Source organism: Onychostoma macrolepis, unplaced genomic scaffold (assembly GCF_012432095.1).
Source record: "Onychostoma macrolepis isolate SWU-2019 unplaced genomic scaffold, ASM1243209v1 Scaffold1, whole genome shotgun sequence".
NCBI lineage: Eukaryota > Metazoa > Chordata > Actinopteri > Cypriniformes > Cyprinidae > Onychostoma > Onychostoma macrolepis.
In genome coordinates, this window is record NW_026704597.1 from 1,303 (window position 1) to 145,481 (window position 144,179).

A 144,179-nucleotide genomic window follows, 5' to 3' on the forward strand; every position below is an offset into this window, starting at 1 on the left:
TTAAAGCAGTTGTGAAAGCTTGAAGTTTAAAGGTTTTCAGTTTGAAATAGGCTAGTTAAGTATTCATTTACTGGTTTTTAAAAGGTAAAAACCAGAAAAAGGTTGATAGCATGATTAGCATGTTACTAGCATGACTAGCAAGTGACTAGCATGTTGCTATCATGTTTCTAACATGATTAGCATGTTACTAGCCTGTTGCTAGCATGACTAGCAAGTGACTAGCATGTCGCTAGGATGTTTCTAACATGATTAGCATGTTACTAGCCTGTTGCTAGCATGACTAGCAAGTGACTAGCATGTCGCTAGCATGTTTCTAACATGATTAGCATGTTACTAGCATGATTAGCAAGTGACTAGCATCTTGCTAGCATGACTAGCATGTTTCTAACATGATTAGCATGTTACTAGCATCTTGCTAGCATGATTAGCAAGTGACTAGCATTTCGCTAGCATGACTAGCAAGTGACTAGCATGTCGTTAGCATGTTTCTAACATGATTAGCATGTTACTAGCATGTTGCTAGCATGATTAGCAAGTGACTAGCATCTTGCTAGCATGACTAGCAAGTGACTAGCATGTCGCTAGCATGTTTCTAACATGATTAGCATGTTACTAGCATGATTAGCAAGTGACTAGCATCTTGCTAGCATGACTAGCATGTCGCTAGCATGTTTCTAACATGATTAGCATGTTACTAGCATCTTGCTAGCATGACTAGTAAGTGACTAGCATTTCGCTAGCATGACTAGCAAGTGACTAGCATGTCGTTAGCATGTTTCTAACATGATTAGAATGTTACTAGCATGTTGCTAGCATGATTAGCAAGTGACTAGCATCTTGCTAGCATGACTAGCAAGTGACTAGCATGATTAGCAAGTGACTAGCATCTTGCTAGCATGACTAGCTAGTGACTAGCATCTTGCTAACATGACTAGCTAGTGACTAGCATGTCGCTAGCATGTTTCTAACATGATTAGCATGTTGCTAGGATAGATAGAAAGATTAGAAATATTAGATAGATGAGTTTGAATGGATTAGAAATAGTACATAGAAGGGAAGCTTGATTGAGTCTCAAAGGATTCTGGGAGTTTAAAAGTTGTATTTTGACAGTTGGAGTTTGAATTGTCTTGGCTCATTTGAACATTCCGCATGACTAGCATGTTTCTAACATGATTACATGATTACATGATAACATGACTAGCATGTTTCTAACATGATTAGCATGTTGCTAGCATGTCGCTAGCATGTTTCTATCATGGTTAGTATGTTGCTAGGATAGATAGAAAGATTAGAAATATTAGATAGATGAGTTTGAATGGAATAGAATCACCAAACTCAGCCCAGCTGTTCAGACTGATCTCACTTAGTGTGCTATATCTTTTCTAACTGATTGGATTTATCGTTTTCATAAAACTGAAGATTAAAAATCATAAAATCCCATTGACTTACCATTACGGAATGTTCAAATGAGCCAAGACAATTCAAACTCCAACTGTCAAAATACAACTTTTAAACTCCCAGAATCCTTTGAGACTCAATCAAGCTTCCCTTCTATGTACTATTTCTAATCCATTCAAACTCATCTATCTAATATTTCTAATCTTTCTATCTATCCTAGCAACATAATAACCATGCTAGAAACATGCTAGCGACATGCTAGTAGCATGCTAATCATTTTAGAAACATCCTAGCGACATGCTAGTCACTTGCTAGTCATGCTAGCAACATGCTAATCATGTTAGAAACATGCTAGCGACATGCTAGTCACTTGCTAGTCATGCTAGCAAAATGCTAGCAACATGGTAATCATGTTAGAAACATGCTAGCAACATGCTAGTAGCATGCTAATCATGTTAGAAACATGCTAGTGACATGCTAGTCATGCTAGCAAGATGCTAGTCACTTGGTAATAATGCTAACAACATGCTAGTAACATGCGGCGACATGCTTAGTCATGCTAGCAACATGCTAGTAACATGCTAATCATGCTAGCAACATGCTAGTAACATGCTAATCATGCTAGCAACATGCTAGTAACATGCGAGCGACATGCTAGTCACTTGCTAATCATGCTGCAACATGCTGGTCACTTGCTAATCATGCTAGCAAGATGCTAGTCACTTTGCTAATCATGCTAGCAACATGCTAATCATGCTATCAACCTTTTTCTGGTTTTTACCTTTTAAAAACCAGTAAATGAATACTTAACTAGCCTATTTCAAACTGAAAACCTTTAAACTTCAAGCTTTCACAACTGCTTTAAACATTCAGGCTAGGCTTTCTCAAGCCAACCTAAAGTTTGTCTCGACGAACTTTTTAATCTAGTTGTTCTTATTATAACACATGGCAAAGGTATGAGAAAATTATGTTAAAGGTGTTCTTCCTCCTCTTCGCCGTCCAGAGCCTGCACTGTCAATATCCTTCTCTGGCAGCTGAAAGGGAGGATATCATCATGTTAATGTTGCTAATATATGAACACAATCAGTTTTTTTTTTTTTTATGTTTTTCAAAAGAAATCTCTTCTGCTCACCAAGGCTATATTAATTTGATCAAATTTACAGTACAAAACATTAATATTGTAAAATATATATATTTTTCAATTTAAAATAACAGTTTTCATTCCCTTTTTCTAATACACTTTAAAATGTATTTCATTCCTGTGAGGCAAAGCTGAATTTTTCAGTAGCCTTTACTCCAGTCTTCAGTGTCACATGATCATTCTCATGTACTGATTTGCTGCTTAAGAAACATTTCTGATTATTATCAATCAGTGCATTTACATGCACTTAATCACATTATTGCCTCTCTGACCAAAGTGTGCATGTGCTCATGATGTACATGAATGACGTGACACGCACCTGCAGGGGTGCGTTTCCCAAAAGCATCGATAGCTAACTATGGTCGTTAGTTCCACTGAACTCTATTGGTAACTATGGAACTTGTGACCATAGTTGCTTTTGGGAAACGCACCCCAAATTAGAAACGATGGGGAAGAAAGCTTTGCATTTCTGGAGAGCCGAATCACTAAACTCTGTCAGCACACCAGTCTCTGCTCCTTACCCTCATCCAGCGCAGGCAAACCCAGCTGAAGTGGCATTGCCATCACATTGCTATGGCGGCGAAAAAGCATGGAATACAAACATACAAACGTGTTTTGCATTAGACAAATTAAAACAGCGGCCAGTAACACACCTACTCAGTAACACACCAATTTGTGCTGAGCAGTGAGGTTATGTTATGTGAATAATGGCGGTAAAAAAATAACCACAACTCAAATAATACGAATAATGGAAATTGCATGTAAACGGGAGTGAAGAGCTTTGCTCTTGACATGTAAACATCATAATGTGATTAAGTCCTTACTCTGATTATTGGAAATAATCACATTATTTGTGCACATGTAAACGTAGTCTGTGTTGGAAACAGTTGTGCTCCAACCTTTTGAGCCGTCGTGTAGACCAGTGTTTCCCAACCAGTGTGCCGTGACAGGTCAGGTGTGCCATGGAAGATGATCAAAAACTTCCTTCTCTATTATATTTCGTTAATATTATTTTAAATCGGTGCAATTTGTCATTGTTATCATTAACAACAAGAGAAACTGAGTGCCCATATAGCTACAATAAACTTTATAACCTGCAAACCGATGAAAACGCGATGCTATTAATTTACTGCCTCAGATGCGGCCGTTCTAATGATGGAGAAAACACAGATCTCTGTCAGTCGCTCATCAAAAACCTTGTTAACTCCATTGGAGTATGATTTTCAGAAATTAAGTGCAAGTGTCTGATTATATATAAAGCCAAAATACCAACTCCAGTGACACAATGTTTAATTATTGAGAAAAAAAAAAACTTTCCCCCTTTTTTTTTCTTTCATTTTTATTGGGCAGCACAACTGTTTTCAACATTGAAAATAATCATAAATGTTTCTTGATTTCTGAAGGATCATGTGACACTGACGACTGGAGTAATGATGCTAGAAATCCAGCATTGATCACAGAAATAAATTATATTTTAAAATATATTTCAATCTTTTGACCAGCTGTGTACATTGCTACATTTAAATGAAAACACAACTTGTAATAAACAATACACACATTCTCAAAGAACTTACATTGTGCTGATTACTTCCTTCCCTCGCTGCGGTCTTCTTCAGTCGTTCCCAGACTTCCTTATTTTTCATCTTTCCCTTGAATCTACACAAAAATAAACACATAAAAATAATCAAATAATTTTATAGACAATTTGGATAAGTCACCCAAGACTTTTTTTGATGGTGGCCACAAACTGTGAATCTTTTTGAAATCTTAAGTGGTTCTCCAGCTTCTAAAGGAAAGGCAAATTCTGGGGCCAATTTCACAGAGAATTTGATCTTACTACTAGGTGTCCTAGCTAGGAGATTTAGCTTAAAACCTATTAACAAAACTCTTAAGGGTCTACTTTTAATACTTGTAAGTATTAAAGATATTTGTGTTTCTGGTGTAGAACCAAACTTTATTTATCAAAATTTAATGCTGTATATTGAGCAGTAGTGTTGTCACGGTACCAAAATTTCAGTATTCGGTACCGATACCAGTCAAAATCCACGGTTCTTGGTACCAATTTCGGTACCACATGCTAATTAAAAAAAACACATTATTTTTAATAAAGTCAAACAAAAATAAAAATGTACAAAAATCAATGCCATTCTTTATACTTTATTTAAATTGTGTTTAAACTTTTTCCGCAAGTAATAAAAGTATGAAAAACAGTAAACAAGTTTCACCCAAATTTAATTTGTCTTTTAATTAAATTTAAACACATTGTATTGTTTTGGTAAATAAAGGGTATTTACTATTAAAATTTAAATATGGAAGAAATATTGTGACTTCTTTAAAAAAAAAAAATTATATATATATATATAAAATTATATTTCTGGCACAATGTCTTTAAGATGAACTTTTATTTTGACGGGTTGCCGTGAATACCTTTACATTTCTGTGTATAGCTATATTATATGACGCTGGTTTTACTCAATGAAATGGTAAAATGCTCGCGAGGGGACTCTCAGAGCAGTTCTGTAGATGTTGTTTATGTATTTATGTCCTCATTGAGACGGCAGATGATGAATCACCGCGGCGTCACGCGCTTCAGTGTATGTAGTAAAAAGAAAAAGCAGCGTCTCTGCCATTCATTCACTCACACAGAGACTCGCAGAACATGCGGATTCATATTTGAATCGACTTTTGCGGCTTAATATTTACAGATACTAGTCCACGTCGCGATTTGATTTAAGTGCAATGACCTACTTTTGATTCATTCATCCAAACTTTGACAAATTCCGTGACATTCCGTGCTAAACTGTAAATTCCGTTTTATAACTGGATTCGAGATTCCGTCCGCGTTTTCTGCATCGCGAAATCATCGAACGTCTGGCGTCAAGAACTGGTTGACCAGGTACTCGGTACCACCGGTACTTAAAAACGTGGTACCGTGACATTTTCACTTTTTAGTACCGACTTGGTACCAAGTACCGGGTCTTTTGACAACACTATGGAGCAGCGGACAATGTTAAATCCATATACGAGATACCAGGGCTCGAAATTAACTTTTTTACTTGGTAGCGCTGGTGCTCCCAACTTTAAAACATTAGGAGCACCAGCAAAAATTTAGGAGCACCCACCAAAAATTAATGAGCACCATAACTTCAAATGATATATTAACAGATTTCATCTTTACATTCTTAACTTTAATGCAGATTGGTTAATATATTAGCTGTCAATCACTCAAGTCACTGCTTTCCGCTGTCAGGTGACAGGGAGCTATAACTACCGCGGGAAATGCAAAGGACTGAAGAAGAAAGAAAATGAAAAGAAACACTGACAGATTTCTTTCGTAAGTCACTGTTAATAAGTGAGTCACTGCGATTGAACCGAATCATTTAAACGGTTGATTCATTCAGGAACGCATGTTGCTCAGAGACGCAAAACAGTGCTGTGGCTTTGTTTGGAATTATTTCTGATGTCGAAATGGAGCAAAAACAGGAAATATGGCATCTAAAACGTAAGTCTCTTAATATTAACTTCTTGTTTATTGACCTGTTGTATAAAATCAATATCACATTTGTAATCATGCTGATTTTTGGAGGAAAGAACGGCACTGTTCGTGTGATATTAACTATATGAAATGATATAAAGCCCCCAAATCTTGCATTTTGTTAGGATTTTAATAGGTTGAATCATGCAGTGAAAACGCACTGTCCTACTAGACTTCATCACGTCATTTTTGCTTGCACTCTCTGTAGGTGTTTGGTTTGATTTTTGCAATGTCAAATCACACATCGTTAAAACAACAATTACGATATTATCGCAGACCCTTACGTGAGCATCCTGACAATTAAAGGCCTTAACGATTGAACCTGACGGTCCTGAACATTTTGCCACACACTCGTCCCTGCATTTCTTGTGTTTGGCACTCTCTCTGTATTTAACCAAGCTCTCGAGCTTAAAATGTGTAGATTCGGTGGCGAATGCTGTTAGTGTTACCTGCAAACTCCGTCCCACAGACTTTAAAGTGAATGCAGTGCATAGAGCAGGGTGCATCTTCATAGCGGAGCCACTCGAAGTCTTTCAACCATTCTCTCCGAAAACTGTACACCATTTCGGCTGGTGGGTCAACATTCACCATATGATCGCTATCCCTAGCACCATTATTTGTAACTTTAGGTGGTTTACAAAAGAAATCTGTCTGTGTTTCCTTTCATTTTCTCTCTTCTTCAGCCCTTTGCATTTCCCGCGGTAGTTCGCTCCCTGTCACCTGACAGCGGAAAGCAGTGACTGAGTGATTGACAGCTAATATTAACCAATCTAAAATCTGCATTAAATTTAAGAATGTAAAGATGAAGTTATGTAACCTTTGATAGAACGGCAGACCGGTCACCATATCAGCACACAGAAGGCACATAACTGTGAACGTTTTTAGAGAAATGAAAACAGGTCGCACTACAACAAATATATGCACTCGCACAAATGCTCCCAAATATATTTTGAGGTCGCACAGATTAAATTATGGGAGCATATGGCATCATTGCCTTTTGAAGTGTAATCCAGCCTTACCGCGACTCTTGTTTTTCCGTCCCCAACTGTAAGACCTCTTGAAATTATAATTAAGACATTTCTTATACCATTTATCATATTTAAAACTTTTTATGGCCTTAAGTTTGATACAACTCACTTTAAGAGTTTTTAAGGACCCGCGGGAGATCTGTATTTAAGGTAGCAGGCGGTGATACATTTTGGTAGCCCGACTGGAAAACACAATAGCCCCGGGACGTCGGGCTAGCGATTTTGCGAGCCCTGTACATTGTTGGTAGGCACCACCTAGCGTGCAGGCGTGAATTAGCACAAGGTGAACAATCGTTTCGCGCTCAGCGTGAAAGCACCGTCGTCGGCAATTCGCATTGCGCTCAGTGTGGAACGGCCTTTATTTCACTAAAATGTTTCACTAAATGTGTAGATTTTATCAAATTATTGTGCACCCATGATTTTTCTAGAGTATCTTTTGTTGCTGAATTATCCAATAATCTAGTTTATAATAGTACTTTTGTAATAGATTATGATTACAGTATTGACCCAAATATGTATTTTTCTTGGAAATACATCTGAAAAAACGCGGTCGTTTTATATTCAGGGTCTAGACTTTGACATGTCAATAATAGACCCACAACAATAGGTGGCGCCAAAAACGCATAAAACGAGTGTGCGATGAAATATATAATGTAATGTGCGTTGTAAAGATCGCGAGTGAAAACAAAAGAAAAAGAAAAGCTTACAGCGGCATGAGTCGTGACTGTCATGTTAGCCTGATGGGAGCAAACTTGCTCTGTAAGTGATTTTAACCCTCTAAGCGCCAAAATCGCAAAATTGCGACAAGACATCATACTTCATTAAATTGACTGTAGTTCCTAATATAGTGTAATATCTCATTTGTATTCCCTACCACTAGATGGCAGACATGTAGTACTTCGATTCTAGACCAAAATTGTTTGAGGAAATAGCAGAGAAAGTGAACTATGGTGTCATTGATGCGGAAGCAGTTCAGTTTATAGCGTCTGAGTAAATTGTGAGATTTGTGAGAGAAAATCACCAATTTTCTAATAAAAAGTTGTACCGTGAAGATGTGTTGCAAATGTTATTCGCCTATTCTGACTCTGAAGGGGAATATTTGCCTTTTGGAAATGGCGATCGGCCGTCTAATGATCGCGCATCTCCCGTTACATCTTCGCATGCGCAATGGCGCCGCCGTAAAAGGCGAGAGTGTTCACGAAGCACCATCAAGTGATCATTTGGACCCTTTGCCCAACAGGGATGGGGGTGGCAGGGGTGGACGTGGTAGTGTCAATAGGAGAGGCTCCGCGTTGCTGATGATCAGCCAGATTGTGTCTTTTTTTTTCTGATTGCGCATGCTCAAAGGGCCGCCGGCAGGCAGTACAGGTGCAGTCAGTGTGGGGTAGGTCTGTGCGCTGTGCCATGCAATGAGAGGTACATACTCTCAAGAACTAAAAAAACTGACACCTAGATATCTGATTGGGCAGATAGCTGCTCAACTGATCAAAAAATAGGCACATGTATTTTACTATGGCACAGTAATATAGTAATAATTTACTACTTTCTCCTATTTTACTGTTGATTTCCTCTTTCCCTGATCATTTGGAATGAGGATAAAAAGACAAAACAAAAAACACGCAAATAAGTTCAAACATCCATTCAATATTTATTATTTCCTGAATATTATGAAATTCAAGAGTGCCGCCCCCTGATGACATCATAATATGCAAATTAGATGAGTATATTTACAACCCACATAAACTTTAGGTCATGCCCAACATTTTTCTAATTTACAGTAGATCTCTATCTTTAAGCCCTTTCAAGCCACAAGCTTTTGAAATCTTCATGTCAAAATCCAGCATTTTTCCAAAAAAACCCTGGCGCCTAGAGGGTTAAAACATGACAGTACCCAGATTTGAAGACTACAATGATATTTAACTTCTACTGTAAATACAATTTTGGTAGGCTACTATGAGATGGATAGCCTAAATGTTATATAATTCAGATGGGCTACCTGTTATTTTTATGGTATAAAAAAAAGTGTATATTTTTAAATGTCATTGTTGGTACACTTTACCAGTATTTACCATACTTTCTAAACAAAAATTAAAATAGGAAGAATATGCAATATGAAAATAATTTAAGAAAAAATGTGTTTTACAGAGAGAGGAAAAAAACAAGAATTGGTTTTCAAAAAGCCTTTTTCCAAAAGGTACATCTGGAAAAAGGGGGGTCATCTTATAATCAGGGTCGTCTTATATTCGGGTCAATACGGTATATATTTTTTCATTTGTTATTTTTCATTAAAATGAAGTTGTCTATTTAGCAGATTGTGTTTAACATACAAATGAGCGATGATCAGGTCAACACACAGAAGGATAGAAATTCTACATTGATAAAAAAAAAAAACTGCACTGGTATCGGATCGGTTCTGAAAAATTAGTTTCGTTGAATCCCTAAATCCAACCCTGTGGATTACCTGCCTCTCCTCCAGAGCCTGTAGTCGTGTGGGTCCAGGAAGGGTGCTTATATGTCTGGATACCGCTGCACAAATCTTTCAACCATGAGAAATACAGTTCCAGCATGTCTTCAAATCCAGGACAACAGAATGGTCAGGATGACCTGAAACATATAACCAACTGAAATCAATTTAAATGTATTTTGTCTCGCCTGAGTGATGCTGAAACAACCAGGTTTCAGCATCACTAAAACTTAGTTTTACAGCAATGAATAAAACATTTATAATACTATGTTGTAACAAATGAGCATCTTTTCTTATAAGCAACTCACTGAATCATTGACTCAACTGGTGGTAGTCAGGACCTAAAAAAAAGTGAACCATTAGTTTATTAAAGATTTGTTGAAACTAAAGTATCAGATCTATTTGAGAATTAAACTAGCATAAAAAGCATGTAAAAAACACCATTAACGAGCAGATGACACAATTTACAGGCCTGTCACTTGAGGGGGAAAGGTGGAAATTATTAATCCCAGACACTGAACATGATTTCGGCAGCCTCGGTCTAATTAAACTTCATACAGCGGTTTATATTCAAGTTTACAGTATGGCTAGCATGAGCATCATCGACTAGCGACAGTCAAACAAACTAATTAACTTTACTACGGTTAAAGTTTAAAGAATTTGAAAGTGAATTCTGTATAGTTTATCGTGTTAAATTTCAAATAACTAAAAGAAAGGTATAAAATTTTATCTCAAGGTTTTAACGGTTAACGTTACCTCAGACCGCCTCATGAGACTGCTCGTGAGCTAATTAACCGAACAGGGCATTTATTTATTAAATTAAACTGGAAAACCTACAAAAATTACAAAACACTACTCATCTTTGGTGACATCTAACGTTATAAATCAGCAAAAACGATGAATACAAGTAGATTTATAGCGCTTACCTTTTCCTCCGTGTCTGTCTGCTGGAAGTTGACCGTTAATGACGGGCACGCGCACTCTCGCGCAGTACTCAGACAGTGACGCGCCGCGCGCTGCTTGTTTAAATGTTAATTTGTCCCGTGCCCTCTTTCAATAAATCTCATTCTCAGTCATTCACAAACATGTAATTAACAATGATCACCATTTGCTAAGCAAGCTATTTGGTTTTTGTTTTGTCCTTAATTTGATGACACACACACACACACACATATATACAAATATAATAATTCATGCCATCTTTTAAACTGCTTGATGAATTCAGTATTTCCCAAAATATTAGCTATCCAAATGGTATCTTAACATGATAATACATGTAGTGCAATAATATGGAAAGTTACCATGAGACCAGATGACCACGTCGCTACAACGTTCTTCATGGGACTATCTAGTGACGTCTTTTGAGGACGTGCCCACGACGTTTCTGGAACGTTAGCCAAGATTCTAAAAAATGGAACTTTACCACGACGTCGTCACAACGTTCTGTGTTTGCTGGGTTAGAGATATCATAGGCTAGTTGATAAATAGATTATTTCATATTGATAGATTACATAATAATAGAAGCTCCACGCAAGAGATGCCGTGCATCTGTGGTGTGGGAGCATTTCCATTTGGAAACACAAAATAAAGTGAGATGTATGTATTGTGATAGGCAGCTAGCCTACTGTAATAATACATCATCCATGATACACCATTTGAGGAGCACTCCTCCTGCCCTTTTGAGGGGTGCAGAGCATGGGCGTCGCTAGGCCATTTTTAGGGGGGCTTTAGCACCATCACGTTATTGCTATTTTCATTTGAAAATTTAGCTTTCAATATAGAACATAATATTACAGTGCATGTGGCATTAACTACCATACAGTTATGCATAGAAATGATTAAAGACAGTGACCGACAGCATTCAGTCAATGCACTAATTTTAATTGCATATCAGAGTGATTGACAGAGATTGAAACATTGTGTGTGTGTGTGTGTGTGTGTGTGTTTTGTACTAATTAAAAAAAAAAAAAAAAAATCTTTATTGTTTGAATTGAATTTATGTAGAACGGTTCTACAATTTTTTGTACAAATTTTCAATATTTTTTTTTGTAAATATTTATTTTTTATTATTATACCCTCATTGGGGTATGTGAAATACCGTATAGTTTGTACAATTGTTTGTACGTGTATATCTGGCGACAAACCCATAAATGATCTGTCAAGTAATGTTTTTGAAGATTTTATGGTACATCTCCACATCTGGGGGTTTTCATGTTTCATGTATCAGGTTGCATTCCAAGGCATGATGTGTTATGGACTCTCTCTGCATGGGTGTGTGAGAAAAAGAAGGATGTATTGATGAGCAATAACAAATAAACTATTTTAACAGATCATGAGAACATATCACAATATGCGTGTGCGTACCCGCAATATATTATGATGACTGTATAAAAAGAAATTAAATAAAATATGTAACACTCCTAATAATGAAATTGGAATAAAACAATAAATAAAGAAATGGGTAAAAAATCCTCTTACATTTTTTTCCAAGAGAAAATGATTTCCACCTCGTGCAAGGATGACCATTCTTCAAATGAAAGGTTTAAGTTGGAAAGAAGAAATTTTTCTTTGAGTTCTCTTTCTCCACCCTCACACTCTCTCTCTCTCTCTCTCTCTCTTTCATACACACAAACACACACACACACATGCACATTTGCTTAGCTATCTAAATGGTGATATTACACAGAATCCTGATGTTTTTATCTACAGATAATTATACATTTTACAACCCATCACAGAAAATAAATAAATAATTGATGTGCTTTATAAGTAATTTACTCATGGGGCTCAATAAAATTGTCCATGCAATGTAAAAATGTTCCTCTCTCTGAGAGGACACTTGGCCCCTACACAATAGGTTAAACAAGTACACAAACATACATTCAATAGTTCGAGTCTTATTCTCTTCTTTTAAATGAAATGAATATAAATAAATTATGAGATCACACACAATATAAAACAAAGCAAAACATTTACACTAGCTTTAAGTAACAAAAAAATTTGTAATGAGGAGCCGGTGACGTCAAAATAAGTATAAGTATAATTTTAACAAGCCAAACAGTAAGGGCTATTGTGGTGTCCGAACATCTCAATGTCATGTTTTATGGAGGTTCTCCATAGACATAATTCAATTCAATTTATGTTTATTTGTATAACTTTTTCACAAAACAAACTGTTGCTAAACAGTTTCACAGAAATTAAAGTTTCTTCATTATATTTAGAAATGTTTATATTCATATTTACATTATATTTTTGAATTTTATACAGTATCGTCCCCTTAACCTACCCATCACGGGGCTGCCGCTTGACTTTTAGTTTTGTGTTTATTTTATTATCAGAGTGTTTAAATGTTCGCCGGTTCCCGCCTCCTTAGTTGTTTGCACTTGGCGAGGGGAGAGACGTAATTTCCTCATTATCTTCAGCTGGGATGTTCCCGTGACAACGCAGCAAATCTGCTGACGCACACCGGCATAAAAAAAATATACATTTTATTTTAAATGTTGTATGCGTTATATAGCAAAAAAAAATGTTAAAAACGTTTTAAAATATAAAATGTACGTTCATTTGCAACAGTTATGCTAACAACAATAAAAAGACATTTATTTGAATGGTATATGTATTGTTTTTGTGTGATATTTCCAAAACAATGACATCTAGCTGGCAGAAATAATGCAGGTGAGTGCAGTATGTCAAATAAAGTGTTACGTGTCTGCTTGTCTGAGATCCCCGTTGTCCTTCTTTGGTTTAGTTCCGTTCCTCATTAGTTAATTATCGTTTGATTGTCCCCACCTGTGTTTGATTACGTTGTTTGCTTGTTCTCTTGTTCTCTTGCCTTTAAAAGTCCTCAGTTGTCCCTCTTTGTTTGTCCGTTCTTAATGTTAAAATAAGTGCCACTTTCCACCGTCCCATGGACCTCCCAGACACCACGGGATTGAGTTGGAGAGAGGCCATTATAACTAATTACTTTTTTAAAGTAACGTGGTTGTCAATGGGCTCCGCGTTTGTGGTCTAGTACAAACACCCTACCACCAGTCTTCATGGGTCCAGTACGGGTTGCAGGCGAAGCTAGCAGAGGCAGAGGTGGCATATATGTAGTTCCTATACAGAGGGGGGAAAAAATTAATACATTTCTGCATTCTGAAAATTCTTATTGAGGGTCCACATGGGAACCATGATATGAGGACAGCGAGGGCACAGGCAGTGTACCAGTGGTGTCTGCAACAAGTTGAATATTTAGTTTAATGTGTAAGGGCTCGCTCTAAATATCTCTGTTCTGAGACAGTCAGACAGCCTAGAATGCGCGCAAAGAGCGCTCCCTCATAATCACTATAGCTGTCTCTCACTTCAGTTCATTGCGATCTCACGACCAGGGCCGTAGCTAGTGGGGTGAAAGGTGGTGACAATTCTAGGGGCCCCCACCACCCAGGGGGCCCCACAAAATCCAGGAATTATACTATATAGGCCCATGTTCTGTGAATAATTCTAATATTTTATTAGTTGTATAACTGAGATATTATGAAAACCACAAAAAAAGCATGCAATTTGGTTAAATACATTTTCTAATATCTGCTCCTCTACCCTCCCGAAAAATGGTTTAGTCTGATACGGAGTATTCTCAGAAGTCCCACCCCAGATCGTGAACAAGAAGACCAATCAGAGTTGAGACGTCAGATGAAGTTAGCGATGTACATTAGTGATGGGAAGTTCGGATCATTTTACTGACTCATTCACCTTTGAGTCTCGTTCAGCAAAATGGACGAATCTTTTTTCGAGTCATTTCGTTCGTTTTAGCAAAATATAATTAAAATGTTACGTGCTACTTCCCTAACACATCTACTACTTATGCAAACGTTGATCACACTACAAACAATACAAAACTAATGCTATAAGAAACAGAAAAGATTAATTCATTGTTTACCTGGGTCTGTCTAATATTAGCTCACCTCTTATCTGACAAGTCTTCGGGTTTGAGTCGTTCATTCATCACATGACAGCATCATAAGCTAAACCTATGCAGTCAGAGCCGGAAGGAGAATTGATTAGTTCGTATCCCGAGTCTTTCGAGTCGTTCGTTCTTTTGTCAAGTGACGTGACAGCATTGGACAGATAAATTAGTTAATTTACAAGCTTCCTTACAAACGGGTGCATAGTAGTTATTATTATTATTATTATTATTATTTACTCTTACAGTTACTGCATAGGTTACGCGTATGGGGCTGTCACGTGATGAACGAACGACTCAAATCCGAAGACTCGAAACAGGTGAACTAATTCAGTGCAGAACCTATAGGATGTTGCGCATGCACGACTGAACAAATCACTCTCCGAGACGACTCGTACTTCCCGAGTCACATTAAAGATTCGTTCAAAAAGAACGGATCGTTCAAGAACGACCCTAATGTACATGCTGACTGACAATGTCGGGGAAAAGAAAATATAAATCAGATTACCAGAAACGGAATGAAAAGAAGGAGAGAGAGGCCAGGAGAATTGCTGTATCCCAGTCTATCAAGACCTTCTTTAAGACAGGTTAGTATGTTGTCATGTAAACTATCGACCACCACTGCCGCCATCACATAATTTTATTTAGGCTACTGGCGGCGTGTCGACGCCGACCATATAAGCGTAGTCAAAACCCCAGGTTTTATTTTTAGGGGTTCAAGCACGCAGTGCTGAAATCCTATTGTATTTGTTAGGATTTTTTATTATTATTATTATTCCGCACTAAAACTTATCCTGCAGCCCAAATCGTAAGAGTTAGAGAGCTGAAACTTGGTCAGATGGTAGTAGTCTGGCTCGCTACTCAGGCGCAAAGGCATTAGGTTCAGTAAAAACCTTTATATGCATTTATTTGTTAACTGTTTTGTTATTTTGTAAGAAACGCCTATTAGGATATATGTGGGCCTCCATGCTTGTATATTGTACAGTATATGATATGTGTGTGTGGGGGGGGGCCCACATCAATATTTTTTCAGGGGGCGCCCAATCCTCTAGCTACGGCCCTGCTCACGACGTTCCGTTAATAAGCGCTACACTGCACAATGAATCTCTTATTTACATCGTATCTACACTTTGTTATAATGAGATGATCCCCGAACTTGCAGAACTCAGCACATAACAAAATCTCGGCATTTTGATCGGTAAGTGGATTCTAACTTAAACACTTCTGGTCACTGCGTTCAAGAAATCAGCGCACATGTCTGTGAACGGCTACATTGCTCAACGCTGCAGATATGTTTCGCCAATATCAGATGGGGCCCCCTGATTCCCCGGGGCCCTAACGCTTACCTCGCTTATTGGTTAAATTCGCCCCTGCAGACACCAATAATTATACTCCAACAGAAGATGCTAATTGCATCAATACATAAGTCAGCAAGATTCTGGTTGGTAGATAAACGTAGAAAATCTCCACACATGAACGTAAAACATATCTTCTAGTTATTATTTTGGTGACAAGTGATCAGAGGTCAGACGCAATAGGTCTCTCCAGAGATATATCTGTTACCCTGGACATCAGGGTGACGGCAAATGACGATTTCCTCCTGGAGCTCTCTTTCTCTCTGCATCTAGCTGCAAAGATGCCGGGCTCTGCCCTGAATCTTATCAAATATGGTTAACTACACACACACAATGAGAGCAGCTTCTTAGAGAGTAAAAAGGCAGACTAAAGCCATATTCAACTTATTTTCTAACATGCATGAATGTATCATTGATTAATAATTATTTAAGAAGAAAAAAATATTATGAAGGTCGTGATGTTTCCAGGATTCCACTCCTTCATAATTCATATCAATTTAAGAAATCAATTTACATTTATTGGAAAAGATTAATTTCTATCACTGCTGTGAACTGACCACCACACAGAATATGCAGAATATCAAAAACTTTAGGAGTCAGCTGTCCACAGTAGTCCTTAAGATACCAGCACAATAACACACTCAGCAAAATATCATCTAATTATCATTATCGATAAAATACCAGAAAATATTGAGATATATTTTTTGTCAATATTGCACACACCCCTAATATATTTAATGTTTTGTTTACATTTTGTTTTTTAAATAAATATGAGAAGTGCCCTTTTTTTCACTTGAGCCCCTGCCTCTCAAAATGTCTGTGCACGTCCCTGCTAAGAAATAAGGGGACAATATGAGAGAGAAACAACACCAAAAATTAAAATTGAAGGCAATGTATCCCTTCAAATGTGTTACTGTCTTCAATCCCGTCACACCTTGTCACATTAATATTTTTGGAAAAAATATAGGGAAGACAATTAAGAATGAAAGCATTTCTTGCTGATTACCATCTGACACGTTAAGGACTACAACAATGAAATTGTTTTTAGTTAAACTTCTAAATTAAAAATATTTTTGACAAAAATAAAGAGACCATAGACACAGAATTTGTGTAGTGTAGTGTTTAGCTTCAGTCCTTGATAAATGTTACATTTGTTATCATTAAATTGCTATGAGGGACACATGAGCAGTAGGTAGATGTTTATTTTATAACAAGTTCTGTGTAAAATCCTTTTTAAACTAATCCCATTTTGTCCGTTACGGGGTTGAGAAAAAAAGGTGTCTAAATCTGAAAATAATTAAAGGTCTTTAATGCCTGAGGTGGGAAAATAAGATTTTTTGGAGGTTTGATATGTGCCTAATGATGTGGGGTATTTAGAAAATGAATCGTATGTAGTTGAAATGTTACCGAATCCCAGAAATATATATATATGTATATATATAATATATGTGTGTGTATGTGTGAAAGAACATTTTCATTAATCTTTATTTCTAAGGGTTTGTGTCAGAACAAAATTAGCTCAAATAAAATAATGTTTAACACAAAGAAGGAGAGTAGGTCAGTTAATGCTGTTAATCATTAAAAGTCTTCAAATGGAAAAGCAGTTGATGACGCAGAATCTCTTTTATCACAGAATGGACTTTGATTCTATCCAAGATAGCGATCACAAATTGAAAGTGTTTCAAAGTCTTCTGGATTACGTTCCTGCTGTGCAAGACCTTCTGTACTTAGTAAGTTTTAATAACACAATTACAGTTTTTGGGGGGAAATGAAGGGATTTTATATAGGTAAGATTTAAAGGGATAGTTCACCCAAAAATGAAAATTAGCCCATGATTTACTCACCCTTAAGCCATCCTAGGTGTATATGACTTTCTTCTTTCAGACAAATTCAATCAGAGTTATATTAAAAAATGTCCTGCCTCTTCCAAGCTTTATAATGGCAGTGAATGGTGGGGGTGGGGGTGGGGGGTAATAAAGGCTTTCTGAAGTGAATCAATGCATTTATGTAAGAAAAATGTCCATATTTACAACTTTGTAAACCGTAATCTCTAGCTTTCGCTAACTGTCATACGTGCGTTCACGAGAGGGTGGCATTCCAGCAGATGATGTAGGCATAGCGTAAGATGCTAGTCTCGTGAGAACCAAGTTTTATTTACAGCAAAGGAAAACCAGTCCACTCTTGGCTTATATCGAAATCCTCTGACATTTTTCTCTCCTCGTTTTTTACTTCTAATTTGTGACCAGTGTTTTGTTTGCATTTCTCACTGGAGCTTACGCTATGGCTACATTCTACGTCATCTGCTGGAACGCCACTCTCTCGTGAACGTGCATAGGACAGTTAGCGGAAGTTTTACAGAAAAGATTACGGTTCATAAAGTTTTAAATATTGATATTTTTCTTACACAAATGCAGTTTGGTTACAATATTTGTTTGTAGCCCATTTTATTTTTATATTGCTTGATTGTTAATTCTTCTCTTTATCATTTATCCTTCTGAAATATGTTATTGATCTCAGTAACATGCTGAGCAGCTGATTGTCTTCACAGATACCAGTGCTGATGTTTGCACTGGCAGTTTAGCTGCAGTATGTCAGAAGAGAAAGAAAAGGACTCCCCATCTGAGATGAGTCTCTCAGAGGAACAGAGGTAAGACTGAGTCTGTTTTCAGAGAATAATTTAAACACTACTGAACACTATTAATGCTGTGCAAAACATCCATCCAGAGCTTCATAAATTTTTTTTACAAATTTACAGTTTACAGAGGTTTATTGTCTTACATGGAAACAAGTATCAATCACAAAGCACTCATGAGAATGGTTAAAAAAAAAGTAACTCCAAACTGAGTGTGTTGATAATTGAGTCAGTATAGTAAATATGATTGCAAGCAAAGATAAATACTCAGTAATAAGGTAGGTGGGCACATTTTGAGGCCAATAGAGCAAAGCAGGAAATAGTGTGCCTTTTTTCCCAGTTCTACTTGCACATGACAAAGGGCAGGTTTTATTATGGCAGAACAAAAAGTAACAAGATTAGATTGGTGCAAAGTTCCACCAGTTGCAGAGTTTTATTTATAACCAAAAATAAATAAATAAATTATGTTGTTACTTCCGTTTCAGTCTTTCTTTAGCTAACAGAAGTATCACTCTTGTGATTGATGGACAAACATGATTTTTTCTGAACACACGTCCTTGATTGTATACAATGATGACATGTTAAAGGCATGTAGAGGGGAAATTGTGACTTCAAGTTTTTACTGATTTCAAATCCTTGTGTTTCAGAAGGGTAAAAACAACAATTTATATTTTAAAATGGGGAGTTAGTTTTGAGTTCTGAAACTTGCAATATGATTTTATTGCAGAGAAACCACTTATATGTATAAATATCAAGAACATTTTGATTTTCCATTTCATGACCCCTTTAACAACACAGACAGCAGTATGTATATTAGGCTGCTGTTTACAGTTTCTTAGGGCACAGTCAACTGTTTTTAGATGAATATTTGCCAAGCCAACCATTTCGACATTATTGTGTGTGTGTTTGACCATTTAAGATTAATTGAGAACAAGAACTCAGTGCTGACTCACCGGCAGCTTTCTGTGAGCTCCTTTCGAGTTTATCAGTCACTGCCAGTACTGCATTGAGGGGCTTTTTTGTTGCAGCTTATCAATAATTATAGATATTTATTTTCTCTAATCATATTAACATATGTGCAGGATATCATTTCATCAGTTTTAGTTTAATGTAAAATTGCCTATGTAAACTTTATTTTAGGTAGGCTATAATTCTGGTTATGGTTTGGTTGATGACTAACAAACAAACAAAAAAAAAAATGTATAACTGGAATTCTGGTGTATCATTATGTTCTTCATTATTTTAGCAGCTGACATGTAAATGTTATGGATCAAATCTGTGCCAAGTAAATGGGTTCTACAAAACGGATATCCTCATTCAACTAAATACAAATTCAAATACTACTTATTAACAGTAATAAGCGTAAGCTCGGTAATTACCTCTTTCTTCTCAATATCGTATTATAAATTGTCATCTGACTGCAAGTTCAGGATTTCAGTTGTAAATGTGAAGGTAGGAGAAGCACAGCAGGCAGCGAGTCGGGCAAAGGCATACTGAAGAGATTGAGCAGAATATTTTCACTTGAGCCTTTTTGTTTTAAATAATTCAAATGATGTACATAATAACTTTCAGGGAATAGGAAAACCTATTTTTGGCTGTAGGTAGTAATCTACCTAATCAGAATCTATCAGGAAAATTTTACTGAGGCACAGCAAAACTTTACTGGGGCTTGTGTGCTTAATTATAGTTTTAGTAAAACTATATTTAATTGCCATTTCAAAGATAAAACCTCTTTTATTTGGGTGAGGTTCAGCAGTGTTTTTCCTCTCTGTTCTTTCTGTCATTAGTGAAAGATCAGGCTCACCTGTGTCCAGCTCTGTGTCTGTGAAAAGTGACCAGTCAAAAGGTGAAGTAGCGAACTTCAATGAGGAAACACCATCAGCTACCAAAAGGTATTTTATGTGTTGCTTATATATAAAATGTAAAAATACAAACTCGTGATTTGATTTTCAGTTTGGATGAAAGATATTTAGCCAAAGCTATGATGCATTACAATGTTGCATTAACTAATTTACTCTAGTTATACACCCCTGATCCAGGTAATCAAAGTCTTTAGGAGTGCTAAAATCTTCCAGGCAGGGGTGTTGGAGTTAATTGGAATTAAACTCTGCAGGACAAACCCTCCAGGTTTGACACGTGGTCTAGACCAGGTATCTGCAACCCTGCTCCTGGAGAGCTATCATCCTGCAAACTTCAGTTCCAACAGTACTGGAACACACCTGCCTGTAATTAGGCAGGTTCAGGTGTGTTTGATTGGGATTGGAGCTGAACTCTGCAGGACAGTGGCCCTCCAGAAGCAGGGTTGGAGACTCATGGTCTAGACCAGGGATGTGCAACTTCGGTCCTGGAGGGCCACTGTCCTGTAGAGTTTAGCTTCAACCCCAATCATATAAACCTGAAAAGCTAATCAATGTCTTCAAGATCACTTGAAAGCTACAGGCAGATGTGTTTGATTAGGGTTGAGCTAAACTCTGCAGGACAGTGGCCCTCCAGGACCGAAGTTGCACATCCCTGTTCTAGACTGAGTTTCTCTCCAATAAAACAGTATCACAGGCAGCCACTAAGCGGCATAAATTCACCACTGCAAGACACTAGGCAACCAAATATAGATGCACCCATCCATAGTTGTGTGGAACAAATGCCCTGCTATACTGAACTTCATTAAAATTAGACTAGTTAACCTTCCTTATTAACATGGTTTTTCTCTGTTCTTTGTTTCATTAGTGAAAGATCAGGCTCACTTGTGTCCAGCTCTGTGTCTGTGAAGAGTGACCAGTCAAAAGGTGAAGTAGCGAACTTCAGTGCGGAAACACTATCAGCTACCAAAAGGTATTTGGTGTGTTGCTTATATATAAAATGTAAAAATACAAAATCGTGATTTGATTTCAGTTTGGTAAAAAGATACAGTATTTAGCCAAAGCTATGATGCAAAACACAAGGTCATAGATTTTTTATGTTATGATAAGTGTAAAAATATTTTTGGTTCTTAATGAACCGTGACACCACTGTTTCCGAAGTAAAACATCTTAAAATATTCCACTCAAAATAAAGTGTAAAATTACTTTCAAAGTAATATTTCATTGTATAAAACAAGTAACCAAAGGTATTGTAATCTACCTCATCAGAATGATTTATCAGAATTTTTTTTACTGGGGCACAGCAAAACTTTGGCTACTGTGTACCTGATTAATTCCTGTTATCTGGGAATTTCACACATCAATATCTGCTTCTAACTCGAAAGGAGCATCAGCCAACTTCAGGGGCAGGGAACAGCTCCAAATCACTTTTCAGCTCTTGAATTTGGTAATTCTGGAAGGTTTGACAGTAATTATTCAGTTTGGCTCAAGCAGATTGGATTAGGTTGATAACCACCACAGGCCCGTCGCCATGATCACGAATGTATTTATTATTGAGAACGAAAAACATCAACTCCACTGAACAAGTCAATAAATACTTCAGAGCGAACAGCGTAACCACCGAAGCCTGTAACCACCTAAATCAATTATTTAAAAAACAAAAACAAACATTTTAGTCAAATCCAGCTGATTTACCATAGAAATATGATGTTTTTATAATGTTTATAACTGTTATAGCGCCAGCTGTGGTCCGATCTCCCTGAAACTTTGCATGCTTGTTCAGAATCACCTGTTGCATGTGCTCCACAGGTTTCGTGAAGTTTTGAGTTTTCGTTAAGGCTTTATAGGCTTTTGGGTATATATGGACAGGCCCCTTTTTTTAAAGGACCCCGTTATAGCTTCCCAAAGGGTAAATTTCAACATGTTTTTGATAATTATTGACCTAGAGAGTCCAGAGAATTGCACTGCAGTGGTTTTTTCCAGATTGAGCAAAAAAACCTAGGTAGGGGTGGGCGATATGAGCTAAAATTCATATCATGATATTTTCCACTGTCCAGACGATTTCGATATTATATCGCGATATGAGGAAAAACTATTTGGAATCACATTTTAGTAGACCTTAGTTAAATTACAGACAAAATATGTATTTTAACCTTATATAACTAGAAAAAAACATGATTTCAAGATCTAAGGCAAAAATATAATGGTCTGACTTTAGATGTGTGAAATTATGCTACATAAGACATCTGCGCAAAAGAAAAACGGCAAATGGACTGAAAGAACATGCAAATTCAGTCTCTGACAGCAGATGGCACCTCAATTTAGCGTTCCTTTGGTTACCGCTATAAATAAAGCGCTGCGCTTATGAACACGGAGGTAAGAGAAAAAGAAAATGCCCTTCCCTTCAGATACTCATTCATATTAACCCCCTGCCCCCAATTCATTATTTATATTTTTCTTCCTATATTTCGAGCATTGTGAACAGTGATCTTGCACTGCCTGCTACAGTATTTTCTCTCTTTGTGTCCGTGTTCTGCGTCTCTGTCCTGTGTTAACACCCGTTTACAGACTTAGCAATATTACCACACAAATTACATTTTGGGAAATTATTGTAATCTAGTTTGGGTGCAGTTCCGAATAGCCGATCGCGTGTTTGGAGCAAAAACTATCTGGTTCTGATTTATGTCCGATCAAGCGGGGCATCTCTTTCTCTCTGATGACACAGAAACGATCGCGGGGAAAAAAATCTTTGTCTGTCCATCCATCCAATGAAATCCATGAATATGTAACGGTATCCACGGTATAGCAAAGGCCATATCATTGCACAACGTAATACACCGGTAGCGCCCACCCCTAAACTTAGGACTAGTTTGCAAAAGTAGGTTTTTCACATCTTCTCAATCATTTAAAAACAGTTTGATTGACAGCAGGGGTTATAGAGGCAAAGTTGTTTGGAGCGAGGAGGTCTATCATACAATATGAATGTAGGATCTCTGTCTCGAACAGACCCAAGTAACGATAGAATCTCCACATTCCAAGAAGAATCTAAGGAGTCTTCTCTCAGCCATCTGTGGATCATAAAACTGATCCATGACCATCACATGGCACCTAATTGTCTCAAACAGTTCCTGTCCCGTTCTGCTGATCTTCTCAAGAAACACTAAGACAGTGATAACGTGACTCAATTCAATCAAAGAAGAAGAGGACTCCCTCTGTCTGAGGCCATTAAAGGACCAGATGTGCAGTGTAACTTTGACCATTTAACGCATAAATTGATAATCGAATCACCAAAGAGAGACAGTTTTACACCGAAATGTCTGAGCGAGAAGATCACCAGACCTCCACCCGCATGACCTCTTTGACCCCAGGACCTTTCCTCTTTCCTCCCTCCGCATTCCAGAAAAACGCGCGCTCTTCTTTTCGTTGCAACAAAGAAACACAGAAGTTGCATGGACGATGTTCAACAGACAACCATTTAAAACTCATCACAAATAGTGAAAATGTATCTACAAATAATATGTGTTATGTCGTATATATGCTTGATGTGTTTGTTAGAACCTATGATATTTTAATCTATGCATTATAACCCCGTTTAGTAGATAAGGTTATTAAATGTACTCAAAATATGCAAAATACTTGAATGAAAGCTTGTCTTAATTGCAGAACACTGAAATGAAGTTGCTATTATAAACAGTGTTAGTTGTAGGACATTTTATAGAAGTTATTAACAAAACCTGCAAGGATGTTCCCACGTGACAGATAGAACATTGGGTTAATTTATGCACGAAAAGGAACCGGACGGGGCGTGGCTCCAACAAGCCGACTGGAACATCATGACATGGGACGGACTTAAGCGGCTCGCTTAAAACCAAAGTGACCAAAGGAACTCGTTGCTTGAACTGCTTGAACTGCTGGAACCTCCAAACAGCTCAAACCGATGAAATGCCTACTCCAACACGCAAATAGCGTCCTTGCCATCCAGAACTCAAACACTCCGTTGAAGTGACTTCTGAAATCTTCAAAGCCTAAAGCCGTGCAAACAAACTCTCAGAAGAACTTCAGCTTCACCATCCATAGCTGAGGCAACTGACTTCCAAAGCTTCTGCGTAATCAAGCAACAGATCAGCAACCAATCAGAAGCGCCGTGATTCCTCTCTGCTGGAGACAAGCCAACGAGGAAAACCCCCCTCATCTCAAACGCAGATAGAACAAGGTCTCCTTTCTAACTGGAAAACTGGTGCTAAATCCTTTAAGCAGTAAAGATAAGCCAAAGTCTTTGCTTTTGTGATCATCTCAGGTTGCAAATCTAAGAACTAGTAACGAGTACTAGAATTTCGGGAATTCATGCGAACTCAGTAACTCTCATTTCCTGAACCGTATATGCGTGTATGTGTGTGTGTGCGTGTGTATTTGGTAGATTAGTTCATGGATTGTTAGAATACCAGTTAGCAAATAAACTCTTGTTTCATTTTAAAGAGCAGTGTTTTGTGTTTATGTGCTTAATAAGTTACTGTCTTGAACTGTCGATTTTGTTACCTTGCTCATAATTAACAACATACCAGTTTTGTATTATTCGCGTTGGCCAAGGAATAAAACATAATTGGTAAGATACACTAAATTGTGCTAGACGCTGGACGAATAGTTGATGAAGTGTATGCTATAAATTTTGAATCAGTTTAATCAAATCAACCCCGAATCTTTAAGATTCGATTCACTTTAAAAATTTAAACTAATTCTTGCACGAATATTGCGTGTGTGTGCGGAAAACCATGCAAGGCACAATAGTTTACTCCATGTGATACTGCCCCTCAGTGGCTGACTTCCTTCAAATTTCTCACAGACCTTTGGGGCTGTGAGTCAAACAGGCCCACTGAGTTTCGTTCTGATCGGCCTCCGTTAACCTTGTCTAATAGGTGCTCAAACTTCCAATGTTTTTTTGAGATGCGCAAATGTCCCCATAGACACTTGTGGCACTTTGGACCAAGACTGTGCACTGCGCTTTTCATGTTGATAGGACAAATGGTTGCCTTGTTATAGCCATTTTTATGTTTTTTCCATCTTATAGCGCCACCAAGTGGCCAATCTCCATGATTTTTTTCCTGTGACCTCAGCTTGAGCCCTTACATAAGTGTTCAAAAAGTATTTTACTAAAAGTGGCCCCGACCCCTTCGAACGTTTTGGCGTCCCTTTGCGACAGTGAGTCGAAAGTTCAACTTTTTTTTGATAATTATTGATATTAACTCTCCAGAGAATCTTTCTGCACTGGTTTGGTTCCGATCGGGCAAAAATCCTAGGACTAGTTTGCAAAAGTAGGTTTTGCAAAAAATGCGAAATACCCGAAAATTTCGCCAGGCTCACGATCAAATCTGAGGCGTGCGTTTTGTCCAGCATGAGCTAAGGATTCCAATGACATAAGACACTGACGACTGACGGTTTAGGAGTTATGAGCGATTTTGTACTTTGGATCGGTGTAGCGCCCCCGTCAGGCCGATTGGGGCAAGTCTCAGTCACGTTGTAGGTGGTGTGAGTACTATCATCCCTCCAAGTTTCAAGTCTCTACGACTTACGGTTTGGTCTGCACAATCAGTTTTACGTGGAAATCACTCATCCGTGACCATTCTAACAATTACAATAGGGTTTCAGCGCTATGTGCTTGAACATATATTTGCAAATTAGGAGTTTTATACGCACTGCCCGAGGACAAGGACTTGCTGAGCCAGAACTAACTAATCTGGAGAAATGTATGACTAAACCAAGTAAAAGTGGAGGACACATATCTCGTTTATGCTATTATTAGGTTCTCAGGATTCCTCTGCATCCAGATTAGCCATGTGGGAACAAGACCTCGGAGTGAAGATAGATAAGGAAATATGGGAGCAAAAATGTGTAAAGGCCCAAACACAGACAGTTAACAGTCGACTAAAACTGTTACAGTACAATTGGCTTATGCGTACTTGTATAACTCCAGTAAAATTAAATAAAATGTATAGCAACATACCAGATACTTGTTTTAAATGTAAGTGCAAAAGGTACATTAACTCACTGTATGTGGGAATGTGACAAAATAAAAGAGTTTTGGAAAGAAATTAGCAATATGATAGGGCGTATGGTTTCGATGAGGTTACCATTAGATCCGGGGGTTTTCATTATTGGCATTTATCCAGATAACTGGAATATTAAAAAGGATAATCAAGCTGATAGACATGTGCTTTTCACATGTCAAAAGGCTCATTTCCATATATTGGAAAAAGACAGAAAGACCTACCATAACTCGTTGGTTAAGAGAAATATCTTCATGCATTGCAATGGAAAAGATAACCTATATTCTTAAGGATAAAGAAGCTAAATTTAAGAAAATCTGGAGTCCCTTTTTGTTATTTATTGAATTTAGGAATATTAACAATATAATAGAGGAGGATCAAAATTCTTCATTAGGTATTAAAATATATTTTAATGTGCATTATATTAACCTCTTACAGCTGTGGTTGTTATTGTTTGCAATGGATTATTAACTCTAACTTGATTGAGAGACTGTTCAGAAGGTGAAACATAGTCAGAAACAACAAGGTATTTCTTCTTTTCTTAAGCCACTTTGCACTGTTCTCACTCTGGAGCTTCTTTCCAGTCAATACAATTGCACAGGCAACCACTAGGGTGCAATTCACCATGGAAATACATCAAGAAACCAAACCAAACATCGTTGTAGGCCTCATCAGCAACAACGATGAAACGCACTACAGAGAGGAAGTGGCACAGCTGGCTGAATGGTGTGGCACTAACAACCTGTCCCTCAATGTGAGTAAGACAAAGGAGGTTGTGATGGACTTCAGGAGAAACTCCGTGATCACCCCCACTGACCATCGACAGCTCGCCTGTGGAGAGAGTCAGCAGCACTAAATTCCTGGGGTGCACATCACAGAGGATCTCACCTGGTCCACCAACACCATGTCACTCTCCAAGAAGGCACAACAGCGCCTACACTTCCTCCGCCGGCTGAAAAGAGCAAGTCTCCTCCACCCATCCTCACCACTTTCTACAGGGGCACCATTGAGAGTGTGCTGACCAGCTGCATCACTGTCTGGTACGGGAACTGTACTGCAGCAGACCGCAAGACCCTACAACGGACAGTGAACACCGCTGCAAGGATCATCGGTGCCCCTCTCCTCCATCCTGGATATTTTCCTCACACGATGCTCCAGCAAAGCCAATAGTATCGTGAAGGACTCCACACACCCTCCCACAGTCTCTTCCAGCTCCTACCATCAGGAAGACGGTACCGGAGCATCAGAGCCCGCTCTGCCAGACTGCTCAACAGCTTTTTCCCCAGGCTGTGAGAGCCCTGAACTCAAATCACCCGCCCTCTCTGAACCCCCATACAAACCCCTACCTCCTGTAACATGTAACGTGCAATTCGAAGTGTGCTACACACAGGTGAGTGGGCCTGTACAAACCACCTGTAGTAGCACACTCTCCTCCTCTATGCGCACTAGTCACTTTTCACACACATTGCTGTGTGTACACAAATCCCACAAAAGACTCAGTAATATATGTATGTTTACATGCTCATGCACTACAAATCATCCTGCACTGTTCCCCAGCCAGCTGCTTGAACTCAATGTTTCTCCTTGCACATGTACAGTACTTATCTGAAGCATTCGTATAGTTTGTATAGTTTGTATTTTTAGTTTGTATAGGTACTTTTTATAGATAGTATATTTATATTTATAGTCAAAATCTATCAGTAGGATAGTTGTGTATAGGTTTATATTGTCTTACTCCATTGTTGTATGCCTGTATTTATGTAGCACCGTGGTCCTGTGAGGCACGACATTTCGTTCCACTGTATGCCCCGCATGTAGCGGAATGACAATAAAGCTCAACTTGACTTGACTTGACTTGAATACGCCTATTTGTCCATAGTAGTGAGACGAATACGACTAGTGAACTTAATTACTCTTAATATTTTCACGAGACTGAATTACCTCCTGTAGTAAAATGTTTTTTTCTCTCTTCTCTTTGTGTCACTAGTGAAAGATCAGATTCAGGTGTGTTCAGCTCTGTGTCTGTGAAAAGTGATCAGTCAAAAGGTGAAGTAGCAAACTTCAGTGAGAAAACATCACCTACCAAAAGGTATTAAAATTCATTTACTGTCATATATAGCCTGCGCTTAGTATTTCAGTTACAATGTACCATCAAACTGCATTCAAAAACCTGTTTGTCAACTGATGAATGCTGGGTAGAAGTAACATGCTGCTTTTACCATGATGAATGAGACAACTGTGAACGTCTCGGTTACGTATGTAACCCTCGTTCCCTGAAGGAGGGAACGGAGACGTCACGTTGTGTGACCGATGAATTGGGATCTCACTTAGAGAGCCCAATCCACTTCGAGTGTAACTAAACGAGCCAATGCACATTGGCATGCGATTATTGCATCCAGCTGCCGCTGATCACAGCGTGAGTATAAGTAGGCAGCAGGTGCAACAAATATTCAGGTTTTCGCTGAGGAGCCGAGCCGGTGACCCGGCCACTCAGCGGTGGTACAGCAGCCATGGCGACGGGACGTGACGTCTCCGTTCCCTCCTTCAGGGAACGAGGGTTACATACGTAACCGAGGTGTTCCCTTTCAGTCGGTCACTCCGATTCACGTTGGGTGACTGACGAATTGGGATCCCTACCAAAGGGCCATGGATACTGCCCCTTCCAGTGTCCTGTGGAAGCCTCCTGCGTCCCTACTTTTTGGCGTAGGTCAGGGCTCACCACAAGAAGACCAGTTACTGTTGCTATGGCACTACCCACTAAGTAAGACTGGATAACACTGGGAAAACGTACCCGTTCCACTTGGAACAGGAACGCTGCGGAAGCCCATCCTTCCTGAAGGAGGTTCAGAAGCACTTACACATATAACAACCGTTTAGGTGAATATGGAAGATTAGAGATGATTGTAGCCTCTTGGGCAATGGCTCTCAATGGGCTCTGAGGCTATACTGTGGACTTACACATATGGGATCCAATTAGGTCTCTACATATGGAACCCAGCCCTCTACCGGTTCTCACGGATTCATCGAGTGAGGGCCTGGTGCCAGACACTCCGCCACGTACGGACTCTCTGGAGCAGTTTTAGCAAGCCGACCCGAAATCGGAGCCTCTAAGTGCTTCTACCCATTTGAGGTGAGAACACAGGAGGAAACCGGTTCCACACGGAGGCTATAGACTCTAGCGAACGTGTTAAGGGTCGCCCAGCCCGCAGCTCTACTAATATCTGCCAGTGAGGTGCCGCGAGCCAGCGCCCAGGAGGATGCAACACTTCTAGTAGAGTGAGCTCTCAACCTGAACAGGCAGGGCATACACTGTGCCTGATAAGCCAGGGTGATGTCGTCCACTATCCAGTGGGCCATCCTCTGCTTAGAGACGGTATTCCCCTTCTGCTGGCCTCCGTGACAAACAAAGAGCTGGTCTGAGGTCCCCAGCTAGGGCTGGGTCTGCCTCCTCTGAGGGCAGCGCTTGCATGCTCACCACCTGGTCCCTGAAGGGAGTAGTGGGAACCTTGGGCACATAGCCAGGCCGGGGGCTCAGGATTACCTGGGAGTCAGCCGGCCCAAACTCTAGGCACGAATCGTCGACCGAAATGCGTGCAGGTCCCCTACCCTCTTGACGGAGGCCAATGCAAGCAGGAGCAGAGTCTTCATTGAAAGAAACTTCAGCTCGACTGTCTGCAAAGGCTCGAATGGGCCCTGCTGTAGTGCTCTGAGCACTAGAGACAGGTCCCAAGAGGGTATAGAGGGGGGCCGTGGGGGATTTAACCTTCTCGCCCCCCCAAGGAACCTGATGACCAAGTCATGCTTCCCCACCGACTTCCCTTCCACGGGGTCGTGGTTGGCAGCAATCGCAGCCACATAGACTTTAAGGGTGGAGGGAGACAGCCTTCGCTCCAACCCTTGCTGCAAAAAGGACAGCACAACTCTGATCGGGCACTTCCGGGGTTCTTCTTGGTGAGAAGAACACCATTCGACGAACAGGTTCCACTTCAAGGCGTAAGCATGTCTTGTAGACAGCACTCTCGCCGAAGTGATGGTGTCAACTACCTCCTGGGGTAGGTCACCTAGAACCTCCGCGTCCCATCCAGGGACCAGATATGAAGTTTCTAGAGGTCTGGACGCGGGTGCCATAACATGCCCCCTCTCTGAATCAGTAGATCCTTCCTCAGAGGAATCTGCCAAGGAGGGGCTGTCACGAGGAGCATCAGTTCCGGGAACCAAGTCCGAGTGGGCCAGTACGGTGCCACGAGCAGGACCTGCTCCTCGTCCTCCCTGATTTTGCACAGTGTCTGTGCGAGAAGGCTCACTGGGGGAAACGCATACTTGCAAAGGCCCCGCGGCCAGCTGTGTGCCAGTGAGTCCGTGCCGAGTGTTCCCTCGGTCAGGGAGTAAAATAACTGGCAATGAGAGGTCTCTAGAGAAGCAAACAGGTCTACCTGAGCGAGTCCGAAACGTCTCCAAATCAGCTGGACCGTCTGAGGATGGAGTCTCCACTCTCTGGGGAGCGCAGCTCGTGACAGCTAGTCGGCTGCCCGGTTGAGCATGCCCGGAAAGTGAATGGCACGACGCGACCTCAGATGCTTCTGACTCCAGTGGAGAAGGTGGCGGGCGCCAGTGCAGTTGGGGGCCCGTCAAAACCCCCGATACTGCAAGCCTGTCGAACGTGGCCTCCCAGCCGGTGGTGGAGGCATCAGTGTAAACCACAGCATGCCTGGAGTCCTGTTCCAGGGGCACTCCAGCCCAGAGAAATGAGAGGTCTGACCACGGGGTGAAGATTTGGCGGCAGGCCGGTGTGACTCGGACCCGGTGAGTGCCGCGTTGCCACATCCACCTTGGGACTCGGCCATGGAGCCAGTGTTGAAGCGGTCTCATATGAAGCAGCCCCAGTGGCGTGAATGCCGCTGCAGTTGCCATATGCCCCAGGAGCCTCTGAAATTGTTTCAGTGGGACCACCGTCCTGCTTTTGAACGTATTCGAGCAGTTCAACACCGACTGAGCACGTTCCTGCGTGAGGCGCGCTGTCTGATCGACCGAATCCAACTCCATACCGAGAAAAGAGATCCTCTGCATCAGGGAGTGTTTGCTCTTTTCCCAGTTGACCCGAAGGCCCAACTGGCTGAGGTGCCAGAGCACCAAGTCCCTGTGTTCGCACAACTGATCCTGAGACTGAGCCAGTATGAGCCAGTCATCTTGGTAGTTGAGAATGCGAATACCCTGTTCTCTCATGGGAGCAAGGGCTACCTCCGCAACTTTCGTGAAGACACAGGGTGACAGGGACAGCCCGAAGGGCAGGACCTTGTACTGATATGTGGTAAAAGTTGCCATCCACGACCTGGTAAGCTCCCCATGCACCTCCGGGCAGGGCGCTGAGAACCAGCACAAGCTACCCCGAGAAACCAGTCGTCCAACCTCGAGGGCTCAGGACACGGTGGAGGTCTCCACTCGAGCCCTACCCTCTCAACGGCCCGGGAAAGCATAGCCGTCATTTCCGGATCTGACTCAGGCATTGCCACCACCGGAGCGGCAGCGCAACTGAATCTTCTTCCCCAGAAAGCTCCGGCTCACCCTCCGATGCAGCGATCGACATCCAGTCGTCGGAAGGAGTGCCAAGGATACTGCTGGTACGCTCCGTGTAGAGGGCCCAGCATGTTCCATTGGCAGCTCACTGGTTTCGGAGCACAGGAGGAGCGTTGGTCCCTCGAAGGTTGGTTCCCTGGAGGGTTTGCCACCACTGTAATCCTCAGACCACCCGTGCCACCGCCTGAAGTAGTCCTCGCCTGTCTGCAGCCAGAAAGAGAACCAGATCGAGGCAGAGGCAACAGGGCTCTGCCCCTTTGTCGAGGTAACGGAGCCTGGCCCGCAACTCCAAGATGATCACCTTACCAATGAGAAGATGACTCATCCACGAACGCCACCTCAGTGTGCTTACTGGCCAGGCACGTGAGGCAGCGATCATGACCACCTGGCGCCAGGTAACGACTGCATCCAGAAACACATGGGTGACACGTTGTCTGTAGCAAAACCCAACTCGTCTTTACAAAGACGAAACGTCGAGTTTGCCAGATGCAACGTCATCTTTAAAAAGACGCACCCATGAATGCTCTTTTAGGGAAAAAGCTCTTTTAGCGTGCTGAAGCACACAGGGGAGATGGTCGCCTGCAACACAAACAGGGGGTAGTGCAACCTGATGTGTGCAATCCACTCGACACGGGAAGAACCACCGCCGCTGTAGCGCCGTACCACCAGCACGAGAGTCTTCCAAAGAGCGTGCTCAACTCGTTGAATTCACTCGTCAGCAGAAGTCAGGAGCAGAACGATGTAACCGCTCGGCTCCGAAGCGAAAAGCTGAATACGCCCTGCACCTGCTGCCTTATACTCAGACTGTGATCAGCGGCAGCTGGATGCAATAATCGCATGCCAATGTGCATTGGCTCGTTTAGTTACACTAGAAGTGGATTGGTCTCTCTAAGCGAGATCCCATTCCGTCGGTCACCCGACATGACTCGGAGTAACCGACTGAAAGGGAACCTGGTAGTTTCCATAATGATTTGTCTGTCTCGCACCTTACAAAGCCGCATTACAAAAAGATTCAAGAGGAGGGTATGTGTACCTAAAAAGTTTTTATTTATTTTCTCATGTGAGGGTTGAAAATTGGCTTTGGCTGTTGGACTGTCAGATATTGTGTAATATTTTCAGTCAGTTTGTTTTTTCAGAGGTGAAATTATTAAAAAGGCAAACCATAAATAATAAAAATAATAATGATAATAACCTTGTGTCATATTTGAAGATACTTCAAAATAAAGAAAAATAAAACCTGTTTTTAACAGATGTAACTAAAATGTTGCATGGAAAAAACATATTTTAATTTATCCTGAACAGTGGCCAAATTGATCTTGCTAACAGGGATCAATATGAGAAATCAGACTCAGACTCCCAGAATCACCACTTCCGCGAGGGATTCAGAGAAAATCTCTACAAGATCTTCCAGGTAGGGAAAAAATATTGTAAGTTTATATTTATATGATAAAAAATAGATTATTGAACAAATGTAAAACTGTGTTTGATTTATTTATTTATTCATTTGTTTATTTTATTTTTTAAGACAATTAATATTTGCAGTGTTTATAGTAGTATTTTTTCAGCAGCAGTGTTGTACACGTGTCCACAACCCCACAATGTTGGACGTGTTTCAGTGTTTAGTATATAAAATGACCTCTAGTTTTGTATGCTTGAATATAGAGACAGACATAATTGCTTCTAATTTACTAAATTACTACAGAAACTAAGTAACATCTTCATTAACTATGTAATTATCTCCATATGATTTGTTACTTTCCGATGTTGTCAAATTGTCACAACTGGCTTCAGGCTACAGTTACGTTGATATTTGGACATTTTCACTTTTCTCTACCTCAGTTGGTACTTATGTTACATTTCTGCTGCCTTTAAGAAGTTTACCAAGTAAAAGCTTTCATTTAGAAGAGGTAGGTCACTCTATCTTTGGTGTTGTGCTTCTCTTTGCTTGCTGGGTCTGACATCATTATGAATTATCATGAATTGTTAATTAGCCAGCACTAGTCAATAAGGAATTTTAGTGCATGCAAATACATATGTGTCGATCTGCAAGTAAGGAAACATTTTATTTTATTACCAAAACTTGTCATACACAATCAAAACATTAAATATATTAAATATCAATTTAGGATACTGATTCTTAATGTGTGCAAATAAGCGAAAAACAAAAATAATTAAATGCTATATTTAAATTAAAATTATATTTAACTGGATGATGCGACGGCAGCCACAGTACAACTGTGCCAGTGCGCTCACCACACACCAGCTACTGGTGGAGAGGAGAATATCAAATATACACTACCGTTCAAAAGTTTGGTGTTTTGAGTTTCTTATGCTCATCAAGGCTGCATTTATTTGATCAAAAACACAGGAAAAATGTAATATTGTGAAATATTATTACGATGTAAAATAAAGTTTTTCTATTTTAATATACATTAAAATCTAATTTATTCCTGTGATGCAAAGCTGAATTTTCAGCATCATTACTCCAGTCTTCAGTGTCACATGATCATTCAGAAATCATTCTAATATGCTGATTTATTATTAGAATTATCAATGTTGGCAACAGTTTTTGGGGGAAAAAAAAACATTTAACAAAAACCCACCAATTCACTCTCTCAACAAATTAGAATATGGTGACATGCCAATCAGCTAATCAACTCAAAACACCTGCAAAGGTTTCCTGAGCCTTCAGAATGGTCTCTCAGTTTGGTTCACTAGGCTACACAATCATGGGGAAGACTGCTGATCTGACAGTTGTCCAGAAGACAATCATTGACACCCTTCACAAGGAGGGTAAGCCACAAACATTCATTGCCAAAGAAGCTGGCTGTTCACAGAGTGCTGTATCCAAGCATGTTAACAGAAAGTTGAGTGGAAGGAAAAAGTGTGGAAGAAAAAGATGTACAACCAACCGAGAGAACCGCAGCCTTATGAGGATTGTCAAGCAAAATCGATTCAAGAATTTGGGTGAACTTCACAAGGAATGGACTGAATCTATGGGGTATTGTCAAGAGGAAAATGAGAGGAAAATGAGAAACAAGAGACCAAAAAATGCAGATGAGCTGAAGGCCACTGTCAAAGAAACCTGGACTTCCATATCACCTCCATGGCACGCCGAATTGAGGCAGTAATTAAAGCAAAAGGAGCCCCTACCAAGTATTGAGTACATATACAGTAAATGAACATACTTTCCAGAAGGCCAACAATTCACTAAAAATGTTTTTTTTTTTTATTGGTCTTATGAAGTATTTTAATTTGTTGAGATAGTGAATTGGTGGGTTTTTGTTAAATGTGAGCCAAAATCATCACAATTAAAAGAACCAAAGACTTAAACTACTTCAGTCTGTGTGCATTAAATTTATTTAATACACGAGTTTCACAATTTGAGTTGAATTACTGAAATAAATTAACTTTTCCACAACATTCTAATTTATTGAGATGCACCTGTATAGTATTTTTATACTTGTACATAATCCGCCTATATTGTGTTTATACCTTCTCATTTGCACATTGTATTGTATTTACAACCATTTGCATCAAGCTGGTCTCTGGTACCTCACAACTTTCCACTTCTTAAAAATCTTTTAAATATACATATATATTTTTATTTATTTTTATACTTATTTATACATATTGCTATTTGCACTTCTGGTTAGATGCTAAATGCATTTCATTGGCTCTGTACATGTACTCTGCACAATGACAATAAAGTTAAATCTAATCTAATAAATATGTTAATGTACATACCGGCACTAATCTTATGTGCATGTATGAGTTGGATGAAGTTTGTTGTTCTACACCTCTTTGTGTGTGTTTTGTTTTTAGATACTTGAGGAAAAAATAACTCTATTTATGAAGAATGAGCTGGAAAAATTCAAGAAAATATTAAACAAAGAGAACACACAATACTTTAAGGACTTTATAGAGGACATGTGTTATATCAAAGAAGCAGCTCTTGATATCACACTCTATTACCTGAGAGATATGAAGCAAGATGAAGTTGCAGATGCTCTAAAAGGTAAGAAAGTTATGAATATCCGTCATATTGTCACTTATTCAATTCAATTTGTGTTTTTGCATAGCACTTTTCATGATTCAAATCATTCCAAAGCAGCTTTCTGCATTATAGAAGCAAATTTTCTGCATTATATTTAGGAGTAGCTTATCAGTGGTGATTATGTCAGGTGATGTCCATATGGCAGAAATGTACAGTAAAATCATGCAGTTAGTTAATGACATATTCAAAAGGACGGTGAACACTATCAACAGCAATGATTATATATTGCGATCAAACTTATAACAAAATTTGGTAGTTTTCCCAGACAGCAACATAGTTTTGGCCCAGATCCAGCCCACATCTGGCCAGTGTGAAATCCATGTGGGCCAGATGTGGGCCAGATCTGGGCCGACACTGCTTGCTGTCTGGGTTGTATGTTGGTTCAGGGTTGGCTGAAGTTCTCTGAGGAGTTGACATCTCTTCTCAGGTGTTCAGTCACCTTTGTAAGGGCTGGATCCAGACTGAAGCTGCTTTTCTAACCAAGCAAAAAATTATAATGTGCATTTGAACAGATATAATGGAAGTACAAGGTTATGAGATACATTATGTGAATGCTTGGCTAAAGAGATGTGTCCTTAATCTAGATTTAAACAGAGCGAGTGTGTCTGAACCCCGAAAATTATCAGAAAGGCTATTCCAGAGTTTGGGAGCCAAATGCGAAAAAGCTCTACCTCCTTTAGTGGACTGTGCTATCCTAGGAACTACCAAGAGTCCAGAGTTTTGCGACTTTAGGGAGCGTGATGGATTGTAGCGTGATAGAAGACTAGTTAGGTAGGCAGGAGCTAAACGTTTTAGGGCCTTATAAGTACTAATATTTTGTAACTGATACAGAACATAATAGGTAGCCAGTGCAGAGAATGTAAAATTGAGGTAATATGATCATATTTTCTTGACCTGGTAAGGACTGTAGCAGCTGCATTTTGGATTACCTGTAGCTTGTTTATTGAATTGAATTATTATTGAATTACAATAGTCCAGTCTTGAGGTCATGAATGCATGAACTAGCTTCTCTGTATCAGAAACAGGTAACATGTTAAATAGCTTGGCAATGTTTCTTAGATGGAAGAATGCTGTTTTTGTAACATGAAATGATTTTAAAAAGACAAGTTGCTGTCTAATATAACATCCAAATTTTTCACTGTAGAGGAAATAACACATCCGTCTAGATGCAAATTGTAATCTAAGAGATTCTGTGTACTGTTTTTTGGTCCAATAAGTCATATCTCTGTCTTATCCAAATTAAATAGGAGAAAATTCTTGGTCATCCAATCTTTTACATTTTTAACACACTCTGTTAGCTTAGATAATTTAGAAGTTTCATCTTGTCTTGTTGAAATATATAGTTGAGTATCATCAGCATAGCAATGGAAACTAATCCCGTATTTTGTAATAATATTACCAAGGGGAAACATGTATATTGAAAATAGCAGAGGGCCTAAGACAGATCCTGGCGGCACTCCATACTTTACTGGCGTGAATTGAGAAGATTAAATAAACAAAATAATAACTATTGGACAGGTAGGATCTAAACCATCTTACAGCCTGTCTTTGAATACCCATATAGTTTTGTAATCAAACTAAGAGTATGTCATGATCTATAGGAGTGGTTTTCAAACCCTGGGCCGCGGCCCAGAGACTTAAAAATAGGTCACCAGGATGATTTAAGGAAGATGTATACATGTAACAAATCCAAGACTCTGGGAAGAAGGAAGCGTCAAACGTAACTTTAATAGCAAAATAAACATTAACAACAAAATGAAAGTAAGCGGCACCGGCCTCACAGCAGACTCCAGTGCATATCTGTGTTTGTGTGTATCAGTCAGAATCCACTCACCGCTCAAAACGCCAGACTTTTTGTTCAGTCCTGCAAGCTAATCCTCTCATTATAACAAAGTATAGATGCTGTCACGCTCTGCTTCTGTGCTGGAGATGAAGGAGACTCACACACTCACAAAACTAGCAATGAGATGCAGCCTTTGTCTGATGCAAGCAGCAAGTCATTTGTAATTTTAACAAGTGCAGTTTATGTGCTATGGTGGGGTCTGAAACCTGACTGGAATTCTTCATATATATAATTTTGTTGCAGGAAGGAGCACAATTGAGCAGACAACTTTTCTAAAATTTTATACATAAACTGAAGATTTGAAATGTCTGTAATTTGCCAGTTCACTAGGATCTAGTTGTTGTTTCTTAAGAGGCTTAATAACCACCAGCTTGAATGGTTTTGTGACATGACCTAGAGATAACGATGAGTTAATAATATTGAGAAGCGGTTCTTCTGCAACGGGTAACAACTCTTTCAGTAATTTAGTGGGTACAGCATCTAATAAACATGTCGTTGGTTTTGATACAATGGTAAGTTTATTTAGCTCTTTAGATGTAAAGCACTGCAGTTTTTTGGGTGTGATGAATGAAGCTGAATTACAAGATGCTGTCGATTCTACATTTGTTATTGTATTTCTGATGTTATCTATTTTATCAGTGAAGAAATTCATAAAGTCATTATTACTAAACTGTGAGGGAATATTTAGTTCTGGTGACGTCTGATTATTTGTTAATCTAGCCACTGTGCTAAATAAAAACCTTGGATTGTTTTGGTTATTTTCTATGAGTTTGCGGATATACTCAGCCCTGGCAGCTTTTAGAGCATGTCTATAGCTGGAAACTGTTTTTCCACACAATTCTAAAAACTTCCAAGTTAGTTTTTCTCCATTTGTGCTCAAGAGTTGCTTTCTTGAGAGAATGCGCATTACTGTTGTACAATGCGCAGTACATTTTTCTTTAACCTTTTTTAATTTGACGGGGGCAACAACTTCTAATGTATTAGAGAAGATAGTGCCCATATTGCTAATCATTTTGTCTAGTTCATGTGCATTGATGGGTACACAGAGCAGTTGAGACAAATCAGGCAGGTTCTTTGTGAATCTATCTTTAGTGGTTGGAACAATAGTTCTACCCAGACAATAACGCAGAGCCATGTAGTTAATATCAGTAATACGCAGCATGCACGATACAAGGTAGTGGTCAGTAACATCATCATTTTGAAGTACAATATCTATATTAGTAAGTTTAGTTCTGTGCGATATAATTAAATCTAGCGTATGATTAAAATGATGTGTGGGCCCGGTGATGTTTTGCTTGACACCAAAAGAGTTTATGAAGTCTGTAAACGCAAGTCCTAAAGCAGGGCGATTCAATTGGCGGCCCGCCAATCATCTTCATCCGGCCCGAGGAAGAGAGTACGCAGGTTGCACATTCGCCTTGAATTGTTCTTGCACTAATTAGTTTGCAACACTGGCCCTGGCCAGCCAAAAAGAAAAGGGAGAGACGCAATAACAACAATCTAACGGAGACCGCAACATCAATAGATGGCAGCGTTGACAAGCGCTTATGTGAGGGAGTTATGAGATATCCACAATTCTAACGTTAGTTTAAACAAGTTTAAAGGCAGTGTTATCGGTCATAACTTCTGGCGAGGGGGCGTAGATGGATTGGGCTGGGTGATGGGTTTGGTCCCCCTATGCTATAGGGGTGGGCGATATGGCAAAAATATCATATCACGTTTTTTTTTTTTTAGAAATATCACGATTCTTTATCATGTTGTTTTTTCTATTTTGCAAGTTGTTTGAGCATTACAGCCAAACTAATTTCCCTATTATAAAGACAGCCTTTTAAGGTAACTAAATATAAAAAAGGATGGTCGATATTTAGGCCAAAGTGGCCAAATCTTTGTCATTATTTTATCTTTGTTATTAAAAAATTAGAACAAAGATACACATTACAAATACACACAATATACAAATAAAATAAACAGTGTTTTATTTTCATGTAGGCTACAATAGGTGTATTTAGCAGGAGCAGTCAAGAAATTGAATGAACAAATTTAAAAATAAAACACTATATAGACTGATTCCTATTAAAGCAACTGTATTAAAGTTTTTCAGTCAAGAGTAGTGAGTGATTTTTCTCTTTGTGTTTGGTGTTTTACTAACATTAAAGGAATAATTCACCCAAAAAAAAAATATATTATTTTTATATAATTCGCCCCAAAATTATTTTTATATCATCATTTACTCACTCAAAAGTTGTTTTAAACCTCAATGAGTTTCATTCTCCTGCTGAACATAAATGCTCTTTTGAAGAATGTGGAAAACCAAACAGTTGCTGGTCCACAGTGACTTCCATAGTATTTTTTTCCTACTGTCAAAGTCAATGTGGACCAGCAACTGCTTGGTTACCCAGATTCTCCAAAATATCTTCTTTTGTGTTCAGCACAAGAAAGAAATTAATACAGGTTTGGGACAACATGTGAGTGAGTAAATAATGACAGAAATAAAACTTTAGGGTGAACTATCCCTTTAATTACAGTCGGTAGCATGTTTAGTACTGTCCCTTTAAGACCTGCACACATCTAATATACAGGCATGCATCCGTTTCTCTCAGCTGTTTACTTTCATTTTAGACATAACCAACTGAGTCTATACATAAACCTTGTGTGTTTTGACACTATTATCACAAAACATAACTTAGTTCAGTAATTAGGCGCTGTTTGACGGGCTTTTTCGTACGCGCGCTTCGGGTGTATATGTGCGCAGAAAAAAGCGCATGTCTGACCAGCGCATGAAAGAAACGTTCAACCGGCATGGCTTTAAAGGAGATGCAAATAATGTACTTTTGTGATTGTGAATAAGTGCAGTGTCCCATGAGAGTAACTCTACTGCTGAGTTAACACTGATGTGAATGTATGTGGCGTTGTAGCCTACTTTATATTGAAATGGAGGTGCTAGAACTGCAGCTGATATTTCTTCAAAAAAAGCAGATCTTGGAGACATTTTTATCGTCCACGATCAAAAATCGTCATATCGAACACCCCTACCCTCGGCAGAAATCGCAGACCAGGGGCACCGGACTGCAAGGGCACTTTACCGTCGGACCTCAAAGGGGCAGGGGCTCGTACTTACATTTAAATTAATCATTTGGTACAATGCACTTATTGTGTACATGTTTTTACATTGTACATATATTTTTTAAAATACCTATATGTAGTTACATATGTAATTAATTTCTGTAATTACATTTAAAATTACACTGCTGGCCCATCCATTACACCTTAATCCACCCTTAAACCTATCCATACCACCAAACCTGTCCCTAACCTTACCTGTATCCCACCTCAATAGCAGCAAAAGTGTTTTGCAATACAATATGACAAATACCTTGTACTTATTTTTTGATGTAAGTACATAGTAGTTAAGGCCACCTAATATAAAGTGTGACCAAAAGTTGTTATATTTTTAAAGCCTATTAAATGTTAAAAATAATATCATAATATTTCAATTATACTGTAACATTAAATGGCTATAATTAATGGCTAAAATTAAAGGAAAAAATGGATTTAATAGAGACAACAGTAAAATTATTTGTATCAATGATACTTCGTTAATAATAGGCTAGTAAAAAGATACCATTAAACACATTTAAATATACCATCTTTATGTTGTTTCTATATTAATTTGAAGCTCAGTGTGAAAATATGACAACACGCGTTTAGTCACATTTTTGAATTAATTACAGAAAACTTTAATTGAATGGCAGACAGCACTAATGTTAACCTTTTATAGATGTAACTGTTGGTAATATTAGTTAATTTTACTGCTGAATATGCATTTAAATTTAATTTCCAATTTTATTAAATAAGTAAATACAAGTAGTTAGAACAATTCTGAGGACATAGGAACGAAAAAGAAATAAAATACAAAATAAAAAGGGTGGAGAAATAGCTTGCACCAACATACATACACACTTCCAACAATATGTTTTTTTTTTTTTTTTTCTCTTCGCTCTCCATTTATTAGTAAATCAGGGGCAGGGGAAGGAAACTGTAAAGGCCAGGTATAGAGAAAGGTTTTTTTTTATTTTCTTACCTCTTCCTTTAATATATATTTATTTGTTTGTTTAATGTGACAAGAAGGGTTGCCAGGTAGTGTGCAATGTTTCTGTATTACCAAGTACAGTATATCTGATCTTTTCTATTTGAATAAACTGCATCAGGTCATGCATCCAATGAAAGAAGCTGGGTGGGGAAGGATTTTTCCAGTTAATTAATATAAGTCATTTAGCAATTATCAAGCAAAAAGCGAGTGCGTTTGACTGTAAGGCTGACAAGGAAACATTTATGGGGTTGAGTCCAAATAATGCTACTAGGGGGCATGGTTCAATATCTAAACTAAAACATTCGGAAACTGATTTAAAAATTGATGACCAGAAAGAAGTCAAGTATGATAAAGAGTAGCTGGAGCTTGTCGACACCGATCACAAGTTGGATCAAAACCAGGGTTAATTTTAGACAATTTGGCCTTTGTCCAATACACTCTATGCAACAACTTAAACTGTATAAGACAATGACGAGCACATATAGAAGAAGTATTTACACGACAAAGGGCTTTGGACAATTACTCGTCTGAAAAAACATGATTAAGATCTGATTCCCAATTCTGTTTTATTTTAGAGAGGGGTGAAGAGCCGGACTGCATAATTAATTAAAAAATTGTTTTATAAATATTGGAGACAGTACCTTTACAGAGTTTAGTTTCTATAACTTGATCAATCTCTTGTTTAGGAGGTGCTTGAGGGAAATGAGAAAATGTATTTCTTATGAATTCACGAGTCTGAAGATATTGAAAAAAATGGGTTTTGGGAAGATACATTTTTTCTAACAAATAAGAAAAAGAGACGAATGTATTCTCCTGAAAAAGATCATTAATGTCTACAATGCCCCTTCTAAACCATAATGCAAAAGATCCATCTAAAATAGAGGGTAAAAAGGAAGGATTTTTATATATAGGAGACAGGCCTGACATTGCCTGAAAACCAAAATGTTCCCTAAATTGTTTCCAAATTTTAAAGCTGTGTAGTACTAAAGGGTTGGAAGAATAATTGGATGCCTTTAATGCTAACGAAGAGCATAATAAAGCATGCAGGGACACTTGAGTACAGGAACCACATTCCATTTCAGCCCATGCCGGGACCCACTAGCAAAGTCCATAGTGTGACTGGCTCCAATATAAAATACTATGAATATTTGTTGCCCAGTAATAGACTAAGAAATAAGGAAGTGCAAAACCACCTAGTTTTTTGGGTTGTTGAAGAAATTATTTCTGGATTCTTATTGGACCTCCGTTCCAAATAAAATCAGAAATCACTTGATCTAAAGTCTTAAAGAATGTTTTTGGTATGACAACTGGAAATACTTTGAAATAGGAAAAGAAATTTAGGAAGAATATTAATTTTTATAGTATTGATTCTTCCTGTAAGAGAAAGTGGGAGAGTTGTCCACTTAGCAAGATCCTGTTTTGTTTTCTCCAAAATTGCAATAAAATTATGCTTAAAGATGTCAACATATCGTCCCCTTGGATTTATAAGGTTCTATCTGACATTTTTTGTCAAAGTTTAGTTATTCACATATTCTTATTCTGTGACAATTTATTTACATGATGGGTTTTTTTTTTTTTTTTTTAAGTTTTGTACATTTTAGGACTTTTTATTTAGAAAACAAAAAGGTTCGATCTACAAAGTTGAACTCTAACTTGGTTCTATAAGGTTCTATCTGTGAATCCGCCAATCAGCACTTCAAATGCATGCAAGAGGACCAATCAGGATCAAAGTTCTTTGTCATGTTGCCGGACTGCTCCGTAACAACAGGAAAAATTAAACATTAAACAACAATAATTACGTGTCTGCATAATCAATAAGTGCAATTCACCTTTATTCCACAAAGTGGCACTGTTTAAAACATAACGATGATGTGATTTTTCACTCATAATTAGCGCATGCATAAAACAAATAATCATCTGCAAAAATTGAACTGGCTTGAATGGCTTTACTGCAGAGCAATTACTGCACATAATGAAATATAAGTGTCACCGTCGTTTGATGGTGGATGTGGTGAATAGTGAACAAAATATTGTTTTTGAAGATGCTGAAAACGATAGTTTTGAGAATATATTGAGATTGTGAATATGAGCCAGATACTGAATGTATACTGGGGAAATGCGCTCTGACGATGGCAGTGATGGTAAAATCATCTGCTCAAATCGAACCCTTCTAAGTTTCAAAAGGTAAGAAAGTATGCTTATTTTATTCTTTTTTTTTATTTTATGTTCTTAAAATATCAGGAGACTTTGCTTTTGCAGCAATTAGAGACCCATCTGTGCTGGATATAAGTCTGGGTCGCTAAACACCCGAATTTGTAATGATTGGCGAAATATTCATACAGTGTAAAGTCTTAAAATGTCTTACATTTTACAACATTAAAGGGTTAGTTCGCCCATTTAAGACATGAAGTTGTATGCAATCCTTACCAGCACTATAGTGCATACACACTGACCCTTTAGTCACCTCCCTGGTCAGAGTTCTGGCCGCTGGAAGTTTTTCAAGATAGTACTCCCGGTTAGTTTCCGGGGCCTCAAAACTGTCATCACAAAAACATCACAACATCACAAAAAACACGCCTGACAAAATTCATACCTCAGTTTTAATCGGCACTATTTTCTTTCCATTTCTATCAATCCGCGCTGCTGTCAACGTCAACAGTGCGCACGTTCAGATCAGCTGTTCCATAGTGTTTACACAATCGAATGACAACGACATAAAAAGTAGAAAATGAACAATGGTGCGAACTTGTAAATTATCAGGCTGTGACCACAAGAATGTGCCGGGATCACCGTTCAGATTCCATCGTTTTCCAGTTTCGGATATAGCTACGAGACAGCTTTGGCTGGTTGCCATCGGCTACTCTGCTGGAGCTAAAATATGGAGAATCAAGGATTTCCGTGTGTGCAGTGCTCACTTCAGCGAAGACGATTACATCCCCAACCAAGGAGGAAAAAGAAACAAAATGATTTTAAAGAGTTTTGCTGTACCAGTACCACGGGTAAGCTCTATTTACTAACTTTATGATCCAATGTCTAAACTGTACGGTAAACAAGCTGAAAATTACTTTCATCATCATCTGTTCCGTCTGACATTGTGCTAAAATTGGTTTCGTCATCAGAAGTTTCGTAGTCAGACATGTTGTCAGCCAGTCGCGCTATCAACAGATGATCTGAACGTGCGCACTGTTGACGTTGACAGCAGCGCGGATTGATAGAAATGGAAAGAAAATAGTGCCGATTAAAACTGAGGTATGAATTTTGTAAGGCGTGTTTTTTGTGATGTAAATTATTCAAGCTTTGAAACCCAAATACTTTTTTCACGTAAAAACGCACAGTTTTGAGGCCCCGGAAACTAACCGGGAGTACTATCTTGAAAAACTTCCAGCGGCCAGAACTCTGACCAGGGAGGTGACTAAAGGGTGAGTCAGTGTGTATGCACTATAGTGCTGGTAAGGATTGCATACAACTTCATGTCTTAAATGGGCGAACTAACCCTTTAAGCCTTAAATATCAAATAGCCAACAATTTAAATGATAGGGCCTTAATTACCACAATAAACGTCAGCATATCGGCCATACTGATTTAAAGAGGAAGCCATTTTCCCTGTCCCGCTTTTTGTGGAATAAAGTCCTGGTCAGATGGATTAGAGTAACGTTAGCTGCCTTAACTGTTCCCTCAATAATGTATTTAATTATCCACTATAACTCTAGCTAAAATTAACATAAGCACTGAACAAAATATTTAGTATTGCCCTTTGTGCCTAACTTAACCAAGAAAAAATTATTTGTCCTAAAATATGGAATAAATGTGATAAAGAAAGCATTAAATTTACCTTTCTCATACATGTTGACATATTGTTACAACACTAATTTTATGTTTTAAAACAAATTATAAAAAAATCTATTTGTATTTCTTGAAAATTGTTGCTTCAATTAATGTTTTGCAAGATAGAACCTTATAATTCCAAGCGGAAAATGACTTTTTAGAATTAGAAGGTTCTATCTGCATTTGACCTGTTCCAAATATCCCCATTTAAAAATTTGTACATTGTACATTTAGAATACATTTAGGGTCTCTGTCATTTTCATGTAGGAAAGAGACTTGTTCCCCATATAATTTTTGCTATATGGAATGCAAAAACTTTGAAGCTCGATATCTCAAAACCACTCAGAATGCAGATAGAACCTTATCATTCCAAGGCGACAATATTTCTGTGTTACAGTTACTCCCAGGTATCGGAAATTGTCTGAGGCTAATTTAAATGGTAATATTGACGTTGGAAGAGATCTTGCAGCAGAGTTGATTGGGAAAACTCACTCTTATGTAAATTTAATTTATAACCTGAGACACCACTGAACTGTCTTAGAACATTTAAGACATGGGAAAGACAGGTTTCTGGATCTGAAACATATAATACCACGTCATCTGCATAGAGAGAAATTTTCTGTTCTTTTCCTGCTCCTGCACCAGTGATATTGTGATTATTACGAAAGGAGATTGCAAGAGGTTCTATAGCTATAGCAAACAAAAGGGGGGACAGCGGGCAACCCTGTCTAGTGCCACGGTGAAGACGGAAATAATCAGAACTAATACCATTTGTTTTACAGACACCAAGGGAGAAGAATATATGAGTTTTACCCAGGAAACAAATTTATCACCAAACCCAAATTTTTTTAATGTATAGAATAAATAGTCCCACTCAACACGATCGCATGCTTTCTCCGCATCAAGAGAGACTAAGGCCTCAGGCACAAATGTGTCAGACGATGTGTAAATTGTTCATCAACCTTCTGAGATTAAAAAAGCCCTGCCTATTTTTAATAAAACCAGTTTGGTCCTGATGAATGATGTCTTGAATAACAGTTTCTAAACTAAGAGAGGGAACCTTTGCCAGAATTCTTATATCTATGTTTAGAAGTGAAATTGGACGGTATGGCCCACACTCCAATGGATTTTTATCAGGTTTTAAAAGAAGAGAGATTGATGCCTGGCACAAAGAAGGAGGGAGACCATCATTATTTAGAGATTCTTCAAAGACCGAGAGAAGCAGCGGGGAAAGCTGAGGGGAAACTGTTTTTAAAAACTCTGCGGGAAAGCCATCTGGACCCTGAGATTTTCCGCTTTGCATTTGTGCAATGGATTGTAAAATTTCAGCTAAACTAATAGGTTCATCCAATTTGACTTTTGATTCAATATTAATTTGAGGAATGTTGAGCTCATCAAAAAAAAAAAAAGGGATTCTGACTGATACAGTGAGGAGTAAAAAGATTTAAATTCATTATTAATTTCTTGGGGGTCTGATACAATATTGCCTTTTGGGTATGGATTTGGGTGATCAAATTTTTGCAGTTTTAAGTCTAAGTTGTAGTGCCAGTGCTTTACCTGATTTATCACCAATCTCATAAAAATGGTGTCGTGATTTAAGGCGAGACACTGCAGGTGAATAGGGTAAAAAAAATAACTAATAGATGATTGATGACATTGATAATTGCAAACATTTTTTGTATTACAAGTTTTCTAAAATGTTAGGTTTAAATATGCAAATGAGGCATTATTTAATGAAATATGCACTAATTTGCATACATTTCTAGTACAAAAATCTAAACACCGGATGAAGTCAGTTTCAAAATTCTTGTTTAATTTTTTTGACATATTACAGTCAAAAGTTTTTACAGAGGGAATTTTGGGTATCTCATTTTGTCACTCCATAATTCAGAAAATACTTAGAACAGACAGAAAACACTATATTTTGACAATTTTGGGGGGGTTAAAATGTTGTATATAATCAAGCAAATTATACAGTGAGGAAAATAAGTATTTGAACACCCTGCTATTTTGCAAATTCTCCCACTTAGAAATCATGGAGGGTCTGAAATTGTCATCGTAGGTGCATGTCCACAGTGAGAGACATAATCTAAAAAAAAATCCAGAAATCACAATGTATGATTTTTAACTATTTATTTGTATGATACAGCTGCAAATAAGTATTTGAACACCTGTCTATCAGCTAGAATTCTGACCCTCAAAGACCTGTTAGTCTGCCTTTAAAATGTCCACCTCCACTCCATTTATTATCCTAAATTAGATGCACCTGTTTGAGGTCGTTAGCTGCATAAAGACACCTGTCCACCCCATACAATCAGTAAGAATCCAACTACTAACATGGCCAAGACCAAAGAGCTGTCCAAAGACACTAGAGACAAAATTGTACACCTCCACAATGCTGGAAAGGGCTACGGGGAAATTGCCAAGCAGCTTGGTGAAAAAGGTCCACTGTTGGAGCAATCATTAGAAAATGGAAGAAGCTAAACATGACTGTCAATCTCCCTCGGACTGGGGCCCCATGCAAGATCTCACCTCGTGGGGTCTCAATAATCCTAAGAAAGGTGAGAAATCAGCCCAGAACTACACGGGAGGAGCTGGTCAATGACCTGAAAAGAGCTGGGACCACCGTTTCCAAGGTTACTGTTGGTAATACACTAAGACGTCATGGTTTGAAATCATGCATGGCACGGAAGGTTCCCCTGCTTAAACCAGCACATGTCCAGGCCCGACTTAAGTTTGCCAATGACCATTTGGATGATCCAGAGGAGTCATGGGAGAAAGTCATGTGGTCAGATGAGACCAAAATATAACTTTTTGGTCATAATTCCACTAAACGTGTTTGGAGGAAGAAGAATGATGAGTACCATCCCAAGAACACCATCCCTACTGTGAAGCATGGGGGTGGTAGCATCATCTTTGGGGTGTTTTTCTGCACATGGGACAGGCGACTGCACTGTATTAAGGAGAGGATGACCGGGGCCATGTATTGCGAGATTTTGGGGAACAACCTCCTTCCCTCAGTTAGAGCATTGAAGATGGGTCGAGGCTGGGTCTTCCAACATGACAATGACCCGAAGCACACAGCCAGGATAACCAAGGAGTGGCTCTGTAAGAAGCATATCAAGGTTCTGGCGTGGCCTAGCCAGTCTCAGACCTAAACCCAATAGAGAATCTTTGGAGGAGCTCAAACTCCGTGTTTCTCAGCGACAGGCCAGAAACCTGACTGATCTAGAGAAGATCTGTGTGGAGGTGGGCCAAAATCCCTCCTGCAGTGTGTGCAAACCTGGTGAAAAACTACAGGAAACGTTTGACCTCTGTAATTGCAAACAAAGGCTACTGTACCAAATATTAACATTGATTTTCTCAGGTGTTCAAATACTTATTTGCAGCTGTATCATACAAATAAATAGTTAAAAATCATACATTGTGATTTCTGGATTTTTTTTTTAGATTATGTCTCTCACAGTGGACATGCACCTACGATGACAATTTCAGACCCCTCCATGATTTCTAAGTGGGAGAACTTGCAAAATAGCAGGGTGTTCAAATACTTATTTTCCTCACTGTATATGAACAAATCCCTCTGTAAAAACCTTCAGGATATAGACAGGAATAAAAATGTAAAGTTTGGTGTGTGTAAGTGCTACTGAAGTGGAGATTTATGGCTCAGTGTAGGAGAAAAAACGAATTTTGAGAAAACAGCCTTTAAAAATATGTATTGTAATTGAAATCTATTGACACAAATAGATAAAGTGCTATAAAAGAAACACTTAACAGTGTCTTTTGGATGTTTTCGTTCTACTAGTCTGAAAAACATGCCCAAAATCTCAAAATTGACAGGTGCATAAAAAAAAACTGTGTTTTTGCCTGCAGTGTCTCCCCTTAAGCAGAAGCTGTTCAGCCTGGGTGGTGGAAAGAAGGTTATATTCAGATTGCAAAAAAATCGCTTGGGTGTTGTGCGTAAATCTGGTCTAGTTTACCAATTTGTTCAGAAAGTTCAAAAAGTCTTTTATGACGCAAATTTTTTATATAAGCAGAACGAGAAATTATTTCCCCACGTAAATAGACTTTGAGCGTTTCCCAAAGTAAGGATGCAGAAATCCCCTCTGTAGAATTCATTTCAAGAAACGTGGAGATCTTTTTTTAGATAAACTGAACAAAATGGCTATCTGATATAAGTAATACATTCATTCATACATTCAAGAAGATATAGGACAGCCAGGAAGGGCCAATTCAAGAATTACTGGAGCATGATCGGAGACAATTATACTATCATAAGAGGCAGACTTTACTAGAGGAGTAAGTTTACTGTCAATAAAATAAAATAAAAAAATCAATACGCGTGTAAGTATGATGAGCTGAAGAAAAAAAGGAAAAGAAGTGGGATTCAAGTGGGATTCAGAATTCGCCATACATCAGCTACTCCATACAACTCCAAAAAGGAATTAATTGTTTTAGAAGATTGGGATAGAAGAGCTGATTTGGGAGATGACCTATCTAGAACAGTGTTTAAAACACAATTAAAGTCACCTCCCATAATCAGCTGGTAAAGATTCAAGTCTGGAAGTTTAGAGAAAAGTTTAATTAAAAAAGTCTGGATTATCCCAGTTAGGTGCGTTAATGCTTGCCAAGGTGATTTTATTATTATAGAGGGTGCCTGAGACGATCACAAACCTACCATTGGGGTCTGACATAACATTAGAAGGGTTGAATGGAGTATTCTTATTGATTAAGATGGCAGTACCTCTGGATTTACAATTAAATCCCGAATGGAAAACCTGTCCCACCCATGATCTCAGCAATCTTTTACGGCACAAAATTTTTAGATAAGTTTCCTGCAAAAAATATATAATGGCCATTAACTTGTTTAGATTAGTAAAAACTTTTACACTTTTCACTTTATTGTTTAAGCCTTTGATGTTCCAACTAATTATTTTAACCCTGCCCCCTCCGACTTGATCTACATTAGACTTTACTTATAAACAAGGGCTTAATTGAGTTAGAAAAGAAGTCAAAAGATTTTAGGAAGAGAGCATGAAATAAAGGAACAGTCAAATAAGAGATGACTGAAGGTGCACAAAACAAACAAACAAAAACTTAAACAACCCCTATCCCCTCCACGTGTCCAGAACGGACATAGAATCTAACATCCATAACCTTAATAAACCTAACTGAAAAGAACGTTACAGTCAGGTACAAAAGAAACCAGCTAACCAGTTCTTTCAACTTTGACTGTCCTTTCGGCAGCGTTCCGTGAACAGAAATAAGATATAGAGTGTTTTATCAGTAGTAAGTTGTACATGACTAACTTAAGGTAACTTAGTCTACGCAACTATTATGAAACAAGAACAAGTTTTATAAACTTAAAGTGATCAATGCTAAAGATGAACTGCAACATCGTGCATTATATTTACTGATGCGCAGTCGCTCTATTTAAGAGGAATGTCAGGCGCTTTCTAAACTCGTTCTTGATTTACATCCTTCATGTCAATCAAGCCTTGTTCACTGCAGTCTTGATAGTAGCAGTGAAAAAAAACATCGCTGCCTGCAGAGTTTGAAAGACATGCCGCTGCCCCTGGAAGTCTGGCAGGATGCAACATTCCGTAGGTGACGCCAGCGCTGCAAAGTGAAGCTTTCACGTCTTTAAACTCGGCACGGCACCTCGCAACCTCAGCAGACATGTCCGGGAAGATACGAATCACCACGCCGTTGAATTCCAGAGACCCCCGCTCATGGCTGAGTTTCAATATGAGTTCTTTGGTTTGGTAATGGTGGAGCCGGACGAGCATATGCCTTGGATATGCATTTGACTGTAGTTTTTGACCGACGCGATGAGCGCGATCGATTTCCAGAGGTCTCTCAAAGGCACTATCCCCAAACAATTTGGTAAAGAATGAAATCATGAAAGCAACCGGACTTTGTCCCTCCAATCCCTCTGGTATTCCAATGATCCTTTGGTTTTGCCTCCGCGAACGGTTCTCCAAATCATCCAACTTGAGTTTTAGGCTGCTGTTCTCTGCTTCCAGCGCGTTGCACAACGTCTCAACCGCTGTCAAATGGCCGTCTGAGTCGTTAAGTGCCATTTCAATGTCCACAATCTTCAGATGCAAATTCAGATTGCAGTGTTGAAACTTCCGAACGAATGGTAGATGATATTAATTCCTTCAAAGAAGCGGGTGTTAACTCATCCTCCACTTAGGCTGGAGCTGTAGCGTTAGCACTAGCTGCCTGCTCGTTCCCCTTTTCAGCCATCATTTCTGCTATGTTTCGTACCGATTTTCCAGGTTTTGGCATTTTTCCTTGTAAATATGTTACAGAGTCACTTACTTTATGAATATGTAACAAAAATAACTAAAACTGCTGAAAAAATAGATAAATGTTCACGGAGCGACTTCCACCTACGTCTAGTCACCACGAGGCATACCGGAAGTCCTCCAATTGTTTTTTTGAAGAATACGATAGGGGATATATTTTCACGTTATAGAAACAGAAATTATGGTGTATAAAGTTGATTTTAAGATTGAAAATATATGATAATTAACTTGACAGAGCTCCAAACTCAAAACACTTGGCAGCAACAAACAGGAAGTGATGTACTGTATCACAGAAAGTGATGTAAACGTATAAAATGTATGAGATAAACGTAAAATAAAATGTTGTTGTTCCTGTGTTTTTGTGTGTTAGATGAGCTGGTCTTCATTCATCAACAACAGCTAATATCCCACCTGAAGAAGAAGTATCAATCTGTGTCTGAAGGAATTGCAAAGCATGGTGACTCCAAGCTTCTAAATAACATCTACACAGATCTCCATATCACTCAAGGTTGTAGTGAACAGGTCAATACTGAACATGAGGTAAGACAGATTGAGGCTGTTTCCAGGCGTCATGAAACACAAGAGATACAGGTTGAATGCAAACATTTGTTTGAAGCACCTGAACAAGACAAGCAGATGAGAACTGTACTGACAAAAGGAGTTGCTGGCATCGGAAAATCAGTCTCTGTGCAAAAGTTTATTGTGGACTGGGCTGAAAGGTTAGAAAAAGCAAAAAAAGAAAAGGACGAAAAAGGAAAAGACCAAAAAGAAAATGAGGATATTAGCTTTATATTTCCTCTTCCTTTCCGTGAGATGAACTTAATACAGAAAGAAAAACAAAGTTTGATTGACATTATAAGTCAGTTTTTCCCTGAGATAAAAGGACTGAACCTTACAAGAAGGAATCAATTCAAAGTCCTGTTCATTCTTGATGGATTGGACGAATGTCGACTTCCCCTGAACTTTGAGGGTAATGAGACGTGGCGTGATGTTTCATCACCAGCCTCTCTGGATGTTCTCCTTACAAACCTCATCAAGGGAAATCTGCTCCCTTCAGCTCTCATCTGGATCACCACCAGACCAGCAGCAGCCATTAAGATTCCTCCTGACTGTATTGACCGGGTAACAGAGGTCAGAGGGTTCAATAATGCACAAAAGGAAGAGTACTTCAAAAAAAGATTCACAGATGAGAATCAGGCCAAAGAAATCATTGATCATGTTAAACAATCAAAGAGTCTCTTTATCATGTGCCACATCCCAGTCTTCTGCTGGATTTCAGCCACTGTTCTCCAGAACATTTTGGAGGAGAAAAAAAATGATGATCTGAAAAATAATCAGGCTGATGACGCCTCCAAAACACTGCAGGAATCAAATACTGAAGACACTCCCAAAACTCTGACACAAATGTACACACACTTTCTCCGCTTTCAGATCCTGCAGAGCAGACGAAAGTATGATGGAGAATTTAAACCAGATGTTTCATGGAATAAAGATGACATCCTTTCACTGGGGAATCTGGCATTTCATCAGCTGACAAAAAACAACCTGATCTTCTATGACGCAGACCTGGAAGCTTGTGGTATTGATGTCTATAAGGCATCAGTGCGTTCAGGCATGTGTACCCAGATCTTTAAGGAGGAAAGAGGTGTCACTGTTGGTACCATGTACTGCTTTGTTCACTTGAGCATTCAAGAGTTTATTGCAGCCCTTTATGCACATCTGTTTCTAGACATCAACAAGAAAAGTGTGTTTGTTCATGAGTCTACAGAACAGGAAAACAAAAATGAAACCATGATTGATTTGCTCAAGACTGCAGTGGACAAGGCACTCGAGAGTGACAATGGACACCTGGACCTTTTCCTTCGCTTTCTTCTCGGTTTGTCACTCCAGTCCAATCGACGACTCTTACAAGGTCTGGTGACACAGCCAAACAGGTCAGACAGTGACCACATCAAAAAGAAAATAGTTCAGTACATCAAGCAGAAATTCGAAGCTAATCTATCTCCAGAGAGATCCATCAATCTGTTCTACTGTCTGAATGAACTGAATGATCAAACTCTGGTGAAAGAGATTCAAACCCAACTTAGAGAAGGAAGTCTCTCATCTGGTGACCTTTCACCTGCCCAGTGGTCTGCTGTGGCCTTTGTGTTGTTGACATCAGAGGAAGAGATGGAGGATTTTGAGCTTCAGAAATTCAAGAAATCGGATGAGTGTTTATTTAGACTATCAGAAGTAGTCAAAAACTCCAAAAGAGCTCTGTAAGTCATGTAATGTGATTTTTAAATCAAAATTAATGTATTTGTTCTTATTTTAACAATAATTTATCAAAAGTTAATTCTTAATAACATACCAGAAATAATTATGTTAAGCAACATGCTAAAACAATGTCCTTTATTTATAAATAAATACACATATAATTTAGTCTGAGTATAATTTTACCATAGGTGGTTTAACTTTTATGTGGTTAACAGGATTCCTGTGGGTCCTTAAGTCTTAAATTCAGTTTTAGCAAATTTAAGATCACAAAATAAATACCTAAATATCTTAAATACTGTAAGAAAAGCCTTAATTATCATTGTAATTTGGGAAAGGAAAAACACAAGTCTCATAATACAGTTTAATGTGATTAAACTTCAAAAGGCTATGATTTAACCCTCTGGGGTCGACAAAAGCGTATACGCGTTTTGAGGCAGATTTTCCTGATAAGGCCGAAATGAGCTTGAATTACTCTGCCATTTTTGATCGTACAGATAAGAGCAATACACCATTCGAATCTACTTTTATTTGTATACACTCATAATAACAACTGAACTTTGTGCTTTTGAAGAATAAAGAAAACAAACAGAGTGCGCTCTCTGTCTTCTCCGTCTCCGCGAACTGCTTTTTGAAACACGTCACTAAAATGAACTGTAACTCAGCAAATACTCAACACAGAGACATGATAAATATATCTATAGAAAGCTTGACATGTCTACTGTTAAATGAAGTAAGTCTTACCGAAAACAAATATTCTGTGATAAAGTAATCCGTATGAAACCAAGGACATGTCCAGTTTTTCCGTCTGGTCTCATTATCTCTAATTAGGTCACGCCCACGCGCTGCTCGCGCTTTTGTTATTACAAATCTCCACGAGAGCCACGCGGCATGTAAACGCCCACACCACCATAAACAAAGCAGCAACGCGTTCATCTCGGATACTTTTCAGTTTTGGAAGAACACGCTGTGAGGAATAAGCCTTGTATTTACCGCCAGAAGATGCACTGAGAGGAAAAAGCTTTGTTTACCTCACACACCGAACGTGAGCGCAGCTGGAGCCGGCGGAGGACGAGATACTTTATACCGAGTAAGTAATGTTTTATTACTGTGTGCATCTATGTTATAAAATCACGTGGGCAATATTGGTGATTGCTAATGTAATAATATAGTTGCTCCTGATAAGCCTATCAACATGCTGACTAATTTATTTATTAATTTTAGTGTGTGGTGTAGTGTGGTGTGTGGGGTGGGGGTGTGCTTTATTTATTTTGAATAGTAACAATATGTAGGCCTATGTATTATAATAAATATAATGTACTGTTTTTGCTGTACTTTGGATCAAATAAATGCAGGCTTGGTGAGCTTAAGACACTTCTCAAAAAAAACATTACAAATCTTACTGTTTAAATAATTTGACTGGTAGTGTATGTATTGTCACCATGTTTGCTTTGTCTTTGTCCGTTCACTGTGTTGCTCACGTCTGTTTTGTGTTTTCTCATGCAGTTTCTGCTGTCTCCCGTTTTCCTGGGTTCCAGTTTCCTGCCACTGTTTTGGATATTTTGGATATTGCACCCACAATGTCTTGACTCTTCTGTTGATTATTTGTTTGTTTGTTCCTAATAAACTGTTTAACTGCACTCGCAAGTGAATCTCAAGTTATTTTATGTGATAGTTATATGTATACACATTTCTTTTTTCCTCACATTCTTTCTTGAAACTCTTCTCTCTCAGTCACATACCTAACTCAATGGCTCATTATGGAGCTCATTATGCGGGCCTTTGTCTTCTCAGGTGTGAGTCACAGCATTATCCAGGATAGTTCACGCCCTCTCGCATAGAGCCTTTCCACTCAAAAAGTGACTTTGAAAATTTAAATCAATATATTGTTTTCTTTGAATGAGTGAGTTAGATTATTTTCAGATCATTTTGAAGCAAATATTCTAGGCTACAAGATCCAGTTCTCAAAAGTCTTGTGAACAAATGTTTTGTATGTTTTATGGCCTTATTTCAGTTACTTTAACATTTTAGTTTTTTTCTAACCACGCATAAATGTTGTTTTCTCAAAAACACAATCACGTACGTACAAGCTGCTCACATATTATTGTAGCCCAGTTTGTGCTGAATACAGTGTTTTTAGACTTTAGCCATTAAAATGTTTATAAGCAACTGAAAAAAGCACAAATGTCAGGGCATGTCAAAACTTCTCCGGGGCCCCAAAACACCCTCAGACCCCAGGTCATGACATGGATTTTATTTTTATTATTATTATTATTATTATCATAATCATAATTTTAATATGTTCCTTGAGGTTCCCTTATAATGTTACCCCCCCCCCAAAAAAAAACCCCCCAGCAACTTCAGCATCTGTTGATGGTACAAAGACCACTTATATGTCAAAAGACCACGGAAAATTTGATTTCTCATATCATGACCCCTTTAATGTGAGCATGTTTCAAAAACTTGGCGCTATTGCATGTTCTACAGGCTCACAGTTTCAGTGGAGTTTGGGATCAAAGAATTATGATCTACTGTTTATGAATTACGACAGTGATTACCTTATGGTTAGACATTCCAAAATAATCCCAGTGCATTTTGGGATTATTTATAATTAACCCTTTCACACGTGAGTTTAAAATATTCTATCTGAGCCCCCGGCGTGAGTTTTTTTAGGCGACCGTTATTTTAGAACTTATAGCCTTATTGTTTCCATGGCGACGCGTCATGCTTGTCATGTGACACACCGCAGCCGTAATAGCGCTGTATGACACATGGATTGCTTTTATTTCGTTTTTCCTTTTTTTATTATTAATATTCACAAACATACTCGCTATATTATTAAATATCTGATATTCCGATTCTGAAATATATGCAAGTAAATGTGTTTGGTTGTTTAAACACTTTTATAATGACCGTGTTAGTTGATCTATACCGGGTGATGGGCGCCGCCATGTTTATAATGGCACTTTGAATACACCTGGCATCTGAGTTTTCCTCATCTACTTTGTACTTTGTGATCAACAAAAAACAAAAATGGCTGCACGATAAATCGCATATGACTGTCATGTGCATCTCGTTGTCAGTAAAGCCGGTTTTGTGATAGCAAATCTCCATCATATGTACCATCACATGCTTTCAGATGGAGCGGCATTTAATACACAGAGCCGTAAATCATTGACAAGCTACACAATATCGCGTTCATAATCGCAGATGAATCGCATTCGATTATGAAAGCGATATTGCATAGCTTGTCAGTATAAGTGTTTTTATTAACACTAGAAGCGCCAGAATTCCAAAACTACTAGAATAGCCGTGAGCGGTCATTTTGACCGCTATATTATAAACTCTATAATCTCTAAATAAATTGCCCAAATGAGAGATTAATGTATTAACTGTGTTAGGATATCTTTAAAAAACAAATAACACCAACATGTAGACTTTTTATTTAGTTAAAATGATAATTATAAATTTAGAAATATTCGCATCATTTCATAGTAAAATGTAATTATTGCATATTCAGTATTTCTCTGTATTTATTTTACATAACTCAGAACAACAAAATAACATTTAAAATGATCTATTTGATTATGATTTTTTTTTTTTACAACATTTATGATACATTATAACACAGAACATAAGCTGGAAACAAGCAGCTCTAAAGTTAAAAAGAGTCACGAACGAAGTTTGGAACCATAAAACAATTACGCTACAAATTTTATATTAAATAAATATATCTATATCATGCTTGGCTATTTAAGATTCACAGTCAACACAAGTTACTTCTGTTCTTCTCGCACAATTTCCACACACGGGTTTGTGGCATTTGCAATAGGTGTCGCGCGTTTTATTTTGTTTGCAGATTCTCCGCACCTGGCATTGTCTCCGTTTTGGTGTCAGTTGCGAGGGTTGATTGTGCTTTTGGTACATTTTCTAAACGCTCCCTATAAACTCTTTATAAATCTATTTTTTAAAAGGCAATAATAATTTGTAGTCCAAGAATTTGTATTTATAATCAAATGAGCATATGCTAATAGTACTGGAGACGCTGACAGAGACAATAAACCGTGGGAAAGAACAATAGAATCGCGCGAGATTTAAAGCGGTCAATATGACCGTTATGGCTTTAATAGGTAGAAATGCTCATATTTTTTTTGCCTTTTATGTAATTTATATAAAATCTATTGTAAGTAAAAATAGAAACACTTTTAGGAAAAGTCACAAACCAGCAAGATTGTATTTTTTTATTCAACAAAGTTATTGTACATATACATTTCAAAACGGTCATTTTGACCGTCATGGCAGTTCTAGTGTTAATGCCATTAATGTTTTTGTTAATACAGTGTATAGCACTAGTCAACTAAATGAATGTAACATGGCAAAGATGAATGCATGTTTGGAAGTTGAATGTAAGGGAAATGTCATTTTGGAATTTCTGTGGTCTAATGTGATATTGTTGTTCATGTTCTTGTTCATGATGAAATTTTCTTTTATTGTTGTAGGCCTAATTCATTTATAGAATTAACAAGATGACCCATTGAATTCATTTTGGGAGCGATGACTGTGCGATGAATGTAGGCTATTTTTAGTCCAATGCCTGTGGCCTATAAGATTAGTATTGACCAAGTTCAGGCTGTCATATGTGGATCAACTTGCTTTGTTGTGTATTTTCAACAGTTTCAGTATGAAACATAACTTTTATATTGATTCATTGGATTGCATTTTGAAAAAAAAAACGTGTCATGTATTTTTTGCATTTGGGGGGGGGGGGGGGGAATCTATTTTTATAATAAATCTTTGAAAATCAAAATTTGGATTTAAATTTTTAATGTTATTATAACCTAAAGATGGTATGTGAAGGTTTGAAACAGAAAATAGTGGTTTTCATCTTGGCACTTTCTTGGTAAAGAAAACACATTTTTACTCAAATTAATCAAAATGGATTTATAGCGTTTTGGAACCAAACTCTTCATATGCACTAACCCCCAGATTTCAGACACTTATTAAGAAAGTTAGTAATTATCTCTAACTAAAATCCAGCTTTAATTGAACAGACAAGCAAAAACACACACTTTGAAACTCATTCTCATTAAAGGCATAAGCCTTAGATAAAAAGGTTTTCTTCGTCTAATTTTGTATTCTGATTTTCCCCCCACAGATTAAATGATTGTAATTTAACAGACAAAAGTTGTTCAATTCTGGCTAAAGCTCTTGAATCAGATAACAGTCTACAAGAGCTGAACATGAACAATAATAATCTGCAGGATTCAGGAATGAAGCAGCTCAGCACTGGACTGAAGAACATAAAGTGTAAATTGGAGATACTGAGGTAAGTTGTGACACAATAGACAAAAGATGCAATTGGTTTTAGATATTCTTTACAAATGTTTGTATAAATAATATTGTAATACTGATAAATGATTCATTTTAATGACTAATGCTGCATTTTCCACTTTTCTTTGGAAACATGGGCAATATGCTAAATGTACTATTCCTAACTAGCAGTTTACTTTCAGGCTCAGTCAATGTATGCTAACAGAGGGAAGCTGTTCAGTGCTTTCTACAGTTTTAAGTTCAGTCTCCAGCAGTCTGAAGGATCTTGACCTGAGCAATAATAATCTGCAGGATTCAGGAGTGAAACTGCTCTCCAGTGGTCTGAAAAGGAACTGTAAACTGCAGAAACTCATGTGAGTTGATGTCTAACATTTTTGTTTCTTGGCCTTTTCTTTGCCTCATATTCAGTCATCAGTTTTGTTTGACAATTTTAATTATTTTGTATAAATATGGGGGAGGGGGTCAATTTTCCTTCCTTAGGGATCAGTATTGTTCAAGACATTTCTAAAATTGTTGATTAATCAGCTGAATATTACATTTTCATTACTGCTCTAGACTTGCAAACTGCAGTATCACAGAAGAAGGTTATAAAGCTCTGTCTTCAGCTCTGAGATCAAACCCTTCACACCTGATAGAGCTGGATCTCACAGGAAATGATCCTGGACAATCAGGAGTGAAGCAGCTCAATGATTTACTACAGGATCCAAACTGTCAGCTGAAGACACTGAGGTGAGGCAAGATGAAATAATACAAAATAAATAATCAGCTTTATATATATATATAAAATTGCTTTTTTAATTTTGTATTATTTCTTATTTCATAAATATATATTATTTTATTATTATTAACTAAAACATGAGACATGATGAAATAATGCAAAATAAGTTATATGCAGGCAAATTGTAAAAATTGCCATTTAAACAATAAGCTGCACAGGCTGCAGTTGTCAGTTAACCCTTTCGCACGTGAGTTTAAAATATTCTAGCTGAGCCCCAGGCATGAGTTTTTTTAGGCGACCGTTATTTTAGAACTTATAGCCTTATTGTTTCCATGGCGACGCGTCATGCTTGTCATGTGACACACCGCAGCTGTAATAGCGCTGTATGACACATGGATTGCTTTTATTTCGTTTTTCCTTTTTTATTATTAATATTCACAAACATACTCGCTATATTATTAAATATCTGATATTCCGATTCTGAAATATGTGCAAGTAAATGTGTTTGGTTGTTTAAACACGTTTATAATGATCGTGTTAGTTGATTTATACCGGGTGATGGGCGCCGCCATGTTTGCTCGCGCTGAATCCAGCTGTGGGATTTACAACACGTAAATTCATCCTCTCCTCGAAACACGTTAAAATAAGTCTCCAGTAAACTGGGAGAAGAGCAGAGTAAACTTTATTGTTACCTACACTATGTGTATATGATATCAATAAAACATGTCGTCAGATTATATTTGTAAGGATCATTATTGCTGCTTCCATAGACATCAGCGCATATTTTACAAACTATAAATGTATGGCTTTGCTAGTACTTATGTGTATTTAAATGTCTGAAATCTTAAATAAGCATTATATGGTTGAAAACACTGAATAAGTGATAATATTACAAGCGCTCGCGCGTCTGATCTGGCTCCGCGCCAGAAAGCAGATTTGAATTTCAGCAGTTGATGACGTGACTCACTGAAAGTTCTAATCACACCGGTGTGATCGTACGCTCCAGGGACCAGCCAAGACTGATCACACCGGTGTGATCGTACGCGTTAAAGGGTTAATAGAGATATATTAAAATTTTAATTAAACATTTACTACTGTGGTTGTAACGAGGAGTCGGTGGCGTTAAGATCCATGTGCAGCTTTATTAATACAGACTTCAAGACAAACAGGCAAAGTTCAATCACAGGCTTCAAACACAACGTAGACCGGGCAGAATCAAAGTCAGAGTTCAGGCTAAGGATCAGGGCAGGCGGAAAACACTCAGGATAATCAGGTGACAGAGCAGGTTGAATCAGAGTCGGCAGGCAGCAAAGAATCAGAGTCCAGTAACTTGTCCAGGTCATACACGGGGAATCAAACACAGGGTAAACGCTCAGAAATGTTCGCATGGCAATACAAGACTTCGCAATGAGGTGATAGGGAGAACAGCTTATAAAGGTGAGGGTAATGAGAACCACCTGTGCCTGTAATCAGCCGGTACGGGGTATATGGGAAATGGAGTTCGTGAAGTTTAATACTCAGGTGATGGTTCCCTCTGGTGGCGATCGGAGGGAGCCACAGAGGCTGAGTTCGTGACAGTGGTAGTCAACACACTGATGTGAGAATTTTACATGCTTTAATATTTTATATGTAAAACATCTTTCAAATATAAAGTTTGATTTTATATATTCATTAACTGGTTTAGATTAGGACTGTCATTGTTCTTTTAAAAAAGGGTCGGAAGTAAATCAAAGATTATTTCTTTTCTTTGTTTTCTTTCTCTGCAGGTTAAATAATAATAATATTAGAGAAGAAGGTTGTGCTGTTCTGGCATCAGCTTTTATTTCAAACCCTTCAAACCTGAAAGAGCTGAATCTGAGTGAAAATAAACTAGGAAACTCTGGAGTGACTGAAATCTCCACTCTGCTGGCAAAGTCACAATGCACACTGCAGATACTCAGGTTTGAATTTCATTAATCTAAACATTAATCAGTATGAAGCCCAGAACTGGCCAGTAAATGGGGTCTAATATTAACATTATATGCCAAATGTGGGTAAATTACACTCCAGCAGATAGTCTTTTAATTAATTAGGAGAATGTGTGTCTTTGAGAACCTCTCTCAGTCAGTAACTTCACTTACTTCTATATCAGTGAAAAAAAGACACTTGTGTTCATTCTCTTATTGACAAAGCTTTTGTTGGGGTGTTGGACATTGTAATCTAATGACGTAATCCTCGTATTGAAATCTCTTTATTAAATGAGTCATTATTACAGTTTAAAGACCATTTGTTTCTTTTGTATTCCTATAGACTTTCAGACTGCAGTATCACAGAAGAAGGTTATAAAGCTCTGGCTTCAGCTCTGAGATCAAACCCTTCACACCTGATAGAGCTGGATCTCACAGGAAATGATCCTGGACAATCAGGAGTGAAGCAGCTTGATCATTTACTACAGGATCCAAACTGTCAACTGAAGACACTGAGGTGGGATGTGATGAAATAATATAAAATAAATAAGCAACTTTATTTATTTTTAATTAATTTTTATTTCATATATATATATATATATATATAATTACACTAATTCAAAATAAACCATTTCACATGCAGAATCACATGCTGTTGTTCATTAGATTAAGTTTAGTTGAGAACTGAATTGAATCCTGCGTCATCTTCTCTTCTGCAGGTTTTTGGGTTCTGCTGCAGATGAAGCCTGTCAGTATGTGACTGGAATTGTGGGTAAAACCCATTACTCCTGAGAGAGCTGAATCTGAGTGAACGTGAACTAGGAGACACACGAGTGAATCAGATCACTGCTCTACTGCAGGATAAACACTGTAAACTCAACACACTGAAGTGAGTATTGTACATGGTTTTATACTTACAAAATATAAAACTACTTCAAAAAGTCTAATGAATGTCATTGCTGTTCTTTAAAGTATTTGAGGACTGAGATCAGTTAAAATATAATGTAGATTTATTTTTCGGTTAATGTAGTTAAAGAAACTGAAGAATGTTTCCGGTCTTTGTTTTCTTTCTCTGCAGGCTGAATAATAACAATATTACAGAAGAAGGTTGTGTTGCTTTGACTTCAGCGCTTAATTCAAATCCTTCAAACCTGATCGAACTGGATCTGAGTGGAAATAATTTAAGGAACTCAGGAATGATGAGGATCTGTCCTCTGCTGAAAAACGCAAAATGCAGATTGAAGAAACTGAAGTGTGTATTTTCATTTATTGACTTTTCTGCATGTTTATATACATTTATTAATGTTAATTTAAGTAGCTTAACTGAAAGAAAATGACTGAAAAATATGGAAATTTCAGTTTTCCAATTTTGCTGAGACTCAAACATCTCTGTTTGTGTTTGAGTGGGGAAAAAATGAAAATGAGGGTGAATAAATAATGATTGATTTTCATTTTTGGGTGAACTGTTCATTTAATGAGTTTGGTTTATTTAAGGTTTAAGGTTATTTAATTTAATAAAGCATTGGTTAATGCATACATTGTATTTATGTCTATGGGAGATTTATGCAATATTAAAATAAAATCATTGTGTTTTATGATTTATGTAACTGTATTATTTATCATTGTAATAATGACTAGAGTTTCACTTTTTTGTTTGTTTTAGTGACAAACATGCAGTAATTTGTCAGAAGCCATTCATAATACCATTACTATGATATCCCTTTACTAATATGATAATATCATCTGTGTCTCCAAAAAGAATAACAAAAACTTTATTTATTTTATTTTATTTTTTTTTTAGATTTTCGAACTGCAGTATTTCTGAAGAAGGTTATAAAGCTCTGGCTTCAGCTCTGAGATCAAACCCTTCACACCTGATAGAGCTGGATCTCACAGGAAATGATCCTGGACAATCAGGAGTGAAGCAGCTCAGTGATTTACTACAGGATCCAAACTGTCAGCTGAAGACACTGAGGTGGGATGTGATGAAATAATATAAAATAAATAAGCAACTTTATTTATTTTTAATTAATTTTTATTTCATATATATATATATATATATAATTACACTAATTCCAAATAAACCATTTCACATGCAGAATCACATGCTGTTGTTCATTAGATTAAGTTTAGTTGAGAACTGAATTGAATCCTGCGTCATCTACTCTTCTGCAGGTTTTTGGGTTCTGCTGCAGATGAAGCCTGTCAGTATGTGACTGGAATTGTGGGTAAAAACCCGTTACTCCTGAGAGAGCTGAATCTGAGTGAACGTGAACTAGGAGACACACGAGTGAATCAGATCGCTGCTCTACTGCAGGATAAACACTGTAAACTCAACACACTGAAGTGAGTATTGTACATGGTTTTATACTTCACAAAATATAAAACTACTTCAAAAAAAGTCTAATGAATGTCATTGCTGTTCTTTAAAGTATTTGAGGACTGAGATCAGTTAAAATATAATGTAGATTTATTTTTCGGTTAATGTAGTTAAAGAAACTGAAGAATGTTTCCGGTCTTTGTTTTCTTTCTCTGCAGGCTGAATAATAACAATATTACAGAAGAAGGTTGTGTTGCTTTGACTTCAGCGTTTAATTCAAATCCTTCAAACCTGATCGAGCTGGATCTGAGTGGAAATAATTTAAGGAACTCAGGAATGATGAGGATCTGTCCTCTGCTGAAAAACGCAAAATGCAGATTGAAGAAACTGAAGTGTGTATTTTCATTTATTGACTTTTCTGCATGTTTATATACATTTATTAATGTTAATTTAAGTAGCTTAACTGAAAGAAAAATGACTGAAAAAATATGGAAATTTCAGTTTTCCAATTTTGCTGAGACTCAAACATCTCTGTTTGTGTTTGAGTGGGGAAAAAATGAAAATGAGGGTGAATAAATAATGATTGATTTTCATTTTTGGGTGAACTATTCATTTAATGAGTTTGGTTTATTTAAGGTTTAAGGTTATTTAATTTAATAAAGCATTGGTTAATGCTTACATTGTATTTATGTCTATGGGATATTTATGCAATATTAAAATAAAATCATTGTGTTTTATGATTTATGTAACTGTATTATTTATCATTGTAATAATGGCAAGAGTTTCACTTTTTTGTTTGTTTTAGTGACAAACATGCAGTAATTTGTCAGAAGCCATTCATAATACCATTACTATGATATCCCTTTACTAATATGATAATATCATCTGTGTCTCCAAAAAGAATAACAAAAACTTTATTTTTTTATTTTTTATTTTTTTTTAGATTTTCAAACTGCGGTATTTCTGAAGAAGGTTATAAAGCTCTGGCTTCAGCTCTGAGATCAAACCCTTCACACCTGATAGAGCTGGATCTCACAGGAAATGATCCTGGACAATCAGGAGTGAAGCAGCTCAGTGATTTACTACAGGATGAATGCTGTAAACTAAAGTCCATCAGGTGATTAAAACCTTCAAATGCTTATTAAAATTGTACATTTAAATAAAATAACCAACCAGGCTGCAACATAACATCAATAGTCAGTTGAGAAGCCATGTCTTGTTTTGATTTATTGTTTATTAATTACATCATATACAATATGGAAGATTAAAATTGTCAGAATTATATATTTGTTTACATAAGCCATAAGCTCGTTGTATTAACAGAACACCAAACATCTCTTTAATCAGTTACTACACTTTTACTGCACTGATGGAAACTATACTGATTTTATATTTCCTTAAACAGTTAAACTGTGTTGTAAATTTTATAAAATAAAATAAGCAATATATTTACACAAATGGGTAACGCTTTAGATTACAGCCCGCAATTTACAGCTTAAGTAAACAGAATTTACAACGTAACTTATTTGTAATTATAGTGTACCTATCAGTACCTCAATGTAGGTATAAGGAAATAATGTGCGAGGTTTGGGGAATAAAGGGGCAACAACCTGGAAAATTGCAAATCATTTATACTGTAAGTATTTTAAAACTAAGGGGTACCTATTCTAATATTACATGGTATGTATGACCTACTATGGTGAACAACAATCTTATGTTTGGGAGTGATTTAGCAAGAAGATGCACTTTTTTATATAACACTGGTATTTTATTATAAGCCTAGGTATTTTTTTAACCACGGGGTACATATTCTGAGCGGAGTCACACCAGCAACCCCCCAGCACCACTATCACCACATACAGTATCTTTGCATGACATATACCATCAAGGTGCAATGCAGCTTAAAACAAGCTTACCCCTTTCCAGCTGTTTGCAGAAAAAAAACAAAAAAAAACATGATACAACAATTGCATTTCAGTGGATGTATACTGTGATGTTTTTATAGCAAAAAAAAAAAGTAGAGGATTTATTTTGGTCATCAAACACTTAAAATTAGTGCAACATTTTTCTCTGTAATTACTGTGCAAATATACACTTGTTCTGTGTTTAAGTCCCAACTTGTTCCCCCCTTGTTTCATGTAGTTCATGTAGTTCCCCCCTTGTTTCACTTGTGGCTACAACAAATTGCTCCAAAACGATTGTTGTTTACAGTAGGTCATACATACATATACCAGGTAATATAACAATAAACACGGTGGGCTGTTTTATTTAATTCAAATATTGTTTTAAATTTACTATACTGTTGGGTTAAATGAACCCAAAATGGGTTTTTAAATTAAAATCACATGCAATATGACAACAGTAACAACACAGGCAACAGATAATAAAAGGTGAAAATTTATTACACCAGAAACTGACAAAAATATAAGCAAACGAAAAACCGTGGGCCTACATGGAAAGTTCAGAAAAAAGCAAAGCAACTCCATACAGCTTATACAGTTAAACCAAATTCTTTTGAAAAGTTTGATATTGTTTAAGAACAAATTTAAAATTTTGTTCAATTTGTTCATGCTTTTCACCCACTGACGAACTACCACTACGGCCAAACCATCACTCCAAGAAACACACAGACTGAAAGCCTGTAATAAACACTGAAAGTCAAGATTAAACTGTGTATTATAGCGAATTGACAAGATTTTACCGTCTTTGGTTTTATTCACAGTCCTCAATCACCATTTCGACTTGTTTAGTTCCCGGCTTTACCACTTATTAGTCACCCCTCAATGTTGTAAGAAAATACTCAGACAAAACCCTCCAGGTTTAAAAGAACACATTCCAGTCACTTTCAAAAATCTCTCTCCTCTTCGCTTCGATTAGTTTTCTTCGATTTTCGACACATATTCCTATCATGAGTGCCGCAACACGATAGACTCGTCTTTAAGTGCCATTCCAGCTGTTTCCAGTTCGTGCTCACCGCATTCACTGGTCCAGTTTTAAACAAGCACACTCCAGACAGTTTCAAAGTTGTCCCTCATCTGCAGGGGACCCCCTTTCGCTCAATCTCGATTAAACCACTGACCCCCGGAACGTGATTTCTACCGAGGGGGGCCGAGTAAATATGCTGCTCAGGGGGCCCACAAACCATAGCAGTGGCCCTGCTCATCTGCACTTCGATTAGTTTTCTCCTATTTTACACACATGTTCCCATCTTAAGCACCGCAGACAAGGATTTCCTCACACACAGAACCGTTCGCATTTGAACTATCATTGACTTGCTGCATGCTCTCTTTCACATCCTCCACATTCATAACCCAGCACCGTCGGGTTACTTATTACTATTATTAAAGGGATGGTTTATTGGTTTTTTTCTTGGCTTGATTGTGTTTAAGGGGTGCAGTACATGTGTTCATGCTTCGTTTTTTTAAAAAACGCATTATTTTTCATATAATTTACCTTTATTCCACACCACTCTGTCCCTTCTCTGACAAACGCCTCGATTATTTCCTGTTTTTATGAAGCCCCTCCCTCAGAAATACGTGATGGGCTCTGATTGGTTAGCTGGCTCAATGTGTTGTGATTCACTAAACCGCTGAGCGTGCGTCTAAATGTCCCGCCCCTCAGCTCAGCGGCATGTGCTCCGGTTGTATTGTAAACAATGTCGTCGTCTATATTTCTTATCAATTTGAGCCCGATTGAGACGCAGAGGATATTAGTGAAGAGGATCGCACAGAACCTGTGCAAGCACAGCTCTTAATGGTATGTTTCTTTGTTTGTTGTCTCATACTTTTAGATACGCTGTTATTATGCTACTGCTTATGTTAGCTTTTAATATACGGTTTTATTCTGATTAAAGCTTTAATACAATAAGGCAACCGCACACGCGTCCATGTATAACACTTCTCATTGCTATGTGAAAATGTATAATTGGAACAGTTTGTTGGAGCTGATCTGACGATCTGAATGAGAGAGAGAGAGAGAGAGAGAGATGCAGAGCAGGGCGACGCGAGGAACAGTATTAAGAACCGCTGTTTTAGAACATTAATTTTGAAACTTGTGAATCCATTAGAATCGTTAGAAGACAGAATCGCGATTCATATATTAATCGATTTTTACGTGCACCCCTAGTTTTCTCTTCCTCTTCTGTAAAGCAGCACAGCATGGCCTCACCCCCTTCCTTTCATGTTACCGGGGGCGGGGTTTATCTGGGTTCGTGACGTGACAGACCCGGGAAGTAGTTCGTTGTAGTCCCTACGAGCCGTTTTTGTAGGCATTAAACTTTAAAATTTTAAAAGACGATATCTCTGTTTGCATTGAACTTTCAGCGCTGCAACTTTGCAGATATTGTTTATGCTCAAACAGCAACATTACACACTAACTAACATTAAAAAAGTGAAATTGCAATCAAGCACCCCTTTAACCCAAATTGGGTCAAATCAAGTCAGCTTCCTTATCCAACAGTCTCAACCGAGCGTTTGATTGAAACAATTACCCAGCGTCATTATGTGTAGGCTACTAATGAAAGGTACACAATGTTTTTGCTAAATCGCTTGCAAATATAAGATTGTTGTTCAGCATAGTAGGTATATATACCACGTAACATTAGAATAGGTACCCCTTACCCCTTAGTTTCAAAATACTTAGTAATAACTTGTAATTTTCCAGGTTGTTACCCCTTTATTCCCAAATCTTCACATATTATCCCCTTATACCTACATGGAGGTACTGAATAGGCACACTATAATTACAAACAAGTTATGCTTTAAATTCAGTTTACTTACGCTGTACGTTGCTGGCTGTAATCTAAAGTGTTACCCACAAATGCAATAAACATTCAATGACTGTAGGATATCATCACATAATATCTTACCACTGAGCATTACATTTTAGTAGGGATTTCCACATTTAGTATTTCTAGTTTATTTTTCACTCTTACTAATTTCAAGTTGTAATCAATCAATATTAAGTAAAAATGAGAAGTAATAGTAAAATGTAGTGGTAAAATTATATAATGATTATCTGATCTAAAATTATTTTATATTTCCTGTAGGTTTTTGAAAAGTCCTGCTGCACAGAAAATGTGTGAGTATCTTACTAAAGTTCTGGGTACAAGTCCATTATTAGTGAAAGAACTGGATCTGAGTGAAGATAAATTAGGAGACCTGGATGGGGAGAAACTCTCTGCTCTTTTGATGGACTCTCATAGCAAAGTGGAGAAAATGAAGTGAGTTAGCATGATTTTATGCATTAAAACTTCTCTGTGTGTTCTTTTTAAAATACTGAGTCACATGTGTGATCAGATATGAAGATCTGTTGATCCGATGTGTGTTGAATATGTGCTGAATAATAAATAATGCTGTTTTTGTGTTTAGGCTGAATAATTGTGAGCTGACAGAGAAAAGGTGTTCAGTTCTAGCTATTGTTCTCTCCTCCAAAACCATCCTGAAAGAGCTGAACCTGAACAACAGCCGTCTGCTGGACTCAGGAGTCAAAGAGATCTGTGAGGGACTGAAGAATCCTGTGTGTGAGCTGAAGATACTCAAGTGAGTACATTTCACAAGCAGATACACTCAACACCACAGCAATCACAGGAATATTAGATATCTAATGAGTCTGATCACCTCCAGAAGTGTAGAAATAATGCTGTGAACATTAGACTGTGCATAGACACATATTTGTGCATTTTCATATAGCAGTCAAGAGTTACGGCCTGGGGTGTATTCCAGAAAGCAAGGTTAACTTACCATCTGCTAAACCCTGAACTCTCGGTTGATTAATCCAAACCTTGCTTACTCAAGGTATGTTGATTCCAAAAACATGTCCGGGAGTAAGTTCATTCGACCCAGAGTATGTTCCTGGTTAACACACAAGACATTTTCAACAGAGCGATGAATCAACGAGTCACTATGGAAACGGACGCTAAGAAAAAGCGCACCATACTACTTCTTTCTTCTTCTTCTGTTCAAAGGCCATTTGCATACTTGGTTCATATCGCCACCTAACTGGTGGTTGTGCAATTATTACCAGACCCCCCTCCCCCCGCCCCACCCCACCGTTTTATCTATAATCTTTGAGAATAAGAATTATATTGTTTGTTTCATGTTAATTATGTAATAAGTCATCAGATTTATTTTTATTATAGAAATATATTATAAAATCCCGATCCATGATGAGTGAAATGACAATATAAAATAAAATAAATATATGTTAAACATAACCTTGTCATAAGTGTTTTATAATTTATACAGATAACTATTATATATGCCAATAAAATAAATATAGTAAGTATATTAGAATATATTATTCTAATATATTACTTTATGTATTACTTATATTAGTGCTTTATAATTAACATATCATACTATATATATATATATATTGATATCAGTCAAATTATTTTTTACTTTGTTTATTGAGTTTTTCTTTTTCACCCAACAAACATAAAGATACTGATAAACACAGGGTACAAGACTCTGGCTTTCTCTGTCTTCTTTGGAGCTCCTATGAAATAACAAGAGAGAAAATACTGTCAAGCTCAACAGTATGATGAATAAATATTAATGGTAACACTTTACAATAAGATGTCATTTGTTAACATTAGTTAATGTATTAACTAACATAAACGAACAATGAACAATACATTTATTACACAATTTATTAATCTATGCAAATAAAAATACAGTTGTTCATGTTAGTTCACAGTGCATTAATGTTTACAAACACAATACATAATGCATTAGTAAATGCTGAAATTAACGAACAGGCCCTATTGATTGCAAATACAAAAATAAGACGAGTAAAGAAAACACGGTACTTATTAAAATAATCATCCTTTCCTTAAATATATGAACACAGAAAGCCTTTGTTAACAGGTTAATGTAACATTTCCCATTCTATGACTAATAAAATAATCGCAACTTACTCTGTATAACTGAACATGGCTTTCCTCAGAGTAGCTGCGTGTGCTGCGTCTTCTTCTTGTTTGACAGGTGTCAGGGTTAATACTGCCACCTGGAGGTCAACCAGGTACTGGCGCTGGAGTATTTACATGTGTTATCATAAGAGTCGTGTTCATTTTAAATATTGCGGTTATCGCCAATACCGGTATATCGTCACGCACTAAATTATCGATAATTGTTTCTTTGAATATCACGGTTATCGTCAATACCGGTATATCGCGACACCCCTAATATATATAAGCTATATACTATAGTATGAGCTGAGTTTATCCGCTTACTTACCCTTAAACATACCCAGGTATGTCACATAACCTGCTTTCTGGAATACCCCTGTTCACACTAAGAAAAACTATTTGTCTCGAAAAAACAGTGAGATTAACCATTTTAATTTGAATTCAATTAAAGTGTCTCTTCAGACACACAATCTTTTGCATGTTGTTAGTTTTTATTTTATTTTATTTTATTTATTTATTTTACGGAGAAGTATTCTAAGAAACCTGGCCAACCAATAAGATTCACACTTTTAGTGACATGCCCTCAGCTGTTGCTATTACATAAAACTAAGAGTCAGTTGCTCACAAACACTATTTTGCTAACTTGCATGAAATAGCAGAGTAAGAATCTAGAATGGGAATTGGAGACTGATATCGAGCAGCTCTTTGGTTGTGTCAAACAGGAATGGCACAGGTGAGACAATATCATGATATTGCAGCCCTACCCTGTAATAAGTTTCTGATTTTTGTCAATTTATGTACTTTTATGTCAGCTATTTACATTATTCAATTATTGTAATTAAACAGTTTGTGTAAATAAACATAACTGCCATGTCAGATGTGGCTTCTGTTCCATGTTTGCAGTTTAAGGGTGGTTTTATTTTGATAAAATTTTATTGGTAACAGTCTGTAGTTGTAACGTGGGCCAGAGAGTTAGTCTACTCGGAGAAAATAGAAGGTTGGGGGAAAAGAATGAAAACTCGAGGCAGTCGGCTAGTTGTTCTGCGAGCCTTTATAGTAGTTTCGTCATCGGCATACTCGTCTCCCACACATGTAAAACACTCTGGTTCCGTCACAACAAAGGGATGAACACGTTAATGCAATACACAGCGGTAGAGCAACCATCTCTCTTCACTGCTTACTCTCTCTGTACGTGCGCGCATACAACACCATACGTGCATACGTACCGCAGCAACACACAACAAAAAAAGTTCTCTTAAAGGCACATTGACATTGGTATTTTAGGAACAGTATATTAGTGGCTGTTACACAGTCTTTCTACAGTCTAGATTTATTTGAAGTAATTTGTTAAATTTAAGTATTTTCCATACATAAATAAATGTAATTTCATGGGGAATAAAGGATCTTTTGTCATTTTTATCCTTTGCTTGATCATTGTCTTCAGGGGCTTTGGTTATTTTGCTGTAGGCTGTAAGTGATTTGATGACGTGATAGGAAACTGTAATGACTACAATGTTACTCTTTAATATTCTCTAGACTTTCAAACTGCAGTATCACTGAAGAAAGTTATAAAGCTCTGGCTTCAGCACTGAGATCAAACCCTTCACACCTGATAGAGCTGGATCTCACAGGAAATGATCCTGGACAATCAGGAGTCAAGCAGCTCAATGATTTACTACAGGATCCAAACTGTCAACTGAAGACACTGAGGTGAGTGTTCTTAAAGGGGTCCTATCATGCTTTTTCACTTTTTGAATTTTAGTCAGTGTATGTTTGGGCATAAAATGATCTACAAAGTTACAAATCTCAAAGTACACTCCAAAGGGAGATATTTTGTTTAAAAAAAATCCCTTTTCAAGAACTACAGCGAACGGCTCGTTTAGACTACAAAGTTGTTTTCCTGTATTTGTGACATCACAAATTGTAAATCCCGCCTACGGAAATTTGAATGGTTGGCGGGTGAGATGCTTGGTTGAGCACTGCACGTTTCAAAGTCGAAACCCAGTGCGGGTGTTTTTATATCACTGTATTTCTGATGGAAACCAACTATTTTCAGAAAATTTTGGATGTCATTTTCATTTCATCTTGCATGTAATGTCTGATAAAGCAGCGTTTGTCAGCGGAGCTCTGCATACAGCGTTACCAGGGAAACCTGGCTCTCTTCCGCTCCAACAGCGCCTCGCCAATCACAACGCACTGGGACAGCTAACCAATCACAACACATTTCATTTTTCGGAAGGTGGGCCTTCATCAAACCCGGAACTAATCGAGCCGTTTCCCAGCCGGCATTTCAACGTTGATTCACCGGTTAATCAACATCGGGTACCATGGTTGAATCAATCTTGGATTATGTTTCGATATTTCAAATTGGATCAACGTTGATATTGTGATGTTGTTTCACCGTTGAAATCGCTACGTTGCTTCACCGTCTTACCTACAGCGTTGGTGAATTAAGGTCGTTCTGTAGACGTTGGATTAACGTTGAATTATGTGTTGATTTTGCAAATTGAATCAACGTTGATAACACGACGTTGTTTCACCGTCGTACTTTCAACATGAGTGAATACACAACTGTACGTTCAATTATGGCGCTTTTCCACTGCGTGGTACGACTCGGCTCGGCACGGTTCAGAACGGCACGGCTCAGTTCGGCTCGGTTTGCGTTTCCACTGCAGTTTAGTACTGCTTTAGAGTGGGCGGGATTATTCACGTGTCGTTATAGTCGCGCCGCCTCTACTGCCGCGACTCCTGAAAAACTTTTTCATTCTGCGTCGCTCCATCACGCTCTCGCTGGATCCGCTCCTCGGCTATCAACGAGAGGACAGTCTGTACTTCCTCGACTGACAATGAAACAGACGTTTTTTGGTTGTTAAAAGAAAGGTGCGCTCATTCAAAACAGTCGCGTTTGATCCTTAGGTGGCTGTGCTGATTTAAATCTAGCGATTCTGTTGTGTCTCGTGCCACAAGTTCAATGACGCAGGCAGTGACGATTTTCTCCGGCCAATCAGTGATCAGCAGAGTTTACACGTCACGTTTTGGTAACGGTACGGTTCGCTTGGAACCTCGGCCGAGGTGGTACTAAAAAAAGTACCCGGTACCAGGTACTGTACCCAGTGGAAAACCCCCCAAAAGCGAGCCGTACTGAACTGTACCATGCCGTACCATGCAGTGGAAAAGCGCCATTAGAACCTGGTTTGCACTTAGATCAACACTTTACACATACATAAAGTTTAAAAATCAAATGGCTGGCAGCAATGGCTTTACAATCAACTTCAATAAACTACCACATGCTCAATATTGTAAAACAACCGTTTTATTTCGGAAACATACTGTATAAAACACATGAAAATAATCTTAAACTTTAGTTTGCAGTGTTTGTGCTTGGATGTATTGTTAAAAACCTGTAGAACTGGCAGCAATGGCTTTACAATCAACTTCAATAAACTACCACACGCTAAAAATTGTAAAACAGCAGTTTTATTTTGGAAACATACTGTATAAAACTGATGAAAATAATCCCAAACTTTAGCTTGCAGTGTTTGTGCTTGGATGTATTGTTAAAAACCTGTAAAATCCAAATACAACATTTAAAGTGTTTGTACCATAACATGCATATTTTGTGCTGCACTTGCAAGAGAAACCCTTGCACTTCGTTTGACTGAAACCAGTTGATCTTTTATTTTGGTGGAAATATATATATATATATATATATATAGTTTATTTGAAAACCTCTCGGGTTACGTATGTAACGTCTCGGTTACGTACGTAACCCTCGTTCCCTGATGGAGGAACGGAGGCGTTATGTCGTGACGACATAGGGGATTTACTTGGGAGCCCCAATCATCTCTGACTTAAGAGAAAACGCCAATGAATATTGGCTAGTGGATTTGCATACCTGCGCCACTCCCGTGCACACGGGTATAAATAAGCGGCAGGTGCATCCACTCATTAGGTTTTACGCTGAGGAGCCGAGAACGAGTCCCTGGCAACCAGCGATGGTTCAAGATTGTGGCATGGGGACATAACGTCTCCGTTCCTCCATCAGGGAACGAGGGTTACGTCACGTAACCGAGGCGTTCCCTATCTGTCGGTCACTATGAGTTATGTCGTGACGACATAGGGATCTTATGGAAAGCGCCACAACCTGAACCCCGTCACAACCTTGTGGCATGCAGATGCTGACAAGCGGCGTGACAGACAAATGCCATGCGAAAGGTCGCAACCTTCCCATCGCCCCAGCGCAAATTCGCTAACCTTGGTGCCCGCAGGGACCACTGAGTACATCGCTGCTGGAGATAGCCAAGCCGCTGTTCCTTTTCCCACAGAAGTCGGAAGGGACCTTCAATGAAAGATAGCTTCAAGTCTTTCCTATTTGTTGTTACAGCTTGGCAGTAACGATGGGGAAGCGAGCCTTCCAGAGAAGGGCGCTTTGGAGGCCACATCCTGCCCGAAGGGAGGTAAGATGTGGAGACACTGATATGGACTGACCCAGGCCTGGGGCAGTACTACATACGACTGGACCCTGGGGCAGATCCTACCTAGGGGTAGGGAAGAGAGCTGCCAACGGGGCCTGACAGAGGCTCTGTCAAAGGGAAGACACGGGTTTACCGTGAGGGAAACCTTACCGTGGTATAATACACATATGGGATTACCCGAAGGGAATCAAGCCATACGGACACCTAGCCCAGTACAGGGGCTGACCGGAGACCCGGGCGCGCTAACAAAATTACTGGGCCTGGCGTCAGACTGCACCGCCCAGTCTGACTGCCGGGGGAGCTGGAGGAACTCCACCAGGGTTCGCCGTCCGGGAAACTGAACTGGAGGAGAAAAATGGCACTCGTATCCCCGGGTGAGGGGGAATGGCACAGCAAGCGTGACACTGGCCAGCTCTTCCCGCCACTTACCTGTTACCCAACACGCGGGAAGAAACTGGCTCGACGCGAAGATTGTAAAATCTTGCGAAGGTATTCGTGTCGACCCAGCCCGCAGCTCTACAGATGTCCGCCAGAGAGGCGCCGTGCGCCAACACATAGCAGGACGCAACACTCCGTGTGGAGTGAGCCCTCACCCCCAGGGGGCACGGCTCGCCTTGGGATTGGTACGCCAAGGCGATGGCATCCACTATCCAGTGGTCCAACCTCTGCTTGGAGACAGCCTTCCCTTTCTGCTGACCTCCGTGGCAGACAAAGAGCTGCTCAGAGCTTCTAAAGCTCTGGGTGTGGTCCACGTATATGCGCAACGCTCCTACGGGACACAGCAACGCCAAGACTGGATCTGCCTCCTCCGAGGGCAGTGCTTGCAGGTTCACCACCTCATCGCGGAAGGGCGTGGTGGGAACCTTAGGCACGTATCCAGGCCGGGGTCTCAGGACAACGTGAGAGTAGACCGGCCCGAACACAAGGCACTCTTCGCTCACCGAAAATGCTTGGAGGTCCCCGACCCTCTTGATGGAAGTGAGTACGGTCAGGAGCGCTGTCTTAGCAGACAGGAACTTAAGCTCAACTGAGTCCAGCGGCTCAAAGGGACCCCTCTGAAGCCCAGCCAGGACAATAGAGAGATCCCAGGGGGCATCAGGGGTGGCCTAGGAGGTTCAACCTCCTGGCACCCCTCAGGAACCTCACGATGAGATCGTGCTTTCCCAGGGACCGGCCGTCCACTGCATCGTGATGGGCCGCAATAGCAGCCACATACACCTTCAAGGTGGAGGGTGACAGCCTACGCTCCAACCTTTCTTGCAGGAAAAAAAGTACTACTCCAATCGTGCATCTTCGGGGGTCTTCTCGGCGAGAAGAACACCAGTTCGCGAACAGACTCCACTTCAGTGCATAGGCTTGCCTTGTTGAAGGAGCTCTAGCCTGAGTGATGGTCTCTACCGCTCAAGTCTGCCGCCTTCCTCAGAGGAATGCGCCAGGGAAGAGCTGTCGCAAGGAGTATGAGTTCAGGAAACCAGGTCCGGGTGGGCCACTACGGCGCGACCAGCAGGACCTGCTCCTCGTCTTCCCTGACCTTGCACAGTGTCTGTGCAAGCAGGCTCACTGGGGGAAACGCATACTTGCGTAGAGCCCGAGACCAGCTGTGTGCCTGCCGAGGGGGGCCTCGGTCAGGGAGTAATACAGCTGGCAGTGGGAGGACTCGCGAGAAGCAAACAGGTCTACCTGAGCTTCCCCGAATCGACTCCAGATCAGCCGGATCATCTCGGAATGGAGTCGCCATTCTCCAGGGGAACGTGAGCTGTCGTGAGAACGCGTCGGCCGCACGATTGAGCTCCCCCGGAATATGAGCAGCACGCAGCGACTTGAGCCGCGTCTGACTCCAGAGGAGGAGATGGCGGGCGAGCTGTGACATGCGACGTGATCGTACACCTCCCAACCGGTTGATGTACGGACCAACACGTGCTTGCCGAACAGCAGTGGCCGGAACTGCCGCAAGGCCAGATGCACTGCCAACAACTCTAGGCAGTTGATGTGCCAAAGCAGTCGAGGCCCTGTCCAGGGCCCCGAGGCTGCCTGCCCGTTGCATGTAGCGCCCCAACCCGTACTGGAGGCATCCGTCGTGACAACGACATGCCGGGACACTTGTTCTAGGGGCACCCGGCCCGTAGAAAGGCAAGGTCCGTCCAGGGGCTGAAGGAACGGTGACACTCCTGTGTGATGTTCACACGAAGTGTACCGCGACGCCATGCCCACCTCGTGACTCGGGAGTGCAACCAGTGCTGAAGTGGTCTCATATGAAGCAACCCGAGCGGCGTGACTGCGGCTGCGGATGCCATATGCCCCAGGAGCCTCTGAAACTGTTTCAGAGGAACCACAGTCCTGCCTCTGAAGGAACTCAGGCAGTTCAGCACGGACTGGGCACGCTCGTTGGTGAGACGCGCCACCACACTCACCGAGTCTAACTCCATACTGAGAAAAGAGTTTCTCTGCACGAGGGAGAGCTTGCTCTTTTCCCAGTTGACCTGAAGCCCCAACTGGCTGAGTGCTGAAGCACTGGGACCCTGTGATCACACAACTGTTCTCGCACGCGGGCCATGCTCGAGATAGTTGAGGATCCTGATGCCCACTTCCGTGGCGGGGCAAGGCGCCCTCCGTGCCTTCACGAAGACACGGGGGACAGGGACAGCCGAAGGGAGGACCCTGTACTGCCATGCCCGACCCTCGAACACAAACTGTAGGAACGATCTGTGTCGCGGAAGGATCGAAACATGAAAGTAAGCGTCCTTCAGGTCGATCGCTGCAAACCAATCCTGGGGCTGGATGCATTTGATATGCGCCTGTTCATCAGCATCTTGAACGGGAGCCTGTGCATGGCCCGGTTTAAGACTTGCTGGTCCAGGATTGGTCGAAGACCACCGCCTTTCCTGGGTACGATGAAGTAAGGGCTGTAAAACCCTTGCCTCATCTCGGCTGGAGGGACCGGCTCGATTGCATCCTTTGCCAGGAGGACAGCAATCCTCGCGCAAGACAGGGCGTTCGAGCTACCACTGAAGTCTCGAGAACGGCGCTGGACTTGGGAGGTCGCCTGGCGAACTGAATTGCGTAGCCGAGTCGAATCATGCCCGTGAGCCAACGAGACGGGCTGGGCAGCATGAGCCACGCCTCCAGACGCCGTGCAAGTGGCTCCAACGGCACGATCGACGTACCTGCGGTGGTGCAGCGAAGGGAGTAGAGCTGGATGGTACAGAAGGCTGTGCGTTCTGAGGCATCCTCGAAACTCCCTGGGTCCCAGAGGGACTGGCTAGAGGTGCGTGGGGAGGCACTGCGTCCCTGAACCGCACTCTCTTGGCCGCTGGCAAGATGGGTCGTGGGCGAGTGAGGAGGCAACGATCGCACACTGTCGGCCCGTGGACCTGAAAACCCGGAGGAAAGGGAAATTGCTCTTTCTTTTGACAAAGTGGGGGCCGCTGGCCCTTGAGCCAGCGGCGGAATAGAACAAGAGAATTTCCACCCGGCCCTCCTCCAGGGGAAGGAGCGGTGCTGTCCCTGCCATCTCCTGAGAAAGAGCAGCTTCCCACATCACTGGGTTGCCCGTGTCAGGGCCGCTTTGTCGCCTATCTGGGTGATTAGGGGCCAACTGGGACACGGGGCGCCGCACTCCTGCGAGGCTCGACGCACCGCATATGGGACGATTCAGCACGGGCGGAGCAGCTCTGGAGGACGCGGAGGCGCCCACGGTGACAAGCAGACTGGGGCTTGCCCTGCGGCGGAGCGGTGCATCACGCCGGGGCAAGCTACTTACCTGTTACCCAATTGGCCTCGGTCTGCTTCTGTACTGCCGAGAACTGCTGGGCACAGTCCTCGACAGTGTCGCCGAACAGTCCAGCCTGGGAGACGAGAGCGGCGAACAGCGCACTGTCGACATCGCTCTTCTCAAGGCTGAGCCATAGATGGCCCTCTTGGACCCCAAGTGTGGACATCGCCTTCCCGAGGGACTGCGCTGTGACTTCCATCGCCCGAAGGGCACAGTCAGTCACAGAGCACAGTTCCTGCATCAACCTCGGGTTGGTACTACCCTCGTGCATTTTAATGCCTTGGCTGGTGTACTCGCAGGATAGCCATGGCATGCAGGGCAGAGGCAGCTTGGCCCGCAGCACTGTAAGCTTTGGCCGCGGGCGGCCGTCAGCCTACAGGCTTTGGACGGGAGACGAGACGATTCCTCCAAGTGGTGGCGCTTTGCGGGCACAAGTGCACCGCAAACACACTCTCCACCTGGGAAATGTCAACGTACCCCCTAGCTGCCCCGCCGTCGAGGGTAGCGAGGATGGGGGAGGCAGACGAGCCGCTTCTGGCCGTAAAAAGGGGCCATCCACGACTTCGTCAGCTCCCCATGCACTTCTGGGAAGAAAGGAACCGGGGCAGGGCGTGGTCGCGAGCCACGGCCCGTGCCGAGGAACCAATCATCTCACCGCGAGGGCTCAGAACTAGGAGGTGTGCACGTCCGGGAAAGCACGGCCGTCAACTCTGGGTCCGATTCGGCTGCGGCCGCGACTCCCGAGGGAGGCAGCCCCGCCGAATCTTCATCCTCAGAGAACGATTGCCCATCCCCCGATGCTGCGATCGACGTCTGATCCTCTATCGGCGCACCAAATGAAACGCTGGGCACGCCGTGAGACGGCACAGCAGAATCACCGGGGAGCCGCACAGAACAGCTGCTGCGGGAGGAGTGAGAAGTCCGTGGGGACTGGCCCGGCGGAAAGGCTCTCACTGTAACCCTCAGATCGCCCAGAGCACTAGCCGATGGTTCTCTGCTCGTGGCAGAGAAGCCAGTGCGGGTAGTGACAGAGGGAGCCCCTCCCATCCCCGTGAGGAGAGAGAGGCGCGATCGCAGCGCTGCCATGGTTACACGCTCGAGCGAGCGCATAAACCATCCACGAACGCAGCTTCAGCGCTGGATGCCCAGACACTGAAGACAACGATCGTGGCCGTGGATGGAGGATAGGAAGCGACCGCAACCAAGAGGACACGGCGGGAACGGCGTCTTTAAAAGACACGAACCGACCGTGATTTGCTCTTTTAGAAATCTGCTCTTTTAGTTGAAGTGCCCAGGGGAATCGCTGCAGACAGGGACACCGCTGTTCGCACCATAACGCCAACCAGAACAGCTTCCAGACAGATGATGAATGGCTCTTTGTGGAGATCAACACGTTCATCCACTCGGCTCCGAAGCAAAAATCTAATGAGTGGATGCACCTGCCGCCTATTTATACTCGTGTGCACGGGGAGTGGCGCAGGTATGCAAAATCCACTAGCCAATATTCATTGGCGTTTTCTCTTAAGTCAGAGATGATTGGGGCTCCCAAGTAAATCCCCTATGTCGTCACGACATAACGCGTAGTGACCAACAGATAGGGAACCCTCGTTCCCTGAAGGAGGGAACGGAGACGTCACATCGGGTGACCGACGAATTGGGATCTCGCTTAGAGAGACCAATCCACTTCGAGTGTAACTAAACGAGCCAATGCACATTGGCATGCGATTATTGCATCCAGCTGCCGCTGATCACAGCGTGAGTATAAGTAGGCAGCAGGTGCAGCGCATATTCAGGTTTTCGCTGAGGAGCCAAGCCGGTGACCCGGCCGCTCAGCGGTGGTACAGCAGCCGTGGCGACGGGACGTGACGTCTCCATTCCCTCCTTCAGGGAACGAGGGTTACATACGTAACCGAGACGTTCCCTTTCAGTCAGTCACTCCGAGTCACGTCGGGTGACCGACGAATTGGGATCCCTACCAAAGGGCCACGGATACTGCCCCTTCCAGTGTCTTGTGGAAGCCTCCTGCACCCCTACTTTTTGGCATAGGTCAGGGTTCACCACAAGAAGACCAGCTACTGTTGCTATGGCACTACCCATTCAGTAAGACTGGATAACACTGGGAAAACGTACCCGTTCCACTTGGAACAGGAACGCTGCGGAAGCCCAGCCTTCCCAAAGGAGGTTCAGAAGCACTTACACATATAACAACCATTTAGGTGAATATGGAAGATTAGAGGTGACTGTAGCCTCTTGGGTAATGGCAGGAAGTCTGCCGGGGAAACACGGGCTCTGAAGCTATACCGTGGACTTACACATATGGGATCCAATTAGGTCTCTACATATGGAACCCAGCCCTCTACCGGTTCTCACGGATTCATCGAGTGAGGGCCTGGCGCCAGACATTCCGCCACGTCTGGCTACCGAGGGGACGGAGGAGCTCGACAGGGTCTACCAGCGGACTCTCTGGAGCAGTTTTAGCAAGCCGACCCGAAACCGGAGCCTCTCAGTGCTTCTACCCGTTTGAGGTGAGAACAGAGGAGGAAACCGGTTCCACACGGAGGCTATAGAATCTAGCGAACGTGTTAGGGGTCGCCCAGCCCGCAGCTCTACAAATGTCTGCCAGCGAGGCGCCACGAGCCAGTGCCCAGGAGGATGCAACACCTCTAGTAGAGTGAGCTCTCAACCTGAACGGGCAGGGCACAACCTGTGCCTGATAAGCCAGGGTGATGGCGTCCACTATCCAGTGGGCCATCCTCTGCTTAGAGATGGCATTCCCCTTCTGCCGGCCTCCGTGACAAACAAAGAGCTGGTCTGAGGTCCTGAAGCTTTGCGTCCTGTCAACGTAGCATCTCAATGCCCAGACGGGACAAAGCAAAGCTAGGGCTGGGTCTGCCTCCTCCAAGGGCAGCGCTTGCAGGCTCACCACCTGGTCCCTGAAGGGAGTAGTGGGAACCTTGGGCACATAGCCAGGCCGGGGCCTCAGGGTTACCTGGGAGTCCGCTGGCCCAAACTCTAGGCACGAATCGTCAACCGAAATTGCATGCAGGTCCCCTACCCTCTTGATGGAGGCCAATGCAAACAGGAGCAGAGTCTTCATTGAAAGAAACTTCAGCTCGACTGTCTGCAAAGGCTCGAATGGGCCCTTCTGTAGTGCTCTGAGCACTAGAGACAGGTCCCAAGAGGGTATAGAGGGGGGCCGTTGGGGATTTAACCTTCTCGCCCCCCTAAGGAACCTGACGACCAAGTCATGCTTCCCCACCGACTTCCCTTCTACGGGGTCGTGGTTAGCAGCAATCGCAGCCACATAGACTTTAAGGGTGGAGGGAGACAGCCTTCGCTCTAACCGTTGCTGCAAGAAGGACAGCACGACTCTGATCGGGCACTTCCGGGGGTCTTCTTGGTGAGAAGAACACCATTCGACGAACAGGTTCCACTTCAAGGCGTAAGCATGTCTTGTAGACGGTGCTCTCGCCGAAGTGATGGAGTCAACTACCTCCTGGGGTAGGTCACCTAGAACCTCCGCGTCCTGTCCAGGGACCAGACATGAAGTTTCCAGAGATCTGGACGCGGGTGCCATAAGGTGCCCCGTCTCTGAGTCAGTAGATCCTTCCTCAGAGGAATCTGCCAAGGAGGGGCTGTCACGAGGAGCATCAGTTCCGGGAACCAAGTCCGAGTGGGCCAGTACAGCACCACGAGCAGGACCTGCTCCTCGTCCTCCCTGATCTTGCACAGTGTCTGTGTGAGAAGGCTCACTGGGGGAAACGCATACTTGCGAAGGCCGTGCAGACGAGCACGTGCTTGCCTCGTAAGCGCTTCTTGAGACGATTCAAGGCCAGGCGTACTGCCAGCAACTCTAGGCAAACTCTAGCAAACCCCCGACACTGCATGCCCATCGAACGTGGCCCCCCAGCCGGTGGTGGAGGCATCCGTGTAAACCACAGCATGCCTGGAGACCTGTTCCAGGGTCACTCCTGCCCGGAGAAACGAGAGGTCTGACCACGGGGTGAAGGTTTGGCGGCAGGCCGGTGTGACTCAGACCCGGTGAGTGCCGCGTTGCCACGCCCACCTCGGGACTCGGCCATGGAGCCAGTGTTGAAGCGGTCTCATATGAAGCAGCCCCAGCGGTGTGACTGCCGCTGCAGCTGCCATATGCCCCAGAAGCCTCTGAAATTGTTTCAGTAGGACCGCCGTCCTGCTCTTGAACGTATTCAAGCAGTTAACACCGACTGAGCACGTTCCTGTGTGCGGCGTGCTGTCTGGTTGACCGAATCCAACTCCATACCGAGAAAAGAGATCCTCTGCGTTGGGAAGAGTTTGCTCTTTTCCCAGTTGACCCGAAGGCCCAACTGGCTGAGGTGCCAGAGCACCAAGTCCCTGTGTTCGCACAACTGAGACTGAGCCAGTATGAGCCAGTCGTTGAGATAGTTGAGAATGCGAATGCCCTGTTCTCTTTAACTTTCGTGAAGACACGGGGCGACAGGGACAGCCCGAAGGGCAGGACCTTGTACTGATATGCCTGTCCCTCGAACGCAAACCGCAGGAATGGCCTGTTGCGCGGAAGGATCGACACATGGAAGTACGCGTCATTCAGGTCGATCGCTGCAAACCAATCTGGGACGGACGCACCCGAAGATGCGTTTCTGCGTGAGTATCTTGAACAGAAGTTTGTGAAGGGCCCTGTTCAAGACACGCAGATCCAAGATTGGTCTCAACTCACCACCAGTGTTGCCAAACCCCTCCCTCAGAAAATCTCTAGAACCACCCACAAAAGTCTCCATTTTTCACAAAAAGTCGTCAAATATGAAAAGAAAGTAAATACAGGTAAAATTGGTAAAGGAAAGTAAATATATACTTTACAATGACAGTACAATTTTATGACAGTATAAAAAATATAACAAAAGTATAAAAAATTCTGAAGTGAAATTTAGGAAATGCTTTCTTGTAACTCTGCACGACACATTTGAATCAGTAAATTCTTCCTGTGATCTGCAAGCACATGATGGAAATGATGTAAAGACACACAATGTTGGGCATTTGTTTCATGTGTCACCAAAGTGCATCCCTGTCCTGCTCAAATACAACAGATAAGAGATATTATGATTCTCCAAAAACAAAACCTTTATTCATACAAATTTATTTCAGTCAACACACTCTATTATACGGTGGCCGAGAGATCTCAACGTGCTGCAAATAGGAAAAAAAACCACCTGCATTTTAAGAAAACAACTTCATCAATTTGACAACACATGCGCTGCAAATGCTCACAACACAAGAAACGCAAATACAATTCTTTATTTGGTTATGTTGTGAGCATTTGCAGTGCGTTTCTTTATTTGTTTGTGTTGTGAGCATTTGCAGCACCTGCTGTCAAACTGATGAAGATATGTTCTTGATTTGCTGGTGCTTTTTCTATTTGCATGTGTTTTATACTGCAAAGTGCAAAATACTGCATCCCAGCACACATGACATGATGATGCACTGTCTCTCAGTATCTGGTTGACATGATTGTGCATTAATTGTGGTATAACATTTGTGTCTGTGGTTAAAACAAGGTGTTCATGCACTGAGTAGTTGGTGCCCCAATGTAATCATAATTTTTCATATTTGTTCTCCGCCATCTTGAAGCTTATAATGAAATGGTGGTGCGTGTCATCATATCTGAATGGCAAGTGTACTGATGCATGTTCACTGCACACTGTGCACAGACTCATTGGCATGATTGAGAGTAAATGTGGGAGGTCACGGGCCTACGGCAAGGTGTGGCCAAGTAAAAAAAAAAAAAATCTCCAAAAAATCGCTATTTGTATTTAAATATAGCTAAAATAGCTCCTTGTCGCAAAAAATCAATAAAAGTCGCAGCAACAATGAGAAAGTAGCTAAATTTGGTGACAAAATCCCCAAATTGGCAACACTGCTCACCACCTTTCTTGGGTACAATGAGGTAAGGGCTGTAAAACCCCGTCCTCATATCGGCTGGAGGGCCGGCTCTATCGCATCCTTCGCCAGTAGGACTGTGATCTCTGCACGCAAGACAGGACCATCTGCCGCCTTCACTGAAGTGAAGTGGACGCCCCTGAACTTGGGAAGACGCCGGGCGAACTGATTCGCATAGCCGAGTCTGATGGTCTGAAGGAGCCAGCGAGACGGACATCCTTTATCATGTACATAAGTATCTTGAGTCAATTTTGTTGTTTTTCCGAGAAAATAATGGGTCGTCTCAACCGTAACTTCGAAAAGCGTTACTGCGTTCTCCCATTGTTTAGCCGCGCGTCAAAATGAAGTTATGGTGCCGGCTTGGAGTTATACGGTGTTCTGCCTTTTTTTTTACTGTCCATTAAAGTCTGACGCATTTCAATTACGGTGTAGACAAACGAATTAGATTGCGATCTACCAAACAAAGCATACTCCATATAACAAAGCACTGTAAAGACTAGACACCTTGGCAGCAATACATAATCGTGAATAACCTTTAAATAATTTTTTTGTTGCTGTTGTTTTTTTGTTTTTGTAATGCAGATTATTCACCAGGCTGTCACATCTAGTTGGATGCATGTCTACTTGAATGCCGTATCATGTAGCATGATCAATTATAAAATCAGTAGCCTAATAGTTCGCAATTAAATCTATATCCTTTTCTTGTAACCCGATAAAATCAATCCATGGCGCTGAACGTCGTCGGAGATGTTTAATCCACAAGCATTTCTGAGCATGCCTGCTTAATTGCTGACGTTCACATAAATCCACAAGTCCTTCTTTTAGGTTAGGCTATTTCATTCAAGTCAATATAAGCAATTATGCTTTTTGTCTTCTTGTTACGGTCAAAAAAAAAAAAATTATAATAATACAGATTACTATATGCAGTAGTCTATATGAGATAGCCCATGATCACTAGATTTTATACAGGTGTTACTATAACGATTTTGTAAATGGTGATCAGCAACCAAATATTGATAATGTGGAAGTTACTGTCTTTTGCCTTGGTGTGACTTCTCACTTTTTGCAGACAATGCAAAGGCAGAGTACATTAACTTCAAAATAGGGATAAAAATCAAGTTTGAGCTTACAATTTTTTAATGTAGATAATTTCCATTACTAAAACATCTAATTGCCAAATTTACAGTGTCCTACCTACAGTATAATTAATTTGGCTGGACAAGTAAACAACTTTAAAGTCATTTTTCTCAGTTTCACACTCTAGCGAGTTAAGGTCTTTTGCCTTTGTAGGGCAGTATAGGTCACCGGATGGTGGCAGGGGATCCTGAAGACCGGATGCTGGACGAGCACTCTTATATGAGTAAAGCTTTTTAGTGATTGCATTAGTCTGTACTGCCACCTGCTGGTAAAACTTAATACAACACATGCAGCTTTAACTCGCATGACGATGATCAGTGACGATTTTATAGACCTTTTCCCTCCAAAGACGCCTAGAAATGTTTGGTCGTGATGTAAAATTATGCCAGGGAAGGACATGGTTTTTGAAAAACTAAAAAATAATAAAGAAAAATGATACACATTTAATTGGGGACACTTAATTTCTAGCGATTATCATCGATTTGATTGCACAGATACTATTTAAACTAAACTGAGCTAGACAATTACATCTCTGAATTCAATAATGAAATGCCTTTAACTGAAAATTGATAAAATTGAGTGTTTAATCTTATCATTATACATTACTGACACTCTATCCTCCAATTTGATACTGTTAAGTGCTTTGACACAATCTATGTTGTTAAAAGCGCTATATAAATAAAGGTGACATAATTTCCACACAGTAAATAGCAAAATGATTTATAATTATTTCATTGTTTAGATAATCATCGTTCTAAATGTACAACCAGATTTCCGGTAATGTAGGGACATTTTTTAAAATTTGAATAAAATGAAAACTAAAAGAATTTCAAATCACATGAGCCAATATTTTATTCACAACAGAACATAGATAACATAACAAAAGTTTAAACTGAGAAATTTTACAATTTTATGCACAAAATGAGCCCATTTCAAATTTGATGCCTGCTGCAGGTCTCAAAATAGTTGGGACGGGGGCATGGTGTAGCATCTCCTCTTCTTTTCAAAACAGTTTGAAGACATCTGGGCATCGAGGTTATGAGTTTCTGGAGTTGGCTAGCGGGAGCGGGGAAGTCAGCTGAGCAGAGGGGTCTTGATCCGCTGCGAGGCGTTTCTACGGTGAGCAGACTTGATTCTCGTAGATCAGCGAAGGTTGTCATCGTTGCTGAAGGAGAAGAAATCTGAGGATCCTATGGCGAAATGCCCCCTTATATAGATGCCCTGCCCATTCTGGCGGACTTCATCACCATAGTCTCGTGCAGCTCCGCTGCCAAGCCATTGGTTCGTTTCTAAAGCACTGCACAAACCAATGGCCGTGCAGTTACACTGCGTTATTAAAAAAGGATTCAGTCATCAGAGAAAAAGGAGTTTTCCCCCATAATGAGTGTAGTATCCAAGTACGAGTGTAGTATTGAGTGTAGTATCAAAAGGGAACTAAAGTGTTACCCAGCGTCATTATTACCCCACTAGTGGGAAATGTCATGTAGCTTTTTAAGTTTCCAAACTATTTTACTGATAACATTGTCAGAGCCGTTTGTGCAGATGTGTGTCTGTATGTACGTGTGTGCGTCTATATAGGAGTGAGAGCGGCAGAAAGGGAGTATGTGCTTTCTGTACATAATAAAACATAATTTAAAAAAAAAACATGGATATAATTTGTCATTTTTATCCTATTGTTTAAAATATTTATTTGTTTGGTCATTGTCGTTATTGGTTTTGGTTATTTTCCTTTAAGGACCTTTGAAATAACTGGAATCATTTAGCGAAGTGATATGAACATGTAGCTTACTAACACCATGTGGAAGCAGAATGTCTGATGACCACATGGATCTTTCATTACAACAGAAAGTTTTGCCCGAATGAGTTACTTCACAGGATTAAACTTAAAATTAAAAGTAAATTTGAATCTTACAATATTTTAGCATTGTTTTTTATATTGTGCATCAGATTCGGTATATTTCATAGATTACAAACAATCAGACAATAAAGACAATGACAATCTTTTGACGCAGAAGGAGGTCTATAACATCCCGCAACAATCAAAACACAATTCTGCGATAATTCAGTATTCAACACTAGCAATTCAAATTGTTTAGGCACAGACTTAGATAATTGTACTGTTGCCTGCAAACTATTTTTTACATAGATCGCCACTCCTCCACCTTTAGCATGACGATCAGTACGAAATATATTATACCTCTTCATAAATATAACTATCAGTTCTGTCAGGACCACTATCGTCAAAAGATAGATACTTAGCATAAGGTTTTGGTTTGGCGGTATGGTTCTGTTCTGTGCAAAACTCCTGCCCATCCATGCAGCCTGTCATGAATGAGCAGGGAGAGCAACAATAATAACCCCCCTAGGGTAAACAGAACAGAACAAGCAGATATCATTAATATTGCATAATGATATTTAAGTGTATTTAAGTATGATTCAGCAAGGAATATCAGAAGACAAGTCCTGACTGCGAAAGGAGGAGTTGGGGATGGAGGAGGGTGATTTGCTCCTGAGCAAGCGGAAAAAGCTGCTGATTGATACGGAAGAGAGCTTATATAGGAATGCCGCGATAGGTGTTGTATTCCTATAGGTAGATACGATCAGCTGATGCAAGCTTGACTCACGTGACCTGCCAGAACTAACGCTAACGCTTCATTTCTGTCAGGACCACTATCGTCAAAAGATAGATACTTAGCATAAGGTTTTGGTTTGGCGGTATGGTTCTGTTCTGTGCAAAAACTCCCTGCCCATCCATGCAGCCTGTCATGAATGAGCAGGGAGAGCAACAATAATAACCCCCCCAACACAAACGATAGGCATGAACCCCCCGACACAACGATAGGCCAGAACCACCCAAACCACAACTGATGGTATCCTGAAAGAAGCATATCCTTCTGAAAATAGCAGAGACTGGGGCGGCAGCCCCTTACGGAGAAGGCAGTGAAGGGGTGCTCTTCTTTATAAGCAGCCAAGAAGAGCAGCAAGCCCCTTACCGGAAGAGAGTAGCAGCGAAGGGATGCTCTTCTTAATAAGCAGCCAAGAAGAGCAGCAAGCCCCTTTTATGCAATACCTGAAAAAGATGCAGAAAAATTGACAGCTAGTTGACTCACTAAAAATGACAGCCTAATTTGCAGCAAACACATGTACTGCAGCCATAGAAGCGAGCAATGAACGGTTCAGAGAGAGATCGCATATTCTACCTGACCTAAAGCTTCAGCATCCATTTAAAAACTATAGAAACAGCATATGATAACTCAAATCAACTCATCAGTTTACAGGTTGTCGTCTCCCATTGACATTGTGCTCGTTATGTTACGTGTCTTCAATCTGACAACCCACATGAGTGAAGACAGAAATCCTTACCAATGCACTCGATTGCTTTGCAACAAGCATGTTGCAGTAGTCAGAGAAACTTAAGGAAATAGCAGTCCCAATAACTAGATGAGCCATAAGCAGCAAGCATATTTCGAGAACAATCAGATGGCCTAACAACAGGTTAAATATTAGCTTATTGCTGTTGTGAATTTACCAAGTACCAGTACTTGCAGTACAACCAATAGCTTAAAGAAACAAGCTGGTCTAGCAACAAACATGATACTGAGCACTAGATAAGCCCTAAAAGCAAGCAAAATCCCAGTACCCTAACAGCTTTAAAGCAAAGACCTTCTGAAATAACGTAGACTGCGGCAGCATGCCCTTTAAGAAGAACAGAAGCAGCGAAGGGGTGCTCTTTAATCAGCAGCTGAGAAGAGCAGCATGCCCCTTTAGTGCAGTACAGCATGTGGTCAATACCCGACGTTTAGGCAGCCCATGTTGCCCTTATCCAGATAATCGTTATCATTATAACCTTTGGTAGCATGATCTACATACTGCCCTTTAAGTATCAAGCACATTACATGTACACTGATTAAAGCAACAGCATATCAAACAGAAATAAAAATAAAAATAGATAAGTTTAATGAAACAGAATTCCCAAAACTAGATGAGTCTTAAGCAGCAACCTGTTTCATATCAGACAGCCTTAAACAACATATTAAAAACAAGCCTGCTGTGGTAGGTTTACTGGGTAATGTTACCAGCGTGACAAAATACAACCAATGAGCCTAAAGCAACAGCATGCCTAGCAAACAAACATGTTACTGATCAACTGCCTTAACAACGAGCAATATTTGACGATAGCATAATTGCCAACATAGCATAAGGCAATGAGAATGAAATAAGAACTTAGCTTAGCTTCGTGAAGACATTCAGAGATGAATAAAGGGTTAAATGTTCATTTTACGTGGATGCTTTAACCCTCCTTGATATCTTTACTTCTAACAGCGGGGAAGCAGATCTCGTGTAAAAGCATTGTTGATGCAGTCACATTAGCACAACTTCAGCGATGATTTGCGGGCATTGCAGGCGAAGGGTCTATGTCAGTGATATAACGTTATGAGAAGCAGTACTTGAGAAGCTTATATCAATCGCGGCGAATTCGCGTTCAAGTTCACAAACTTGTTGAATCTGGTGAGAACCCCGTGGGAACGAACCCCTGAAAATTCCTGACTGAAAGCTTTCCCGTAGAGATGGAATTCGCCGTCTGATTTGCTCCTGAGCAAGCAGAAAAAGCTGCTGATTGATACGGAAGATATAGGAATGCCGCGATAGGTGTTGTATTCCTATAGGTAGATACGATCAGCTGATGCAAGCTTGACTCACGTGACCTGCCAGAACTAACGCTAACGCTTCATTAGTGGATCTACCCAGCCATGTCTCAGATAACACCATAATATCAACATTTGTCGATTTGGCCCAAATTCTGACCATATCAATTTTTGGCAATAGACTTCTCACATTTATACGTACGAAACCTATACCAGACCTATTTAGAAAATCGGCAGGAGTTTTCAGCGATATCATATCGGGCCCAGGACCTGGGTTAGGTTGCACATTTCCTGACATCAGCAACATAAGTGTAATAATACATTTCAACATGCGTGTATTAAGACAGTGCTTTCTGCAACTTTTAGAGTCACCACTCATTGTGCTTTTTTTTGGCCAAGAGTTTTTTCATGGAATAAAACAGTCATTTAAAAGGAACAAGCTTAAAAGATGGTTCAAATTTCCATGTTGTGAAACCAAGCTCATGCCATACATCCAGCCCCCCTGACTGCTGACCAAATCCTGTGTATAGCCAGTAATCTTTGATCGTGGTAACAAATAAAGTGCATTTAATGAAAAGTTAAAGTCACTCACTAGGACTTCCACTTCATGCTCTGAGATTTTAGGCAGACAGAGCAAAGACAGAAAGGCAAGAATCATACTCGCCATGATGGAATTTGCACACCACAGAGCAGGGTAGCCGGCGTATAGCTAGTAGAGACCCAAGGTTATAGCTGATAGCTAGTGGAGACCCAGGCTGTAGCTGGTAGCTGATGGAATAGAGGCCAGGCAGTAGATCAAACCAGGTTATAGCTGGTGGAGACCCAGACAATAGCTGGAGCAGGAGACCAGGTTGTAGTTAATGTAGACCCGTTTGTAGGCTATAGCTGGTGCAGGCTGTAGCTGGTGCAGAGTGATGCAAAGTGATGCAGGTTTACACCAAAAGTAGATAAACACAGAGATCCAGGCAAATGCCACACTCCTGGAATAGTTCTCCGACTCAGATCAAAATAGTTAATAAGTTGTGGGGTAAACCACAATTTTTCAAGTGGCTTACAAAAAGCAAACAATTGTTTAGAGAGGATGTTAAAATCCATTAAAAAAAAAGTTTAAAACAAGTTAAAACAAACAAACACTAAACAGAACAAAGGATAGGCTGCTTCTTGTGTCTAATTAGAATGTTCCAAAGTTCCTTGTTTACATCAGAAATGGTTGCTTGAAGTGCCCCTATTATGGGTTATGAAAGGTTCATATTTTGGTTTTGGGAGTCCCTAACAACAGGTTGACATGCATGCAAGGTCAAAAAAACACTTTCATTGTCTTATAATATGCATTTATTTTTACCTTATTTGCTCAACGACTCCCAAACAATTCATTTAAAGATTAATTTTTCCAAACCCCTCCTTTGCGTGACGCTAATCTGCAGTTATTGGTCCGATTGGTCTCATTTTCATGTCATCTTGCCTGTAATGCCTGATAAAGCAGCCTTTGTGAGCGCATGCTGCTTTGTGTACAGAGTTACCGGGGAAACAGCTATTTTACAGAATTTGCATTTTCATTCAGACCAACGCGAAAAGACCAACAAGTAGGCAGGCAATATGCTAATGTTTCATGTTGACGTCAACATGAAACGGCTTGGGATTAGTTTTAAAAACGACTCCTTTCAATGATTCAGAGTCGACTCTTTCTTTTGAGAGACAATAACTTTATACTTGGTGTACTTTCAGATTTAAAACTTTGCAGGATGTTTTCATTCACTTAGATCTGTGTTACACACTGCATGAAAGGTCATTTTTAAAAATCCATAATAGGGGCACTTTAAGGAAAGCAGCATGTAGTTGTAGTCCTGCTACTGATGTTTCTGATAATAGAGTCACCCACTATCAGAGTCCTGAGCTCGGCTGCTCTCTGAGCTGAATGCCGCTGTCTGCTCGACCTTGAGCCCTTGTTAGTAGCGATGTTAGCTGCTGGCTGATAGGACCCATGTTTGTTCATTAATATTTCATTATTCATTAATGCTTGCAAATAATGCAAATAGATGGTAACTGTCGTGACATTAAATATTGGTTTCGGACTTGTGTGTGTTTTGGTCACATTGTTTTAACTGCTTGAGGTAATACTAATGTTTGCATCCTCCAGCCTTGAAAATGAACTGATGATTTTTCTCTACTAATTAAACATCTATCAACAAATTAATTACGTAGTAATATTATTAAAACCTGTACTATAGTATACTGTATACACACCATTTTGTTGTCGGTTTTAAATCCGCATCTGAATTGTCCTGCTCTGTGCAGCGTGCAGTGTCACGTGTCAAAACAAACAGCATGTGCTGTCAGTGATTTCTGGCTCTAGAAGCCACTCTCATACTGTATAATGCAACCTGGTCTCTTTTTGTGCGACACCGTACATACCTTGCTGCACGTTTCGCCGCAGTTTCAAATAGAAACGTCCACTGAATGGCGCTAAAACACAGGTTCAATATGTGAACCCTGGCACGTTTTTATTACGTAGATATTGGTACGTATTGCTGTTTTTTTATTACGTTGCTTCAGATACGTATTGCGGCGGTTCAGAATTCAAATATCCGGGGACTGTCGCTAAAGGTTAATGCTCTATTGTTGGAAATATGATATTCTTCAAGTAATTGTGCGAAAATTACGCTTTATTAATCGCAACTCTGTAAATTTGTGTGAAAGTGTTCATTTATTTTGGAAACTGCAGTGATATGTACTTATTGGTACGTATTTCATGTCACGCTAAAAAGTGCACCCAGGTACGTAAATGCCATGAGACCAGGTAGGTATAATGACTGCAGACTTTCTCAGCGACTCCAGCAACGGACGCAACCCTGAAAAACTGTCAGCATGGATTTTTGCCGATAGCCGATAGTTCTGGCAATCAACTATCGGTGCCGATTAATTGGCAAAACCGATCAGTCGGTCAACCTCTACTGCAAATATTGATTCTCTTATGATAAAATTCCCAAAAGCATCTGTTCAGTGAGTAAATGTACATGAATAGATCATTCATTAGCGTTTTGTTGCACTGTTTTGCAATGTTGCTTTTGGTGTGAAAGGTGTGATACCAAGTATATCAAGATGATCTTCATTATTGTAGGGGGCAGTTCTGCAATGTACAGTTATGAAATGTTAGTGTACTTCTCCTGTCTCCAGGTTGTTACAAAATCCTGATGCAGATGAAGCCTGTCAGTATGTGATTAAACATCTGGGTAAAAACCCATTACTCCTGAGAGTACTGAATCTGAGTGAATGTGAACTAGGAGACACACAAGTGAATCAGATCAGCGCTCTACTGCAGGATAAACACTGTAAACTCAACATACTTCAGTATGTATTGTTTTTATTATTATTACACATTTAAACTGTATAGTAAGCAAAACAGAATAATTGTCAACAATCACTGAATACTGGAATCTTTACTTTGTGTTTGTAATTCTCCTTCTCCTGTTCATCATTTTAGGCTGTGTAATTGTGGTCTAACAGAGGAAAGCTGTTCAGCTCTTGCTACAGTCCTGAGTTCAAACCCCAGTCTGAAAGAGCTTGACATGAGCAACAATAATCTGCAGGATTCAGGAGTGAAGAAACTCCAGAACGGATTAGAAAATACAAACTGCACACTGCAGAAACTTGGGGGAGTTTAATGTACCATTGTTGGAATGCACTTATTAATAATAATCATACAATACATGTTAATTTTATTATAAAACTTTTTCTCTGTAGACTTGCAAACTGCAGTATCACAGAAGAAGGTTATAAAGCTTTGGCTTCAACTCTGAGATCAAACACTTCACACCTGATAGAGCTGGATCTCACAGGAAATGATCCTGGACAATCAGGAGTGAAGCAGCTCAATGATTTACTGCAGGATCCAAACTGTCAACTAAAACTGAGGTGAAACGTGATAAAATAACAGAAAATGAATAACTTGCAGGCTAAACATTATTTTAGTAATACAGTAAACTTAAATTTTGTTGCATTTGGGGTTGCTATGGTTTTGATAAGACATATCAGCACAATCTAGTTAATCTGTGCAAACTACAGTGCAGGTTAAATATAATTGATGTGCCACTAGAGGTGCAGGTATTCAGTAGTATGGCATTACATTTTTCTGAACACACTGTAGTTTGATTTCCCATCAAGCCAAGATTCCCAGCTCTGTATCGCTCTACAGCAGGTCTGTGAGTCAACGGGTGTCCAGAAAGATATTGACACCCTAACTTCACTGTCCATATTTGTTCTAAAATTCAAGATCTAGTGAGCTTTTGCCCTTCTGTTTTACAGGACATTTGCACTGTTGTTTCTTTGAAATAAATATTTGAATGTCATAAAAACTTTCAGCTTAAGTTTGAAAGTTCAAAATTGAATTGAGTCCTATGTCTGTGCTTGCAGGTTTTTGGGTCCTGCTGCAGATGAAGCCTGTCATTATGTGACTAGTATTGTGGGTAAAAACCCGTTACTCCTGAGAGAGCTGAATCTGAGTGGACATGAACTAGGAGACACACGAGTGAATCAGATCACTGCTCTACTGCAGGATAAACACTTTACACTCAACACGCTGATGTGAGTATTTCACATAATTTAAATGTTATATTATTTTGAATAGTAATATTACTGTAGTTGCTAATAATTCCTAATTTCTTTAGGTCAGAGCAGTTTTTTCTCAAAATCACAAAAAGTCACAATAATGTGAAGTATTAAAATTTAACAGGCAATTAAACAGTTAAAAGTCAGTTTGATCATGCGTCATTATTTTAGTTACTGTAGAAGGAGGACACTGGTTTACTTTCAGAGCTTAGAATATTCCTCAAATAAATGATTGATAATTGAGAACTTTTTTGAAAACTTTTTAAAGTTTTTTTTTTTTTTTTTTTTTATCGTAGGGGTTGTGAAGCAAATTATTTATAAAAATCAATTCAACAAAAATGTGACATTGCATTTAGTGCCTGTTTCAGAACAAAGCAAATTATTGATGTACTAACTGGTCAGGCACCAATATTCATCATAATCCTGCAACCCTGCCTAAATTTAGGGACAACAAGCACAAAAACACACATATGCTGAAGCACTAGATTAATGAATGAACACTTGATCAGAAAAATAACATCACAGAAATTGTGCATCATAAATTCAGATGAGACATGCAGTAATTATGCCAGATAAATATCAAAATATAAATATCAAATGTGTATGTATTGTAAGCTCCCTGTTTTCAAGAATCATTATTGTGTAATACAGCTTTTTAATGTATAGGATAATAAAGACTTGACAGAACAGTTTGTTAGGGTGAGAGGGGGACTCATACTCGAGTCACCTGAAGAACAACTGCACCATGCGTTGGACCGCTGTCCATAAGAATATAGACTCCGACATTCACAAACTTGTTTGAATGTTTTTGCTTATGAAATACTTTTATCCCCTAAGGCAAGACACCAAAGGCGAATAGGATAAAATATGCAGCTGATAGATTATTTGTAATAAGAATGGCAAAATTGTTTTATATCACAGGTTTTATAACAATTATTTTAAATATGCAAATGAGGTATTGTCTAATCAAATCATATCTTGAATTTTATGGGCATATAACTGCATTCTCATTAATCTTTTTAATGCATTATTTTTTTCCACAGTTAATCACACCAAATAAGCATGTTAAATCAATAGACCTAATGGTAATTAAAGGGATACTCCACCCCAAAATGAAAATTTTGTCATTAATCACTTACCATGTCGGTCCAATCCCCCGTAAAAGCTTTGTTTGTCTTCGGAACACAATTTAAGATATTTTGGATGAAAACCAGGAGTTTTGTGACTGTCCCATTGACTGCCAAGTAAATTACACTGTCAAGGTCCAGAAAAGTATGAAACACATCATCAGAATACTCAGTGGTACTCAGAATGCCATCAGTGGTTCAATCGTAACGTTATGAAGCGACAATAATATTTTTTGTACGGAAATAAAACAAAAATAACAACTTTATTCAACAATTAGGCACCATAACGTCTCCTCTGTGTCACCGTAACACCATTTTGGAGAATATCCCCTGGACGCAAAATGTGTACACTCTTCTGTGCCAGCCGCGACAGGGATACATCTTATACATCGATTTACGATTTGATTTGAACGCAAACAGCGCATCCGGCTTAACACAAATTACAATATTTTTGATGAAATCCGAGAGCTTTCTGACCCTCCATAGACAGCAATGTAACTGAAATGTTCCCAGGCCCAGAAATGTAATTTTATGAAGCTACTAGATTTTTTTTTTGTGCACAAAGAAAACAAAAATAATTACTTTATTCAACATTTCTTCAACAATCCGTCCTTTCAGGTACATTGTTGTCTATACAGGGTCAAAAATCTCTCGGATTTAATCAAAAAATATCTTAATTTGTGTTCCGAAGATGAACGAAGGTGTTACGGGTTTGGAACAACATGAGGGTAAGTAATTAATGACAGAATTTTTATTTTTGTGTGAACTATCCCTTTAAGTAAAACAATTTCCAGTGCAAGCCGTAATCTTGGTTGAGAATCACACAAAAAATGTTTAATGCAGTTTGTCTTTGTGTTTGACTTGTGATTTGTTTAGCCTAACATTGATTTACCAGACTAGAGGTTGTGAGTAAACAGTAACACTTTGCAATATGGTCTCATATAACATGAACATTAACATGACCTAACAATGAGCAATATATATTTTTACAGGATTTATTGATATTTGTTTAAGCCTTTACAACTTTCAACACAACTTTCATTTAATTTTTTTGTAGTAAACGTTGAGTTGAACTCTCTGGGTTCTGAGGTTGTTTTTGGGCCCTGGAGAAGTTTTGACATGCCCTGACTTTTGTGCTGCTTTCAGTTTTTTTTTTTTTATAAACATATTAATGGCTAAATTCTGATTACACTGTATTCAGCACTAACTGTGCTACAATAATATGCGAGCAGCATGTATGTACAAGTTTGTATTTCTGAGAAAACAATGTTTATGCATGGTTAGTGAAAATATATTCTAAAATCTAAAATGTGGGACTGTACTCACAAGGGGGGAAAAAAATTATGATCGCACATGTGGGACTGTTACCACTCAAGAGGTTAACTAAGGAACCCTCACTGTAAACAATGTAGACATGTATCTAGAATGGTGGTTCTCAACATTTTGATTTCAAGGCCCACTTTTTTCCAAGACTGTGTTCAAAGGCCTTCCAACTCTATCTCATGAGAAAACATAAATATTTTATGAGATGATGGATTTGTATGATTTGATTTATATGAAAACTTTCATTTTTATTTTTATAAAGGTACGCATGAAGGTCCACCCCTAAGCAGAACATACAAAACATATGAATGAGATCATACAAATTCATATGAAGGCCCCTGGTTGAGAACCACTGATCTAGAATAGAGAGGAATGTTTCATAATAAAAACTGCTGTTTTCAAATGTGACAGAATTTCAAATGTGACTTTCAAATGACAATTTACAGTAAGATAAAGACCAAAATCTTCCAAAACCTTACTTGATCATCCTAGATCTGAGCCATTATTCTTTTTCTTTCTGTCTTCAGTCTTCGTAGATGCTGTATTACAGACAAACGGTGTCTCATCTTGACTTCAGCTCTGAAATCAAACCCATCACACCTGAGAGAGCTGGACCTCAGTTTGAATCAACTAAAAAACACAGGAGTGAATCACTTATGTGACTTACTAAATGATTTACACTGTAAACTGGAGAGATTGAGGTCAGAAACTTTCATATACAAAAATCAAAATGCTTAATCATTTCAATAGTTTAAACCAAAAGACTCTATACTCAATATCTTATTAAAAGAGTGTTTTGTGATCTGGTGAAGTAACAATGATCTCAATCCCTCTGTATTTTTATTTTGTTTGTTACTGAGATGTTGTATCTTCACAGAATAAAGGGCCCTATTTTAATGATCTAAGCGCATGGTTTGAAGCGCATGGTGCAGGTGCACTTATAGGGCATGTCCAATTCACTTTTGCTAGTTTAACAACGGAAAAACAGTTGTCGCGCCCGGTGCATGGTCCAAAAGGGTTGTCCCTATTCTCTTAATGAGTCATGGGTGTGTTTTGGGCATAACGTGCAATAAACCAATCAGAGTCTCATCTCCCAATCCCTTTAAAAGCCATTTGCACTTGCACCATGGAGGATTCGCTATTTACACGGTGGAGCAAAGACTGAACTGACTGTAATCCTTTCATTTTTAATATTTGGCATGTTTGTGTGCTGCTGCGCATCCCTTTGTGTGTAATAAGCAGTGTACGTGTGGTGTGCACCCGCCTATAGGCACATATTACTAATGCGCCCTTTAAATAATTTTTTTTTTAAACTGCGCCATTAACTTTAGACCAGGTTTTAATTGGTCAGTGGCGCAATAATTTTCAGTTTCCTCAAAATAGCAACGCGCCAACAATGCGCCTGAGCACACCTCGTTTTCAAACCAGCACGCCCATGCGAACAGATGGGCGCAAGTGCATTTGCTATTTAAACAGTGTGGCACTGGATGTGAAAATGATAACTACGTTGGGCTGAAACTAGCAAAAAACACTTGTGTCGCGCCTGGCGCCGCATTGCACCAGATGTATGATAGAGCCCAAAGAGTTAACTTCTTCTGTTTTATTTTCTGCTCTCTCTCTTTGTGCCAATGTAGGTTAAGGTACTGTGGTATAACAAATGAAGGTTGTTCTGCTCTGACTTCAGCTCTGAAATCAAACCCATCACACCTGAGAGAACTGAACCTCAGTGGAAATGAACTAGGAGACTCTGGGTTTGATAACCTCAGTCATCTACTGATGAATCCACAATGCAAGCTGGAAATACTAGCGTTAGTAACATTATACTGTACAGCAATTACAGTGTGATTACATTTTACTGTTTGTTTATTTCAAGACAATATACATTTTTGTACTGTAACACTGCATCTGTACTGCAACTGGATTTCTCTTATTAGTCACACTTAAGGCAGGCGTAATAATAATATTACAGATTTGGCAAACAATCCAGTATGTGTTTGTGTTCGTGCTCTGGAGAGTGTGAAAAGTCTGTCTTTACAATGTGTTTTTTTGCAGTGTTGAGTAGTGTGGCCAATCACAGACATATCTGTTGATTTCTTGAATGCAATGGCCTAGCAGTGGCCTAAATTGAGGTCTCCATGGGAAAACAAACTTATAAATCATACAGAATTAGTTTTCTGTGAAGGGGGTAGGTTTAGTGTTGGTGTAGGGCGATAGAATATATGGTTTGTTCATATACATAAAAACCATTACGCCTATGGAGAGTCCCCACAAGGATAGTAAACCAGACGCGCGTGTGTGTGTGTGTCAGTGGCGAGCGGTGACTTTTTTAACAGGGTATGCTGAGTGCTAAGGTTAAGACCCCCGCAGGTGTCGATTTAAAAGTATGCACCTTCCTACCTTAGGCTATTTGTAAATGAAATTAATCTCCAATCCGTCTTCTATCGTTTCAGGTTTATCCATAGTTAACTCGAATGCTAGAAAACAGCTGATTTTCCAAGTAAAAACCGCCAAATAACGTTTACACGTAGATACGTTATGCTACGTAATATTCAGAGCGTGGGGAGATGGGGGATTCCCACCGTCTAAGTCTCTGCATCAACTGAATGAATCCTTTTTTTTTTTTCCTCCATTTTTTATTCCCAGTGAATAGGAGTTAAAACTCCCACCTGGATGACAATAGCTAATAGACCATGCAAAATACCAAAAAATAAAAATAAATAAATAAAATAAAATAAATAATAGAATAATAATAATAATATCTTTAAAATATTGCCAAGTAACGTTGCAAACAACAATAAAATCACAGAAGGAATTTAACTGTAAGCAACACAAGTATATGGAAAACAAAGGTATGTTTCCTATTTTTTTCCTGATGTTTGTTATTATTTCAATTTTTTTTTTTTTACTTTTTTAAACTTTTTTTTTATTTACTACTTAGGTATGTTGACCATCAACATTGTCTATGACCAGATATATTTTTAGTGGACTTTCAAAATTTGCTTTGCTTGAGAAAGCATGAAAATATACAGTTATGATGTTTTTTTGTTTTTTTTCATATGATTTCGTCGGGTTAGTTTTGCATCAAACACAATGTAATTTTCGGCAATCGAGATCTGGCAGCAACAGCGTATTTTTCCACTTGGGCGAGCGCTTCGCGGACAGCTTACCTCGCGCATGAAATCACCAGCAAATCACTGAGAACGCTCTACAATCCTGACGACTCATAGCAAGCGGGGGTGCCAAAGCTGCGGAGAATCCGCTAAAGCCCAATTTATACTTCTGCGTCGGACCTATGCCGTAGCCTCTACGCCGTAAACTGTGCATCGGTTTTCATTTATACTTCTGCGTCGTCGTCCGCGTCGACGTGCAGTACATATGCGGACCGATAGTCCGCAGTGTCCACGGGCATGTTGCTGGTGAACCCGCAGTACCACGGCAAAAGCCGAAGAAGAAGCGGCTCGTCGGAGAAGCATAGCCGTGACGGCGGCAAATAAATATCAAATCATTAAATCATTATTTAAATCTACAAAAAGAAGACAACAATGGAACAGGAGAAGATGGCATTCTTTCAATCTCCACAAGGACGTGTCAGATCAACATTGTTTGTCGCGGACAACTAGTGATGTATAACGCTATGTAGTATAATAAATGATAAGACACTTGTTCTTTGCTTTGTTTTATTTTAAATAAGAAGGTGTAACATTAAACTATATTACAGCGCTCATAAACGCACACAAAACTCAAGTACACAGGAGGAGGGGTTCTAGCAGACCAATCACAGCGCTTGCGGTCCGCGTAGAATTGACGCGCTGTTAAGCCCAATTTATACTTCTGCGTCAGACCTACGCCGTAGCCTACGCAGAGACGCACAGGCCTGCGCCATAACCTACGCCGTACCTGACGTGCACCTCTCCAAAAATCTAACAGCGCGTCAATTCTACGTGGACCGCAAGTGCTGTGATTGGTCTGCTAGAACCCCTCCCTCCATATGTACTTGAGTTTTGTGTGAGTTTATGAGCACTGTAATATAGTTTAATGTTACACCTTCTTATTTAAAATAAAACAAAGCAAAGAACAAGTGTCTTATCATTTATTATACTACAGCATTATACATCAGTAGTTGTCCGCGACAAACAATGTTGATCTGCCGTGGTACGCGTCCTTGTGGAGATTGAAAGAATGCCATCTTCTCCTGTTCTGTTGTTGTCCCCTTTTTGTAGATTTAAATAATGATTTAACGCAATTATTTACTTTACATATACATGTATACTTTACATTTACATTTACATTTACATTTATGCATTTAGCAGACGCTTTTATCCAAAGCGACTTACATTGCATTCAAGTTACAGTTTTTACTTTTTTTTTTTGGAGATTCTTTAGATTTTTGGAGAGGTGCACGTCAGGTACTGCGTAGGTTACGGCGCAGGCCTGTGCGTCTCTGCGTAGGCTACGGCGTAGGTTCGACGCAGAAGTATAAAGCCCAATTTATACTTCTGCGTCGGACCTACGCCGTAAGCTGTGCGTCGGTTTTAATGTATGCTGCGCATTCACAGCTTATATGGACGGAACGCCACTGGTGTGTGTGTGTGTGTGTGTGTGTGTGTACACCCGTTTTTCTATTCAGGTGGGGACTTAAACCTTAATACACATAGACTCATGGGGACTCGTGTCACAGTGGGGACCTAAATTGAGGTCTCGACGGGTAAACAAGCTAATAAATCACACAGAATTAAGTTTTTTGAAAATCTAAAAATGCAGAAAGTTTCCTGTAAAGGGTAGGTGTAGGGCAATAGAATATACGGTCATTATAGTAGAAAAAGCATTACGCCTATATAGAGTCCCCACAAGGATAGCAAACCAGACGTGTGTGTGTGTGTGTGTCAGTGTAAGAGCTTCCAGCATTTAGAACTTGAAAACGGACTATAGCAACTAGCTCTTTAATGAGATGGCCATCATGGATCTGAGCCATTGTCCTCTCTGTTTTTATTTTCAGTCTGTGTGGATGCAGTATTAAAGAGAAACAGTGTCTCATCCTGACTTCAGCTCTGAAATCAAACCCATCACACCTGAGAGAACTGAACTTGCATGGGAATGAACTAGCACAAATGGGAGTGACATACCTCAGTGATCTACTGATGAACCCACAATGCAAGCTGGAAAAACTAGAGTTAGTAACATTATACTGTACAACGGATACATTGAGATTAAAGTTTATTGTGCTATTAGCTAATGGACTGGTGGTTTATGTGTTTCAGTAGAAAGAGCATTAAACTTTAAATCGTTGTTGTTATAAATTTGGTTCGTATGCTGAAATCTGGCAAATCTTTGCTGCAAAAGGGACAGATTTGAAAACATACTAAAAACTAGTGCCTGGATGTAAGAGTTTCGTGGTTTTTACTGAACTAATGGTACTTTTCACTAAATATACTTTTATTAGGAAAACAAAGGTTTCTTGATTTACTCAAATTAACAGTCCATTTAAATTTGTTTATTAAAAATTAGCTATATGTTGATTTTATGTCTTAATATACATTTATAATTCACAAACTGTTTTATGTTTGAGTGTAGATGCTCCAGACTTGTGTTGTAATAGTTATGCTTCTGTCTTGGTATATGGTGCTATAATTAAGTTTCCATATTTTGCTGGTGTATTAGTATAGAAGTATGACACTTACTCATGATGTGCTTAAGTCACACATGAACTTAACATGGATCTGATTCATTGTCTTTTCTCTTTCTGTCTTCAGTCTGTGTAGATGCGGTATTACAGAGAAACTGTGTCTCATCCTGACTCCAGCTCTGAAATCAAACCCAACACACCTGAGAGAACTGAACCTGAGCTGGAATAAACTAGGAGACTCTGCAATTGAAAAACTTGGTCTTCTGCTTAGCAGTTCACAATGCAAGCTGGAAAAACTACAGTTAGTATCATTACACTGTACAACAGTTACAGTGTGATTATAGTTTACTTTTAAGTTGTTTGTTTTAAGACAACTTGGCCCAAGTTACACAATTTATAGTGCTGGAGGTTTCTGGAGGTTAGCTCAGGAAGTTAGTAACCGTTTTTTGAATCAAAAAAAGCTCAAATACTTGTAAAATTTATAATTATTGATCCTGATTTTCACTGTCAAAAACACTCCATTTCAAGGGGCTTTACTTCTTTCAGAAATGCAAGTACCACTGCTGTGATTTGTGAACTTCATCACACCAAATCCACACCATCCTCCAAAAACACTTCACACACAATTTATGAAAGCATTTATAAAGATTAGTTTTTGACAACTCACGGCTGTATCACTCTTGTAATTGATGGACAGACAAACGTGTGTGTGAAATCTACATATGTCATTGAAATCATGATTCACCAAAAACATTCATACTAAAATGTATTCTAAATTGTGAAAAAATGTAGGAACAGCTGTACAAAAAAATGTACTTACTGGTCTTTAAACTCTCTGAATTATCACAATTTCTGAAAAGCCAGTCTGATGTTGATACGAGTTATTACAGGCTCTGTCACTTTTTTTTTTTTCTTTCTAGTACCCCCTTGTTCTAGGATTCTAGTACCTTCAGTTATAGTACTAGTATCTTCAAATCCTAGTTATGGATTTGTTTATGGTTCTATAATTGAGGTTTTGTGTTTTGGTGGTGTACTTGTGAACTGTATGGTGTTTAGTCATGATGAATTTAACTCACACATGAACTTAACGTGTTTGTTTCATTGCCTTTTCTCTTTTTATCCTTAGTCTGTATGATTGCAATATTACAGAGAAACAGTGTCTCATCCTGACTTCAGCTCTAAAATCAAACCCATCACACCTGAGAGAGATGGACCTCAGTAGGAATCAAATAAAAAACACAGGAGTGAATCACTTATGTGATGTACTGAAGGATTCACGCTGTAAACTGGAGAGACTGGGGTGAGGAACATTCACATACAAAAATCAAAATGCTTAATATCACTTCAACATTGGAATGAAACCAAAACTCTTCTACTCAACATCTCATGAAAAGCCTGAGTTTGCATTACATTTGTGGAAAACAATTCCTCCTGGCGATGTGTTTAGTGAACTGATGAAAGCAAGGTCTGATATAAACGCATGACAGGCACTGAACGCAGGTAAATTTTGGACATTGAATTTTGCTGTTATAAGGGAAACAGGTAAATTTAGCTCAAAGGGAATTATTTATTATTTTTATAGGGAATTTGGACAGAATCACTGTTTTACAGCTGATCAACTGAATCGGCCAGCGATTCATTGAACGAGCCGTATCACATCAATTCTGCAATGGATATTAATATCCAAAGTATAGAGAAACCACTATTTATTAGCACAGTATCAAGATCGGCAGTTTAAGACATTAACTTGTAAGCACAAAACACAAGATACTCCCTCTTTTCAATCTAAATAAGACTTTATTTGATAAGTCTAAAGCCCTATTCGGACGGGACTAGTTTTCTAAACTACGTTTGAGTTTCAATTCTTATCACCTGATGTCTGCGATTTTCATGTACCAGTTCGGACGGGACTAACATCTCTGTGTTTATTACAGAGGTGGGAGGGTCTGTTTTGTACATCTGGGCGTTTCAGAGGTCACGCGCTCTGTATGCGTGTCATTCGGATTGATTACCATTAGTATAACAGTTTTACTACAAATACCATGGTGAATATATGGCTAGTATAGCAAAACCATGTTAATGTGTGGTTGCTTTAGTTTTACTTTAGTTATTTATTTGTAGTAAACCCGTGTTTAAGTTTCATAAAGGTGCATATGTAATTAAAACATTATGTAATTGAGTGCAGAAATGAACGTGAGTAATTTTACCTGACGCTGATATTACAATAGCCAGTCTGAATGGTTTACGTGATCTGACTCTTGATTTTATTATTGTTTTTAATTTATTTACTTTACTATTTTTTCCTTACCGGGAGACAAATATATCAAACATGAGCGTGGTAAGCGTCTACGGTAATTCACGTTGGCCAAAACACACAAGGAAACACGTTGTGAAAAAAAATCTCACCGGCAATCACAGACATCGCATTCGGACAGGAATAGTTTTCTCAGAGGATCACTGAGTTTGCTGAAAAACAGTAGGTAATTTGCTCTGGAATTATTACAGAGGTTGTGTGAGAAAAACACAGACATGGCAGATTCGGACGGGATTAAAATCACCAAGTACGTCTGTGAAACACACATTTCTCTAACGACCCCCTGTAAACTAGTTCCGTCCGAATAGGGCTTAAGACATATAAACTAAACTAACACATAAACACATGCATTCACACAAGTTGCAGAAAGAGAGAAAGTGAGGAAAGAATTAGTTTAAAAGAGTGAAAATGTGAAATCCCAAATTTATAGCAATATGTGCAATTGCTTAGACCTGAACAACCATCAGTCATTTAATTAACCGTCGCATTGAGTTTCTCAATGACGCTATAAAGCTTTATATTAAATGCATCAGTTCAGCTAGGATCTGGAAGGTTTACTTGTGTTGCTTATGTTTATAGGGATTCCCTTTATGTGCTGTCCTCTGCTGAAAGGGGTTTCCTGAGGTTGTTGATTGGCTGAAGGTTCAGTAGTCATTCGGAGTGACGTCTTGGGCGTTGGCTGATGAATGGTGCCGAGTCAGTGGGCTGGTTGAAGTTTTGAGGAAGGCACAGATGGGCAAAAACTTAACTCAGAACACAAAACTCTCAACGGAAAAGAAAATAAATTAAAGTAAAAAGTAGGACAATAGAGAAAGTGATGAGACTAGATGGATTTTCTCCTCATGATATAGAGGAGTAACTGGCATGCAAACCAGAGCACGCTGAACAGCGCTTGAAGAACTTGAAGGCAAAACCAAAAAAAGCTAAATTAGTTGGTGTCCTGAGTTTTTAAACTCGGCTGTTGGACACATCCCAAATGGTGTCTTGACCAATTAGACATTGTCTTAGCTTGGGGTGTTGCTATGCTTCTCCTCCCAATACATAATTCAACAAGTTATCTTGTTAGTCACATGGTCTGAATTTTCCCATTCTTGCAGAGTATAATTTAGACAATGGTTTATATAACAAGAATCTGGTAAATATTACAAAATTGATTGATAGAGACGTTTCAAGAACGTATTTTCAAACTCATACATACAAACATGAGTATAGACCTATAAACTATTCAATAGTTATTCAGAAGGACATACACAATGAGTGATTAGGACATGATAGTCAAATGTGTGGGTTACATACATATGGGCCCGGTTTCACAGACAGGGCTTAGAATAAGCCAGGATTAGGCCATAGTTCAATTAGGACATTTAAGTGATTTTTTATAAACGTGCTTAGAAAAAAAACATTACTGGTGTGCATCTTGAGACAAAACAAAGGCACTGATATATTTTAAGATCATTCAGTGCAAGTTTATTTCAGTTAAAACAGCTCAGACTTACATTTTAGTCTAGGACTAGGCTTAACCCTGGACTGTGAAACCAGGGGATGGAGTTATGCAAAGGAGTGATATTTGCTCATAAGCCCTTTTAGCATAATTTTGGTGCATTTATATATGTAAAAGCAATCGCTGTGCCATTCTGTGAATGTGAGGATGTGGTCTGTGAGGAACAAAAAGGTCAAAAGGTATAGAAGGAGCCTGGTCTTTGTCCTGAGTGGGGGAAGCCCAAGGAAGTCTTTTAGCTCGTCATTTTCCTCCTGGATTTACATGGTGTCTCTTCGATCATTAATCTTGGTAACTTGCCCCAAGTTTGACAGTATCCTTCCTGAGTTGGAATTATCAACAAGTCGTCTTTTGTTTTAATGCTGTAAGCTGTTTAAAGCTGTGAAAGAGTTGGTTGGTTAGGCTTGCTTCAGACTTGTGGTGCCAGGATCCTGGACAGATTTATGGCATCTTGTTATATTGGGCCTCTTTGTGGAATATGGCTCTTTTTGTTTTTTTCAACACCATTCTGATTGAATCTTAAATTGTCTGATTTGCTCTGATACGCTACACTGTCATAGACCACTATGGTGGGTGAGAATTTCATCAGATGAAATTGCTCATCCCATGGATTCCCACTGAGATGATTGAATTAACTTGCAAAATTTTGCTGAGAAAAGTTAAATGTGACCAGTCTGCACTCTGGTTAAATATTGCATGAATGTAAAAATGATTTCTTCTTCTGTCTGTCTTTCTGTTTGTCTCTTTCTAGTCTAAATGATTGTGGGATTACAGATGTTACTGCTTTAACTCAGTCTTTGAGTGAGAATAATGCATTAAAGTTTCTAAAGGAACTTGATCTGAGAAACAATATGATAGGTGACTCAATGAAGAAGCTCAGTGATACAAGACTCAAATTGTGAAATCAGGTGAGTAAACATCCTTTTGTCACATATACACAGACAAATATATGATTGTAATTTTTGCTTTAAATGTATTGTATTTAAACAGAAATATTGTTCTAGAAAGATGTATATGCCAAATAATTCAAAATCAGTAACTAATCTAATTACAATTAGTGGAATGTACAATAATGGTAGCTACAGCCTGTTACACTTTCTACTCAAAGTAATTGAAATATAGTAACTAATTTGCAACTTATTCCACTCAAAACCGATTTTCTCTTCTGATTCCTTCTTACAGAATAGACAGTGAGCAGACTCAGATCAGAAGTCATCTAAACCTCATTGGTGGATGGTTTACATCCTGGTCTAATGCTTAGGATCCTGAAAAATCAACAGGACCAGACCTGTTATAATCAGATCAGGATCCTCAGAAGGTTCTTACCATAGTACTGTAATAAATTAATAATGTGTGATGATGTGATGTCTGTAAGCAAAATCTAAAATGTTCATTACATATTCCAAATATAAAACAAAAAATGAAAATCAGTATTGGTATGTTTTAAATCTTTGAGAATGGCAGAACAGATGTTGTAGGTGAGATGTTGTTATATAGAAATAAAAGGAAACACTAAACCTACAGCTATTATGACTTCAGTCTGTTTATAAGCACATACAGTATATTTATTTGGTAATCAGTTTAAACAGCTTAAAATAGCACTGCTTTAACAAATGTAAAGTTTATTATACTGGCTCTTATGTGTTAGTTTAGCAGGAAGATATGAGACTTCGGTATAAGGCCTACAATCCGATAATGATGCTGCAATTAAACGACTTCATTTTGAAGAAAATAAAATATTGCTAATTATAATTGTGCAATCAAATTTTAGAACTTGTAGAGGATTTTTATTGATATTAATCAGAATTACTTAGACATAATCAAGATGAATTTTGCCAAAAATGTATCTATTTAATCTCCCAATATATTTTGGAGGCCTTGTGTGCTAAGGTGTCTACGTGGCAGAGACACGTCTGAAACAAATGAGGAGGGTTTTTTTTTTCCCTAGCCATAACAATCTAGAGGGTCTTCTCTCCTAAAAAGGAGAGATAGAATTACATACGCAAGTAAAATGTAGAATTGTATATATAAGAGGGGGGCTTAATATATGGAAGCCCTCCCAAAAAAACTGGTATAAATATTGGAGCTAAGGGGACGATCAGGAAGCTTTTCTGCAGAGGGCTTCGGTTTTATATTTGTGAAATAAAACCTATAATTTCTTCTGGCATCAAAACTCTAAGTCTTTGTTTTATTCTTCGAACTGCGGGTCAAGACACTTCATTTTGGCGTCACGAACAGGATCTGGAAAAGAGCCACATAGTGCATCGCCGCTGGGAGCAGATTTCAAACAACACGTAAAGGGTGGCCACTAATTAATCAGGTAAGCGTTTTTGCTTATATATTATTGTGTTGTTTGCAAAATCTGTTCTTAGTGGTAAGGTCACTTAAATTTTGCTCTTCCAAAATTACCAAATTTAATGAAAAGAAAGCAGGAAAGAGGAGTTTTATTCCAGAGGAAATAACTGCATGCATTATCTGGTTTATTGTTTGAGGCCTTGATAAAGAACTTAAACTGAACTGAGATAGTGCAGGCAAAAATACATTGCTAGCAATGGTCTGTGGTTATTTAGTCTGAGCCTGAAGGGTCAGAAATAAACGTGAAGCAGATATAGGATAAAGAGCGCGCGAGACCTAGAGATACCGCCCTGAGTAAAATAAAAAAGACAAAAAAAAAGTTGTAAAGGTCACAGAGGTCAATGTTAGTAGGGCGAAGAAAAAATTCCTGGCAGAATCTTGTTCTTTTACTACGAGAAATTATGGAGGGGTTACAGTGAGAGAACAAGAGTTTTGGAGCAGGTGGATACTCGAGAGAAAAAGCTTTGTTTTGTTATGTGTTGTGTTGAAGAATGTTTGAAACTGTGTCCGTGTCCGAATGCGTGTGGGTGTGAAAGACAGAGAGCGAATGAGTAAACAAATAAAGTCCGCTTGAGTTGGGGGAGAAAAGCGTGCCTTTTTTCCAAGTGGAGAAACGGCCGTCGCTCTTGTCCCACCCAAGAGGATTGTATGAAAGAATAAACCCTATAAAGAATTAAATGAGTAAAGTGTGATTGATGAGCCCTTAGATAAAGGGATACAGTGTGAATGAATGAGCCCTATGATAAATAAATAAATTAACAGAAATAAAGGGACTTAAAAAGTGTGAATGTTTCTAGGAAATAGGGTCAATAAAGATTGAATCCAGATGTGTTATAAGATCTTATGTTGGTGTGTGTGTGTGAGAAAAGAAGGAGGGAGAGAAAACTCTTTGAGAGCAGTGCTGAGGAAAAGGAGTGATTAAGATAGGATATTGAATGAAGAACATTAAAAATAATAAGTGCGCACTAAATAAAGGATAGAGGCGAGAGAAAATAAATAAATAAATAAAGAATAATTATTAAAGATTTTGTGAATACTGTGTGATCATAAAGGAAAGCTGAAAAGAAAAAAAATATAAAGAAAGAGTATATAAATCTGATGGAATAAAAGACTAAAATAAAAGGAGCAAGTCATTAAATAAAGAATAAAAATTAATTGAAAAAAGTGACAACATTTTTATATAAAATAAATAGTATAAAACGAATAAAACTAAACAGATTGAAGAACAAAATATGGCAGCTACTCAGATAGATATATTAGGATTAAAATATCCTCTGTGTAAAGACATGATAAACAAAATCTCAGACAAATGGCAAAAGAGAACAAAAAATAAAATGGCAAAATGGCCAAAGGAAGGGACGTTTGATGTGGCGTTGTGTGAGGAAATGGAAACTCTGATAAAAAATTACAAAACTAAATGTATCAATAAACAGTGTGAAAAAAGAGAGCATAAGAGAGAGAAAGAACAAGAAGTGTTGGCTATGTTTAAAAAGGAAGGTGAGAACACCTTAAAAAATATAAAGCAGGCCAGGAAAATTTTAAAGGAGGCAGATAAAGACATGCAAAAAAGAGATGCTATTTTCTCAACCTCCTCCTTATATGTCAGGAGAAAGGTTATTACCGCTTCTCAAGGGGAAGGTAGATGTGAAGGGGGAGATGGAGGTCGAAGGTCAAGTTGAGTTTGAACCAGATGTAAAAGCAGGGAGCAGAGAACAGAAAAAGGAGAAGGAGGGGTATTTACCCATGGACTGTTATGAGCAAGCCCGTTTAGCTTTAAACCAGATGAAATCAGATCAGGAAGATAAAACAAGATATGAAGAAGTGTTAGAAAGATTAAGGAGAAAAGATCGTGAAATTAAAGCACAAGTAGAAATGATTGAACAAGAGTTGGGTCAAAAAATCAGAGAATCAGGCAAAAAAATTCAAAAGGAAAATGAGTTGGAGAGACAGAGAAGTAAGCTGTTTGACAGCAATGAGGAAATAAATGTTGAAGGAGAAATATTTGATACAAGAAAATGGGAGCAAGGCAGAGAAAAAGGAACACTTAGACCACTGGCTGCACAACTTCTGATTTGAATTAAAGGTGCGCAGGGACAATACGTCCCTTGGGCTTCTCAGGACCTCGAAGGACTGGTGACTAAACTTCCAGAAATAAACGACGGGGCTGGCAGATGGATCAAAGTTTTTGAGGAGGAAACTATGGGCAAACTTTTGGCTGTAGGGGACATTAAAGCATTGCTGGCAAAAATAATAGGAGGGGCAAAGCTGGATGAAATATTGCAAACAGCCGCTCTAGATAGAGCAGTGAACTCTCACAATATGGATGGAATTGTTTTTGATGCATTTCGTCCAGCAGTATGGCAAGCATTGCGACTGGAGTATCCAAATCGACTGGATCCTAAAATGCTCAGGGGATCCGAACTGGGGGATACCGAAAACCCAGCCGTGTATATTCAGAGACAGTTGAAAGACTGGAAACAAGAGACTGAAATAAATCCTGAGGGGGATCCTCTGATGGCTACGTTATTTAGACAAGCTGTAATTGATGCCATGCCTCTGGCCGTAAAGAGCAGGCTAGAAGATGTTGTTGGCTTGAACTCAAAAACTCATAAAGAATTTTGTGATCATGTGACACATGCAGTGGAGCAACACAGAAAGAATGAACTAAAGCTCAAAACCCAAGAGAAAGAGCTACAATGCAAGCTAACTCAACTACAGCTTGAAGAGCTGACAAAGAAAAATAAACGAAAGATTCAAGCTCCAATGATGAAAGAGGGGGAGGAACAAATGACAGTTATGTCTCCTGTAAGTGCTCCACAACCAACTATTCAGCCGAGCCCTTCTACTGCAGGCCCTCCGAACACACACCAGCTTACTGCACCTGTAATTAATGTTTACCCTCAACAGCCAGCTCCGGTGGGGTGGAGAAAAAGACCAATGCAGAGAGGCCAGAGAGGAAGAGGCAGACCTTATACTGGCCTTCCAGATTTATGCTGGATCTGCAATAAGCCAGGACATATCCGATATAATTGTCCCACTTTGTCACACCAACCGTACCCTCGAGATGGAAGGAGGGAAAGTTACCAACAGTCAGATCGAGGTACAGGATAAGGCCCGGTTAATCCGTGGAGGGGTCCAAATCAGGGATACTAGGGGTGCCCAGAGAATTCTACAGGGGAGAACCAGTTACCAATGTTAACAACTAAAGCGGATCAAGAGCCTATTATGCAAATTAAAATAGAGGGTAAAGACACACCCATGATGTTAGACACAGGAGCAATTTTTACTTGTTTAAATTAAAAATATGCTTCACATCTCCCCTTGTCTGGAAAATTCACAAAGACAGTAGGATTCTCGGGACAAATGCAATTAATTCCGATGACAGCTCCAGTGTGTCTACAAACAAAAAATCAAAGTATAACAATGCCCATTCTCGTATCAAATCAAACTCCTATCAACTTGTTAGGAAGAGATGCATTATGCAAATTGTGGTTACAAATTTGGTGTTCTTCAGAAGGAATATTTATCGATGCAATAGGAACAGAAATGCAAATGGTAGTTACAGAGCCAAAAGCAAATGTCTATTGGATAGGACAGATAGAACAAGATGTGAGACAGACAGTAAACAAATGGGGAAAGTTTATTGAAGCACAGATTCCTGAAGCACAGTTAACAAAATCAGAATATCATTGTACAATGATCTATGATCCAGACAGAGATGAAAAAATAGAACAGAAATGGCAGGAAGAAACAAAAGGTCAAAAAGTCGAGACAGTCTCTGAGTATATCATAATAGGTAAACAAGGAGCAGCTTTAAATATTCTAAACAGCGAATTTGTTGAAAAACGGTTCGATGTAACTGATTCTGTCCCACATATTGCCATATATGTAGGAAAAAACTGGGAAACAAAAGATTTAGGACCAATGATGAGAGAAGCAGGAAAAAGCAAATGGGAATCAACAGAACATCCGTTGATCTTTCATTCGGCTGACAAAAATTACATCAAAATTTTGTGCGCAACCAGTTTGCTGGGTATTCCACACGAAGTAGTAATCAGTCGAAAGAATTTAACACAGATGACCACAACATCTGAATTACTAAACAATACTGAGACTGAATTGTTTAGGGAAATGGAGAGACAGGTACCAACTGAATTGTGGTCAAAACATGATACTGATGTAGGATTAATAAAATCGCCTAATCCAGTAAGAGTCCAACTCAAACCAAATGCACGTCTGCCCAGAAAAGCACAATATCCTTTGAAACCAGAGGCAGAGGCAGGCATAAAAGACAATATTGAAGGTTTAGTGAAGGCAGGAGTTTTAACTGAAACATCTAGTTACTGTAACACTCCAATCATGCCTATACTAAAAGCAGACAAAAACCGATGGCGTCTTGTTCATGATTTACGAGCAATCAACGAAATAGTTGAAGATTTACCAGCTGATGTGCCAAACCCACACACGTTACTAACGAACGTCCCTCCTGACGCTAAATACTTTACCGTAATTGATCTCTGCTCCGCCTACTTCAGCGTGCCATTAGCGGAAGAAAGTAGATACCTGTTTGCGTTTACCTATGCAGGAAAAAAATATAGCTATAACAGAATCCCACAGGGGTATAAGCATTCGGCTCACATATTCAATCAAGTGCTAAAAGCCGATTTAGAAGATCTAGTAATTGACGAAACGTTAATACAATACATGGATGATTTAATTATTTGTAGTTCTTCGTTAGAACAGTGTCACAGAGACCCAATTAAAGTCTTAACAAAATTGGCTCAGAGAGGACACAAAGTGTCCAAAGACAAAATACAGTATTGTCAACCTCAAGTTGAATACTTAGGAAGATTGATTGCCTATGGCACACGAGCTATAGCACCCTCTCAATTAGAAGGTATAAGTAAAACGCCGATGCCTCAAACAGTAGGACAAATGATGACTTTTCTAGGAATGACTGGCTTTAGTTCAGACTGGATAGAAGACTATGCAGTAAAAACAGGACCAATGAGAGAAATGATGTAACAGGCAGGAATTCAGCATCTAAGTAATCCATTAATATGGAACACAGATGCAATACTGGCATTTGAAACAATGAAAAAAGAATTACAACAGGCACCTGCCCTAGGAACAGCAAATTATAATAAAATGTTTCACCTCTATGTGTCTAACAGAACTGATGGGTATGCATCAGCTATACTAATGCAGGAAACTTGCAGTGGGAGGAAAAAACAGCCTGTAGCTTATTACAGCACAAAGCTGGACAATGTTGCACAGGGATACCCTCCATGCTACCAACAGGGCCTAGCGGCAGTATATTACGCTTATGAAAAAGCATCCACAATAACTATGGGGTACCCAGTAACTATTTACACTCATCACAAAACTGTGGAATTATTAGAACAGGGAAAATTTGTTCTAACACAGGCTCGAATTATAGCCTATTCCTCATTACTTGCGTATCCAGACGTAACTATTAAGCAATGTCATACAGTCAATCCAGCAGATTTGATCCCTTTGTCTTTTGAAGGAAAACCTCATGATTGTGTGAATGAGTCATTGGCATTTACCAGATTAAGACCAGATCTTGAGTCAACACCCAATCCTGAAGCAGAAGTCACTTACTTTGTAGATGGTTCTAGCTTTAGAGACCATGAAGGAAATCATACAGGATATTCAGTAGTGAAGAGAGACAAGAAAGAATTTGTACCAGTGATATCACAGCATTGTGTGCAACCTTGTTCTGCTCAATTAGCTGAATTGAAAGCTCTTACAGCTGCATGTCAGTTAGCAGAGGGACAAACTGCTAACATTTTCACTGATTCAGCATATGCTCACGGTGTATGTCACCTATTTGGTGCCGTGTGGAAACAAAGAGGTTTCAAAAAGAGTGATGGGACTCCCATCCAACACGGTGATCAAATAGGACAATTAATTTCTGCTATGATGCTACCGAAAAGATTAGCAATAATCAAATGTCAAGCACACAAAAAAGGAAATGATTATGTCATTAAGGGAAACAATGCAGCAGATCTACAGGCTAAAAAGGCTGCTGGATGTCAAATAGCAGTATTAACACCTGTAGTACTTATAGAACCTCAACCTCAATTAGATGACATAATTCGAATTCAGCAACAAGCAGGCCCCTACAAACAGTCAATGTGGCACCAGAGGGGGGCCAAAAAAGACTCACAAGAGATTTGGCGTACACATGAAGGACACATGGTGGCGCCAATTTCACTTTTGAATATTCTTATTGCAGATGCGCATGGTTTTGACCATTGCGCAAGGGGGGAAGTGGTAAGAAAAATTTAAAAGCAAGGATATTGGTCTCCTTATTTGAATGCAACAGTAGATGAATTCTTGTCTACATGCGAAATTTGTGCAAAATACAATGTAAGAAAAGGGATAACGACACCCATAGGGCATATACCGGTACCAAAAGGGCCTTTTAAACATCTGGTCATAGACTACGTGGACATGATAAAGCGGGTACAAGGTAAAAGATACATGTTGGTGATTGTTGACAGATTTAGCAAATGGGTGGAGGCAGTACCGTCAGCAGATCTAGGAGCAGGGACAGTAATCAAATTTCTAACAAGAGAAGTAATTCCTAGATTTGGGATACCATCAGAAATAAGTTCAGATAATGGTTCGGCATTCATACAAAAAACTGTAAAACAAGTGTTGCAACAATTAAGAATAAAACAAAGACTAGGTTGCATTTACCATCCTCAAAGTCAAGGACAGGTAGAGAAAATGAATGGAATTATCAAGAACAAAATAAACAAAATATGTGAAAGTACTAAACTTAATTGGATTGATGCTTTGCCTCTAGCACTAATGAGCTATCGCATGCAAACTAACCGCACCACGCATTTAACACCTCATGAGATGCTTACAGGACGACCTATGCCAGTGCCACATTGTAGAGGTCCCTACAAAGGACCGCCTCTAGAGCAGTTACAAATGGAACTTCGTTCATATATGAAGAAACTAACTGCCATACATAAAGCTATCTATTCACAGGAAAAAAGAAAGGAGCCCAGCGAGGAAACGGAGACAACGTGTCCAGTTGTTCCAGGTGACCAAGTATATCTGAGGGTGTTCCGAAGGAAATGGAATGAGCCGAGGAGAGAAGGCCCGTTCACAGTGGTGAGAGCAACTCCAACAGCAGTGCAAGTGGAGGGCAGTACAACTTGGTATCATCTAAACCACTGCACGAGAGTTCCCAAGAAAAAGCCAGAAAGGAAGGAAAACAGACAGGCAGATAATGCGGCAGAGAGTGACAAGGAGGCACCTGAAACACAGGATGAAGAACAAACAAAAGACAACACAGAAAAGGTTTCACAAGGAGTTCCAGTCGTCCTGTCAGGGGAACAGGAGAGGGAAGGGAACGAAACAGACAATGTGTTTGGAGATCCTCTTATGCTTAATGTATCTAATAATGCAACTCCAAGCTCAACTAGGCATAGGTCGAAGTTCCATCTGTAACTGCTCTAGAGGCGGTCCTTTGTAGGGACCTCTACAATGTGGCACTGGCATAGGTCGGCTGAAAAGAGCAAGTCTCCCTCCACCCATCCTCACCACTTTCTACAGGGGCACCATTGAGAGTGTGCTGACCAGCTGCATCACTGTCTGGTACGGGAACTGTACCGCAGCAGACCGCAAGACCCTCCAGCGGACAGTGAACACAGCTGCAAGGATCATCGGTGCCCCTCTCCCCTCCATCCTGGACATTTTCCTCACACGATGCTCCAGCAAAGCAAATAGTATCGTGAAGGACTCCACACACCCTCCCACAGTCTCTTCCAGCTCCTACCATCAGGAAGACGGAACCGGAGCATCAGAGCCCGCTCTGCCAGACTGCTCAACAGCTTTTTCCCCAGGCTGTGAGAGCCCTGAACTCAAATCACCCCGCCCTCTCTGAACCCCCATACAAACCCCTACCTCCTGAAACATGGACCATCTGAAACTTATGGAACTTTTTTGTGCAATCAAGTGTGCTACACACAGGTGAGTGGGCCTGTACAAACCACCTGTAGTAGCACACCTCCTCCTCTATGCGCACTAGTCACTTTTCACACACACTGCTGTGTGTATACAAATCCACAAAAAGACTCAGTAATATACATATGTTTACATGCTCGTGCACTAAAAATCATCCTGCACTATTCCCCAGCCAGCTGCTGTCTCACAATGTTTCTCTTCGCACATGTACAGTATGTATCTGAAGCACTCGTATAGTTTGTACTGTTTGTATTTTTTAGTTTATGTATAGGTAAAAAATTATTTTATATATAGCATATTTATAGTCAAATCTATCAGTAGGATAGTTGTGTATAGGTTTATATTGTTTTACTTCACTGCTGTATTCCTGTATTTATGTAGCACCGTGGTCCTGTGAGGCACGACATTTCGTTCCACTGTATGCCCCCGCATGTAGCGGAATGACAATAAAGCTCAACTTGACTTGACTTGAACTCATAGAAAGCAATCAGACTTCTCTTCAAATGCAACCCCAAGCTCCAATAATAGAAAACAACCAAACTTCTCAACAAATGCAAATCCAAGTTCCACCAATAGAGACCAATCAGACTTCCCTACAGTTGCAAACACAAGAGGTAACCAACAGCAACCAGACTTCCCAAGAATTGACTTTTCAGCCCTCAAATGAATCTAGCAGTGACTTTAACTTAATCCAAAATGAACAAGCACAAGTTGAGGAGGAAAAAATATCTAGACAAAATAGACATATCGTAGATGACAATTATAACATCACTATTAAAGGCAATTCAGATATATTATGGGAAAAGGCAGAAGATAATAGTTGGTAGAAATGGGTAAATTACACAGCCGAAAAAGAAGAATGGGAAAACTGCATAGTTTGCCTTGAAGCGAGACCGGTTTTGTATATTGTACCAATACCTATACACAGTTCTAGTTGCAAAATATTTCATGATGAATGGTTTAAGACATGTCCAGGACTGTCTAACGTAATGGGGTTAGATGTATTAAAAATGGGAGGTAAATGTTTTATTGAAAGAGGTAAAGCGATAAATGTCTTTAGAAACTGTACCCAAAAAATGGCATTTTGCCCATATTGGTGCCAGTTTCTCCAATCTACAACGATTTACAGAGAAGCTACTGAATTGCAATGTGAACGCATTCGTAAATGGCCTACTATACAAGAAACAAAAATACAAAAGCCGCAAGGAAGAATACAATTAATGGCAGATCAGGAATTTGAATGTTATGAGAAAAAGGGAAATGTTGACGTAGGAAGATTCAAAGGAAAGTGTAGCAAAATATGGCAAATACCGCGATGCACAGTTGACTATTTAGTGGTAAAAGACGGCCCACCACCTATATTTGATGACATTGATATTCCATTGGCAGACATATGGTGGATGTGTGGATTAGAATATGGCCTTTTGACAACATTGCCAGAAAAATGGTCAGGATTATGCACTAGGGTTATGTTGACGCATAAAATGAATCACATCTCGTTAGATGAAGGAGAAACAAAAAAAGAGAAATCTAGATCGAGAAGAGCTTATGAAAAAGACCCTGCAGTTTATATAGATGCTATTGGTCAACCAAGAGGGATACCTCATGAATTTAAGGCAAGAGATGAAGTTACATCAGGATTTGAGTCAATATTCATTTGGATTGCGCAAAATAAAAATACAGAATGGATCAATTATATATATTACAACCAGCAAAGATTTATTAATTACACTGATGACGCCTTATCACTTTTAGGAGAACAACTCGATGCAACAAGCCGAATGACATGGCAAAACAGAATAGCTTTGGACTATTTGTTGGCTGAAAAGGGAGGAGTCTGTGTTATGTTTGGGGATCAATGCTGTACTTTTATACCAAATAATACTGCTCCAGAAGGAGCATTCACAGAAGTAATGGCCAAATTGAAAAACTTAAGGGTTGAACTTAAAACGAATGCTGGAACAGACGGTAAAATGTGGGACTGGTTTGATCTAAAGTTGGGAGCTTGGGGAGCATGGTTTGCTAAACTAGGAATGTTTTTAGGAGTTGCTATAATAATAGGAGGTTTATTATTTTGTTGTGTATTACCTATACTAAGAACATTGGTCGTCAATGCTACTGTGAAACAAATGGAGATGATAAAAGTCCCAAACAATCAACGAGTAATCACAGAAAGAAACGTGGACGAGTATTATGAAGGATTGCTAAACAAGCTGATCTTAAATGAGCAAACTTCGGATGATGGATCCAGCGACTCTGATGACTAGGAAAAAGAGATGTAAGGATGAGCCATATCCTGGGTGTAAGTGCTAGCCTAACCTCTGCCCAAGGATGGCCCTCTACGATGCGCAAAGTATCTGGGCTGAAGATCAACGGATCCAAACTATTGTTTCTTGGAATATTCAATGTATTATGTTTTGAATGTGTTTTTACGAGTTTGATATACATAACTGTGACAACCACAGGCAAGCGCTGAACCAATTGCACGCTCATGCTTTTAACATTGTATTTTATTATAAAGGGGGAAAGGAGACATGATCTTTTACTCTCTTTTAAGACAAAGGAGAGAGATGTTTGGTCCTGATTCTCCTCTAGAGTGCTACCGCATCATTTAGTCGTTGATGGTAAACCTGTGTGACTCATTTAGTCACCAGATAGTGTTAGCTGAAAAGACTGAATTATGAAGTAGCACTCTGGGTAGACATAAACAAATTGTGAGACTTAATGAAGTCTCAAAGGGAGGAATGTAGAGGATTTTTATTGATATTAATCAGAATTACTTAGACATAATCAAGATGAATTTTGCCAAAAATTTATCTATTTAATCTCCCAATATATTTTGAAGGCCTTGTGTGCTAAGGTGTCTACGTGGCAGAGACACGTCTGAAACAAATGAGGAGGGGTATTTTTTTCCCTAGCCATAACAATCTAGAGGGTCTTCTCTCCTAAAAAGGAGAGATAGAATTACATACACAAGTAAAATGTACAATTGTATATATAAGAGGGGGGCTTAATATATGGAAGCCCTCCCAAAAAAACTGGTATAAATATTGGAGCTAAAGGACGATCAGGAAGCTTTTCTGCAGAGGGCTTCGGTTTTATATTTGTGAAATAAAACCTATAATTTCTTCTGGCATCAAAACTCTAAGTCTTTGTTTTATTCTTCGAACTGCGGGTCAAGACACTTCAAACTCAGATATCAAATTATATAACCTGAATGTCTACATGTACATAGATTCTAATCAGTACTATCAATGTCAATTGTATACTTCAAGTTCAAGTTTAAGTTCAAATACTTTATTGTCATTCTAGCCTTGCAACAAGTGTCCAGCAGAACAAAATTGCGTTTCTCTGTGCCCAATGTTCAATGTGCATAATAGTGCAAACATAGGGTAACGCATACCTATTATGCTCACGGTGAGCTTAAGGTGTTTAAAATCACACAGCTTCAGTGTGACATCAATAAGAAAAAGTATAATTTCATAGATATTGTTAATAATAGTTGTTCACATTAAAATATGTATAAACTTAACACATGACCTAGACTATTTATTTAGCAAAAATCCTGTCATTTTAATAAATATTACATGAAATGTATTAAAAATTGTTGCTGCTCCCATTAAGCTCAGTGTGCTCTCTTTAAGCTCTTCCACATTGAACGTCTATATAAATACTTCATAAACAGACTTTAAATATTAACTGATGGTTGTCACTTTAAGTTAAGTTAATCAATTTTCTATGTATTCTGTCAACAAGACTGGCTCTGATCTTTGGCAACTAGCATCAACTTCTCCAGACTGTAAATCTGTAGAAAAACGTGGAAAAAATCGTGTAGTGTTCTCCAGCCTTAAGAGACTGTAAACAAGTTTACATCCATTTAAGAAGAGGCTTCATAATGAGGCTAGCTTCTGTGTTCATCCCCATGAATTAAATGTTTTATTGGTTTGTTTTATATGATTTTTGAATGTGTTACTTAGCTGTACGTGGACTAGTATAGATGTTGCAATGTGCTTAGATGAAACTTCACTATGAATATATAACTGATCAAATTGAATGCCTTGCTTGATTTTAGTGTTCCGTTTTTTTTTTTTTTTTTGTGATTGACTTTGTACGATGTCGAATCCAATGAATGAAAAGTCAAATCCCGCACACTATCAGTTCATGCTAAATATAGAAATTTATTACAGGAACCAGCAACGTTTCGTCTATTGACCTTCATCAAGCATATGCACACTATTACAGACAAGACATTTAAAAGCAGTCGCCACCAATGAATGTAATCGACACATGTGGACCAATCACCAACTCATACGTCATGACTAACAAGGACTCAAATATCCAATAAAAAACACTTTTCAATATTACTGTGACGGGAGGAGCAAACGACAGACACAGGGGTGTGGCGTCAGGCCTCGGAGAGGCTTTTATTAAACAGAAATAATAAAATAACGTGTCCAAAGGGGATAAAATGCCCAAAACAAACAGGGGATCTGGTGTCCTCGTCCTGCTGCGGGGTTTGTGAAGGAGGGCAGTGTTCTGGAAGGGAGGGTCCAGGTAAGGGGCGGAGTCCGGCGGCCGCACGCGCTCCTCTCTAAGGTCCAGGGCGCGAGGGACGGTGGCTTCTCCAGCTGCTTCGTCTACCTCTTGGCCTATGGCATCACGACGGGACTTGGTCGGCCCGGCATCCTGGCCCGACGGCCGTAACACGGGTGCGGTTTCGTCCGGACCGCGGGTCCGGCAGCTCACGTCTCTGGCGGCACAGAAGTCCCTCCACGCTCCCTTCCTGGACTCACGAGGACACCAGCGTGCATGCACGGGGGAAGAGACCGGTCTCCTGAAGAGAGGCGCGCTAGGTATTTAAGCAGCGGCGTTGATGAGGCTCCATTCGGTTCAGGTGCGCCTCATCACACGCCGCCAGCCCTCGCTGTTTCAGCGCCCCTCCTCTCTCACACACCCACTCCCATCGGGACCCTGGTGAAGGGCAGCGAATAAGGGACGGGGTGGTGATAATAAGGGGGAGGCAACCAACTCGTCACAATTACCAATAAACAATGTTCCATTATTTATAAACAAATATAATCATGTTTGTAAAGTCACAATGTCAGACAGTTCATATCTAAACAAGGTTACAATATCATCTCTTCACAATCAAACAGACACTCAAAAATACAATACAATAAAAACACCCTACAACATTACATTAAATAATGCTTCATCATTTAATCCCAAGGGTGTTTTATTCTCGCATAATGAAATGGTATAGATATATCTAATTTTTTTTTTCTTTTTTTTTTTTTTGGGAGACTTAGAGGAGGCTTATGAGTTTGTGACTGTTTTGAATACTTTTGTAGAGGAATTGGAATTTTCCCTTGAAGTGAGCCCCCTTAAAGTAATTTTTTTGGATATGTGTGTGCTTAAGCACAAAGGATAACCTTTGGTATACAAAGTTGATAACCTCTTTGTATACCAAAGAAACTGATCGTAACACTCTTTTATTAGCTACGAGTTTTCATCCATCTTCTTTGAAAAGGGGTTTACCCAAGAGTCAATTCTACAGATTAAGAAGGATTTGCCATTCATATTCTGATTTTATTGAAAAGTCGTTGAAAAAGAAAATTTTGGACAGAGGATATCCTATAAAATGGGTTAATGATGCTTTTGATATAGCTTTTAAAAAAGCACGTACAGAGTTGTTAAATAAGAAGACAAACAGACAAAAAAAAACATTCGTTTACTTTTATCATTACATATTCATCAACATCTTATCAGATAAGAAACATTTTTAAAAAACATTGGCATTTGCTGTCCTCGGACCGTGAGTTGAGTCATCTTTTTCGATATCCTCCGATGATTGTAAACGTTCCAAAAACTTCAGAGATCTTCTGGTACATGCCCGTTTTCAGAGTGCGGTCTCTCATCACAGACTTTATTGAGCCCTATACAGAGGGGAAATTATCGGTGCGGTAATTGTGCACAGTGTAATAATACATTCAAAACTGCGTTGTTTTGTCATCCAAGAACAGGTCGAAAATATAAAATTAACTCTGTTATTACATGTGCTTCAACCCATGTTGTATATCTTATTCGATGTCCATGTGGTTTGTGTTATGTGGGAATAAGAGCTCCATCAGAAGAAAAGATATTACTTATCCGGTTGCTGCACATTTCCTTTCTTTTAATCATGATGTGTCCTCCCTACGCTTCTTGGGGATCGAAAAAGTGTCAGTTCCACCACGGGGTGGTGATATTCAAACTTTTATTAAGACGTGAATTGTTTTGGATTGTGATTTTGCAAACCTTATCACCCTTGGGATTAAATGATGAAGCATTATTTAATGTAATGTTGTAGGGTGTTTTTATTGTATTGTATTTTTGAGTGTCTGTTTGATTGTGAAGAGATGATATTGTAATCTTGTTTAGATATGAATTGTCTGACATTGTGACTTTACAAACATGATTATATTTGTTTATAAATAATGGAACATTGTTTATTGGTAATATTGAAAAGTGTCTTTTATTGGATAATTGAGTCATTGTTAGTCATGATGTATGAGTTGGTGATTGGTCCACATGTGTCGATTACATTCATTGGTGGCGACTGCTTTTAAATGTCTTGTCTGTAATAGTACACATATGCTTGATGATGGTCAATAGACCGAAACGTTGCTGGTTCCTGTAATATATTTCTATATTTAGCATGGACTGATAGTGTGTGGGATTTTACTTTTCATTAATACAATTATTCTTTAAAATTTTCCTTAAAATAAACATTCATTTTTAATAAAACATGATGTGAGCTTAATGGGAACAGGGGTGTGCTTAAAGAGTACAAAAATGTACCCATTAAGCACAGCCAGACTTTTTGAATTTAATGATGTATATCTTAATTGAAATGCTTTTGTCATTTAAAATAAAATATTTTTGTGTGAGAGATTAATATTTTATTTTATTTTAACATAACTTTTTGTACTGAAACCAATATCTTGAAATGTCTCAATGTAGATTTTCAAGTCAAGTCAAGTCAAGTTGAGCTTTATTGTCATTCCGCTACATGCGGGGGCATACAGTGGAACGAAATGTCGTGCCTCACAGGACCACGGTGCTACATAAATACAGGCATACAACAATGGAGTAAGACAATATAAACCTATACACAACTATCCTACTGATAGATTTTGACTATAAATATAAATATACTATCTATAAAAAAGTACCTATACAAACTAAAAAATACAAACAGTACAAACTATACGAGTGCTTCAGATACATACTGTACATGTGCGAAGAGAAACATTGTGAGACAGCAGCTGGCTGGGGAATAGTGCAGGATGATTTTTAGTGCACGAGCATGTAAACATATGTATATTACTGAGTCTTTTTGTGGGATTTGTATACACACAGCAGGGTGTGTGAAAAGTGACTAGTGCGCATAGAGGAGGAGAGTGTGCTACTACAGGTGGTTTGTACAGGCCCACTCACCTGTGTGTAGCACACTTGAATTGCACGTTACATGTTACAGGAGGTAGGGGTTTGTATGGGGGTTCAGAGAGGGGCGGGTGATTTGAGTTCAGGGGTCTCACAGCCTGGGGGAAAAAGCTGTTGAGCAGTCTGGCAGAGCGGGCTCTGATGCTCCGGTACCGTCTTCCTGATGGTAGGAGCTGGAAGAGACTGTGGGAGGGGTGTGAGGAGTCCTTCACGATACTGTTGGCTTTGCTGGAGCATCGTGTGAGGAAAATGTCCAGGATGGAGGGAGGGGCACCGATGATCCTTGCAGCGGTGTTCACTGTCCGCTGGAGGGTCTTGCGGTCTGCTGCAGTACAGTTCCCGTACCAGACAGTGATGCAGCTGGTCAGCACACTCTCAATGGTGCCCCTGTAGAAAGTGGTGAGGATGGGTGGAGGGAGACTTGCTCTTTTCAGCCGGCGGAGGAAGTGTAGGCGCTGTTGTGCCTTCTTGGAGAGTGACATGGTGTTGGTGGACCAGGTGAGATCCTCTGTGATGTGCACCCCCAGGAATTTAGTGCTGCTGACTCTCTCCACAGTCGAGCTGTCGATTGTCAGTGGGGGTGATCACGGAGTTTCTCCTGAAGTCCATCACAACCTCCTTTGTCTTACTCACATTGAGGGACAGGTTGTTAGTGCCACACCATTCAGCCAGCTGTGCCACTTCCTCTCTGTAGTGCGTTTCATCGTTGTTGCTGATGAGGCCTACCACTGTTGTGTCATCAGCGAACTTGATGATGTGGTTGGAGCTGGACTTGGCAGTTCAGTCGTGGGTCAGCAGCGTGAAGAGCAGCGGGCTGAGCACACAGCCTTGTGGGGCACCTGTGTTCAGTGTGGTAGTGCTCGAGGTGTTGTGGCCGACACGGACTGACTGAGGTCTTCCGGTTAGAAAGTCCAGGATCCAATTGCAGAGGGAATTGTTAAGGCCCAGCAGGTTGAGTTTATTTATGAGCTGTTGTGGGATTATTGTGTTGAATGCTGAGCTGAAGTCAATGAACAGCATTCTAACGTAGGAGTCTTTATTTTCTAGGTGGGTAAGAGCCAGGTGGAGAGTGGAGGAAATTGCATCGTCCGTAGAGCGGTTCGGACGGTATGCAAACTGGAGCGTATTTGGTGAGCTTAATAGGTACGTTTACCCTAAATAACAAAACCAACATTAAATAAACATAATATACATCACGACAAACAAATAACGTCATATACATTACTATACATCTTAAGGTAGTGCACAAATGGGTGTATTGCACATGATTACACTATGAGTGTATAACCAATACTGCTCATAAATGCACAATGTGCATTGTTCTCATAAATAAATCTCATAAATCCAAAATAAATCTCATAAATCCAATACAATCAATAATCACTTTAAATTGCTTTTCAAGCACTACAACCCACACCATCCATTCTCCCTCTGGGGTTTTTAAATAATGCTCTTCCCATCATCAGTCCACTGGTGCATGAGGCTTTGTGAGGGGCAGAGACCTGGTAATAGACAGAGAGGAAACAAGGAGAGAAGAGGAATGGGAAATACATCAAAAAACTTACAGTAGACAACTCATACTCAACTCATCTTCTGACTTAACACCAACACCTAGGCAAAATATTAATATTGCTAAAACCCATATAAATGAAACAGACTCTTGATAAGGCATTAGTTTTCTGTCCCCTTCTTATGGTGGATGTCAAAATCGAAGCTTTGTTTTATGAGTGCCCAACGCATCAGTCTTTGGTTTGTGTCGGATATACATATAAGAAATGTCAAAGGATTGTGTTGAGTATATATGGTGAAAGGAACTTCCACCTACATAAACTTCAAAATGCTGAAGTGCCATTGTTAAAGTTAAGGCTCCTTTTCAATTGAGCTGTAATGAGTCTGGGCTTCAGAGAATTGATGTTAAGATCTTTTAAGAGTTCAAGTTTCTAGGAGATATAAGTATTCAATACCATACAGCATATGACAAAAATGATTGATGGCTTTGACCTTTGTGACCTTTCCCCTCCCCCACGCGGCCCACCCACGTCGTGTTGACCCCGTGACCTGTTAATGATATCCAGATGTGGAAATCAGCATATGTGAAATACCGTAGTTTGTACAATTGTTTGTACATGTACATCTGGCGACAAACCCATAAATGATCTGTTAAGTAATGTTTTTGAAGATTTTATGGTACGTCTCCACATCCGGGGGTTTTCATGTTTCATGTATCAGGTTGCATTCCAAGGCACGATGTGTTATGGACTCTCTCTGTATGGGTGTTTGAGAAAAAGAAGGATGTATTGATGAGCAATAACAAATAAACTTCTTCATTATATTTAGAAATGTTTCTATTCATATTTACATTATATTTTTGAATTTTATACAGTATCATCCCCTTAACCTACCCATCACGGTAAACTTTCTGCATTTTATATTTTCATAGACATCATTTAGTATAATTTAGTATAATTTAAAAAGCTGTTATGCTCTGGGACATATTTTGTTCAGATTCATCGTTCATTTGAAGTATTACTACTCTCCATATAGGCGTGTCCCATTGTGGTGAGTGGGGCGGGACCGAGAGCCGTGGGAATGGAGCGAGGCCGGTGGAGTTAATGATAATGAGCGACACCTGCGCCACTCACCGGTCTCGCCGGTTCCCGCCTCCTTAGTTGTTTGGAATGCACTTGGCGAGGGGAGAGACGTAAATTCCTCATTATCTTCAGCTGGGATGTTCCCGTGACAACTCAGCAAATCTGCTGACGCACACCGGCATAAAAAAAATAAAATAAAATTTTATTTTAAATGTTGTATGCGTTTTTATTATATAGCAAAAAAAAAATTTAAAAACGTTTTAAAATATAAAATGTACGTTCATTTGCAACAGTTATGCTAACAACAATAAAAATACATTTATTTGAATGGTATATGTATTGTTTTTGTGTGATATTTCCAAAACAATGACATCTAGCTGGCAGAAATAATGCAGGTGAGTGCAGTATGTCAAATAAAGTGTTACGTGTCTGCTTGTCTGAGATCCCCGTTGTCCTTATTTGGTTTAGTTCCGTTCCTCATTAGTTTATTATCGTTTGATTGTCCCCACCTGTGTTTGATTACGTTGTTTGCTCTTTTGTTCTCTTGCCTTTAAAAGTCCTCAGTTATCCCTCTTTGTTTGTCCGTTCTTAATGTTAAAATAAATGGTAAACAGCTATAATGTAATTACAACATCATTATTTCTAAGATATGAAATATAGTCCAGTATGTATTATGTGTTATATACTTATTATATATATATATATATATAAATCGATTTTTTGCACAGCCCTAGTATAGATTCTATACATATATATACTGTATATAAATATATATATATATATATATTTTTATTATTTCTTCTTATTAAAGTTACAAAAGTGATTTAGTCAAGAGCAGTGAGAGATTTTCTAGAAATGTGCTATGATTAATATGAATGGCAGACAGAACGAATATTGGACAGCTTCCCTTTAAGACTGAAGTCCGGATCCAATATACTGTTACATATGCGTTTTTCTTTCAGCTGTTTTCTCTTTCTTAACACCTAAATCGCTGTCTTTATGAGGATACTTGCCAAGGCAGGATTCTGACGCATATAAGTGTGTTTATGTAATCGTTCAAAGCCAATAAAGCGTCAAAAAAATATATATATGTGCGGTCCTCTCACACAGAAACAGAGATGGCGCACGCATATAGCTCTGTTGTTTGTGTTTCAACGGCTTAAAATCGGTTGTTTTAAAACTGCAGTGCTTAAACTGTTTTAAAAACGAGTGCCCATGCTACAGGTGTAGTCCCTCGTTTAGGAACGAGCTCCTCGTTTTGTTCTGGTCGTTCTCCACCTGGTTCTGTCTCCCCTTCACGCCCGTGGTGGTGTGTAAAGATCTCACTCATCCAAATGATTAAAAGTATTACCGTAAACAATGTATTTTGCGACACCACGAAATAAACGATAGAACATAATATGAAACGATATACTTTTTATTTTGTCTATCCGATATATATCGTCATATCGCACAGCCCTACTCAGTGCCATTGTCAAATTGCAAAATGAAAGAAGCTGCGTGTAATCATGAATTTCTCTGTACGTAAATATACCAGATTTAATTATCTGTGGAACTGTTGGTGGAAATTACGTTATTGGTGCAATAACAATGTTTGAATTTTCCTTCTTATGGCCAATAATATATCATCTGCTGATATGACATGCATCTCTACTCACTATTAATTACATTTTTAATGTACTGTTGTAAAAGAGCAATATCAAAATTGCAGTCATGTTGTTGTTTAATGTGTTTATGGACACATGATAGCTGTGCTCATATTCAGAACAACAGCAAAACAGTACAACATGGTTTTGGCTTTGGTCTAATAATTTATAGACTAACTTTCCTGGAATTGTGAGGTTTTTTTTTATAACACTTTATATCAGGGGTATCACACTCGGCTCCTGGAGGGCAACTGTCCTAGCTTTGTTCTAAACCTGCTCCAACAACACATATCGGTAGTTTTCAAACCAACCTAAAGGACCGTTTGTCAGTTATTTATTAAAGGGGTCATATAATGCTACGTGCACTTTTACAAGTTGTATGAACTGAAATGTGTGTTGGCAGTGTGTGTACACAACCACCCTATAATGATAAAAATCCATCCAGTGTTTTTTTTGTAATCTCCTTAAATCTTTACCCCTTTCTCAAATCGAGCCGTCTGTCCGTGTGACGTCACACGGACGGAGGCCCCTCCCACGATTGTTGATTGGCAGCAGCATTTCAACACAGACTGCACTGGTGTCTTACCTCAGACCCGCCCTGAGTGAGCTGTCATCAGTTGTTTCACCGCGGAGCAGATGTAGACAAGAATGACTCCTAAGCGATTGAGGTGTTTTGTTGTTGGATGTAATAATGAACATAGCAGTCGTCATTTACTCCCATCATCTGAGCGGTTGAAGAGGATTAGGTTTTGTTCTGAAGGGAATGCGCCCTCCATCTACCTAAATGCGTCTATGTTTGCGCGAATCATTCGTGATCCAGCTTCACCTCCACAAAAAGTGAGTACAAGGTTTTTTAAATGAATCTTTGCAAATGGCCTTTCCTAATAATGTGCTAATTAGCAAGTTTCACGATGAATGCGCTAAAGTAAACAGTCCCTCAGAGAGGGCTCGGAAGAGAGGGGCGGAGTCAGCAGAGCTCATTAACATTTAAAGGAGAATGACACAATACCGCTTGCTCTGACATGAGCTGTTTTTGACAGGGTGAAAAAGGTGTTTTTTACACTACCAATGAGAAATTTTAACCAAACTATGTTACAGAGTTTTCATTTAGACCCTAAAGAATAATATCAACTTGTGGAAAATGGGCATTATATGACCCCTTTAATGTATATTAGTCGTGTCCATTTTTTTATTTTGCAGAAAAAGTGAGCTGTGCTTTCCCTATTCTCAGCCTCAGACGTCACGCCCATGGACCGTTGGCTAAACATCTGATACATATGGCACACAAAAGTGGAAACACTTCAAGAGTTTCAATGTCGTCATCGGACTGGTTGAATTCCGGGAGACGTGCGTGTTGCATTCTTTAACGTTCCACATGGAAACAAAGGTGCCGTGAGGCCGAACTCCTCACGAAAGAAGAAAGCCGTCATGTTTACAACTGTGATGACGAGCGCTTATCAGGATCAACTAACCCCTGGATTTTTAAAAGTATGTGAAATATTTAAAGTTCATGGCATAGAATCTGTAAAATATGTCAGAGAGTTTTACACACCGGTCTGTTATTGTGGGGACATTTCCACGCCCCGAAACATGATGCAGAACAAAATTAACTGTGATTGGTTGTTTGACATGTCGGTCAAACGGCCTCATGGGCGGGCCTTGGCCAATGAAAACTGCCATGGTTTTCTTGCAATAATATCATAGAAAATTAAGTGTTACCATAAAAACCCTGCAAAATTATTACAGGAATACAACAAAAATATTACAAAAGGACCACAGGATTATTACAGGAAAGCCAGCAGTAATACCACAGGTTTATGACAGAAAAACTATGGTTTTCTTGCAGGAATATCATAGCAAATTAAGTGTTACCATTAAAAAACCCTGCAAAATTATTACAGGAATACCACAAAAATATAACTAAAGGACCACAGGACTATTACAGGAAAGCCAGGTATTACTGCAGAAATATGACAGTAGTACTACAGGAATATCACAGATATATTACATACAGTACAACAAAAATGCTGTGGTAAAGCGTCCCAAAAAACAACACAATACCACATAATTACCACACAATTTTTGTGTAGTACTTTTAATGTTTTACCACATGTAATACCACAGGTAATTTTTGTAAGGGAGTCCTTTAAGCTTTTCAGTTTGACCCAGAATCTGATCTGGATGGAGAAGCACCGGATGAAGAAGTTGCAACTCAGCGGCAACAGCAGGACGTCTCCGAATGGTTAGTTTAAAATATTGTGTCTGGATACGGTACTTTAGTTGGTTTGTTTATGTATGCCGTTACAGTTATTATCATGTAGCTAATGCTAGCCATAGGCTTGGATGAAGGAACTAAAAAAATACTTTGGTGTTCATTTGTACATCCAAACACTGAGCAACTGCCATGCTTCGCTCGTTTGCAAGCCATGATGTCTCTCGAGGAAAAAAAAATATTGTGCTCACCTCGCACGGTATAGCTAATTTTCTCATGGGCGGGCAAAGCAGAGAAAGGGGAGGTAACCTTTCCCCGTATGACGACATAAAGGGAAGATTCCAGATTGGGCCATGTGAGCTTTCATTTTCTCAAAGGAGAAGCAGGATACCCAGGGCTCGGTTTACACCTATCGCCATTTCTAGCCACTGGGGGACCATAGGCAGGCTAGGGGAACTCATATTAATGTTAAAAAACCTCATAAAGTTACATTTTCATGCCATGGGACCTTTAATACTTTAAAGAGCAATTTTAGATGGTAATGTTTTAATGTTCAAATAACCATAAAATGTACAGCTGTCATAAAATCAGAGAGAAAGGCTGCATGGCTAGAAACTAGCCACAAGTAGCAACTATGTTAAAATGGTCATTAGCCTACATTTTGGGCACAATACATTAAATACAGTTGGTTGTAGCCTATTTTTTATTTATTTGATTATTTAAGGTGTATTTTCTGTATACTTTTATTTTTGGACTGATAATAAAGTAAACTAATTGTATGTGAGGGAGTCAGTGGTAATATTGATGCGTTCCTATTGGTCCGTGTTACACTGTCAGAAAAAATGTGCAAAATTTGTACCTTCAGGGGTACAATGGCTTGTCACTGGGGCAGTACCCTTAAGGGTACACCCGTTGTACCCTTTCACATGGGTACGCATCTGTACCCTTGCAGTATGTACATTTCAAAGGCAAATATGTACCTCTGCTGCCTAAATTGTACCTTATAGTGCTATGGTACCATAACGTACCTTTTGTTACGTGTGGTGGTGCACAAGGAGGGCAAGGAGACGAAGGCGTGAAGATCAAAAACTCTTTTACTGATGAACATCAAGTTACATCACTACACAATAACATAAATGCCTTAACATAAGCGATACTCGACAAAGGAGAGAACCAAACTGAATGCTTATAAAAGGAGACAGGGACAAGGGAGCAAACAACATAATCAAACTAAGGTGGAGACGATCAAACGATAATTAAACTAAATGAGGACAGAAACAAAACCAAATAAGGAGAATGAGGACTGGGGCAGACAGACATGTAACAGTAGCTCCCCCTCCCGGTAGGCGCGTCCCGCGCCGTAATAGTTCCAACCGGGAGGGGGGGTGGGCGTCCTGGATGCCGGAGCAGGATGGAGACAACGGGCACAGAGGAGGCATCCAGGGCGGATCAGGAGGTTCCGGCGGCCATGGCGGGTCAGGGGACTCCGAGGGCCATGGCGGATCAGTGGACTCAGGTGGCCTTGGAGGATCAGGGGATTCCGGCGGCCTTGGAGGATCAGGGGATTCCGGCGGCCTTGGAGGATCCGCCTCCGATACCTCGGCCCCTGCCCCCGCCTCGGTCTCTACGGCCGGAGCCCTGCTACCCCCCCCCCCCCCAAAATTTTCTTGGGGAAGTTCACGGTGTTGCCGGGCGGACAGTTAGGGGTAGCGGACTCTTGCAGCGTGGATTCAAGGGGGCGCTCTTGCAGCGCTGACTCTTGGGGGCGCTCGGACAGCGCGGACACTTGGGGGCGCTCGGACAGCGCGGATACAGGGAGGCGCTCTTGCAGCGCGGAGACAGGGAGGCGCCTTCTTGGCGCAGGCTCTGGGTGGCGCTCTTGTAGCGCGGATTCTGGGTGGCGCTCTTGTAGCGCGGATTCTAGGGGGCACTCTTGCAGTGCGGAGACAGGGAGGCGCCTTCTTGGCGCAGGCACAGGGGTGCGCTCTGGCAGCGCGGGCTCTGGTTTGCGCTCTTGTAGCGCGGATTCTAAGGGGCACTCTTGCAGTGCGGAAACAGGTAGGTGCCTTCTTGGCGCAGGCACAGGGGTGCGCTCTGGCAGCGCGGGCTCTGGTTTGCGCTCTTGCAGCGCGGGTTCTAGGGGGCACTCTTGCAGTGCGGAGACAGGGAGGCGCCTTCTCGGCGCAGGCTCAGGGGTGCGCTCTGGCAGCGCGGGCTCTGGTTTGCGCTCTTGCAGCGCGGGTTCTAGGGGGCGCTCTTGCAGCGCGGATTCAGGACGGCGCTCTTGCAGTGCAGATTCAGGACGGCGCTCTTGCAGCGCGGATTCAGGACGGCGCTCTTGCAGCGCAGAGACAGGGAGGCGCTCTTGCAGCGCAGAGACAGGGAGGCGCCTTCTTGGCGCGGGTACTGGGGTGCGCTCTGGCAGCGCGGGCTCTGGTTTGCGCTCTTGTAGCGCGGGTTCTAGGGGGCGCTCTTGCAGCGCAGAGCTGGACGGGACCAGCGGAGGCGAAGATGAGCTGGACGGGATCAGCGGAGGCGAAGGTGGGCTGGACGGGACCAGCGGAGGCGAAGGTGGGCTGGACGGGACCAGCGGAGGCGAAGGTGGGCTGGACGGGACCAGCGGAGGCAAAGGAGAGTTTCTGCGAGGGGTTGGCACTGGTGGGTATTTCATCCCTTCATATTCTACCAAAACCCCGCAGGGGACGTATACTTTGCCGTGCTTCGCGGCGGGATTAGGAGAGCCGCCCATGGCTGTCGAGTCTCCGTCGCAATGGGCGGCGGGCTTGGCAGCCTAACTGGCCTGAAATTCTTCCAGCGGGCCGGGACCAGTATCAGACGGCGGCGGCCCGGAATTAGCGGTGGCAGGCTGGTGCGGGCGGCGAACTCCATCTTCGGTGTCGGTCGAGTATTCTGTTACGTGTGGTGGTGCACAAGGAGGGCAAGGAGACGAAGGCGTGAAGATCAAAAACTCTTTTACTGATGAACATCAAGTTACATCACTACACAATAACATAAATGCCTTAACATAAGCGATACTCGACAAAGGAGAGAACCAAACTGAATGCTTATAAAAGGAGACAGGGACAAGGGAGCAAACAACATAATCAAACTCAGGTGGAGACGATCAAACGATAATTAAACTAAATGAGGACAGAAACAAAACCAAATAAGGAGAATGAGGACTGGGGCAGACAGACATGTAACACCTTTTAAATAAGGTGCAAATTTGTCCTTTTAAGGGTACTGCCCCAGTGACAAACCCTTTGTACCTTTTGATGGCAAATTTGTACTCCATACAGCACATTAAAAAGGCCAGAATGTTGTTTATCACATTATTAAACATTCAAAACTATTACATTCTCACATTTTTCACAGGATGAATGTTTTAAGCTCTATCACAATGTCATAACAGGATACATATATTGTGCAATTTTACTTTTTTTAAAAACAGTTAAGCTCTATCACAATGTGTCATAACATGATGCATACACTGAGCAATTTTACTTTTTTCAAAAACAGTTATGTTTATACTCTAGCTTTTTTAAACGTTTTATAAAATTGTAAACAGCAAGAATATTAAGCTTAATATCAAACTTGTTTTCAAAATCAGTACAATCGCATTTAACCTAACAACAAAAGCAACCATAAAACAGTGTAAATACATCTCGAAAACAGTAAAAACAATTTACCTTATTAATTATTCATGCCCAACTGGATGATGGGAACAACAGGATCATGACGTTGATATTTACTTAAACAATTTTTGTAAAAAGAACAAACAATTCCAAGTAAAATATACTAGAAGTGGTTCAATTACTTGTTTGTATCCAAAAGTCTTCAAATCATTGCTTTTGCAAAGGATATCAAGGTATATGCTTGATAAAGCTGATCTATATTTTATAGGCAAATCTGCCAATACCCAGTATATTGCAGTAACCTTGTGTTTTTTTCGTGAGGTTCCCAACGGATTACAAATTTCAAAATCATCTATATATAACCCCAGGGAAATGCACAACTCTTCACCAGACAGAAGCGGATTATTTTTTAAGTGTAAACCATCATGAACAGATTGATATACACTATACTCAGATGGTGAGTTCACTTGTTCAAGAATTTTGTCTATGACATCACCTCTGTTTAACAAGGCAGGTAATACCTTAGAAATTGGTACATACACAAAGGTTTTCTTTTCTGAACTATCTAAAACATACTCAACAGGGTCAATAACACTGAAATTCTCCTTGTAATAAAGTCCCCGCTTATATTCCGTTCCAAGATTACCTATACTTGACAATCAGCTAAAGGGATTGTTTTCTGGAAGACACTTTGTAACCAACTCAATTGTGGTGTCATCTATTTGACTTCTTTGGAGAGCTCTTTTTATAAAGTTCTTTGAAAGTTCACCAGTTAACCCTCTGGGGTCCGAGGTCATTTTGGGGCCCCTGAGATGTTTTGACATGCCCTGATATTTGTGCTTATTTCAGCTACTTAAAAGATACTATTGACCAACATGTAATTTTTTTGTATTCAGCACAAACTGTGCTACAATAATATGTGACCAAGATGGATGTACATGTTTGCATTTTTTAGAAAAAAAATATTATGCGTGGTTAGTAAGTTTTGGGGAAAAAAATGTAGCTGAAATAAGGCAATAAAACCCACACTAAATAGTCCTGAATAAGACTTTTGAGTAATCAGTCTTGTAGGCTAGAATATTTACTTCAGAATTATGTGAAAATCATTCTGCTTACTCATTCACAGAAAACAATATATTGATTTAAAATTTTCAAGACATGTTTTGTGATCGAGGGTCTATATGCGAGGGAGTGGCAATGGCCATGAATATTAAGTGAGTCTCACCTGAGAGACAAAGGGCCCTCCCCTAATGGCCCATCAGTGTGACTGTGAGGCAGGTAAGAGAGAATGTGAGGAGATTGAAAAAAGGGTTTTTAAAATTATTTGTATTTTATTTACAACACAGTATAATCAAAACATACATAATGAAGGTCAAAGACACATTATTGTGCACACTGATCTAACCACAGAGATGTGAACAGACTTTGAGTCATTCTTGCAACAAGTGAAACAAGTAAATCATACCTGATATTTACGTATTTTATTTAAGTGTTTCTACTTCTTTCCATGGATTCAAGAAGAAAAAAAAAAACAATCAGTAGAAAAGGAGCTTGTTTTAACATAGAATATCAGTGTAGTTGAACATCTGATGATGGTGCAGCGCTCTCAGAGGAAAACAGTTTGAAGAGACATCAGGATACATCTGGTGCTGGTATCTGATTCAAAATACAAACAAAAAAACATTTGTGAGCATGTTAATATCAGGAACATCTGTACATATGTTTTGTAGCCATAGACTCACACATGTTTTGTACTATCATAAAAAAAGAGAAAGAAATCTTATATCTGAGAAACTAATTATTATTGTTTAGCACGTTATTAAAATCTATTTCTGAACAGAGTAGGCTATTAATAATAAACATGTACTAAACATACTTAGACTCGTAGCATTCATCATGTTACAGTGTACACTCATATTACTTTTATTGTTTTATATAGAGCATGAAAACATCATCGCGCCGTAAGAAATTTAAATACAATGAATTGCCTATCATATTCAAAATGTTTTACACTATTTCAAACATTGTAGTCAGGAATTATAGTTTGGGAAAAACCCAACTATGATTTTGTAGTCATATAGTCTAGTATGTATGATTTTATAGTAGTCTATGATATGATTCTGTAGCCACAGACTCAAGCATGCTTTGTACAATAAAACTATGTACTTTGTACTATAAAAAAATGGTATTTTATATCTGAGAAACTAATTATTATTGTTTAGCATGCTATTAAAATCTATTTGTGAACAGAGTATTAATAATAAACATGGTCTAAACATTCTTAGATGCGTAGCATTCATCATGTTGTCATTCGGGAAAAACCCATGAACTGTTAGTAAATCTGTTCAAGTTTATGTCACAATAACACGGTAACTAATGCAAAAAAGAAACATTACTTACTCATCAGATTGCTCTCCTCTACTGGATGAAATCGTGTTCTTCTTTCGAGGGAAATCCAGCCTTTACTCAGCACGTCTTCTTCCAGAAACAAACAGTAGCCGCTACCAGGATCTCTGCTCTTTGTTTGTGTTGGGCGTTTGCACGCATGCACTTACCACGTGGCTATTTACATATGAACAGCGCGAGTCGCGCGAGGGCGGGATCACATTAGAGATAATGAGTCAGACGGGACAGAATGAACATCGTGTTGGTTTCATACGGATTACTTCATCAGAGAATGTTTGTTTTCGATAAGACTTGCTTCATTTCAAAGTAGACACTTCACACTTTCTATAGATATAACTCCCATGTCTCTGTGTTGAGTATTTGCTGAGTTACAGTTAATTTTAGTGACGCGTTTCTAAAAACAGTTCGCAGAGACGGAGAAGACAAAGAGCGCACCCTGTTTATTTTATTATTTTTGCAAAAGCACAAAGTTGTGTTGTTATTGTGAGTGTACTCAAAAAAAAGTAGACACTTAACAGTTTCGATTGATGTATAACACTTATTTGTGTGACCAAAATCAACAGAGTATTTTTAGTGTCTTTTGCACTGATCTTAAAAAAACCTATCTGGTATCGCCGGCGATACCGTCGACCCCAGAGAGTTAAAGAATGGCCAATTGAGAACTGTATATGCAATTGTGGATCAAGTTGGGATAAATTCAGTAAGAACTGTGGAGGGATTAGTCAGGAATCTAAAGGCATCTTTCCCTCAGACTTTATTTTCCTTCATTAATAATATTCTTTTGAATGGTGTTGTTTCTCTGACTTTTCCTGAGTTCAAGGTAGTTCTTAAAGATTGGGAATCTGATGATAACAGTGTCAGGGATGATATAAAGGATCCACGTGCAAAGGCAGTCAGTCAAAAACAGTCTTTAATGAAGACGCAAAACAAGGCAGTCTGTCATACTATGACACAGAACTGGATGAAAACATAAAACAACTGAAGAAGGTCAGGTTCAGAGGACTCCGACTTGGAGAGAGCTCGTGGGGCTGGGCTCACTGGAAGCAGCAACAGGACATCGAGAAAACTTAGACGAGCACAGCAAGACAAGACATGGTAAGACTCCTGATGGTATCCTGACATGAAGGGCGAAACAAGCGCATAAGCATGACACACAATAATCCGACAGAGAGCCGCAAGCACAGCCACTGGAAATAAAGTCAATAATTAGATCAGAGTGGAAACAGGTGTCACTGCCAGGCAGCGCGAGCGCTGATTGTGATGACAAACAGGTGGAGAAGAGAGCTAGAATGAGCATGGGCGTGCCTGAGTGTGTGAGTGTAAGATTGTGTAAGTATGTATGTATTTATGTGTAAGTGTGTGTGAGAGAGAGACAGAGAAGCAAACCCAGCTCATGACAGTACCCCTCCCTCAACGAGCGCCCCCAGAAGTCCTCGATCAGCGAGCGATCCAGAATGTCCCGGGCCCGAATCCAACGCCTCTCCTCAGGACCGTACCCCTCCCAGTCCACCAAAAACTGGTGGCCACGCCCTCGATTACGGACGTCAAGAAGCTTACGGACTCTGTAAACAGAAGCCTCCTCGTCAAAAGGAGGAGGAGGAGGAGAAGGAAGGGGGGGACGGGTGGGAGTGCGGATAACAAGCTTGACGCAGGACACGTGAAAGACAGGGTGAACACGGCGCAGCTGACGGGACAACTTGAGTCTGATCGCAACCGGACTGAGAACCTTCACAATAGGAAAGGGCCCAATAAAGTGGGGCATCAGCTTATGAGAACTCTCCTGCATAGGCAAATTACGGGTGGAAAGCCACACCTTCTGACCACAAACATACCTGGGAGCCCTAACCTGGTGACGATTAGCGGCTCGACATGTACGTGCTCTGGTACGACATAACGCTGATCCCACCCTCTTCCAGGTACGCTTGCATCTCTGAATAAATGCCTCTACGGAGGGAACGGAGGCCTGGGACTCTTGGGATGTGAATAGTGGAGGTTGGTAACCCAGACAACACGGGGATAACCCAGTGGCAGACGAAGACAGAGAATTATGGGCATATTCGGCCCAGGACAGTTGGTCGCACCATGATGCGGGGTTCCGCGAGGTTAAGCTATGCAACATGCGACCCAGAATCTGATTGGTCCTCTCGGCTTGCCCATTGGTCTGTGGATGGAATCCTGACGACAGACTGGGGGATGCCCCTATCTGCCGACAGAACTCCCTCCAGAACTGAGAGGCGAACTGCGGCCCTCTGTCAGACACAATGTCCGAAGGAAGACCATGGATCTTGAACACGTGATCAACCATAACTTGAGCGGTCTCACGGGAGGACGGTAATCTAGGGAGAGGGATAAAGTTAGCGGCCTTCAAAAATCGGTCCACAACGGTGAGGATGACCGTATTACCGGCTGAAAGCGGAAGACCGGTCACAAAATCCAACACAATGTGAAACCACGGACGTGAAGGAATGGGGAGGGGTCTAAGAAAACCTGCCGGTGGAGTGTTACTTGATTTAGTCTGGGCACAGACATGACAAGAAGCAACGAAGCGCCGAACGTCGCGTTCTCTAGTGGGCCACCAAAAACGTTTACGAATCGCGGCCAACGTACCCCTAACTCCTGGGTGTGCCACCAATTTGGACGAATGACTCCAACGAAGAACTGCAGAGCGAATGACCTCAGGAACGAATAACGTTCCCTCAGGGGCGCCGGGTTGGTCTGGTGATACGAAAAAGGGCTCTCCTCACAGCCTGTTCCACTCCCCAGACGGCTGCCCCGACCACACAACGCTGAGGTAAAACACTCTCATTGGTCGAGGGACCCCCTGACGAGCCGAACTGATGTGAGAGAGCATCCGGCTTGAGATTCTTAGAACCGGGTCTAAACGAAATCGAAAATTCAAAGCAGCCAAAGAAAAGCGCCCACCGAGCATGACGGGCGTTAAGTCTCTTGGCGGAGCGGATGTATTCTAGATTCTGATGATCCGTCCAGACAATAAATGGCACAATGGCTCCCTCAAGCCAGTGTCGCCATTCACCAAGCGCCAGACGGATCGCCAAAAGCTCTCGGTTACCGACGTTGTAGTTGCGTTCGGCGGGCGAAATTCGATGAGAATAGAAAGCGCACGGATGAACCTTGTCGTCAAGGGAAGAGTGTTGCGACAAGATAGCTCCTACCGCGACGTCGGAGGCATCAACCTCAACAATAAACTGTCTCTCGGGATTTGGGGTGATAAGGATGGGGGCGGAGGTAAATAACCCCTTGAGCCGATCAAAAGCACCCTGCGCAGCCTCGGACCAAGCAAATCGAATCTTGGACGAGGTGAGGATAGTAAGAGGGGCAGCGACTTGACTAAAGTCTCGGATAAAACGGCGGTAAAAATTTGCAAACCCCAGAAACCACTGAAGCGCGACTCGAGAATCTGGAACGGGCCAATCAATGACAGCACGATACTTGTCAGGGTCCATGCTGATCCCTTCTGCCGAAACCACTGAACCGAGAAACGTGACAGACTGGGCATGAAACATGCACTTCTCCGCCTTGACAAACAGGCGGTTCTCAAGCAAGCGCTGCAAAACTCGGCGGACATATTGTACGTGTACCTGGAGGGAAGGTGAGAAAATAAGAATGTCGTCCAAATACACAAACACAAAGACATTTAGCATATCTCTCAAGATGTCATTAACTAAGGCCTGAAAAACCGCGGGGGCGTTGACCAGCCCGAACGGTAAAACCCGGTACTCAAAGTGCCCGACAGGGGTGTTAAACGCAGTCTTCCACTCGTCTCCCTCCTTAATAAGCACCAAGTGGTAGGCATTGCTTTGTGAAGAACTTTGCGCCCTGTAAGATCTCGAAGGCCGACGACATAAGAGGCAAGGGATAGCGATTCTTGACTGTTATGCCGTTCAGCCCTCGATAATCGATACAGTGACGCAAGGACCCATCCTTTTTCTTCACAAAGAAGAACCTCGCACCGGCAGGAGAGGAGGATGGAACTATAATCCCCGCAGCGAGGGACTCTGTGAGGTATTTCTCCAGAGCCTCCCGCTCGGGCGCCGAGAGAGAGTACAATCGACCGCGAGGTGGCATGGTGCCCGGAAGGAGCTCAATGCTGCAGTCGTAAGGACGATGAGGCGGCAAGGATGTAGCCCGGGAACGGCTGAAGACCGCCCGCAGATCGTGGTACTCCTCCGGAACTCCCGACAAATCACCAGGCTCCTCCTGAAACACAGACACAGAGGAAACAGCAGGGACAGCAGACACCAAACAGTTGACATGACACGACAAATTCCATGAGTGAATAGAACCCTTGACCCAGTCAATCTGAGGGTTGTGCTGAATAAGCCAGGGATGCCCTAGAACAATGGGGGTATAAGAGGACTGGAAAACAAAAAAAAGAAATAGTCTCTTGGTGATTTCCTGGGACGGTAAGGCTCAATGGACTGGTGATATGGTGAACAGAAGAAAGTACCCTACCGTCTAAGGCAAAGACGGTGGTGGTGTCATTCAAGTCCAGCAGGGGGATCCTCCGTTCGCTAGCCCATCTCTCGTCAATAAAATTGCCCTCTGCCCCCGAATCGATGAGCGCTGGACCAGTTACAGTAAACTCAGCCCATCGAAGAACAACAGAGACAGTCGTACGAGACCTGGGTGAAGAGGGGATGACAGTAGCGCTGAAGAGGCTAAATGTCCAGCTGCGCCGCAGTACAGGCAGAGGCGGTTCAGAATCCGCCGTTGCCGTTCCTCCGCAGAGATGCGAAGCCCCGCCAGCTGCATAGGTTCAGGATCAGACTTGATGCCACAGCTGGTGTAAGAGTCTCTAGTGGTCTTGAATTCGAAGCTCGAACCCGCCTCCGCTGCTCGAAGCATCTGTCCAAACAAATGCCCAGTTCAATAAGTTGATCCAGCTGAGTCGGCGGTCCACATGCATAAATCTCCTCTTTAACCCTCTGGGGTCTAAGGGTGTTTTGGGGGCCTGGAGAAGTTTTGACATGCCCTTACATTTGTGCTTTTTTCAGTTGCTTATAAACATATAAATGGCTAAAGTCTTACATCACTGTAAACAGCACAAACTGGGCTACAATAATATGTTAGCAGCATTTATGTACATGATTTTGTTTTTGAGAAAGAAACGTTTATGCGTGGCTAGTGAAAAACTAAAATTTTGAAGTCACTGAAATAAGGCCATAAAACATATACAGAACATTTGTTCACAAGACTTTTGAGAACTGGATCTTGTAGCCTAGAATTTTCGCTTCAAAATGATATGTAAATCATCTTGTTTACTTGCTCACAGAAAACAATATATTGATTTAAAGATTCTAAGTCACTTTTTGAGTGAAAAGGCTCTATGCGAGAGGGCGTGACTCACACCTGAGAAGACAAAGGCCCGCATAATAAGCTCCATAATGAGCCATTCAGTCAGGTGTGTGACTGAGAGAGAAGAGTTACAAGAAAGAATGAGGAAAAAAGAAATGTGTATACGTATAACTATCACATAAAATAACTTGAGATTCACTTGTGAGTGCAGTTAAACAGTTTATTAGGAACAAACAAACAAATAAACAACAGAAGAGTCAAGACATCGTGGGTGCAATATCCAAAATATCCAAAACAGTGGCAGGAAACTGGAACCCAGGAAAACAGGAGACAGCAGAAACTGCATGAGAAAACACAAAACAGACGTGAGCAACACAATGAACAGACAAAGACAAAGCAAACATGGTGACAATACATACACTACCAGTCAAATTATTTAAACAGTAAGATTTGTGTAGAACAGTAACAGTAAGAAGTGTTTTCAGCTCACCAAGCC

The 144,179-nt window shown here is 40.0% G+C and overlaps 2 protein-coding genes and 1 long non-coding RNA gene across 6 annotated transcripts; 2 read left to right on the forward strand and 1 right to left on the reverse strand.

Annotated features, from left to right (window-relative positions):
* Nucleotides 1–2,295: 2,295 nt before the first annotated feature.
* LOC131535015 (uncharacterized) lies at nucleotides 2,296–10,730 on the reverse strand. The gene is made up of 5 exons (XR_009269482.1): nucleotides 10,493–10,730; nucleotides 9,875–9,907; nucleotides 9,564–9,706; nucleotides 4,114–4,195; nucleotides 2,296–2,432 (listed from the first exon to the last, which is right to left on the reverse strand). It is a non-coding gene; the product is annotated as an uncharacterized LOC131535015 (long non-coding RNA).
* Nucleotides 10,731–14,990: 4,260 nt separating this feature from the next.
* LOC131535016 (NACHT, LRR and PYD domains-containing protein 3-like) lies at nucleotides 14,991–63,526 on the forward strand. 4 transcript variants are annotated; one of them, XM_058768149.1, is made up of 16 exons: nucleotides 14,991–15,095; nucleotides 17,497–17,593; nucleotides 18,396–18,510; nucleotides 20,283–20,387; nucleotides 21,220–21,324; nucleotides 28,380–28,481; nucleotides 33,269–33,377; nucleotides 35,792–35,984; nucleotides 52,466–54,353; nucleotides 59,504–59,674; nucleotides 59,862–60,032; nucleotides 60,235–60,408; nucleotides 62,164–62,337; nucleotides 62,687–62,860; nucleotides 63,063–63,232; nucleotides 63,422–63,526. In XM_058768149.1, the coding sequence occupies exons 3-15, from the start codon at nucleotides 18,452–18,454 to the stop codon at nucleotides 63,133–63,135; spliced, it is 3,498 nt and encodes a 1,165-aa protein (XP_058624132.1). In that variant the 5' UTR covers nucleotides 14,991–15,095; nucleotides 17,497–17,593; nucleotides 18,396–18,451; the 3' UTR covers nucleotides 63,136–63,232; nucleotides 63,422–63,526. The 4 variants fall into 4 exon arrangements, with proteins under 4 accessions (XP_058624132.1, XP_058624131.1, XP_058624134.1 ...); XM_058768148.1 differs by lacking the exon at nucleotides 14,991–15,095 and having other exon boundaries at nucleotides 17,522–17,593; nucleotides 18,412–18,510; XM_058768151.1 differs by lacking the exon at nucleotides 14,991–15,095 and having other exon boundaries at nucleotides 17,522–17,593; nucleotides 18,412–18,510; nucleotides 33,293–33,377.
* On the forward strand, nucleotides 63,428–109,668 carry LOC131535017 (uncharacterized). The gene is made up of 19 exons (XM_058768153.1): nucleotides 63,428–63,595; nucleotides 64,145–64,318; nucleotides 64,519–64,689; nucleotides 64,882–65,055; nucleotides 65,607–65,780; nucleotides 69,711–69,884; nucleotides 70,033–70,203; nucleotides 73,110–73,283; nucleotides 94,712–94,885; nucleotides 95,019–95,188; nucleotides 95,278–95,449; nucleotides 95,948–96,118; nucleotides 99,120–99,293; nucleotides 100,227–100,400; nucleotides 103,589–103,762; nucleotides 104,343–104,516; nucleotides 105,342–105,515; nucleotides 108,779–108,935; nucleotides 109,210–109,668. Exons 1-18 carry the CDS (start codon nucleotides 63,540–63,542, stop codon nucleotides 108,927–108,929), a joined length of 2,976 nt encoding a protein of 991 aa, XP_058624136.1. The 5' UTR covers nucleotides 63,428–63,539; the 3' UTR covers nucleotides 108,930–108,935; nucleotides 109,210–109,668.
* The last annotated feature ends 34,511 nt before the right edge of the window (nucleotides 109,669–144,179 follow it).

Excerpts from the sequence above, each read along its gene's own strand:
- LOC131535016 (XM_058768149.1), top strand. The coding sequence starts at position 18,452 with ATGTCAGAAGAGAAAGAAAAGGACTCCCCATCTGAGATGAGTCTCTCA. Across the intron at positions 59,675-59,861 it reads TGTAAATTGGAGATACTGAG|GCTCAGTCAATGTATGCTAA; the intron begins GTAAGTTGTGAC and ends GTTTACTTTCAG. Across the intron at positions 60,409-62,163 it reads TGTCAGCTGAAGACACTGAG|GTTAAATAATAATAATATTA; the intron begins GTGAGGCAAGAT and ends CTTTCTCTGCAG.
- LOC131535017 (XM_058768153.1), top strand. The coding sequence starts at position 63,540 with ATGATGAGGATCTGTCCTCTGCTGAAAAACGCAAAATGCAGATTGAAG. Across the intron at positions 65,056-65,606 it reads TGCAGATTGAAGAAACTGAA|ATTTTCAAACTGCGGTATTT; the intron begins GTGTGTATTTTC and ends ATTTTTTTTTAG. Across the intron at positions 95,450-95,947 it reads AACTGTCAACTAAAACTGAG|GTTTTTGGGTCCTGCTGCAG; the intron begins GTGAAACGTGAT and ends CTGTGCTTGCAG.